This window comes from Archocentrus centrarchus, chromosome 9 (assembly GCF_007364275.1).
Source record: "Archocentrus centrarchus isolate MPI-CPG fArcCen1 chromosome 9, fArcCen1, whole genome shotgun sequence".
Taxonomy (NCBI): Eukaryota; Metazoa; Chordata; class Actinopteri; order Cichliformes; family Cichlidae; genus Archocentrus; species Archocentrus centrarchus.
This window is the reverse complement of record NC_044354.1, coordinates 18350142-18487317: the sequence shown is the minus strand read 5'-3', so window position 1 is coordinate 18487317 and position 137176 is coordinate 18350142. Positions and strand designations below refer to the sequence as shown.

Genomic DNA, 137176 nt, shown 5'->3' with positions numbered 1-137176 from the left:
TTAATTTTTTAACACATATGTAAAGGTTAAGATGAAGGTCAGCGCTCAGGGAACATTACCACAGTGATGCAAGATAGAAAGTTTATCAGGGAAGAAAGAAAAGAAGAAAGAAAGAAAGAAAGAGAAAGAAAGAAAGAAAGAAAGAAAAAGAAAAGAAAGAAAAGAAGAAAGAAAGAAGAAAGAAAGAAAGAAAGAAAGAAAAAGAAAGAAAGAAAAGAAAGAAAGAAAGAAAAGAAAGAAAAAGAAAGAAAGAAAGAAAAGAAAGAAAGAAAGAAAGAAAAGTCCAGTATAATCACTGTGCTTTGTGAGTCTAACCCAGAATCTTTTTGATCATAGAAAACCTATATATTTTTGTGTTTACGTCTTCAGAAGTGGCAATACGATGGATGAATGTCTTCATACCTGGTTGACTTGTTCACCCACAGCAGTTTAAAATACCAACATTACAAATAAAAGGGAGGGATGTTTTAGCAGGTTTTGTCCTGCTCTGTCAAACCAAATGGAAGCATGCTGAGTTGTTTCTACTGACCTGTTGTCTACACAACTTTCCAGACAGGATTAAATAAGCAAAGGTCAACTCAGTTTTTTTGCAGGGTCAGTCAGAAAACAGGATGACCTCATTGGAAGGAAATTTTATGCCCTCCCATTTGACCTTATATTCACTTTATTATTATTATTATTATTCTTTTAAAGATTCCCTATCATTATACCTTATATATGAGGGAGCATACATGTCCATAACATGTAGAACCTCATTAAGATTTGTACATTATTCTTTATTGTGTTTGCAATGTGCTGATGAGACTGTTGTGGAAGGAGGCACTGATAGGAGGTGAGCATGTGTTCGTATGTTTGTACGTGAGTCGCAAGTGTAGATGACACTAATAACTGGGAGGCATGCCAACACAACACAACCCAACAGAATCTCAGTGTACAGTATTTTTTAAATATTTTACTACACTATCTCTTAAGGTTTTTGGGAATCATGAGCATACGATAATAATCAACAGATTTGCTTCCCTCCTATGAAACCTGTGACTCGTAAGCTTTAGAGTATCACGCACATGTTTTTACTGCAATAACTGCTAATGTTGTTCGACTAAAAGGGACTTGTCCCCTCTACTGGTCACACTTTATTTAATGTCCTTTAAATGCATGCAGTTCTTCCACTCAGCGTGTACAGAGATGATGTGTAATGATGACTGAGAGAAAGCTAGGGAGAGATTATAATATGAAATCAAAGTAGTGAGTATTTGGATGCAAATACAAATCTGTATTCTTCAATGTGAATAGGATCATGTCTGGCATGCATTGTTAAATAAACAATTAAATAGATTGGTAATCTGTGTCTTGTCTGTTTTTACTTCACCTGGATGTTTAAGCAATGAATGACAGCACACTGGTGTGTTCCTTATGCCTGCATTGGACGTACAAGTAATGAAAAAGACAAACAGGGATATGTTTCTCAGTTTCAAACAAAGAAAAACAGAGAAAGAGAAAAGGGTTTGTCTTTTTTTTTTTTTTTATTGACCTTGGTGGTGTGTTGCAGCCACACAAAATATGTGATATGCAAACTATAGCAGGGTATCTTCTTCTTTCAGCTGCTCCGTTTTGGGGTCACCACGGCGGATCATCTGGATCCATCTCACCCTATCTCTAGCATCAACCATCACTACATCTATGAATCTTCTCTGATGTCTTCCTTCTTCTTAGCAGCTCCATCTTTAACATCCTTTGCCCAATACATCCACTGTCCCTCCTCTGCACATGTCCAAACATCTCAGCCTTGCCTCTCTAACTTCGTCTCCAAACTGCTCTGCCCGTGCTGTCCCTCTGATATACTCGTTTCTCATCGTGTCCCCCCTGGTTACTCCCAACAATAAGCTTAGCATCAGCTCTGCCACCTCAAGCTCCATCTGCTGTCTCCAAACCATACGTCATAGCAGGTCTCACTACCATCTTGTAAACCTTCATTTCACTTATGCTGCTATCTTTCTGTCATAAATCACCCCTGACACTTTTCTCCACCCACTTCACCCTGCCTACACTCTTTTCTTCACCACGGTTGGTTGCTTTGGATGGTTGACCCCAGGTTTTTAAAATCACCCCTCTTCACTACCTCTTCTCCTTGCATATTCACCTTTAACACATTGAATAAGAGTATAAAAGCCCTATAAAGCACCCCCAAGACAATAGCTTGTGTCTGTGTGTGTTGAGAGGTGAAAGAACAAATGATCCTATGGCCAGTGGGGGTTCCTGATATGGGCGTCAAGATAAAAAGCATTACAAATTATGTTTACAGTTTTTCAACAACAGCAGCAGCTGTTTTACTGGCGTCCAAAGCAGCAGCGATTTTTCCTGTAACCACTGTTAAAACCTTTACTTTGAAACAGCTGGAGGTCCTTCATCAACCACGTGAAGAAAAGAGAGCTTTGTAGCTGCTGCATCCACTGCTGTTTGTTTCACACAGCAAAAAACTTCAGTACGGAAGTTAAAAAAATACAGATGAATTGTTAGTACGAGAAAAGTATTTCTAATCTGATCACTCAATCAATGGAATAATCGATAGTTGCAACCCTATTTGGCTGTACTGCTTTCACTATACTGTATGAATAATCTCCATCTCATGTAACATTTAGTTGGTGAGGGCTGCCAGAGTCTGGCTGGCTCAGAGGCTGTTCTCGCACACCTTGCAGTTGGATTGTATGTATTGTATTGTATTATATATATTATATTGTATGTTAAAATATTATTAGTATTATTAATATTATTCGTTTTTAAAAAGGAATTCTTGTTGTTTTTTTCTAAACCAGTTTTAATTTTGTTATACTTTACATTTAAAAGAGTTAATGAAAACCAACCCATTTGTGGTATATTTTATTCACTAGCCCAATGAGAATTGATAAGGAATCAAATTGATAAGTGATATCGATAATGGAATAGGAATCGCTAAATTCTTATCAATTCCCATCTCTTTTTATAATACTGTAAATATGGTCATTAATTCACAGTATTTGTGTGAACCTGAATCCTGATGAAGAAATAACACAATCTAGAATCTAGACGGTTTGGACAAATGTTGGTGGATGGGTTAGTGTTGCCCAATTGGGCCAGATTCTACATTATTAATTTTTTTAGTTGGTTGTTATACTTTTAACTTACCCAGTATTACAGCTTGTTTTTTGTTATGTTTGTTTATGGTAATATTTCAATTTCTTCCATGTTTTTTAAGATAAAATTTTAAAAGAAATTCTGATTGTGCGTGTGATGGTGGTGGTGGTGGTGGTGGGGACCTTCTGTTAAAACCTGCCTGTCAGACCATGGCAGAAAGCTACATGCACCACACAGCAGGCAGAGGGCACTCATTACTTCCCAAGTGGAGTAGTGCGGTAGGCGCTGCTGCGGCAATCGCTATGGGGGGGTGCTCGCTCAGGGCGCCAAACAGGCTAGGACCGCCACTGTTCATAGCACCCTCAGTAAAATGCAGTAAAATGCTTAAAGCTTAGCACCTGCAGAAAAATATTTCTGGAGCTCCAGAAACCTCTGTCACCATTAAACAATCTGATGTTACCACATCACATCACATCACATCCACAGAGCACACCCAAATGGGTCCCTGCACCTCAGACACAAAAGCAAAGGACTTGAGGTAAATAACACACTAATATAAACGCAACTTTAGCTAAGGCATATTCAAGGTAAGACAAATTCACAAGTGTTCAGCATCCTTCACACAATCATTCAGTCCTCATGGTGTTGCAGCATCCTCTTCAGGCGGCGGAGGTTGAATCTCACTGACTTGCTTCCTGATTGTGACCCTCTCATGTGTTTCCATGGTCTTACTGTAGTACGGTAGTAGCAGATAAGTAATATCAATAATAGTGGGGGAGCTTTCAATGAGTGTCTTTTCTCAAAAACAGGGGTCACTGCTTATATAGAGTTTAATCTGTCCCTCAATTAGATGTTTTGTTTTGTTTTTGTTTTTTTTAATGCAAAGAAAACAATTATTTGGCTTCTACAGGTTTGTAATTGTAATCCAGTCGAGTCTTGTTGAGGTTGTATTTTGAAACTAGTCAATGTAAAACCTGGAAGGATGTCAAAGATCCTTTGTTTCTTTTAACTGATACGGGGTCAAGGATGTAACATGCTTGCTTACATGTGTCTCTGTGACTGCATTTGATCTTATCTAAGTGCTGCTGGTAACTCTTAAATGAGCATCTGCTTAGGTGGGCTTTCAGTATTCGCTCACAGGCTGTTATTGACACTGAGCATCTGATCTTATCCTCAGTGCCACCCAGATGCCACTTGGGTGGGTGGGGGAGATCACAGGTCTATGCTATAACATACAGTCAGTGGATTTTAAACCCAGCTGCTGTTATTTAAAGAAAAAAGTTGCCATGGTAACAGCAATTTTTAGATCTATGTTTAAGCATACCTGGTGATGTCACAGTGCTCTGGAATGTAACCACAATTCAAACATTAAACATTCTTAAGATTAAAGATACCATCATTAAAAAGGCCTTTTTCTGTTGTTGGGATCCTTTGATCTTAAATTCTTTAAGTAGGCCAGAATCTTGAAAACACATACAGGAAAATCTCTCCTGGTTTGCACAGTGCAGTCTTGTAAAGCGTAACCAAAGAATTTGATTGCAATTTAGTGTAATATCATCTGGACTTCCTTGATACACAAAGATGCCACGCGGGGTTTTTAGAAAAGCTGCACAGTTCATCAGATCACACCTGGGACGATCTCAGTCACCAGATCCTACGCAAGGTTTGGTGTCCCAGACTGAAATTCAGCAGAACACAGCTGAACAATCCAGCTCTGCAACTGGGAGAAATGCCTCTGTGTTATCGCCAATAAAATCTGATCAAACTCAGGCCAAGTCACTGAGTTTCACTCAGTTGTTTCAGTTGCTGTTTTAGAGGCTCGGAACAACTGGATGAAACTCAGGACATAGAAGACAACCCACCTTTGCGACTGAGCAAAATGTCTCTGAGTTATCAGTGGTAGATCTGATCCAACTCTAGCCGAGTTAGATGATGATCATCCTGAGCCCAGAGCCTTGGAAGAACCGGGAGAAACTCAGAACATGGCGGGACCAACCCACCTCTGCGACTGAGGGAAATGTTTCTGAGTTATCAACACTAGAATCTGATCAACTCTATCCGAGTTAGATTATCATCATCCTGAGCCCAGAGCTTGGAAGAACCGGGAGAAATTCAGAACATGGCAGACCAACCCACTTCTGCGACTGAGGGAAATGTCTCTGAGTTATCGGCGTAGAATCTGATCTCCTCAAGGTGAATTAAATGATGATCATCCTGAGCCCGAGCCTTGGAAGAACTGGGAGAAACTCAGAAAATGGCAAACCAGTCGACCTCTGCAACTGAGGAAAATTTCTCTGAGTTATCAGCACTAGAATCTGATCCACCTCAAGGTGAGTTAGATGTTCATAATACTGAGCCCAGAGCCTTGGAAGAACTGGGAGAAACTCAGAACATGGCAGACCAACCCACCTCTGCGACTGAGGTAAATGTCTCTGAGTTATCAGCACTAGAATCTGATCCACCTCAAGGTGAGCTAGATGATCATTATTCTGCGCCCAGAGCCTTGGAAGAACTTGGAGAAACTCAGAACATGGCAGACCAACCCACCTCTGTGACTGAGGAAATTCTCTGAGTTATCAGCGGTAGAATCTGATCCTCCTCAAGGTGAATTAAATGATGATCATCCTGAGCCCAGAGCCTTGGAAGAACTGGGAGAAACTCAGAAAATGGCAAACCAGTCGACCTCTGCGACTGAGGAAAATTTCTCTGATTTATCAGCACTAGAATCTGATCCACCTCAAGGTGAGCTAGATGATGATCATCCTGAGCCCAGAGCCTTGGAAGAACTGGGAGAAACTCAGAACATGGCAGACCAACCCACCTCTGCGACTGAGAGAAATGCCTGTGAGACACAGGAGCTCTCTGGGAGTACAACCTTGGCCTCTCGAACAGTTGAAATCCAGAAAAGAAAAGAAGCCCAGAAGCCCGAAACAACTGAACAAACAAAAGGAAAAAACAGAAAGAAGAAGGAAAGTAGAAAGTCAGAAAAAAATAACCATGAGGTCTTCAGATCACAACGGGGAAAATCTCAGGCATCATATTCTATGAAGATCTGGAAAGTCCCTGATTAAAATTCAGCAGAAGAGGGCAGACCAACCAACCTCTTCAACTGAGGAGAAATGCCTGTGAGACACAGGAGGTCTCTAGAAGTACATCCTCTTTGACAGATGAAATTCAGAAGAGGAAAGAAGAAAAAAGAAAGAAGAAGCAAAAAGAAGAGAGAAAGAAAATCCTGGCCTCGGGCTTGTTCCCACACATTTGAGAGGAGATATTACAGTCTTCAGTTTTCTAACTGAAACAGAAGCTCCTTAAAAAGTTTATTCTGGAGCCAGAGCCGTTGTCCCGATGTGTTGGCTGAGGATCATCTTTATCCTGAGGCCATGGATCAACTGCAGGACTGCAATTCTACAAAAATCTTCAATGGTCTGGCAAAGAAGTGCAGCTCTCATACAGAGATTGTTGGCTCCAGAAGACCTCAGAATAGCTGCTAAAATTTGTATTTAAATTATTGGTAGTAGAAGACCTATTTCAATTGGTTTGTATTCTAAATTTAAGATGTAGTAACAGCAATTGCCCCAAGTGAAACCAACCAGTCACGACAGATGGCTGCCCCTCCCTGAGCCTGGTTCTGTCGAAGGTTTCTCTTCCTGTTAAAGGGGAGTTTTTCCTTCCCACTGTTGCCAGTGCTTGCTCATAGGGGATCATTAGATTGTTGGGCTCCTCTATAATACTACTGGGACTCTGCAGTATTATAGAGTCTTGGGGAAATTGCTGTTTTAAACTGAATGTACATAAATAAACTTAAAAAAAAACATATGCAAGAGAGAACAGTTTTTTTTTTGTCTCACTCCTCCTGGAGATTGGCCACATGTATTGAAATCTAAGGAAATTTCTTTATATGTACACATTTCTGGTGCAGAAGAACAAATGAAAGTGCACAGGGAACATGTTTTTGAAGGCAAAACGAGGAAGGGGAAAAAAAACCCTAAATAGTTTTGCCATGGTAACCAGAAAAAAGAGGATGGAGCATAGAGCGCTGCTGCTTCTGCTTCTTCAGGATGGAACTTCAGACTACTAAAACATCCTCAGACTTTTAAATATTCCCCCAGCCATGTTTCACTGTGGTTTCACTCTCTCTCTCCTGTTGGTCCCCTTACCTACATTCATTGTGTTTCATCAGTAAAAGAACTGTGAAAATGCTGGTTGAAGAATTCATAGAATTTATCCACTGCTTATCTATGTTACAAAAACACAGGTGGGTCTGCAGAACTCCACTTTTGGAGCCCGCCTGTCATAAAACTTCCTAAAATACAACATGAGGTTACAAAGTCATGTGACCCAAAGATGTTCCTGCATCCAACCACCAAGGTCTCAAGCATATATGAGTATTGGCTATAACAGGCCTTACCTTTACCCCAGTAACCTTAACGTAATCAGTGTTCATGAATTCAGTGTGTGTGTATGTGTGTGACTCACAGTTCTAGCCAGAAATTGTTTTTCAGCCCAGCGCAAGGGTGTTGCTAGTGCTAATTAGCAAGCTAATGCTAACCCCTAAAAGCTGCTCCAACTTGTTAATTGAGTGCTGGGGCCTACATATGTAACCAGAAAGCACCTCTGAAGCCAAGGCAGTAATCAGTTTTTGTGGACGTGTAGTTACATTTCTCAAGGTGCATGTTAAGTTAGGTTCAGAGAGGATTTTTGGTTATGTACGTAGGGCCGACGCAGAATGCTAAACTAGGCCTTATTAGATCGAGAGTGATAATTTTGGAATATAACCCAGAAGAGTTACACTTATATATCATGCATTTAATGTGTCCAAGAGTGCTGTTTACTTTCACTAATGGGTTTGCAGAAATCATGTAAAAAGCATACCCAATAAAAACATCATCCAGAGGTTTTAAGGATCAGCTGCTAAAAGCATTTTCTATGTTCAAATATCAGTCACCATGTTGTAAGCATAAATTATTACGATTTTAATGCAACAACAGGAAGTGACATCATCTTCCTGGGAACTGTAGTTTCTTCTTGAAGGCCTTTCACAGCTCCACTGGTGCTGAAAAGTAATGTTTGACTATAGCTTTCTGAATTCAAGTAGGGCTGCACCTATCAGCTATTTTAGTAATCGATTATTCTATCGATTATTCCATCAATTAATCAAGTAATCAGATAAATAATTTTTCGTAATAAAAATTCATCTGCACATTTTAACTTCTGTACTGCAGTTTTTCTGTGTGAAACAAACAGCGGTGGATGGAGCAGCTACAAAGTTCTCTTTTCTTCATGTTGCTGATCAGGTGGTTGATTAAGGACCTCCAGCTGTTTCCCAGTAATAGTTGTAGAGTGGTTACAAGAGCAAGCGCTGCTGCTTTGGACGTCTCCTTTCTCTCCACCTGAGCGCACCCTCTCAGTAACGGCTTGCTGTGCGTGTGCAGACGGACTGCACGTAAAACAGCTGCTGCTGTGTTTTTCCAGGGTGGAATTACTGCGCAGCATCTTTCATGACTTACATTTCAGATTTTTTAGAATCCACAGGCTCAAATACATAAACACGCCTCTACTATTATTTGGTTAAATGTCCCTCAGCAAGCTGCTTTTGTTAACCATCAACAAGCTTCTGGCATAATTCTGGCTGGATATTTGATCACTTATCTTGGCAGAATTGTTAGAATCTTCTTTTCTCGTTCTTTTTTCTTTTATAAAGGAATGCAGTTTTAAGGCACTTCCCTGTGGCATTACTCTTCAGATATGGAATGTCCCTCTGTATGTTTCCTATGGGGATTGACTCATTTTTGGAGCCACCCAATAATAAGAAGTGACTGTTAGAGGAACTACTGTTTTTGAGCTTTCATGTTGGCTTATTTCTCATGTTATTTATTTATTGCCTGCTGTGCACTGGAGTGCATCATTAACGTGTGATGGGGATGAAATGATGAGATCGTTTAAAGTTTCAGATGAAATTGTCTGTGGATGGGCAACTATCCTCTAAAGCTGCTTTCAGCTGCTCCCTGGATGTCCTTTTTGATGCATCCTGGGATTCGTGCCTCCTCCTGAGTAGAGTTCATTTAAATTGGTTGGTTTAAAGCACCTTGAAAAGCCAGGTACATATGCTAGACTGTTGTTTTTTGATTTTTAGCTCAGTTTTTAACTCAGTTCAGCCACACATTCTCCTTGAAAAGTTGATGCAGATGAATGTAAACCCCTTTTTAATGAGGTGGTATCACTCTTTCCTTACCATTAGGCCGCAGCAAGTCAAATTCATCCACTCTTTCAGATACATTGGAGGGCAGCTCTGTGCCCCCCCCCCTCCCCAGGGGTGCGTCAGTTCGCCATTCTTGTTCACCTTGTATACAAATGACCGTGGGTTCTGAGCCAAATCAGCACATTGTGAAGTTTTCCAATGACACTGTCATTCTCAGTCTGCTCACCAAGGATTCCAGTGACTCCCCCCACAGAGCTGCTGCTAGAGTCGTGGCCTGGTGTGATAAGCATTAACTTCACATGAACACATGCAAGGCTGTTGAGATGCTGTTGGATCCCAGATCAGTTTTGTGCTCTTGGGGTACTGCCACCATGCCATTCTGTAGCAAGACAGCAGAATAACATTTTTCCTGCACTTCTTGTAGCTCTGGGCCCAATTACTGACCATTTGTGTTCAATATTATTCCGTTGATGCTCAGCAATTCTATGCTGAATAATTATTATTTACATATTACAAATTGCTTATTTACTAGTCTCTAATTAGGTTCATTTGCATAGTTATGCAAAAATATACATATTTTGGATGAAAACAGTCCAAAAGCAGGTCAAACACCCTAAATCACATAAAAGCCAGAAATCTTTTTCAGCCCGGCGCCAATATTGACCAAGGTGAATGTGTAATCTACTGCAGGAGCTGTTTTTTTGCTAACATATTTTATAGCAGGTGCCAAATGCTGCTCAAATCATATGAATTTAACATGAAACTCTCACACGCACATGGTGTGGCTGCAGTGGTGGTGCAGCCACACCTAGGGGGTGCTATAGCTCCCCCTGGAAAAGTCATAGCAACCCCATAGCACCCACAAGAAATAGCTTGTGTCTATGTGTGTTGAGAAGTGAAAGAACAAATGATCCTTCATAGCCAGTGGGGGTTCCTGATATGGGTGTCAAGATAAAAAGCATTACAAAATTATGTTCACAGTTTTTCAACAACAGCAGCAGCTGTTTTACGTCCAGTCTGTGCACACGCAGCAAGCGCAAAAAAGGCAGAGCCGTTACCGATACTGTGAGCTCGGATGGAGCAAAAGGAAACGTTTTTCTGGCGTCCAAAGCAGCAGCGCTTTTTCCTGTAACCACTGTTAAAACCTTTACTTTGAAACAGCTGGAGGCCCTTCATCAACCACGTGAAGAAAAGAGAGCTTTGTAGCTCTTGCATCCACTGCTGTTTGTTTCACACAGCAAAAAACTGCGGTATGGAAGTTAAAAAATACAGATGAATGGTACGAGAAAAGTATTTCTAATCCGATCCCTCAATCAATGGAATAATCGATAGTTGCAACCCTATTTGGCTGTACTGCTTTCACTATACTGTATGCATAATCTCCATCTCATGTAACATTTAGTTGGTGAGGGCTGCCAGAGTGCTGGCTCAGAGGCTGTTCTCGCACACCTTGCAGTTGTATTTTATGTTAAAATATTATTAGTATTATTAGTATTACTAGTTTTGAAAGAGGAATTCTTGTTTTTTTCTATACCAGTTTCATTTTGTTATACTTTACATTTAAGAGTTAATGCAAACCGACCCCATTTGTGGTATATTTTATTCACTAACCAAATGAGAATTGATAAGGAATCAAATTGATAAGTGATATCGATAATGGAATAGGAATCGCTAAATTCTTATCAATTCCCATCCCTATTTATAATACTGTAAATATGTTAATTAATTTACAGTATTTGTGTGAACCTGAATCCTGATGAAGAAATAACACAAATATGAATCTAGACGGTTCGAACAAATGTTGGTGGATGGCTTAGTGTTGCCCAATTGGGCCAGATTCTACATTAATTATTTTTTTTAGTTGCTTGTTATACTTTTAACTTACCCAGTATTACTGTTTGTTTTTTTTTTTTTTGTTATGTTTGTTTATAGTAATTTTTCATTTTCTTCCATGTTTTTTAAGATAAAATTTTAAAAGAAATTCTGATTGTGCCTGTGATGGTGGTGGTGGTGGTGGTGGGGACCTTCTGTTAAAACCTGCCTGTCAGACCATGGCAGAAAGCTACATGCACCACACAGCAGGCAGAGGGCACTCATTACCTCCCAAGTGGAGTAGTGCAGTAGGCGCTGCTGCGGCAATCGCTATGGGGGGGTGCTCGCTCGGGGCCCCAAACAGGCTAGGACCGCCACTGTTCATAGCACCCTCAGTAAAATGCTTAGCCCCCCCTTAGCACCTGCAGAAAAATATTTCTGGAGCCGCCACTGCAGTATGTGAACCATAAAGCACTGAGACACATAAGCTGCTCTGTAGATATGGCAACCTATGGGGCTGTCCTTTTTAAAACTTCTTACACTATTAAAAATGAACACATCCTGGAAGTGATCCCACAGTAAATTTGGTCTTCACAAACTTGTTTCAGCTATAATGGAAATACTCAAGTAAACTAGGCTGCATTTATCTTGTGAAAGTGTGCTTCAGTAAATATTGAGTACTGAATACTAATGAATGTGTTTATGTCATTTGCACCACAGCGTGCATGATATCTGTGGTTTATATCAATGTGGTTAATTTATTAGTGCGTTTCACGCATGAACTGCAAAGGTTTTACACGTTTTGCTGTGCCTTTTTCTCCGTGCAGCCTGTCTGTATGGATGGAAATGACAGAATACGCCACTCTACCGGGTCTCCTCCAGTCTGCCGGCCTGTAAGCGAAGTAGGGGAGGGGCGGGGTAGCCTATATTAACACAACGGAGCGGGCCAGCAGTGGTGCGTCAGCTCATACTCCGCACGTGGAAGAGAACATTTTGTACTGAGATTATGCGCGCGCCCTCCTCCTCTCAGTTACATCGCACGCACGCGCCCACACTCTTAAAAACAACCTTTACTGCAATCGCCGTACATGTCATCGCAACAACATGACCCAGATGCACCGTGCACTATTGAACTCTTGCACGTTTGTGCAAAAGGAAGCGGGGAGCAGTAACTGCGGCAGCCGAGGAAGCGCCTCCTCTTCCCCAGAAATGTTTACAGCTCTGCTGCAGGAGGAATGGGAGGGTGGCTGCAGAGACTATACTCGTTCGGCCAAGACCCTAGTTTCAACCAGATTTTTTTTTTCCTGGAAATCTGGGGGTTCTGCTAGAGCAGAGTTGGGCGGAGTTCCAGCATGGGGCGATCCTGGAAAAGAGCGAAAAGTCCTTGAAGAGTTTAACTCTGGGGAGCAGAAAGTAGAACTTCGTGTTATTTCTGTTGCGGTCGGCTTGAATCCTACACCCTATAACCCTTGTTTCTCATATTGATTGAACGCGGGACATAAGAATCTGATCTGTTTGGCCACCAGTGAGAAGAAAGAGAAGAAATAAGTTTAAAATGAATGACGTATTTTTGCAGATATTTACGTTGCGAAAAACTACCAACTTAGTATGTATACAATAGTATCAAGGGTCACATCAGCATAAACCGTGTTTGTCACTGGGCAAAGTACAGACCCATATTTTGAGGACTCTGGGTTCTGTCCTACAAAAAAGGAAGGACAAAATCTCCCTGTGTGGGTAAACAAACACAAGACCAAGGAAGAACATGTGTCCAACCCCTGTCTACAAAGTTCATGTCAGCGAAAACTGTCAAGAGCCTGCATTGCTCAACCCCTGCACCCCCTAACCTGAGGATTTTCTAGGAACTTTGACTATGAGTGAACCACCCACTGCACTTTTTTTTTTTTTTAACTACAGCAGTCTTATTTCATTTTTAAATGGGCTGGCTGCTGTTGCACAAAAATATATCACCTACCTTTCACCTGTTATCTACCTTTTTTTTTATGTAGATAGTCTAAGTTAACATTTACTTGGACGTACACACCTTTCGTTGTTTCGTTGAATGCACAGGAAAGAAAAACACTTGCTGTTGTCCAAATGAATTTGCAAGATCACAAGAGCTGCAAGAGTTCACTGAAGAGTGCGGCGTTTTAGGGTTGTGTTAATTTAGAACTAATCCATGGCTGTCAAAATGGGACACAAGGCAAGATCTGATATCAGCTAACAGCCCACAGTGGATTGTTTGGTCAGCATAAAATAAAATAAAATAAAATGTCTCTCCCTTCACAATGCAGATTTTTGTGTCATCTTTTAAAGCATGTTGTTTGTCATTGTGTATGATAGGAAATGACAGTTTTTAAGCAGTCAAGGAACATGTAAGGTTTGAATGTTAGAGAAGCAATCGTGAGACTGAAATACATGGTTAATTCCTTTCTCTCCACATTACACAGGTAAAACTAAGTGGAATCACTGATGAATGGATCAGCAAATGCATCACCCAGAAAAGATGGCAGGACCCTGTTTATTAGTTTCAAAACTTTAGATTCAGACAACAAAATTTTCTTAATGCCACCACCACCACTGTTAGTAAACTGGCTGAAACTGCAAAAGCCTTTTGATTAATGCTTTCATTTCATTTATTTAGTGTCCAAAATCATTGAGGGTTGGGCTTTTAAAACAGTGACACAAAGTCTCTGATATTAACATTTTTTAACCACAATTTTCCTACATCTACAATAACAACCTATTTAGACATATTATTTGTTTTACACTCTAACATCCATATTTCCCATTCATATTAAGTCCCTGAAAGTAACATCAGTGTGGCTTTGCCCACCTTTCACCAATCCTAGCCTGGGATTTGTTCTGGGTCTCATCACTCACTCTGGTCAACAGCCAGTCCCCCAAAAGCGAGTCACGTTTCTTCTCAGCCAATCACAGCCCAGTTTAATTATGACACCGTGGGATTCCGCGAAATTGTTTCTTGGAGTTGAACTAAGTGCTGCTCTCAGTAAAATAGGACAAGTTGCCGCGTGTGTGGGAGTGCACAGAAAGGCGGACACAATACCTCTGTCGGTAAACGCTGTGTTTTTGATTCGTTCGTTAGAAGGATCTAGAGGAAGAAAGAGAAAGGAGGAACCGACGGACAGTTAGGTTTTCCTGAGTGGGGCGTTTATTTATCCGCCCTGCAACCTCAACAAGAAAACGCAATCTGTGCGGAGTAGTCACATTGAAGACGACACGTGTGGATGATTAACCGCATGTTTCCTGGGAGGACTGCCGACTGACTACTGTATCCGTTTTACCGGATAGTTTTTATTCGCCTTTCTAGATACATTGTTTTCTTTTCTCCTCCCGGCTCTGCTTCGGGGCTCGTGATGTCGGAGGTCGATGTCTCTGCAGACTGCGTCCCCAACCGACCCCCGGGGCGGACAGAGGACGTACTGAAAGAGAGCCAAGAAAACAGGACTTTACTGATGGTGGCGAGAATTTTACTGGACTTGAACAAATACAATCCCAACGCCGTCAGCGCTGGAGCCAGCAGATGTCTCGGGGGCAGCGAGGCCGGCACGCAGGAGAAGGCGGAGCGGGGGAGTTGGCTGAACGGGGGGGACAGCCGCGGCTCTCCGGTCAACCAAGCCAAACGTCCCCGGAACAAGAATGCCGCGGTGAGACAGCCGTCTTCCGAGAAGAGACACTGCTGCCCCTTTCCTGACTGTGGGAAGATGTACGGGAAGTCGTCCCACCTTAAAGCCCATCTTCGGGTCCATACCGGTGAGTGTGTGTTTGGGGTGGGGGTCTGCTGGGTGCTTAGGTGACACGCCTACGAAACTTCTGGCCTTTTTTTAATTTCTGATGTAAGATTGTTCTGTTATTTGGGTACGGAAAACAAGTTATGATTTCATGGGCAATTTACATTTCAGACTAAGTCTGTGACCCGTGTTGCGTGACCTTAGGGGAGTGACCACGTGTTTGTGCAAAAACAGATTATAGGAAAGGCGGTCTCATGGTCGCCTGTTTGGAGGTGTGACTCAACGGACCATATTGGACCAGCGGCTGGATGAGAGGTGGCGAAGGAAGAGGAGGCGGGTGTCAGGAAAAAAAAAAAAAAAAAAAAGCTGTATTTTAACGTCCTCTGGACACGCGGCTAGAGTGCGAGCTTGGGTAAACACCACGTGCGGACTGCCATATTTGTGAAGCTAGATTGTTGAGTTATAATAAATGACGCTGGAGCGAGCGTGGGACATCACGTCATCCTAATAGAGCCTCTAATAATTTTGCTTCTAGCCGCGGTTCATGCCATCCCTCGTCATACATAGAGTACTGGCAGCGAGTAACAGCGTAACAACATCTGCCGACTCAAAGATTGGCTTCTGATTCACATGCAGGTCACTGCGACAGTGTTGTCCTCACATGTTCTTGTACGGAGGTAACCCACACTGCACCACCATTTCCTCATACGTCATCCACCTCCACTCCTCTCGCGTGGGGTTGTAAACAAGAGCTGACATGTGGTTCTGCTCAGCACGTGGAAGAGGGATTGGGGGTAGTGTGCCCTTTTTCACCTCGGGGTTATCTCGACTGACAGCTCAGAAATCGACATGTTGTTCGTAGTAATACTGTTTATACAGGTCCTAGATTTGCTCCAGACCTCCCTCTGTCTTATTTTCACCCTCCTCCTCCTCACACTTGATTAGTCTTGGAAATGTTTGCAATTACTTTAATTATTATTGTTTCTTCTTATTGCAGTAGCTTTTCATCCACTTCGTTTTTTTCTGTTATTCACACTCTCTTACAGGAATACTGGTACTTGTGCAAATGCAAAACAGTTGCCAGAGGAAACTGACTTTGACCTCTGTGGGGTCATTTCTTTATTTGTTTCTTTCTTTCTTTCTTTGTTTTTTTTTTGGGGGGGGGGGGTTTGAATAACTTTTTGTAAATATTTGTTCATACACAGCAAATAGACTGCAGCAAACTCAAAATATGTCTCCTATCAGATTTCACCAGGCAAGAGTTGGCTCTTAAATTGAGCAATCTTAATTGTAACATTGTTGATTTTGCAGTGAGGAAGTAAAGTTTATTAAGAAAATACAGTGGTTTGGATAGATTAATATGATTGCTGTGTAATAAACTGGGTGTGTTTCCTCAGGTGAGCGTCCCTTTGAGTGTACCTGGGCAGGCTGCGGCAAGAAGTTCTCTCGATCGGACGAGCTCACGCGTCACTATCGCACGCACACGGGCGAGAAGCGCTTCAACTGTCCGATGTGTGACAAGTGCTTCATGAGGAGCGACCACCTGAAGAAGCACGCCCGGCGACATCCAGGCTTTCATCCTAGCATGCTCCAGGACTCCAGCGTGGCCAAGAGACGGCGCTGCTCCGTGTCTGTGTCTTCCTCTGATTCTGGAGACCTAAGCCCCACCGGGGTGTGAGACACACCCACATACTGTACATGTACGCATGAAGGTACATGCAGCACATACATACACAAACACAGACACACCCGCATGTGGCATCTGTAACTTTATACAAATCATATCGAGCCAGACAACCAGCCAGACTGCGATTCAGAGTTTACTACACATGTAACAACTGCATACAACACAAACCTGACTGTAATCACACTAGAACTTCTCTTCTTATTCCTTGAGGTGATTCTTATTCATTAAGGGTTATTTCACGGAGGTCCAGTTATTTTGCAATTTGTAATTATTTTATTGTGTGTTGTCAAACTTTTTTTTTTCTAAAACAATCTGCCATCCAAGTGGAATCCACGTAGATATACAGTTTTTCAAAAACACTACATGAGTTCACTTTGCATCGCAGACTTCACTTGCAAATGAAGAGAAGTACAAGAATGCAAGTCTGCAAGTTTGTGACTGATAGCCTAGTGCGCCAATAAGTTCTAGAAATAGTCCTTTAATGAATGTCATTATTGCACACATAGACTTATGCACACTTGAACAGTTGCTTTTCAGCCCAGGATAATGCAAATGTACAACACAGCAGTATTATCATGTAAATAGAGTAAACAAAGTTCAGACTGGTGAGATACTCACTTTAGTGTAGTTACATGTTATTAGAGAGTAATAAGAAAAGCTATAATACAGAGAAATATAGAGCCTGTTTATTTAATTTCACATATTTTGTTATGGACTTCAGGTGTAATCAGGTGTGCTATGAGCTTGTAGGTATAAGCATTGGGTTTCCTGTGTTGAAATGCATATGTTGCAAATATATACATGAATATACCTTTATAGTACCTTAGCAAGCCCATAATACACAAGTGAATCTCAACATTTGTGTTGTTTCTTTGCAGTGCTTGAAAACATGACAGGGTAAAACCTTTTAGAAGATAAAGTGGTAACTTGTTCACTTGCTGTTGAAACACGGGACAAGTGTTCTAACCACAGTGATTTATGTTTAGTAAAAGTGCGTGCCTTTCGATGGTTTGGTGGCAGAGGGGAATTTCTACATTTTCAATACTACCTGAATTAATGTCGTCAGATTCTTTATGTTGCTGTTCATTAATACTTTAAAGCTCAACGACTGTCTATAAATGCCAAGAGTGCCAGTTTTGGTTGGACTGCATTTTATCAGGGAATAATATGATGTGTGGTCACACGACCTAAAATTACACCCCCTGGTGTTGACATGGAAGCACAACATTTTTCACAGCACAGAGTCCTTTTAAAAAAAAAAAAATCGTATTGTTCTACCATTTGAGGAGTGCTTTCGTGATTAATTTGAATGTGAGCCAATGAATTCCATCATGTAGCATGTTTGTATGTATTTCTTTGGTACAATGTATGTTTTATTTGTCTGGGAATCTTTTATATTACAAATGGAATGAGAGGTCTTATTAAGTCACTGCAGGAGCCAGATCCATTATTGATGTCATTAGTTTTCTTTCATACTTGTCACACGATGCATTCAAATGTTCAAATACAGTCTGTAGCTTGTAAAATACAAACTATGTACATTTGTGAAGTGAAATGCTATGTTTTCTTTCTTTTCTGGCATTATGATGACTGTGATTGGATGTTGGTGCCTTTCAGGTTGAAGCCGTTACTTCTGATGCTACTGTACTGTAATCAGGGACTGTCAATGCAAATCCCATGCTATTGCAATACACATAGCTATGTAATAATTATTGCTCAAAAGTTTTAACATTAAAATTATACTTTTTTTTTTCCTTTCTAAAGATTTGCAGACTTCTCATTTTTTCACATCTTACACTCTTAGGTCATTATACAGTCATTATTATGTAATAAATTATGAATAATATTATTATGAATAACAGGGCAGAACAGGCAGTGTTCCATTTGCATTTAGTTTATTTATTATCTTCATACACTGCACATAACAATAACATTGTTAAATACTGTAATGGAAGTGTTTACAATACAAGAAAATTGTTTAAAAGAAAACCAAAGAAAAACAGTCAAAATCACTTGTGTCTAAATGTAAAAAGAAAAAAAAAAAGCATAACTTCTTTGACAGCAAATGCTCTTCAAATAAAACTAAATCAAGATGGCATGAACACAGACATCGTTTTAATTTCTCTGTACTTAAGGCATACTCTAATTGCAAATAAACAGCTGATTTAGAGGAGAGAGGGTCGTAAATGAAGGACATTAGTGCTCCAAGTCAACGATCCTTGATGTTGCAATTACAAAATGATTTCCATCCTGTTGATCAAAAGAGAAATCGATGCCATCTCACTTATTATTTTGGCATTGTATGCATGCATATGTGTGTGTGTGTGTGTGTGGTGTGTGTGTGTGTGTGTGTGTGTGTGTGTGTGTGTGTGTCAGAAGTCTCTCTAAGGGGTGTACCATAAAGCAAATTCAACACAGCCAGGGTTTTTTTGTGTTAGCTGGCTTAACAAAACCTAAAACCCCATGACAGTGGTCGTTAGCTGCCTTTGTTAACTCGGGCTTCCTGCTTCGGGCTCTGAAGCAGGTTATGCGTTCAGCAATATTTACCACGGGTGAAAAGAGAGCCACCTTTGTAACAATGAAATCTCTGACTTTAAGCTCAGTAACCAATTCAGCTCACTTCGTAGTACACCCCTCTGGTGTGTGAACCTGTGTGTTCTCCTAAGGATCTGTGGCACTAACACAGAAATGGGAAGGAGGGAGTGTCCAGTGATCATCAGGTTCTGTGACACTGAGAAAAGGTAAATAAAAGACCAGGCTGAGAGATCCCTCCAATTCCTTTGGCCTTAATAACACAGGAATCACGTGAGTGTGGTGTTGGAGGGTTGGCGCAAGAAATGATATGTAATCTTCCCTTTTTACACAGTTAATTTTCACTGCTCTGCAGGAAACTGTACACAGGTAAGGGCCACCAAAAAATTAAGAAATAAAATATGCAAAATCAAAACAATGCAACAACGGTAGTGTCTGAGTGTGCACAAAATAATTGGGGTGCAAAAAGCTACTTGCTCATTATTTACCATTCAGGTACTCAATCAGATGCTCTTCATGCAGTTTGTTCCTCAGCTATTCATGTTCATACATTCAGCCCTAAACTCTGATGCCACATCTCTAGCCATTTAGGCAATGAGAGTAAAAGTGTTGAAGGTGGTGTAAATGAGCCTAATGACTTGGCCTGTGCTACATATTAACCCCTTACAGTACAACGGATACAGTATCCTCTGTTTGGAGAATCAAACTTCTACCCCACCTCCCAAATATCTGAACATCAACACATTCAATCATAATGATCCCTCGGGTTAAAAAAATTAAGCATAAAAATAAAAAAATAGAAAAAAAAAATAGAAAAAAATGCAACTCAGAATTCAGGTAAGCAGAACAGCTGAGTCAGTAATGATAATGTTTCTTATTCTTCAGGGAAACTCAAATCACTTTGGAGCATCAGACAAACTTTTCGTTTCTGCCAGCTTTTATCAGTGTGTTATGTTAGATCATGTTGACTAGGAGAAGAGCTCTCAAACACAAGTGCACGTCCTACCATAGGAGGAAACCACCAGTTTACTAATGTTTTAAATACATAATGATTAATTTCAAACACGTTCGTTCTCCTAGATTTTTAAACCAAGGTTTTTATAAGGTAATTTGAATATTTGCTGTTGTCAATATCATCATAGCACTTACAATATTCTACCAAGGTCTCTCTGTCACCACTCGCATGGTGAAGTAAACTCACAGCAGATAAAGACGGGAGGGCAGGGGAGCTCATGATGTGTGGAAAAGAGCAGGGGGGGGGTCAGAGAGGCAGGGTTACTGTATTTGACAGGTAGTAGAGGAGGTTGCCTGGCAGCACATGCAGGTAGGGTTGACTGATTTGGGTGGGATCAGATCCAGGTCCTCATCATCGGGGATTTCATCTAGGCGGTAACCATCTTTCAGCAGCTGAATGTTCAGATCTTGATTGATTTGCTGAAAATGAGAGGCCCAACAGAAAGATTGATGGGTTAGAGCATCATTTACCAACTTTTTCCCATTTCACAATACATCTTCCACCTCATTGGCTGGTTCATAAGTACACTGCTCATAAAGAAATGACTGTGCAAATTGTGTAATAGTTGGAAACACATGGGTTAGAGGAAAGTAAAATTCCAATTAGCACATGAGGACAGGCGGGTATAATAAAGGGAAAGCAAAAGAAAGGCATGGTTATTGTAAATCAATCGTAAATCATAATTCAGATTAGATTAAGCCAATATACAGTATAGCATAAAAACATTAGGACTGTCCGTGCTCGTGATTTAGACTGGCTTAAAGTTCGAGTGGTAACCATGGCAAAGTGAGATCGGGCACTTTCACAGATGGCTGGAAGCATCATCACTTGAGCGTGATAACTACCGTCCCTGCTGTGATTTTTTTTTTCATTAGAATAATTCCTTTGTTTGCACAAAAAGTCTTTTCATTTGATCTATAAACTGTTCCATGCTCCATCAATGCCACGCACAACACAACACAACACCCAAACTTTGTTGACCCACGGTGTTAGAACTAAGAGAGAAAATAACTGTTAAAAAAATGTAATGTGTATTAGCTATTTGTGACAGCATGTTGGCATTAAGATCTGAGCACTTGTAAAAAACATCCTACAAAACCCACAAGCTTGGACTTGTCACAGACAGGTTATAAGTATGAGAATGCATCTGCGATTTGCACTTATAATGGCAACAGCGTTACAAACAAGATTTGCAGGAGCAGACATGCAGATATCACATTTCATTTGTATCCAGCTTTGTGTCTAATAGACATTTGTGGGCAGATGTATCTGCAGTGTAATTACGCACTTGCAGGGAAAGCACATGCCTACCGCCAATACCACGGATAGCTTTAAGACCGCCTTGTAAGGCCTAACATTTAGCCTCTTGGTAAGTATGGAAAATGAAGTAAATATGTGGGAAAGAAAAAGATGCACTGATATCTGCTCAAGCACAAGATCTCACCTCGGCCGAAGAGTATCCTGATGATGAGTATCTAGACATGTCAAAATCATCATCACTGAAACAGAAAAACACAGGTTACTATATTAATATCATAAATGTTTGTTTATGTGCTTCTCAAGTTGGAAAAATAGACATATGTTTGCATGTTCACCTGTCTGTATCTAGAGCCACCAAGGGTTTCTCATCTGGGCTCTGGTCTAAAGAGGAATAGCCTTTATTGGGAACTACCAACCTGCATTGAGGGAAAAGAGAGAAAGGGGGCAGGGGGGGGATCAGGAGCAGAAAGTGGGTGTAAGAGAGGAAGAGGCAAAGGAGGGAAAACAGTTTAACAAACAGTGAAAAGTGAGTAAAAACAGGACTGGCAGAGATGTTGAAAGAAATGAAAAGTGGGCCTGGAGGCAGCGTCACAGCTGAATCACTAGAATAAGAGAAGCATGAAAGCTGTATAATTTCTAACTCCAGATATTTTCCAAACCCTACATCAATACAACAATTTTTTTGTACAGCCTTAAACCACATTTTCCCCACACACAGCACGTTTCGAAAGAACAAAATGAGCTGAATTTCTACATTTGTACTGCCACACTTAATTTGTTTCTTAATTTGTATTGTTTTGTTTGTTCACTGTATGTCACTTCACGTTGGATCATTACAGATTTTACAGTATTCCTATACTTAGAGCTGGTACAGTCACATGATTACATCATACTGATGTCTTTCATCAAGCAAATCACAGTGTATGTGGTTTGCTGATTTGCTTGTAAACATTTAGATTCAGTGTATCACTGAGCAGATCATGTTATTTACACTTCCTGGAAGATAAAGGGAGCCAAGAGAAGTCTTTCTCTTTTTTTCTCCACTAACCCAAGATCAGACTGCTCACTTCTTACCGTGTTCTGGCCATGACATTGTTCTTCTTGGGCTGCTGGTTGACCGGACTACCTACAGTGTTGCCATTCTTCAGTGAGCCCTTCCTAGCCAGTTCTCTCTGTTTCTCTGTGCAAGGGACACAGAAACAGGTAAACACATAAAGGTTTAGATTTAAATGATAGAATAATGTTTAGCTAATGGTGGTGCAAGTAATACTTCAGTGAATGTTAGGCACACTTGTGACAATCAGGTGTGATGACCTGATTTAGCTGAATTATAAACTAAGTCAATCTTTACTTTGGGAAGACTGAGATGCTTTTTCTTACTTAACAAGGCAAAGTTTTGGTAAGCTTTGCAGCGGAGTACGAGATGTGACTTCAGGGCAGATCAGTTTCTGCTGACTGAAGAGATTTGCTTCAGCGATCAGCTGACCAGAGAATGCTGATTGTTGCTGTGAGAACTTAGAGGGCTGTTAAATTTGCTTAATATATTACAATTCAGAGCACAAACAATACATTCAGAAACTTTGCAAATGGCATCATAAATTCTAACCTTCCTTTTTCTCCCTGGTTTGTGTATTAAAGTAATGCTACTATTGAAGTAAAATCTAAAACATTAGAACATAAATCCATTTTCTTAACTTTCTTATCAAACTAGTGTTGTAGGGGAGGCTAAGCCCTAGCCCAGCTGACATCACATGAGAGGAAGAGCACACCTTGGACAGTTGCAAGTTCCTCACAGGGCTAATCCAGAGAGACAGACAACGCTGCACACTAACACCTTCTCCTACTGCCAATTTAGAATAACCATTTGATCTATGCAGTCACAGGGAGAACATGCACACTCCACATGGAAAGGCCTGGCTCACCAGTATTTTTGAAACCTGACCCTTCCTGCTGTGAGGTATCTACACCAGGAAATGATGCATCTAATTGTAGCTAATGGCACAGAAAAGAGTTTTAAAGTGACATTTAGATGCATGAGAGAAAACAGATATCGATAATGTTGACATAACTGTAGCTGTGAACATGACATAAACTTCCACAGTAGATGATGGCATAAACCCCGCCCCCCCAAAAAAGAGCTCTGAATTACAGAACAGTTTACTAATTCTTAGATATTTTTGGCTCTGAGTAAATGTATAGTAGCAACAAGTGTAAAAAACAAACAAACAAACAAATAAAAAAAAACCCAAGTACTCCTGCGCACCACTGGACTCTGTCCAAGGTGCTGAAGCGAATCTTTAAGGACTGTGGCTTTTCATGAAAACAAGAGATGAAAGAGGCCAGCGTGAGTATTATTTCCTCCCTTGAGGTCATCACATGGGTTCTGGGAACATGCAATTGATATTTGGCTAAAAATGACAGACTAAATGATTGCTGGATTCTCAACATAATTAACAGAATAATGAATGATGAGAATAATCTGTATCCGCAGCCCTATTAGTAACCACAGTAGTTTTTACTTAGCAACATATCAAGAAAAAATTAATTTCATCCATTCTACTGCCATTCTTCTGCCATTAATTAAAATGCCCCAGTACAGCCATACAGTCTGTATATATGTTCCTTTACTATCTCTGTCTATGCACCAGTTTGTGTTTTACAGGCAATCAAATAATACTCTGACATCCACAGACAGACACTTGGCCTGCAGTAAAAACTGTATCTCTTACTCACCTATTTTCATCTGCAAGGGTGAAGGCTTGTAGTTTATAGTGACAGGCTCCCCCTCTCTGGTGTCTGAGTCTGCCTCTGAAGCTGTGGATGAGGCTGGGTCCTGGACACAAATAGTGAAGGATGTGCAGATATGTGCATTACTGAGGCAGAGATGAATAATGAATGTCATTTTGTAACGCACAATAACACCCACCATACCTAGGCAACAGGAATAAACATTTAATAAAGAGTGAAGGCAAAATACTTATTTGCTCTGGGATCTTGTTGTTCTGTGTGTTGTTCTGGGATCCTTTCAGGACTGCCAGCGCTCCTAAAAATATCTATCTTACAACCACAGAGCAAAGGTAAGCGGCAGAAAAGATTTAAGAAACAATGGCCACACGAGCCATGGTGGTGACTTGAGGTGTGGGGACATCTGGAGACAGCAGGTCAGATTGCTTTAGGTCTAGTCTGGTACCCTTGCGGCCCCGACGGCGGGCAGCAGAGGCCGCCCTGCAGGCTGCAGTAACCCTGGGCCCCGCTACAGGCCACGGAGCGCTCCGCTAAAACGTTGACAGTAATGTTTATCTAAAGACGAAGGTTTAATGGCATATACAAGCATATACTCGACATAAGAAGCCCCTCGTTAATCTTGTTAAAGTAACGCATGTGGCGTCGAAGCCGGAGCAACTTGCTGCATGGATGCTGAGGATGCAGCAGCAGTGTTGGGATGGGATGCTTGTTTTCGCCAGACATGACGGATGCTGCGCAGCAGACCGGACGCTGCTTGCGTTACACCGAGCAACAAAAACGCTTGTTTGTGAGCAAATCCAAGTTCCCTCGAGTATTACATGGCCATTTTAACATTTTACCCCGTGAAAGCAAACGGAAAACTTGCTGAAAATGCTCTAATGGCAATCTATATCAAGCAATATTACACATGGCAGGTGATGGATTTGTCGGGATCTCAATTTATGAATGGCAGGCCTCAAACAGTACACAAGTATCCCGCAGTTATAATTTCGCTTTAAAAAGAAAAACAGACAAATTCCTGCCGGTCATTTCCAGCAGATAACAGACTATTAATCGGACTTACCAGCGGCTGCATCTCAGCCTGCATCTCCGCCTCCTGTACAGCACTCGGCACTTGAAATCTATCTATTTCTTCCATCATTTTGGCAACGCGCCTCTTCGCTCCCTTCTCCTACAAACTAAACGATGGTAAGGCGTCGTTCCGACGAGTTCCTGCCGAGATTGTAAGCGGTCTCAGATTTCTAACAATATTTGTAGTTTTCCGGTGGAGAACTACATCCCAGCAAGCAGTATGTCGGCGATGGTGTGACCAGTGGGATGACGGTGACTCCACCACCCACTTCCGGGTATGGCATCCCAAGATAGGGTGCGGGGACCCAAGAGGGCCTTCTAAAGAGGGTTAGTATGGTCCCCAACAAATTGTGCAATCATATTGAAGGATCATGCGAGGGACTTCCTACACAATATTTGCCTATTTGTGAAGTTATTTGTTCTCATTTCTCCCTCTTCTTATTATACATTCAGTTTTTGCTAGAAATAGATATGCTTAAGCACAACTTGCTTGAGTTTAACTATTAGCACTTTTCCTTCTTTAATAAGTCTACTGGGCCACTTTTCAATAATTAAATACTTTCATTTTTAATCCAGTGAATTTATGGCTATTTTTACAGAATTAATATTTACATATATTCGAACAGCTGCCATTTAAATGGAGGTGGAGTTGGATGTCAGTATGTAGTGTAAAGAGTAAAGAGGTTACCCTGCAAGAGTAGAAGAAAAAAAATCAGAAAGGTTTTCCAAAATGACGAGGCTTGTCTTCATTTACAAACAAAAATGAACAGGAGACAGCTGGACACTGGTCTTGTGGAATTTCTGACTGCACTGCAGTTTAGAAAACCTTCCAAAATGTTTATGTTTCCTACTCAAATGGAAAAATGCACATCTGGAGCTTGAAAAATGAAACTGTGAAATGTGGGGAAAAAGTTCTTTGTCTTAAAACACAAAAACAACCTCTTTTGAACGATAGAAAGAGGAAAACATGTTCAGAGTGAACAGCTCATGCCCCCAAACATACCACAATTAAGGTGTGGTTCTGTTAATGCTTGAGCATTTGTGAGTGGAACTAAAAGAACTTACATATTATTATTATTTCCCCATTCACTGAGTATGTAAATATGTACAGGAATTCTGTGCATTAGGATTCATCCAAATACATCTCATTTCACTGTATGATGATTCATCCATTCATAAATCATAACGCTACACACAAAGCTACCAAAGAGCTTTTCATGGTAAAGAGGTAAAATATCCTTTCAATGACTGTAGCAAATGCCTGAGCTCATTCTAACTGAGTTGCATTTCATTTACTGGGGACCAGACTAAACGTGCTTTTTTTGCTTCTGTACACCACCACAGAGGATTTTAAATGAAAGAAACAAAATGTAATTAAAATCCAGATTTTCAGCTTTAACAAAAGTATTGCAATAAGTGTTTAGGAATTACAGCAATTTTTTGTTTAATATAGTAAACATGCTTGTTTGTCCATCTTGCTGCCTTCTGTTATGCCAGCACAGTCTGAATCACATAGTATCTGAAAAGCATGCTTTATTGTGTTGAGATCAGGTGACTGACTTGGCATTGAAGAATATGCCATTTCTTTGCTTTGAGAAACTCTTGGGTTGCTTTTGCAGTGTGCTTTGGGTTGTTATCCATTTGCACTGTGAAGTGCAGTCCAGACTCCTTTAGATGCTTTCATGCACAGTCTAATCTGACCTTCCTGTTCTTGAGGGTAACCAGTGGTTTGCACCTTGTGGTAAATTATCTGTATTTACATTCATGAAGACGTCTTTTGATTGTAAACTTTGATGGTGATATGTCTACCCTTTGGAGAGTGTTCTTGACCTGGTTAGATGTTGTGAAGGGTTTTTCTTAACTAAGGAAAGAATTTGATATCATCCACTTTAGTTATCTTCTGTGGTCTTCCAGGTCTTTTGGTGTTGCTGAGCAGTACTTCTTTTTAAGAATATTTTTGCAATCTCTCTGAAAAGTTTATTTAATTTAAATCTAATGACTCCTTCTTCACTTGCATTGACATCTCTTTGGACCTCATATCCAGAGTTCCAGTGAAAAGCTATGAAATCCAAGTGCAACACTTGGAATCAACTCTGGATCTTTATTTCAGGGTCTTTACCTTACAATATAAAGCACCTTGAGGTGACTGTTTGTTGTGATTTGGCACTATATAAATAAAATTGAATTGAATTGATCTTTTATCTGCCTAATTTGCCATGGAAAAATAAGAGATCAGGCCTCACCTGGCCATGAAACTGCTTGTAAGTCATTGTCCAACTACGACTGAGCCTGATGGCTTTGGTTCCTAAACAGTTAGTTTTGCTAAATCCCTTGAATTAAAGCTAAAAGTCTGCATGTCAGTTGCATATTGATTTGAAATCCACTGTGGTGGTGTATAGAGACAAAATTCAAAATACTGCATAACATATATAAGTGTAAAAATATCCAGGAAAATCTTACCTCACGTGAGTACTTCACAGTTCTTAGAACACAAATATATACAAATATATAATATATACTTTTGTAAGGTTTACTGCTACAAAAAATTAATAATATTAATAAGTGCCCTTTATACTATGGATTAGTAAATTAATTACAAACTAAGCCTTCTATTTTTAATTATAGTGTTTTTCCTCTGTGCTTTTAACTGTTACTGGATAACAACACATTTTGACAAGAAGAACAGTTACTCACATCACACAATGTTCAATAGCCTATACTAAGAGAAATATCTAATTTATGGAGCCCATAAATTAGATATTCTCAGTAAAATAACCTCAAGTTAACGATGGCTTGCCAGCAGACCTTGTCACTCGTTCTCAGTAAAAGTCACTGACACGTCTGACTGCGTATTGTCCTTACCTGGAAATACCAGCAGAGAGCAGCAATGGTACGCTCTGCTGCACAGTAATAGAGAAGGATCCTGGCAGAAATCAGCCGCTGTGCAGTCAAAAGCGGGCAGTTCCGGCTTGAGGAAGCCCACATTAAAGGCTGAGCCAGCAGGTGGCAGTCTAAATCTACAGAATACAGGGCCACAAGCTACACGGACGATGAATGACAATGAGATGTATGCAGGGTCAAGTGGGTCATAGCGTTTTATTCTGATAAATCCAAGCGGTTTGAGGTTCATCTTAGCTAATCTGCTTATCTGTCAAAGCTCTCTAGCTTTGACCAACAAAGGTGCTGTTAAATTTTGAGGCACACAATGAAAAAAAAGGCATAATAGAAAATTAATGAAATGATGAAAATTTATATATGTGTGCGATTTTTATTTTTCTTGCTCTCTTGTTCCTCTTGAGCTCATATACACTCACCCCTGTTCCATTGTGTTTGCCGTTTCTTGCATACTGATGCTATGCCTATCAACACCATTATATTAGGTTGTTTCACGCTATAATTAGACCTCTTTTGACAGAGTAAACATTCCTATTGACTAAATTGAACTAAATTGCTACCATTTCAATATCAATGCTGCACAGTTGTCAAAGTCTATTTAATGGTTGTATGTCTCTGTGCATTTAATGGTGTTGAGTGACTTTATCAGGGTCCTGGCATGAAGTTCCGATTAGGTGTGATTAGAAGTTTGTCATAAATTATTCATGCACAAGAACACCGAGACAACACACACACACACACACACACCGCTCACTTTACTGCATGAATTCATACTTTGAACCACCTGAAAGGCTTTATTTAAAGCCACTAAATTAATGATAGATTACATAAGATTCTGAGCTCAAGAAAGAACCCCCAAATAATTTTTGGCCGTGTAGCATCCAAATTATAGATTAACATTTGATCCTTCAGTGATTGCTTCGCAGCACACAGAGACACACACATTTAGACATAGCCACTAGCAATGACTCAGTGTGGCCTGATGTGGGTTACGCAATCCCTCCAGCAGTGCAGATGGAGTTGCAGATTACTGGCCCCTCATATATTTATTAGTAATCTCTCTGTCTCTGATATTTGCAGCGATCATTATATAACACCATGTTGAGTTCAGCGACCCTCTTCCATCTGAACTACCGCTGGAAGATGGAGGAAATTTGCTGCTGTGTGACGCAGCATGATGAGAGTGATGCAGAGTTCAGTGGCTGTCTTTAATCTCAACCCGATGAACTCTCAGTAAACATCAAAACTGAGATTAATGAATCAATGCAAGTAGGACGGTCAGGAGATGAATGACTGGCTGGATGCTTATTGAATGTCTTTGTTTATTGATAATAAGTGTGGTCAGTTATAGCGGTGAACTCCTTCAGTAGTCTTGAAGAGAAAAATCACATTTGAAAACCAGGGAACATTAGTGCAGTGGTTCATACGCTGTGTGAGTCAGACTGTGCTGACCTTCACATCCAAGCAGCACACTGTGGGGTAGATCGCTGGATCTTTTCTGGCCAGTTTGCCGAACTTTGGCATTCGTCTCGTCAGATGGGAAACAAATAAGGGAAAGTCTGCCAAAGAGACAGAGATAGAGAGAGAAGCTGGCAGGCAGATAAATAGGAGTGGAGCAGATAAACACTACGCATCTGATGAGCGGCTTCAAATCATCAGCCCATCTGTCTCACATGTGCTATAAACCAATGTATTTACACATGTGCACACATGTAATTACAGCTTTTGTTCCTCAAGTGCAAACTAATCGGACATGCAGCCGATATATACGTAGAGGTTTAATCTCATCTCACAAGAACTGGCAAATCCACAACTCCTTTTAATCTTGTTAGCTGTTCACCTCTAAAGAAACGAAATCAGCGAAAATCAAATGTCTTCTTTTTATGTTGCATTTAAGATATAAAAACACCGTGAATTATTATCATTCTAATAAAAACTCAGCATCCAGTGTTACATATGTAACAAAAAAAGTACATATTATTGAATTATTATTGTTACAAAGGATCTAATAATGTCTTTGTTGTGTATTGAAAATGTGGAAGGTGGATCTGCCCCTGATTATTTTATATATAGTTGGCTTAATCTACAATAATTTAGCCTATTAAATAGTCTCACGTCTCTTTATGAATTCTTCAGAGCAGAAGCTTTGGATAAAATGGCATGATTACAGTACTTAGGTAAGGATACATAGTTATTTCCATCACTGCCCTTTTGTGTACTACAGCCAAACAGAGAAAAAAATGACTGAAATAAATGAAACACTGTGTAATGATGTTAATTGTCACTCACGCAGACACACACAAACCATTATAATGATGCTGGATTGTGGTTACAAGTCAAGAATTACACATTTGTAGTTCACTAGCAACAGGATGTAGGTCACTGCTGAGGTCAGAGTGTTCCGCATTGATTGCTTCAGTGCAGGAGGCTGAAGTCAATTGTTATTTTAATTCAAGCACTAATGTTTAAATAATTTGGAGGGGAAATGATTGTAATACACACCAAAAGGGCATAGCAACACTGATTGCAAACCACATTAGTTAGAAACACGAGTAAATGATTTTATTGTTGGTACAAAGTAAACTGCGAATGTAACATGGCGTAGAGGACAATAGCAATTATATGTGACGCTGCAGCAAATTATTATTTTAAAGATCAGCTATTCTTTTGAATGTTCTTTGACTAATCATTTAGTCCATTAAAAACAGACCCAATGCCAAAGATGACTTCAGCCCATTGTCTGGCAAACATAAAAACAAATCTGCTTATTTCACAATGATACTGAATGACTCTATTGTTTTTTTTTTTTTGTCCATACAGTATATCCATTTGCTTAAGTGCTTATCCAATTCAGAGTCATGGCAGGGGTTGTTTGAGCCTATCTCAGCAGTAATAGGGCAAGATGGTACACACTGGACAGGTTACCATTCTATCACAGGGTCAACAGAGAAAGTCATTTACACTGACATTCACACTTACGGACAATTTGGAATCACTAATTAGAAATACATATCTTTGAAAGCCAGAGGAAGCTGCAGTGCCAACTTCAGGGTTCAGTGACTAGAAATGTAAAAATCTTCACACATAATAAGCTCCATTTTAATTGTAAAGTATATGATTTACAAATATTTCTTAGATTGATTTAATTATCACTGACTAATCAATTCAACAGTGTGGTCATTTCAGCACATATTACTGCCTATTATTACATTAAGTTGCACAGATAGATTCTGGGATGTTTGCATGTTCTCCCTGTGTGGGTTCTCTTCAGGACCCTATGGCAGCTGGGATAGGCTCAAAACCCCCCTCTATATATATATATATATATATATATATATATATATATATATATATATATATATATATATATATATATATATATAAGAAATTGAAATTCACCTGAGATTTTATTTCTAAAACAAAATAAAAACATTTAAACAGAGCCCTCTCAATATTTTAAATAATATCTGTTACATGTATACACATGTGCATTTATGATTTGTCATTTTGATAGTCAATCTGGGGCCTCTTGTCTCTCTTCCATCCTCAACATAATCTTGATCACACAGTTAAGAGCCGGAGAACATTCAGTGCAATAAACACAATATTCACTTCTGTTCTGGAAGTCATGTGAAGTGATGACAGCTGCTTATAAGCATCTTATTCAGTCTTTAGAGAAACCCACAGAATAAAAGAGAGGCACACCAGGACACGAGTAACACATTTTACTGTTGCATTTAATCCCGTGGGAGTTGGATCAGTGGAAACAGAGACTCGTGTGTCAAATAGGGAGACTATCAAACAGGGCCCTCAAGCCTTCTTTTCTGTCAACAACACATCAAAGGATCCCCTTTCCTATCCTTCCCCTGCACTTCATCATCCCCACCAAATATAAACCCAACTTTATCTCTGTCTGTCTTGACTGACACACTTCCTCCAGCAACACCTTTCTTCTTTCTGCCTTCTTTGGGTTTTTAGTGTCTACCTGTCGTGTTTTTGCCACTCTGTTGCTGCCATCATTAGTGCTGCTGCTAGGGAAAAAAAAAAAAAAAAAACCCAGCTGCTTTTGCTTTTTCTCTTTATTGCTACATTTTTTTGTGTGTGTGACTTTTCGACCAACCTTGTCACCTCAGTTCTTCCTTCCCAGTTAACTTTGTTGTTTGTCCTCCACATCCACTCTGTTGCCTCAGATGACGGGTTGAAAAGGAATGGAGCACAGGAGGAGATCATGGTGTGTCTGCGCTGAGCAAACCAAACTGACTGACAGATGGACAGTCCCAGCGACACACAGCGGAGATAAGAGGATTGGGCCCGCTTGTTGTTGTTGGTCTTGCCACAACTCTTAATGCAGTTAGCTTACTCTGAGCTTCACTGACTGGCACAGTCAAGAAGCAGCGATGTAAACAGTGATTTATGTAACACAAAAGGAAATAGTGAGGAAATATAATGGCATATATGTAGTTCAAGTTTTGAACTCCATTAGAGTTCATATCTGTGGGTCTTGATTATGCTGTAGTCAGCATATACTTCTGTTCATCCTTCTTCTGCTCCAGCTTTGCTGTGAAAACAGGCACTTTCTCTTGGTGTGAAGGCACCTGGCAGGCCTTGTAGAGGATGACAAAGAGGATGATGATGAGGAAGCCTACCACAGAGTTACAAACAATGGCCACAATGGTCCATATAGACAGGCCATTTCTCAGTTCGTGCTCCATGGTAGAAGAGACAGCGGTCTCTGGGATCCCTCCGGTGGTCAGACTTCAGAGGTCGGTGTGAGGTCTGCAAAAAGAGGCATGTTAGCTATCTCAACTCCACAGGTTATCCCTGAAAAGAAAGAAAATGCATAACTTGAAGACAATGAATCCATACTTCATGCATATGTGCCAGTACACACACAAGCTGCAGCATGCTACAGTTAACCTGCCTGTCACATGAGCACGCTGCTTCCATGAATGAGGTCAGCTCAGTAAAGATGATTTCATTTGACAACTTAGTCTGTAGGCCAAGATGCTTTATCCCTCCAGGTGCTATATATGGAACAACCTACATATGTACATTACTTGTAAGTGTAAGTTTTACTATCCAAGCTTTTTTTTTTTTTTTTATGTTGAAAAGTCTTATTTCAGTGTTAAATAAGGGGTATTACATAATATTTTTAATAAAGCTACACAATGGAGTATTTCTTAGTAATACTAATGTACAAGAAAAGTGTCTGACAGATGCAGAGAAAACTCATTCTAGAACCACTGTTACAGCTAATAATCAGTGTGTTACAGGAGAGCATTACGGGACAAGAAAGTGTCTTTGTGTGTCACTACATCCTTTTGTATCTGTTTCCTTTATACTGGCAGAGAGCAACGACGTTATTAAACTGATAAAGAAGTTGCGGGTAAGCATTTTTTCTTGCTGAATTATTTTGAATGAGTTTTAGCATTAATGTGTTTTCATGAGGAATGTGTGGGAATACAGTTGCCAGTTTTGCAGCTGATATTAAATGGGTCACTGAGGTGTACTGGTGTGTGCGTGAGAGAGAGAGTGAGCGAGACTGGCAGAGAAAAAGGGAGAGAGAGAAGGCAGTTCAAGCATGAGATGGAGGGTGTGAATATTTTCCCTCTCAGAGTTTAACAGATAAAAACTTGAGCTCATCTCCCCACTTCTGTACCTCTCTCCCTTCCCTCTAATGCATTTCTAATGAGACCACATATTTCCTCTTCTCCCCAACTGAGGGCAATACCACAACAGTCCAAGCCTACTGTTGAGAACTCATTTCAAAGTTATCCTTCCCTTTATAGGCATTTTATGACCAAGCCAAATAAAGACGGATAGCTACAAGATACAGTAGATGACAGTGATACATTTGATCTGCTCTCCAACACACAAAGCTGGTTTCTCTTTGCACCAGATGGGTCCCTCTCAGGATGCTGGTGGGGTTACTGTGGGGAAAATTATCCTCATAATCACTAACTGGGACAACTGTCAATAAAACTGCCTGCGCAGTTTTGCAGGATATTTCCAAAATATCCTGAGGAAGTGTTTTGTTTTTTTTCCTCGACGTTCACACTGTGACTACTGAGTGTACATTTTCAGTTGGAACAAAAGGGAGGAATTTGTAGGCTATTAGATGACAGCAGAATGTGACGGGAAAGAATCTGCATGTGTGTGCTAGAGAGAGGAAAACAAAATCAAATGAGTGTGAGCAATATATTAGACCAGAGCACTGCATGCTTATATTAATTTCAGACAATCGCTGGTGCATATAACAAGAGGAGCCATACTGTTATTCATTATCACTAATATAACACACTTTCATAATTCATACTTCCCAGAGAAGGTAATTGTGGTCGGTCTCTTACTAAATACAAGGATAATTTGTTCTCATTAGCAAGATGAATACATTATAGTAATAATGCTGAAAGAAAGCAAAGGCATTCAAAAGTAAAAGAAATATATCCCAAGGTATTGATAGGCCGTGACCTTTAGTTTCTTAAATGGTACTGCAGTACAAAGAGACAGATATCTGTAATGGATGACTTTAGAAACACTGAACACACTTTGTTGCTACATCTTCACATGCATTTTGAACGTCTGCCGCACAAATAAAAAAAAGCATAAACAAGTTTGAAACATTGCTGCCTTCTCTCCGTCTGAACTTAAGACAGACTGAGATAAAGTGGGAAACTGTTCTCTGGTCCAGCCAATCAAAATTTCAGAATTCTTGAAAAAGACGGCTCACCCAGCCTATTCTCAGAACACAAAACAAAAGTGAGAAATTGTGACGAGGCTGCATCAGTGCACATGGTGTGGGTAACTTGGCCATCTGAAAGCCCCATTAAGTTTTCAATATATACACAGGTTTTGGAGCAACATATTTTGCCATGCAAACAGGCTGTTTTCATGGGAAAGCATTGCTTATTTCAGCAAGACAATAGCAAACCACATTCAGCATTGCTCAGTTGTCCAAGAGTCTTGATGTTAAGCTAGGCTGCCCATATCGAGACCTGTAAACCACTGAAAAAGTTTGAGGTTTTATTAAGGTAAACAAAATAAGTCAAATGAGACATCTAACTTTAAGCATTTGAATTTCAATATCAAGCAAGAATGTGAAAACAGCTGGCTTTCAAAAATTGATCTGGTAGCCTCTCAAAGTACTTACACAAGAGGTGATGCAACACAGTGATAAACATGGCAAACAAAACTTTGAAATTCTTTTTTAAAATAATGGACTCTGAGCTCCAGGCTAAAGAGGAGAAGGACCCGGGCCTATTCCGCCAGAGGCATGTTTACAAGTCCAGTGGCCCAGCTTTTTAAAAACATGTTGCATCATCAAATTCAAAATGATCACATACTTTTTGAATAGTAATTACATTTGTAAATTTCAAAATTTTAATGTTTTTTTTTTTACTTTTTAAAATAAAATATAGGACTGAAAGATATTTTTTACAGATTACACAAAACAGGATTGCACACAAACACACGCAGATAACTATAGTATGCGATATTATGCAGGGGCTCTGGCACTGTAAAGGCTTTAGGTCTAAAACTAGAGTCATGCAACAGTTAAATACAGCTTGCAGCTTGTGTGTACTCTGAATGCTGTCACATGGTGACATAAAGGCCTTTTGTGGTCAAATGCAAATAATCTAATGTAAATCTATGAAAATACGACATGCGCGTTTGTTTACAGGAGGAAATACGAGGGCAGTGCATGCAGAAACACAAACACGCACAGACCACATGGAAAACAGAAGATTACTTACGCATAATGCAACACCTGGCAGCAGACTAGCAGAATGAGTGAACCCCCCACCCCCACCCATTGGGGCAGAAGTGCCACAAAACACAAACATTTCATACAACGGCCTACCTAATAATCCCCAGGAAAACCTCGCGTCCATGCATTTCTTCTCTTGGCGTGCACCCCAAGTGCAAAAAAAGGGTCATGAGAAATGACTTCCAGATAAACACCAATCTGCACCAAGTTTACCGCGCCGTTGGTAAAAGGGGGAACTTTTGCCTCGAAGTAGGTCACCAAACTGACAGACCGAGGGGCGTAGCTCAGCGGCGAGCACCGTGGGCCCGGTCAGTAGCGGACTTTCAGACTTGTAATCAAGTCGGTTAGTGACTACTGACAGGCGCGGGGCGACAGAGCGGAGATGCTGCTGTCATTGTGGCTGCTCATCATCCCCGCCTATCCCTCCCCTCCCATCCCTGAGCCTGTTACTACAGACTATTTATAAAAACGCTCCTGGAACATCCCATCACCCCCCTCCACACACACACACACACACACAGCACCACCACCTCGGTGAATCCTACGGGCAAAGCGTCTGCACAGCGCAAGAGGTTCTAGCAACACCAGCCCAAACAATCAACAAAAGGACCTTGCAGGGCAATGAAAGAGATCTGGACTGATAGAAGGAAAGAACCTGGAATGTAGCTGAACTTTGCAAACTCATTTTCGTCACACCTTTATACCCTTTTATACGCGGATATTCTCTATATGCTCATGTTTTATAGATATATATTATACTATAAGTGGAAGAAATGGATGGATGGAAATAAGCTGTGTGATACTTGCCATACATTTAAAAATAATCTTCTGACACAATCTGAGACTATTATTAAATTAAATGTATTCATTTTAAAAGCACACGCAGATTAATGGTATACCTGCATGACAATATTCTAATATTAATATTATTTATTGTACTTGGTTTAAAACCAGGAAGAACTGCAGTCAGTACCGTCTTCTCTGTTTTAGTGCCGTTAAAAATAAATCGCACAAAGCTGAATAGAAGCCACACAGACCTTAAACTCGTTGCCTCCATTTTTCCCTCATTGGTATTCAGAGCAACAGCAGGGTGTCCCTGGGGGATTCTGCTCTATTCTCTCGGTCTCCCTCTCATCCCTGGTATGTGTGTAAATACTTGTCCATCTTTCTTCATGAGGACCAGTTTTGGAGTGAAGGACATCTTTGAAGAGTTAGGACATTTTGGCCTATCAAGGTCGATTATGCTGGGGTTGGGGTGATTATTTTGGTAATAGTCACAGTTATGGATAAGGGTAAGGAGCAACAGGAATGTCACTGTGCGTCCTCACAAAGACTGAAAACCATGCATGTGTGTGTGTGTGTGTGTGTGTGAAAGATGGGAGTGGGGCTATCCTGACCCGGAGTTCAGACAGACACAAAGGAATCTTTTGTGGCCCAATGCTTACTCCCACTACTGGCTCCACAGAGACGTTTTTCAGAGGAACAAATCCAGACTGCAGTAGTTTAATCAGTGGCTCATACACTTCTGTACATTTAAGCTATATTTCAAGTACTGAACAGGGGATGGCAGTGTAATAACTGCCAGAGGATCTATTGATTTGATAAATGGCATTAAAATGGAATTAAATACAGCGGTAAATGTGTGAAAGATGTAATTAATCCTGAAACATCACATGCTACCTGTCAGTGTACCGCATGTTTAAATGTTTTTATTAATCAGTCATAATTTATCGCCTTCATCTTGTTATTAAATTATTAGTCAATTAATGTCATGGCATGTATTGCTTTCTATACCTGATGTGATGCTGTGACACTCTTCAGTTACATTAGCAGGATTATTACAATAATTCATAATAATTACTTTTGTAATAGAGCATTTGGTAGTTTACTGCATTTAAAAGAAAACCCTGAATACATTTAGAGTTACCCTACCTGGTATAGTTTTAAGGATCTCTAAATTAGTCAGGAAGCAGCCTACATGGGACCATAGAAGAAATAATTAGAATGGATCACAGGCTGATACTTCATAAGTAAGCCCCATAAGAAGTGTGATTCATTACATCAGAGATGAGATCAAATAGAGCCTGCGAATCATGGACATGCAGCGAAACAGTTTCTCCATGTCTCTACTTTCTGTTCTCTCTACACACACTCTTTCTCTCTCTCTCTCTCTCTCTCTCTCTCTCTCTCTCTCTCTCTCTCTCTCTCACACACACACACACACACACACACACACACACACACACACACACACACACACACACACACAAAATCATTATTACCCGCTCTTGCAGGACGTGTCATGTCTCATGAATGCATCACAGACGCTCACATTACCTCCATTAACCTGTCAAAGCTTATAAGTGTGTGCGTGTCCATGTGTTTCTCGCCGATGTGACAGAGAGAGAAAAAGTGTGAAAGTGAGTGAAGTAGAAAAGACAGTAGTGAGAGGCAATTAAATTTGTTTTTAATCCAGCCCCCCTCCCCCCTTCCCTCCCAATCCCACCCTTCTCTCATTACTGTTTCCATCATCTCATCACAGCATAAACAAAAGACAGAATCTTAAACTTTTTCATTCTGGCCGTCTTCATTTTCAGACCACTGCTTTAATGAGGAAATTCCCAGCAGAGTATCGTGGTCCCCTCTGTTGAGAATACGGAATCGAGTGACAAACCAGGACAGGTTCATGCAGGGCTAATAGATTCTTTTTTTTTTTTCTTCTTCACAACATACATCAGTCACTTGCACTCAGTATGAAACTTCTTATTTGAAATATCATTGGGCCTTTTTTTTCCTGAAATATTTGCCTGGTTATTGTGAGCTATTTGAGGGAGATGTCTTGTAGTTGTTGTGTTTGTGCATGGCAGAAACAATGGCTATGCTGCACAGAACTCTGCTTTTGAAAGCTGTCAGAACCAATTTAACCTATTAAGAGTGTATGAGGACACCTGCTGGACGACTGGTGACATTGTTTCCATTTCTAGCAAACCTTTGAGGACAGGGTCAAATCATTTGCTGCCCAGTTGTTGTTGTTGTTGTTGTTGTTGTTGTTGTTGTTAGTATTCTTTATTTTTTCATTTGGATGTAAGTTTTTCAGACCTGAGTTTGCACTAATGTAATGGGTATTGAAACAATAACAAGCAAAATAGATGCAGTTTGCTGTTTTTTTTTGTTTGTTTGTTTTACTTTTATTGACATGCCATCTTCCTTAGTTGTTCATCATAACCTGCAAGAAAGAATAAGTCATTACTTGACACATGAAATGAAGAAACAGCATTAGAACAGGAGACGTTCCTTCACAAGGAGCTTGGATTCTGTTTGTGTGTCTACTTTACCTGGTCAATCCAATCATTGAAAGCAGAGACTCTGGTGAAGACGGTGGGTTTCTTCACAAAGTTGCAGCCAAGGCCAGAGACAAAGCTTGCAATACCGTGAACCTCCCAGACACCCTCAGCGTTCTGACAGTTCAGAGGCCCACCAGAGTCACCCTGGACAAAGACAGAGAAGAGAAAATCTAAAGATTTATGGATTTTATTAAATGATTTTCAAAAATTAAAAAAAGTTGCAATCAGCATCATTGTTTTAGCAGTTGTGGTTGAAATAAAAAAAAGTCATAGTATTGCTAAAAAAATACTTATAAATGAATACTTGTGTAGTTCAAAATTGCTGAAAATGTGATTGAAAACAACTCTACTCGTGTATACAAACACACAGTGCAAACCTACGTTGCATCCAGCCACAACTCCATCCCCACCGGCACACACCATGGTGGTCCTTACAGCGATACCCCACCAGTCAGGTTGGGAGCAGGTGGCATAGTCTGCCACAGGCATCAAAGCTTGCTGCAGCTTATCAGCTATGGGGCCTCCGGCTAAAACACACAGGCAGAGTCTACATCATCCACATACACTAGCCTGCTGTCAAAGCTGATTTACAGCATTTCCTCAAGCGCCAAATTCACTGTCTGACCCAAATTTTCAATTTAAGAATAATCCTCCCCCAGAAAGTTCCAGCTAAAAATCTCATGCATGTCATTTTCATCTGAACTTTGGAGGTTTCCCTGGGTTACCCCAATCAGATGCACTCACTCACAGCTGGTTGCAAATCCAAGCATCCCACTCACACACCGTAAAGGACAAGAGAATTTTTTTAAACAGTGACTTACTGTACAGCCTTCCCCACCCAGTGATGTAGCAGGGGTAGAGGTTGGAGAGGACAGTGCCAGCTGGGGGGATACATGCCAACTGCACCTGGTCGCTCAAAGTCACAGACTCTGATAGTTTGATCAGGGCGATGTCATTACTGCGAGAGAGAGAGAAAGAGAGAGAGAGAGAGAGAGAGAGAGACAGAGAGACTGCATGAGTCGATTGTACTGACAAGCAATTTAAAATCATCAGATAATGGGAAGGAGTAAAATCTGTATTCTTGCATTCTTTCTCTTTGCTATTATGTCTAAAAATACTGAATAATTAATGTACTCAATTTATAATCTTACCTCTTTAAATTCTATTACAGAAGAAGTCTACTTGTTTTTGTTCTATCTTTTTTTAAAAATTAAAAAATTAACCAATATAACAGTATCTTTAAATGAAGTCACTCTATTTTGTTTAACTTTAATCAGCAGATTAAATAAATGAATATGAATGAAATGATTAAAGTTTGAGACATTCCTAATTGACATGATTTGGACTGATGCATATAAATGGAATTCAAGCTTTGTTCCCCTTCGCTGTATTGGTATTGATACACTTTTACAGAGGAGATTATGATGTACTGTATGTAGGAAACTCTCATCACTCTTAATACTATAAGGTGGTGGTTCTATTACCCGAAGGCCACAAAGATGGGGTTCCATTTCTCATGGACAATAATCTTCTCAGGCAGGACAGCCTGGGAGCCGGCCTCTTCCTCGACCAGGTTGTATTTGCCCACAAACACCCTGTAGGAGAACTGAGTGCTGTGGGAGAGAACAGGATGTCAAGGCCAGAGTCTGCTAGGCAGAGAAGCAAATAGCTGAATGGTACGATGATTGGTTGAATTGAATTCCCACAAGACTTAATGTGGGGTTCGGGGGCTGGAATTTAATTTGTAGACATGTGCACTGGTTGTTGTGTTTCTGTGTTTGTGTCTTTGTATTCCTCTGCTGCTCATACTTAATGCAGTGAGCAGCAGTCATGACCCAGTTGGCAGCAATCAGCGATCCCCCGCAAGTGTGTCTCCACGCACCGTCCTTCTCATACTGCAGGGAGATCTGGAGGTGAAGAAAGGACAGTAAAAAGGAGTAAGCAGCAGGTTGTTGATGACTAGATGGACTGCGTACTCTGCAGATTTAATTCAAAAGCCCTTTTTTTAATTAAAGGATTTCCAATAGCCACTGGGTATGACAACAAATAACCAGATGCTCCACCCGTTAGGTTTGCCAGTAAGTACAAAAAAACGAACAGGTGTGTACATATTAGCCTACCTGCCAGGGCCAGCTGTGAGGCCTGGCATCGACTCCGTTGACCACACGGGACGTCAGAGGAGGAATGGGTGGTTTGCCACACCCAAGGGCTGGAAGAAGAGACAGAAGTGAGTTTTACAGACATGAGAAAAACGTTTAAATGGCATCATTTTTCTTTTTGATAAAGGATTGCAGGGGGCAAGCTCCCTGTGTGGTAATAAGCAGGCACGTCTCCTCACTTACATTACTTGCAAACCCGCAGAAACAATTACACACAGAATTAGAAAATGCCAGATGTTCTTACCGCCAGCAATGAGCACTGAGGCCAGCACAATGGGGATCATGTTGATTGATGCTTCTGCTGAGGGACAAGAGGACACACGTTCTCTTTTAAACTTTCCACCACAGGCACCGCCTGCTCTGAATGCAATAACATGTACTGCTATTGGTTTGCAGTGGCCTCTCAGGGATGAAGAGGAACCAATGGCAAAGAGGGTCAGTGTGTCTGCTCGGGCGACGGATCACACAGGTGGGTTTTCAAGAACATTTCCCATGACCTTCCCGTAGGATAATAGAACACGTGCAATGTATAGAAGCCATGCGTAGCATGTGTGTGTTCACATCCATACAAGGGAAGTATGTTTAAGTCTATAAATACTGAAGGCACATTCACCTCCATATAATTATCATGATCCTGCATTTCAATTCACCTTTACACTTTCTGTGATTCAAGCATTTCCCCACAAACCTGGAATTCAGTGCTTGCATAACACTATGGGAAGCCAACATCTGGCACTAGCCTGTTTTCTCAGAAATGTAACATAAAAAAAAAAATAAAAAATCAAATTAGGAAGTGTGAGTAAGGTAAAGGACGACAAAGTGACAGATGTTGCCATTGCAGAAATTATTGATAGCTGCATTACAATCTTTTCTTACACCATAAACAGTTCTGCTGTGAATTCTGCAGCGTCAGAAATGTGAGACGCTTTGACCACACGAATAAGCAAATATGTCACCTCAGCATATTTCATGTTGGAACATTCTTGGCATTTCTATGCCGTATATCAGCTGTTGTGGAGTTAAATGTACTGATGAAAACACTGACCCAGCTTGTCATAATGACTCGAATGAATGAATAGAACCTGAATACGTTATGAGACTTGGAGGACACAGACGCAACTTCTGAGATATGAAAGTGTCAGAGTGTGCAGGTCTGAGGTGACTCAGCGTGCAGATGCTGTAAATCTGCTGAAGAAGGTTTGGGTAATATTATGTAGCACAATAAAAGTGTGGTGGTTACTACCAGTTTGCAGCAAACTAAATGCGGTCGAAAAAGTGTTGAGAAATAGAATCCGAGCGCAAAATGCTTAAATGCAGTGATGTTGATGTTCAGATCAAGAGAACCTGAAATAGATTCAGAAATGATTTAGGCTGCAGGAGTTTTGTCTTACATCGGTGACCTCTTTAAAGAAACACCGTGCTGTAATCAAAAGTGTCACACTACTTCAAATGGCAGACTGGACTTCTTGCTCATGAATCATTTAGTTTCCCAGCTCACCACTAGATGGGACAATTTATCTGCTTAGACACCAAACGGAGTTATATTATTCCCCCCCCCCCCCCCAAAAAAAAAAAAAAACCAAGCAGAAATTCATGCTACACTTGACTATATATGCTTTTGTAATGTGAGTCATTTAGAAAAAACAACTTCTATTAAGCGGGTTGCAAAATCTGAAAAGGAGCTCAAACAAGACTTGGAGACTGACAGTGAGAGTAAGGCATGTTTGTTCTGCACTGAAAACAACTTTAACATGAAAATGTACAACTCATAACAACACTTGAATCTACAAAACAGTTTTGTTTTAAAGTTTGGTCACAGACACTCATTTAGAGTTTACAAGGGAAGCAAATTCTTTATGGGATGAAAAACAACAACAAACCCCCCCCAAAACACTTGAAAGACAACTACTGCAACAAAACAAGCTTAGACAGCCCCAGCTTATGCTTCTCTACAGCTATCATATGTATTTATATATATAATTAATTCCAGTCTAATTAAAATCACTCTTCTAATTAAAAAAAAAAAAAAACTGTTGTACTTATTACAAGCCAGTGTCCAGAGTAGATGGCTCCTGCTCCCCCATTTTCTGATTAAACCTCTTGTATTCATTAATTTGATAGTGGCAAGATAATGAAATGAGGTGCATGTTGAGCTGATACGGCCACACAGAACAGAAATACGGGATAACAAAAATGCTTGAACAATAATGTCGTTTTTGTACGGAAACATATAGACCTGACCTGAGATCTTACCCCACCTTTTTCTTCCGTTGAAAACCTGTAATCACCCAAATATGCTCCCTACCACTTATATGTGTTTACATGAAGTCAGAGGTAGCCTGTCATGTTCTGAGACGAGGCTCACTAGTTTTATGGCTGAGCGAAGCATTTACCGAAACCCCCGACCCCGACCCCCACCCCCACCCACCCACTACTGGGGCTTTGTAACAGATACAGTTCAGACTGCTTTCACCATCACAACTGCAGCTGAACTCTGAACGACACCAAGTGCACGGTTTATGGTTGGTTTATATCACATTGGGGCGGGAAACACTGTACTGGCCATTGCCATTTTCAAGTGGTGCAAACAAGAGAAATTTTGCAGTAATTTATAAATACTATTGTGGCATGGTGGGGCTTTTGGCTGCAGCCAACTGTGCGGTTTTTAATAGTTTTTCCATTGCATACCTCTGTTATTGGAATGTTGTATGACTGTGTGTGTCTTTTGGCTTGTAGTAATAGTTTAGGCCACTCTGAACCCACTAATTTCCCCATTGTTTAGCTTTTTGCCTTTAAAAAAATATACACAGCTGTACTTTCCAGTGGCTGCCTTATTTGCCATAGGAGGCAGTGCGTTTTGAGCCAGAGGGCTAAAGTAAATCTGTCGGCTGTCTGCTGCTGATTTGCTTTTATCTTTCACACTGATGTTACCAGAAAGCCCTTCCCTGCTTTCTCTCTCTTTTTCTTCTTCTTTTTTTTTTTTTTTTTTTTTTGATTGTTGCATGTTTATTTCATTCTGGTGTTTTGTTTACTGTGGTTTTAAAATTCATTACTACATAACTGTGCTTTAATACTCCCAGGTTGGGAAACGGTAATTTAATTAATTCTCATGAGTGCATCATGACCCAACTGGTCTACTTACAGGTCTTGCACATACTTGCCTTTTTCTCATTTTCAGTGGAAAAGAATTGAGAGGAGTAGTGGGAATTGGTGCAGTCTGTGTTAAGCTCTGTTTACAGCTTTCATATGTTCTTTACTTAATTTTGTATTTGTGTCCAGTATGTTTATGTGCCAATAGTTTACACTTACTAAGTTTTTCTACTTAGGCGCAATTACCACTGGAATCACACTTGTGTATAAACATTGCCTTTGTTTATACATATATTCTCACAGTTGACATAGGTCAATTGCAAACTCTATTTTCATCCATCCACATGAAAGAGGTAACAAGCAGTTTAACCTACTGCTGCATATTATAACATTTACAATAATTACAGGCATTTTTTGTCATTTGATTTAGTACAAATACACAGGAACCTTGACTGCACTGTGAAACATGCAATGCGTGAAGCTGTGCAATGCAGATCAGGATCATATAAAAGCAGTGTGAGGTTTATGTATGAAAGAGGAACAAAGATTAGCGCAGCTGCAGGTATTATCAAAAACAGCATCATAAAATTGCAAGACTCTATCATTTAATTTAATTTATTTGCTTGTAAACAGATAAATATTGAAAATGTTTTTTTGTTTGTTTGCTAAACTTAAGCTATCATGGTGATGGCTATGTCTTGCTTTTTTTTTTTTTTAATTGGTTAATGATCTGCTAGTGCTGTAGTCTGCTAGTATTATATTGCAACAAGGGTCCAAGGGTCAAAGGTTTTTCTCCTGAACTGCATAAATCCTGTTTCTCTGCTCAAACACAGACCAACAAGCCATGTCCAAGACCACGGAGCCCCAAACACGCAGCTGTGAGTAGAAACCTCTTTCAGATTTGTAGCCAGATGATGCGCACATACTCATAAGAAGATTGAAATGGGACTGAACCTGTTCTTTTCCCGATATTTTATTGCATTATAAAATATGTAATAGCTCTGTGTTTAGTAACTGGTGAATTGAGCTCACTCCATCCTGTTTCTACATAAACACTAAAACCTAGAAGCCTCTGCAAGAGGCTGCTTTTGGTTTCAGCTGACAAAGAACAAGACTAAGTAAATCAAAATCTCAAGTACAATTAAAAAAAAATGCTTCGAGATATGTGGCACTATTATACTTTGGTGCATCCCCTTTAAAAAGAGAGGTAGTTTGATAGCATCAGTTGTTAAAAAAATAAATAAATAAAAAAAAATAAAAAAGCTCATTCTTTACAGTTACACACAAAATATAGGTGTGCATTTAGATAATGCAGTTTCTCCTGCTCGTCATAATGTTGCATTTCTAAATCGGAGTTGCAAGTTCCAAAAAGACGTGTTGGCATTTTGTATTGTTCCTGCTCCAAGGACTCCTGCTGAATCAGAGCTGGGAAAAGAATATGCACAATGTCTCATTAACAGCTTTTAGTCATTCTCAGCTGTTAACTCAAAGACCGGCTGACAGGCCCCTACACAGTTAAAAATGAAAAGAACATAAATTAAAAAGATGCGCGGGATTATAGCAGCAAATTCTAACGAGGTCATTCATTTGTATCCTGACATACTGTTGGTGCTAGAAGGAAAACAATTCATTAAAGAAATAGCTGTTGCAAATAAACTACTGTTGCTCTAGTGATTACCCAAAAATGAAATATATATATACATATATATATATATATTACAAAAAAGCAATACCTGAAGCTATTATCCACAGTAATTCTGGGCTTGTCAGTGCTGCTGTTTTGTTTTCAAGAAACTTAATTCTGAATGTAGCAGTAGGAAGCTCAGAAAATAGCATCCTAAAAATGACAGCACGCACTTAGGCGTCATTTGCAATGCTGCTGTAATCACATTCGAACCTCACCGAATCAACATAGTAAGAGATTGTTAAAGCCTACTGTGGTTATACCTCTATTACACAGTCCCATTTTTTATTGCCTGTTGTATTTGTGTCTTAGGAATGAGCAGAAGTCTCGCTCTGCTGATTTGTTGCAATAACGTGGTCAGAAAAACTGTGATATTGTACGCTAAGCTCAGCGTGGTGCCCCCTACTGAACCTCAATGATTTGCTTTTGCTAATCACGTCACTCTCATATATATTTTACAGTCCACATTATGAGGAGAGATATGAGGTAATGAACAGGAATGGGTTATTGAATAACAGATAAGACAGGCAGTGCAGGTGTCATTCGTAGTGCATGACCCCCAGAGAGCCATGTTTTCATACTAGCAGGAGCTGTTAAAGCCCAAACTGTCTCCTATTGCAGATAATGTTTGTTTCACAAAACCACTTTCCTTCACATGTAGAGTTTATATGTTTCATTTGAGGATAACCAAACACCCAAAGAGTCAACAAAGGACATACTGGATTTAGTTGTTTGCACAATTATGTCACAATAAATTTTAAGGTTTGTTATTTTGTCACATCCAAGGCACCCTGTTAATATTATCACGTGGTTTGTGTGTAGGATCTATCCTCACAGTTCTTCCTCACAGTCCATAGCAACATACTACCCCTCATCAACCGACATGTGTATAATATAGTGTTGAGTGATTCTCCTCTCCACTCTCAGTATCGAGTAGGCAGCGATGTCCGCAGGCCAGTGGACTCGAATGCTTGGCACCTCTGGTCTGCTCTGGGGAGGAAACCCCCGATCCCATCCCTACTACCATAAAGGGAACTATTCCAGCTTGGATCAATGGGAGCTTTCTGAGAAATGGTCCTGGGAAATTTGAATTTGGAACAGACAGGTATTTGAGGATTACTGTGAAAAACTTTATTTGCACTGAACTTTGCTCGCACAGTAAACTGTAAACACATCCCTGTAGAAAGAAACTGTGGTTTTCCCCGTCAGTGTTTATTCAACAAGGTACTGATTCCTCCAATGCCAAATATTTTTCACTCTCTACAGTCCCATAGTACTCACATCATTCCCTCTGCTTTGTCTTACACAAATATTCTGCAGAGAAATTAATTCTCTTTTTCTCCCTCAGATACACACATTGGTTTGATGGCATGGCCATGATGCACAGGTTCCACATCTGTGAGGGCAATGTCACTTACAGCAGCCGCTTCCTTAGAAGTGACTCATTTATCCAAAATTCAGAGAAGAATCGCATCGTGGTTTCAGAGTTTGGGACATTAGCCATGCCTGATCCCTGCAAGAACATCTTTGCTCGTTTCTTGTCACGCTTTCAGACTCCTAGTATGTGTGTCTTCTTTACACATTGCAGATTCCCATGTGTACTCAGCTTCTGTACAACACTGTGTACCACTAGCTGGCCCAGCTGTCTTGGCTAATTATAGATCAATCTCCAACCTTCCTTTTGTCTCAAAAATTCTTGAAAGAGTAGTTGCAAACCCGCTAACTGATCATCTGTAGAGAAATGCTTTATTCATCACAGTGCGGAAACTGGTGAAGGTTACAAATGATCTTCTTAAGGCCTCTGACAGTGGACTCATCTCTGTGCTTGTCCAGCTAGACCTCAGTGCAGTGCTCAATACTAATGTTTTATTCACAGGGTTTGGTGTTAGGATCAATTTTATTTACATTTTACATGCTTCCTATAGGTAGTATTATTAGAAGGCATGGCATACTTTTTTCATTGCTATGCAGATGATACCCAGCTTTATCTATCCATAAAACCAGAAGACACACACCAATTAGTAAAAGTGCAGGAATGTCTTAAAGACATAAAGACCCAGTTGACCTCCAATTTCCTGCTTTTAAATTCAGATGAAATTGAGATTATTGTGTTTGGCCCTAAAAATCTAAGAAACATGGTGTCTAACCAGATACTTTCTCTGGATGGCATTACTATGGCCTCCAGTAAGACTGAGGAATCTTGGAGTCATTTTTGACCAGGATATGTCCTTCAATGCACATATTAAACAAATATGTAGGACTGCTTTCTTGCATTTGCACAATAAGTCTAAAATGAGAAACATTCTGTCTCAGAGTGATACTGAAAAATGCATTTATTGCTTCCAGACTGGAATATTGTAATTCATTATTATCAGCTTGTCCTAAAAGCTTTCTGAAAAGCCTTCAGCTTTCAGGCCCCTCTTCTGTGGAACCAGCTTGCAGTTTGGATTTGGGAGACAGACACCCTCTCTACTTTTAAAATTAGTCTTAAAACTTTCCTTTATGATAAAGCTTATAGTTAGGGCTGGATCAGGTGACCGTGAACCCTCCTTTAGTCACGCTGCAATAGGCCTAGGCTGCTGTGTTTATTCTTCACTCACTTCTTTTAAGTCTCTTTGTATTTATACCCAACTCTACATTTAATCATAAATTATTATTAATCCCTGGCTTTCTTCCACAGTGTGTCTTTTATCCTGTCTCCTTCCCCTCACCCCCAACCAGTAGCAGCAGATGGCTGCAGCAGATGGCCTGATTCTGCCGGAGGTTTCTTCCTGTTAAAAGGGAGTTTTTCCTTCCCACTGTCGCCAAGTGCTTGCTCATAGGGGCTTTGTATTGATTGTTGGGGTTTTCTCTTTATTATTGTAGGCTCTTTACCTAATAGTATAAAGTGGCTTGAGGCAACTGATGTTGTGATTTGGTGCTATATAAATAAAACTGACTTGAGTTGAATTGGAAATACAGTGTTAAACCATTTATTAGATCAGGTTACCAGTCTAGAGTAAAAATCAAACAAAAATCTGAGAAGAAAAGTGTATATGGACATTTTCTTTAGTGCTCAGCTTCTTGCAAAATGCTTTTTCAGACAAATGAGAGCTGGTGCATTACATTATATTTTCAACTGAGGTAAAGAGAGCACACGTCAATATTTGTGAGTTTGGACCTCTTGTGTATACTGTAAGGGAATGTGGATCAAAAGAATGCCATAAAGTGTTCTGCTAAAGAGCTACATTTGATATGTTCCATCTTCTATATATGTGTGAACAGAGGCAACAGATAATGCCAATGTGAACTTTGTCAAGTACAAGGGGGACTATTACGTGAGTACAGAAACCAACTACATGAGGAGAGTAGATCCACAAAGCCTGGAGACAAAGGAAAAAGTGAGTCAGTGGTATTATTAGAAATATTTGTGTCTTGATGAGTGACTAAGATGTTCTAGCTTTTATAATGATCAAAATGGTTATTTTATTTCTATGTAAGGTGGACTGGAGTCAGTATATTGCTGTCAACTCAGCTACAGCTCATCCACACTATGACCGCGAAGGTGCCGTGTACAACATGGGCAATTCACACAGCAGAAGAGGTAACCCGTCTTTGCTCTTTTCTTCTCAGCTGTTCACCATGTTCAGCCATGATTAGAATTTATATGATGTTCAGGAGCAGGACCACACCCCAAAAAGTCACATTCCTGTGATGTGTCTACAGCTGCCTACTTGCCCAACACACGTTTGTTCTCTTCCAACAGCAGCCCCCAAACCCACTCCTGTCTGTAGGCTCCCTGTGGCTTCTATATACCAGGCATTAATTGGATATTCTCTGGTGACAACTTTACAAACCCTTTTAAAGCCCTACTGACAACCACAAAATGCCACATCACGTCCATTTTCTCAACAAATTTTTTCCTCTGAGTTCCTCAGTGCAACACTTGGCACCATCAGGTTTCAGGGTTCTTGCCATCAAGATACTCAAGGTCTCCTCCTCCAAAACTTTCTTCTTACCCCTTCCTGCAGCAAACATCAACTGCTCCCCTTTAGGGGGTCACTTTGATTCCACCCCATGCATCATTCCTCTGGGCCACTCATTCATTTTTCACTTGCTCTCACTTGCATCATCCACACCCTTGCTTCTTTTTACAATCACTCTTGACAGCTTGTGTGGCTCCCACAATATTCTCATGTCAACTTAAATAGCATCTTCTTTTGGGATCTAATGTCCCACAAATGCAAGAGCTCCACATAGATTTTTCTTTTTTGCTGGTTTTGCTCGGTAATATGGAAAAAGGTGATTCTATGCTAAATGGCCTTATAGGTTCAGTCCACATCGCTCTAATTTTACCTTGACTTCAGTTTTTGAAATCTACTACTCAGTAGCACTGGAGTTCTTCTCTGGGGCCGCGAATGGAAAGAGATCTATTCTCACGCCAACTGTAGTTGACATATTAATCAAAGGTCAAAGCAGCTTTCACCTTTATGCTTTGTCTAACCTTGCTACATTCAGAACCTCGTCTCATTTCCAGTTTCAACCTACTTTTTCCAATTTTCGACATTGCTTCTTCTTTTTCCGTGCCAGTCTGTCCCTGTCAGTTGAAATGTGTACAGTAAAGGTTTATCTCAGCTGCATCTTCATTATCTGCATCATTACCTCAGCGTCAAATGTGTCTTTAAAGCACTCGCTGTCTCTAATTAACTTTTGATGTCCGCTTCATCTTCATCACACTTAGTTCACAACAACCACCAGGCACGTACACTTAAATCCATTCGATCCAGGCCAGCATCTATGTGTAACAGACCATTGCTTGCTTTTTCAGTTAAGGAGAGTTAAACTGTCACAATAATAAATACAGGCAGTGGTTTGTTAAAGTTGCATCTGAGCAATTAGTGCAGTTCAATTTTGTAATTCTCAGCACACTTCCCCTTCTAGTCTTCTTACTGTCCCCACAGTTCAGACACAATGCCAACTTGTCATCACTTTCCCCAGAATTTGCCATTTTTTTCTTATTCTGTAATTCTTTCCTTATTGGAATAACCACATCTGCTTCCCCTCTCCTCCCAGACCACCTAATCATGGGTCTCTGGTCTTCCCAAATCTACCAGTTGCTCATGCTCATGCTCTTTATGGATCTGGCAGGTCCAGGACCTACCACTGATCCTCATAGAGGCCTTCAGCCTTGTTGATTCCTTTTCATCTGTCATCTTCATTATGTATAACTGCCAATATTTTCATACTGAAGATGACAGATGAATGAAGCATTGGCATTTGGAGTGGTACTCGCTTGTGAATTGTCTGTATGCCCACTAAACATGTTTAAGGATATTTATAGTTCTGTTCTCAGGTTTGTCTCTATGTATCTTTGCATGTTAGTGCTTTAAAATAAAGTCAGCCTAACAACACAAGGCGCTTTTGGACACTCTCTAGGATTCTTCTACAACATCATCCGTGTGCCTCCTCCCGAGGAGAAGGCAGCAATGCAGGACTCAGCTGACCTGACTGGAGCCAAAGTGATCTGCTCCATCCCTGCAGCTGATCCTAGGAAACCTTCCTATTTTCACAGCTTTGGTGAGAAACACATTACAGCATAACAAAGAGCCCCCCCCCCCCCTTTTTTTTTTAAGTTGTCTGCATGCTGGATGTGAACTGAAGCAAAATTAATGAATTCTGGGAGAGGTTTTGCTTTTTCCCTGCACTGGCAGGGTGAATCTACTTCACTGAAACTTTTTAATGCTCTTATTAATCACTGATTTTAATTCCAGCCTCGCACTTCTTTTTGTCATTCACAGCTCCTTTGTCTTTCCTTTTAGCTCTCTATATCTCTCTCCTCTTTTTAATTATGCCTCTAACTTACACAAAAATTTTCACGCTTTTCTCAGCTAAGTATTTACTGTAGTTTCTTCCCTGGCTTAATCTGACAGGACTCTTAACAAGATAGACATAATTTGTATTTTAATGCTTTGATGTTTTGTTGTCTGAATGTAATTCAGTTTTTGCTTGTCTATACACTCACTGGCCCCTTAGATTCAACAAGGTGCTGGAAACATTCCTCAGAGATTTCAGTCCATATTGACATGATAGCATCACACAGTTTTGTCCAGATTTGTCTCCCATTCCATGACATCCTGATGAAGGTGCTCTGTTGAGATCTGGTGACTGTGGAGGCCATTTGAGTATAGTGAACTTACTTTCATGTTCAAAAAAATAGTTTGAGATGATCTGAGTTTTGTGAAAGCAACCATCAGATGGATGCACTGCGGCCATAATGGGATGGATATGGTCAACAACAATATGTCAGGTAGGCTGTGGTGTTTAAATAATGCTCAGTTGGTACTAAGGGAGCCAAAGTGTGGCTCAAAATATCCCAACACCATTATCCCACCAGCAGCCTGAATCATGCTTTCATTGCTGTTTACACCAAATTCTGACCCTCCTGTTCAAATGTTGCAGCAGAGATCGAGATTCATCAGAACAGGCAATGTTTTTCCAAACTTCTATTGTCCGATTTTGGTGACCCTGTGCAAATTGTAGCCTCATCCTCCTGTTCTTAGTTGACAGGAGCTTAGCTAATGAGTGGCTGTCTTGCCTTCCTATCAACTGGAAGCAGTCTGGAGGCATTTTTGCCCAGAGAAAGGCTGCTCTCTGGATATTTTCTCTTTTTCGAGCAATTGTCTGTAAAGCCATGCGATGGTTGTGTGGGAATGTCCCAGCAGATGAGAGGTTTCTGAAACACTCAAACCAGCCTGTCTGAGGATTGTACCAGCCTGTCAATTCTGATGCTTGCTTCGAACTTCAGCAGGTTGTCTTGACCATGTCTAAATAAGTTGCTGCATGTTATTGGCTGATGAGCTAACATGCAGTTGAACAGGTGTACCTAACAAATTTGGATTGAGTGTAGATATCTATAAAAGATCTATAAGACTATTGATAACCATTTATGGAATGTTTAATTAGCATCTGCTGGGAGAGCTAATTCTCCTAACCCTGGATTTGAGTAAAGTCAATATCATAAAAAGCTTAGCATGTAATACGAAGGTTGTAGCTGTGAAGGAAGCTTTAGCAGACTTTATTAACAAGTTAAACTGACCATGAGACGGCTGAGGTAGAACAGGTCATCTACTAATCAGAAGGTCGGTAATTCAATCCCTGGCTTGTCCAGTCTGTGTACCAAAGGCAAGATACTGAACCCTGAGTTGCTCCTGATGTGTTCATGTGTGAATGTCAGATAGAAAGCATGTAGATGCAGAAAAAGAACCAGTCCATTTACCATGACTGGACTTTACCAGTCAGCTGAAGCAAGCAGTTGACAAACAAGCCACTGCTAATTGAGCTTATGCGAATGAAGGCTTCATTCTTTGGTTTGTCTAACCCAGTCTTGCCCCACTTGGCAAGACTTGCAGCAGTATACAATACTGCAGCAGTAGTTCCCTGATTATATCAGTCTATATTATCAGCAGACCACCCTTGTCCTGCCAGACTTACAGGCACCAAGAAATCCCACAAGTGAGGGGAACAGTGTGCAGCCATCCAGACTACATACTACATCTCTCAGCAGAGTAGATGGGTGTTTATATTTAGCGTTGGCTTTATGTGTTTATGTGCAAAAACAAATGTCTTGCGGTTTATGGCTGGAAACTAATATTCTGTTTACATACAGATATGTACTGATAGGTGATAAATGAAAGGATGGTGAACAAATTTTGCATCATAATTTTTTGACAAAAATGAGGGGGTGCCCTTTAAAAGTATGGTGTTCCGTCACACCAATGGTGCACCAGAGAGGAGCATTCAAATTACTCGAGGTCGGTTTTGAAAGTTTTTCCTTTAATTCGTCACCCATCCATAAATCACTACTGAAATGATGTGAGCGTTACACTCTTGTCTCAACATAGTTCCCTCCACACTGCGCTAATTAGTTACACTACGTCTTTAACCGCAGTGGAATTCATAATTGGAACATGGCACGGCAGGTCTATCGTACACAAGTGTAAAAATAATATTTATGATGTGTAACAAGTCCCTCACATCTTTTTAATGCATCCATTGCTTACTTTGTGTGCCTCTCTCTCTCTCTCTCTCTCTCTAGTCATGTCGGAGAACTATATTGTGTTTGTTGAGCAGCCAATCAAGATAGACCTGCTGAAGTTCATGCTGTACAAAATACAGGGGAAGAGCTTTCACAAAGTCATGACCTGGGAGCCTCAGCATGGAATAATCTTCCATCTGGTCAACAGGCACACCGGAATGGTGACATATATAACATATATTTACTGTATGCAATCTAGTGTAAAACAGGAAGCTTGCAAACACAACCAGCTGCTGAGGAGTTGGAACAAACAAACAAAAAAGAAAAAGAAAAAAAAGGAAAGCTGCAAGCTGATCTCTTCATGCACTATTACATTTTTTTCATATTTATTTTGATGAAACCACACTCTGATGGTGTAGCTTTCCTCATACGTTGTTGCTCTCAATTTTTTCATCTCATTACACAGCATACCCATTAAACATATAATAACAAACTTTCAAAATGATAAGGTGCAACTCAATAATATTCATGCCAAGCAGGGAGCTTGTCTTCAAAATGTAAAAAACAGCACATCACCTCCTTTATGTTTGCACAAAACCCTTTTTAACTTTGTCTTATTTTCTTAACATTATATGATTCTGAGTGTTCACTGGTTGATGTTATCGGTCTGACAGGCGAGTGAAGTGAAGTACTGTACAGCACCAATGTTTACGCTGCATCAGATCAACGCTTTTGAGGACAGCGGGTTCTTGATTATGGACATGTGCTGTGGGGACGATGGTGAGCTCATTGGGGAGTTCACGCTGGAGAACCTCCGAAGAAATGCAGGAGAGGAAATGGATGAGGTAAATGCTTTCGGTTTCTTAGTTTGTTGTTAGTGAACAGCTCAGGTTGAAATGCTGGCTTTTACGAAATGATAACACAAGTGACATAATGGTGTTTCTGTATCCATCATTGTTCAGCTAGCATATTGTTTTGCATTCATAACATTACCCTCCACCAACCCTGAAACCTAAAATATGAATCAGCAAGGATTTGTGGAGGATTTGTCTGTTTCTTAGGCATAGACTGTTCAATTGCCTCTGATGTTCTCTTATTTTTTTCTTCTTCTTGCCTGTCAGTTTGCAAAGAAATACGTTTTGAGAATATATGTGATTTCAAATGTGGTGGAGTGTATTACTTTCATCAAAACACAGGAACATGATTTTGTGACAGTATTTTGTATCTGTTTGGGTGCGATTGTTCCCGAGGTTGCATCGCACCCTTTATTCAAAGGAGCTACACAGACAGTTTTTCACGATGATTTCTTTTGGCAGTTTTACAACTCACTGTGCAGAAATCTCCCAAGAAGATATGTCCTACCTCTGACCGTGGATGAACGAACTCCTTTAGATCAAAATCTTATCACTTTACATAACTGTAAAGCCACAGCGAGGAAGACAAAACATGGAGAGGTAGGATCCAATGGTGTGCACAGTGCAATGCATTTTCTGCATTTAGTAGTAATATGTTTAACTGTACATCACTGGTTGTACTGGAATCTGGTGCAGAATGAGGCCTATAATGATGATAATACAAACAATTTACTCCCACAATTTCTATGCAATTATCCACCATGATGAAAGTTACTTTCTGCAAGAGAGTTACAGCAAATAAAAATGATGTATCCACTATTCAAGTGAATAATTAGAGTTTAAAGGCTTACGTATAGCTCACACACACTCACTCTCCACTTTCTTACAGCTGAGTAAAGCTGAAAGAAAAATGTGATCTTTTAGTTGTCATGACTACCCGTGTGACATCGTCCTCTGTTGTTGTTCTGAGAATGCATGCGGCAACTGAAAAACACCTGTGAAAGTGCTCCTGCGACCGGAGTCACAGAAAAAACTGAGAAAAACATTTCTTGGTCATTGCACGTGAAGCTACATTTATTTCAAAAGTAAAATTAAACAAAATTCATTTATTCCTAACTAACAAATGCTCTGGCCCTCATGCGGGAATCCATTCATTTACCTGTCATAGAGAACAATGCTCTACTGATTTTCAGTACTTATGGAAATCATATTTGTTAATGTGTCTCAAATTTTGGCTGAAACGCTGCACCGATCTGAGCAACATCCTGATCCTGCAGGTTTACGTGACCCACGAGGAGCTTCACAATGATGAGCTGCTGCAGTTCGGTGGCCTTGAGTTCCCTCAGATCAATTATCACCAGTACAATGGCAGACCTTACCGCTACTTCTACTCCTGTGGCTTTGGACACGTCTTCGGTGACTCCCTGCTCAAGATGGATGTCCACACCAAGGAGCTTAAGGTTCTCTATCAGTCAAAGAGTACACTTAAAGAAACCTCATTGTTAACTGGGCCGGGTATTACCACATCAAAGCTATTTCTACTTCTATTTCTTTATCATTGTGAGGGCAGCACTAGGCTGTGAGCTGGTTTTCTAACATGAAACAGTTCAGAGTATGTTTATGTGATCTTCCCCGTCTAGGCGTGGCGTTATCCCGGCTTGTACCCGTCTGAGCCTGTCTTCGTTGCTTCGCCTAAAGCTACTGAGGAAGATGATGGAGTTGTCTTGTCTGTCATCATCACACCCAGAGAAGTAATTGAAACAATTTTCTCTGGGATATATTCACATTTTATGTTATCTGTGTGCCACTGTTACAGATCACCGTATAAGGGCCAGATGTCACGTGCTTTATGACATTTTGGGTCGCGTGTGGCCCACACAACATTTAACTGTGCCATAAAGTTAGCCATAAGTGCCCAAAGTAGTCTAGATTACACCAAAATGTGTCTGCTACCTGAGTCCACACTGGGATGCCTTTATAACTGTGAGTCATTTACTTTCACAAAGTGTTTTGTTTGTATTGTAATGCTTACTCTGAATTTCCTTAATCTCGCCCCTGGCAATACTACACTTAACACTTTTAAACAATAAACGCTAAACTGAAAAAGCCATCCTGGAAACTAACTGGAACTAAACTGAATTGGAAAAAAACAAATAAAAACTAATGAAAAATATAAACAAAAATCTGTTGTATATGATGATTTATAGAGAAAAAAATACACATTATAACAAACAGACTTTATTATGCTTTCATTGCAACCTGAGCAGACATATTTTTACTATGCACGGAGAAGACAAATGCTGTGGTACTCTCAATATCATTATAGTGAGGAGAGTTCTGTGACCTTTTTTTTTTTTTTTCAATAACATAATCTATCTCCTCTGTATCTGTTTCCAGGAGAAAAGTACTTTCCTGCTTGTTCTGGATGCCAAGACCTTCTCTGAGCTGGGCAGAGCAGAGGTCCCTGTCAATATCCCATATGGGACCCATGGTGTGTTTAACGAGATGGGCTAGATTTGCCACTCTTTGCAACTCTGTGGCAAATTGCTGAAATTGAACCCACAACCAGCCACTTTATCCACAAAATAGAAAATCTCTGTTGATGTCATTCCCTGTAAAACTCCTGAACTGTAAAAAAGACAGAAAGAAATAAGAGCTTGGAAAAACTGCAGACTCATGCTATTTGTTTGTGCCTCCTTGATGGGAATGGGTGCATGTCCTCACCGTGTGCTGCCATTACAGTTAGAAAGATGGCAATCTTTTGGAGACTAACAAGACAGAAAGCCCAGCATGGTATCGGAACACTGATATAGTTTGTCCTCTACGTGTCCTCATGATCTCTTGTAAGAATCTGAAATACTGCTTTCCTTTCAGTGCATACATTAAAATAAAATATGTTTCCCCTTCTGTTTTTTTTTTTTTTTTTAGTTAAAGTGTTTTTGCTTCATCATACCACTGGAAATGCTATACTCCCAGGGAGAACAGAACAGCACTTAGGATACATAAAAATGCATCAGAGGAAATTCAATTTCTGTCAAAGTAATGTGATAGAAATGGACAACGTCTGAAATGCCTGGAAAACAAATGGAACTAACTGGTCGATGGCCTCCAGAGACTCTACCAGAGGTCACATCAGAAATTTGGTGTTGTCCATTCAAAACAAACCCAAAACAATGTTGTGATACACACAAACACCAACATTTAGGACTTTGTGTGAGATCAAGAGTGGCTTGTTGTTTCACTGTATTAAACTGCAAGCTGAACAGTACAATACAATACAGACTCCACCCGTTGTGTGGAGTGGCCTATAGCGGCACTTGTCTCCGCACAATTACTTTAATGGCACTTGTTTCATTGGCAATTTTCCCTCTTACGTTGATTTGAATGGGTTAATTTGAACTGAATGTAGGCTCTGCACTGGAAGCTGTGGCGTTTCAAATATATTATGAACTATACAATTTTTCCCTTTGACTAAAATTGATTTTCAATCAAGAGTTTTGAGGGTAATTTGCAACAGAAAGTCCCAACCTTAAATAATTTACGACCGTATGGTACACACAAGTAGGGGTTTCATCTTCAGTGTCTCTTACTACGCCAACCTGAATAAAACAGGATGTGATAAAGTTATATTTTACTGTTTGAAATCATTTCATACAGGGAATTGAAAACACGTATTTTTTAGCATGTTCTCCACTCAGCTGCAGCACCGTCTTTTAATAAGCATGCTGTACATGTCTCCCAAGATACACATTAATTAGCCTATAATTCCTGATCTAATCAGTCATGCTTAACCTTTGTGAGTGCTTGCCTGTGCATGCGTGCGTGTGTGTGTGTGCAAGCACAAGAGATGCTCAACTTTATTAGCACTCTCTCCATCTGCAGTGACCAGCAGAGAGCGATCCAGCGACCCGTGCATTCAAATGAATCATAGTGTTACGGGCCCCAGGGATGGTGCCACCATAACAAAAATGAAATCCCTGCAAATACAGGTAACATTCAGGAGCAATGAAGACGCAGTGCACTCGGTTTGCCTTCCAGATTGCATCTCTTTCAGATTTCCATAAACATTAACAACATTCATGTATGCATTACTTTCTTTCAGTTCCAGTGTCTTTACAACTCACATATGTCCATATTTCCAACAGTTATAAACATAGAAGTAGATGTGTTCACACATCAACACTCCACTATCTCCAATGTACAACCTCTCTGTGCAGGTGGAATAACAGTACACAGTTGCCCTTGCATAAGCAATGGAAAGCTACTACATGTCTATAGTGCACCTTACAGTCATTCTCAACTGTATTTAAAACAATGCTTTTAGCTGTTCCAATTTACGGTAGACACTGTATCTGTTCTGGATACTGAAACTAAGCAATTAATCACACATTCTTAACAGCATTGTGAAAATAAAACAGTCCCGTATAACATGTGAGGCATTCATACTCATTCAAACTTAAAGTGCCAAAACATCTTAAACATTTCTATTCTAAACAGTAAGGTGTGTAGGAGTACAAATATTCATCATGTAAAGCAAATAAACCTGCAGTGACACTCCTGCAAGACCACACTCGGGGCATACGACCCACAATACCGCAACGTTACCGTGACGTATTTGCCAGCGGCCTGCAGAGCCTGTCCCCTAGCTGAGGCTGCTGCAGGTCTCCAAACTGCTGCTCACCAGTGTAAAACAATGCAACTTTACAAACGTAGCATGCAGAATAACATTTTCTCCAAATGACAGACAGTGGTATCATTTTTAACCAAGTACTAACCTGCAAATACAGGTAACATTCAGGAGCAATGAAGACGCAGTACACTCGGTTTGCCTTCCAGATTGCATCTGTTTAGCGGGCGGAAATTCACCCCCCTAAAGCAACCGGGGTGCATCTTCCCTGGAATCAACAGTTCCACCTGAGGTGTTGCTCCAATTTTACTGTCCTTCTGTATAGTCCATGTTGCCCAATAAATCAGCACAAATATTGGTCATGTTTCCCAAAAATATTTTGAGTCTTTGTCGCTGGAAATCACAGGTAAGCAAATTAAATAAATGAAATTAACAGATTAACACAAAAGTGGCCATACATTTTGGGTGTGCCACACGCTCCCCAACAAACAAAAGTGGCTCCTGACACTTGCTGTTAATAGTCCAAATTCCTTTTACCTCTTGAACCAGGTTTCAACTCCTATATGATACATATAAACACACATTACAAATTTATAACAGTATCGCATGAACAAAACCTGTCAGATGTCTTTCTCGACCTTAACAACAGTGGATACAATGATTAATTGGTGAGTAGGTGACAGGTATGGTGTGAGTGGGTTGGACTGAATACCAGTAAGATTGTGGGTACTGGCACATGTGAAATATCGGCTGTACTCCTATGGAGCCAACAACCAAACGTGGCTGATAAGTTGGCTGACCAAGGGAAGAGTAGGTCAGCATCTGGCCAGGTCGCCTCTCCCTTGTAGATCTCCTTGGCTGAGGCTGGAAGTCTGGTCGACACTCTTGAGTATTTCCCCTTGAGTTGTTTGTCTGAAGCACCTGCTGTGCTTCGTCAAGTTGGGGCTCCTCAGCAGAGAGCAAAATCTCATTTTCCTTCTCTTGCTCTATCTCTCCTACGTTCACGCTTTCAGACTCAGATTCCACAGGGGTGTGCTCCTCCAATAGATCTCCAGGTGTCTCAATGGTACTCTGTAGCCTGCTTGTGGTATCCTGCCCATACATGTCCAAATTGGCCTGCACTTGTTCTCTTGGTACCCGTAGCCAGTAACGGGGTGCCTCCCCATCCATCTCGGAATCACTTGTGTCACTGTTCTGTCTTTGTTCGACAGTTTCCAGGGGTGGATTTGACCTTCCTTTCCTCTTTTGAGGCTTATCAAGCATGGCAGACTCAGTTAGGTCTATTGGCAGATCATTAACTTGTAGTAACAAGTTTCTATGGAGGGTACGAGTGGGGTGACCCTTCTTCTCAGGACTGACTTTATAGACTGGGTTATCCCCAACCTGCTCCCTGACAATGTAAATGGCTTTCTCCCAGTATGGTTTCAGTTTGCATGGACCTCCCCTTTCTGAAAGGTTGCGAACAAGAACCCTGTCCCCGGGCTGCAGAGTCACACCTCTGTTCCGTTTGTCATAATAGCGCTTTCCTTTTGCACTTGAATGTTGGCTGTTAGTGCTGGCTATCTTGTATGCCTCAATCATTTTCTCTTTCCATCTTTTTGCATATTCACTTTGAGTGCATGTCTCATCCTCAGTTACCAATCCAAAGAGAACGTCAATAGGCAGACGTGGATGGCGGCCATACAGAAGGTAATATGGAGAGAACCCTGTTGACTCATGTTTGGTGCAGTTATATGCATGAACGACGTAAGCCAGGTGATCTTTCCAGTTTTCTCTCTCTTTCTCACCCAGTGTCCTGAGCATCTGTAGCAGAGTTCGATTGAATCTTTCTGCGGGGTTGCCCTGAGGATGGTATGGGGAAGTTCTGGAATGATTTACACCAGACAGCTGTCTGAGTGTCTTGAACAACTCATTCTCGAACTCCCGGCCCTGATCATGATGGAGCTTAGCTGGGTACCCAAATCGCAGGATGAAATCACTGAAGATTCGGTCTGCAGCTGTCTTTCCAGCCTTGTTTCTGGTGGGATACGCCTGTGCAAATCTGGTGAAGTGGTCGACTACAACCAATATGTATTCGTACCCACCTCGGCTGGTCTCAAGGTGCAGGAAGTCAATGCACACAAGCTCTAGGGGTGAGCTTGATGTAAGGCTTCCCATGGGTGCTTTGTCAGGCAATGCTGGCTTTTTTTGCTTTATGCAGCGACATCTTCTGGTGATGTATTCCTCAACCTCTCTTTTCATAAAAGGCCAATAAAAGCGGTCTCTTACTAGGCCAAGGACTCTTTCCACCCCAACATGTCCCATACTGTCATGCAGGTGTGAGAGGATAGTTGGCTTGTAGATGGCAGGCAGGACAAACTGTCGTCGCCCGGGAGTCTTCCTATAAAGAAGGCCGTCCTCCACCTGCAACCTGCTCCATTCCCGTGTCAGTTTTCTTGTGGGCTTGTCAAGTGTCCTACGTACCTCATCAGTTAGTTCTCTGTTTTTCTCCTTTAACTCTAAGATTTTACCTATTACAGGATCTTTATGCTGTTCCTTTGCAAGTTCTTTGTGACTGATTACTGAAAGTGGCTCTATGTTTGAGTGTATTTGTTTTTGTGACGTGATATTGAGGGCTGCTACCCAAGCTACATCCCCTTGTTTGGCTGTCCTAGTTCCCTCCCAAGTGGCACACACTACTTCTTCTGATAGTCTTTCTGAGCACTGATCCATAAGGACATTGATATCAAGTGGACAGCGAGAAAGGGTGTCTGCATCAATGTTCTGTTTGCCGGGCCGATACCTAATTTCAAAGTGGAAATCAGCAAGCTGCCCCACCCAGCGATGTCCCACGGCATTGAGCTTGGCCGTACTCATAACGTAAGTGAGGGGGTTGTTATCTGTGAATACAATGAAGTGGGGTGCATAGTACAAGTAATCTACAAACTTGTCACATATGGCCCACTTCAAGGCCAAGAACTCCAGTTTCCCACTGTGGAGGTGGTAATTCTGTTCAGCTGGAGTCAGGGTACGGGACCCATAACCTATCACCCTCATCTTACCATCCTGGTTTTGGTATAGTACTGCCCCGAGGCCCTGTTGAGAGGCATCTGTGTGCAGTATGAACGGGTGGTCAAAGTCTGGGTGGCCAGCACCGGTGGGTTTGTTAGAATATCTATGAGGTGCTCCAGAACCTCTTGGTGCTGGTCATCCCATTCTACTAAAGTCCGTGAAGGAAGCTGAGGCCCCTTCATTTTCCCTCTTTTTGGCTTGGTCAGCGGTGGACTAGGTTTTGTCTGGAGTAGTCCATAGAGTGGCCTGGCTATACTGGAAAAGTCCTGTACATAAGCGCGGTAATAACTCAGAAAACCCAGCAGTCGCCTGACATCACCTACTGTTTGTGGGGTTTTCTGCTTCAGTGCCTGTACAGCTTCAAGATCTTTTGGGTCTACCCTCACCCCATCTGCAGACACCAGGCGGCCAACATACCTGACCTCCTTGCGGAGTAGCTCACATTTCTCAGGCCTGAGTTTAACCCCATGTTGTTTCAGAGCTTGGAGTACACGCCGCAGGTCCTCAACATGCTCCTCAAAAGACCTGGAGAAACAGAGTACATCATCCAAATACGGGATGCAACACTCATCTCTGAGTGTATCCAGCATTTCCTCCATACTTCTTTGGAAGGCTGCTGGCGCGTTAGACAGGCCAAAAGGGATCCTAACCCATTCATACAAACCCCATGGGGTTGTGAATGCAGTCAGATGTCTGGACCCCTCAGCGATGAAGCCCTGGTGGTAAGCTTTGCCCTGGTCTAAGATGGAAAACCATCTATAGCCCCCCAGTGAGTCAATCAGGTCCTGGATGCGGGGAAGAGGGTGCCGATCTGGCACAGTCTTTTTGTTGAGGAGCCTGTAATCAATGCAGAGGCGCAATGATCCATCTTTCTTCCTCACACAAACAATAGGTGCAGCATATGGTGTGTGTGATTTAATAATCCAGCCTTTCACCAGCAGCTCCTGGATATACTCTTTGACTTCCCTATACAATGGCTTTGGGATTGACGCATAAGCCTTTTGGACAGGGGTTTCGTCTCTGAGTCTAACTGACATCTGGAGAGAGGGAATACAGCCAATGTCACTGCTGTCCCGAGCAAATACAGTTGACTCCTCATAAAGTACTTTCTCAACTATTTCTCGTTGGTCTGAACTGAGGTGACTGAGGTCAACCGGTGGTTGCCACAGGTCATTAGGGGGAGTGCTAGGGGAAGCAACATTAACTTCAGCCGTTACTACACCAGCTGGTGATGGCCTCCCACATTGCACATTCTGCTTGCCTAGTTCGAGAATCTTGACTACATGCTGGATGGAGCCAAGTTGAGACCTTTTTGGCAGGATGATTTCCTGCTTAGTGTGGTTAGAGATTGGCACTTTAACAAATGGTTGCCGGCTATCACTGATTTCTAGTAGACCCTCTCCAACACTAAGCTGTTCGAGGATGGAACTCTCTTCCGGTGGTTCATACAGGACCACAGGATTGGAAATGTCAAAGGTAGGTGGTACTTTACATCGCACACGCACCGTTTTACCAGGTGGGAGATTGATATTTTCCCTACCTACTCGAATGGCAGCCATACTGTAATTTGGCTCTTTCTGAACACTGATGAAGTTGACCATGGCCCTAGCCTGCTCTTCCTCTACTCCTAGGGCTTTGCTGAGGAGGCTAAGGATCATAGTTTGTGCGTCTGCATCAGTTTGCTGGTTATTTACCATCCCCTGGAGAACATTGGCTCCCAGTAGTGGCTGGGGAAGCGGGATCTGGCTAACAAGGAAGGGGACTTCCATTGTGAGGTTGGGGTCAACATTCCCTGGGAGATTGACTGCTAGCTCCACCCACCCATCATATGGGATGGACTGGCCATTTGCTGCACACAAGTCAAAGCGTTCCCCAGGCTCCAGGAGCTCTTGTAGAGGCCTTACTGCATTTTGAGGGATGAATGCCTCCTTCCAGGCTCTATCAATGATGCTTACTTGTGAACCAGTATCAAATAGTACTGAGACAGCAAAGCCATTGAGAAAACAGTTAATCAGACTCTTTCTACCAATTAGTGGCACTGTGCGCACTGTACTGTTACTAGCAGCTTGTGTCTTAAGAGGGCATGAATGTCTTGTTTTTTTGCTATGTTTCTTTCCATTCCGATGTCTCTGTTTGTGGGTGGCCATTACTGAGCGGGACTGAGACTGTGGAATGGCCTCTGTCTGTCCCTCAACAGAGACCGACTCCCGTTTCCCGACTGTTTGGGTCTTTTCAGACAGCCAACTGCTCTATGCCCGGGGTCCCCACACAAAAAACAGTGGTTACAGTTCTCTGAGCCTTGCTGCATGCAGTTGGTGCAGCTGAATATTTTACCTCTCCTCACAACAGAGGGCTGACTTGGTGGAGGAGTGGGTGCTTGGTGAGCAAGAGGCTGGGTGGTATGCAACTTGTCTTGGTCTGCTGTTTGGGTAGGTACAGCTTTTGAGTGGGTTGCTGTCTGTTGGTCCATTAGAGTTGCGACCATGTTAGCTAAAGCCTCTACTTGTACACTGAGCTGCTGTATCATCTCACTACCACCCTGGTCTACGGTCCCCTCTCTTTCTTCCACTTGGATACTGTGTGCATGTGTTGTTTTTTGACGGGGAGCATGGCCTAGCCTACGCTGATGTTCATTTTCATCACTCATCATTTTTGTAACCTGGCTGAGAATCTCCTCATCGGTGACTTCGCTGTTTGAGAGAAGCGGTCTCAGCTGTTGTCTGATGTCAGTGTGCTTTGCGCACAAACCCTGATAGATGCTGTGAAGAAATACTCCCTGAATAGTCCTGCGGTCATAGCGAATGTCTGTACTGGCCTGTTTTGACTGGAAAAGGATCTTCTGTTTGAGCCCAATCATACGGTACAGAAACTGTTGGGGGGTTTCTTGGTCATTCTGTTTTGCACACATTAGTTCTTGGAACAATTCAGTACTGGCCTTTTCGCCCAAGTGTGATCGGAGGAAGCTGTTGATTTCACTGATGGTGATTTCCTCTTTGTTGATGAGCATGTCCTTGAAGACACCTGGCTTCACTATCCTCAGTACACCTCGGATTACCTCAGCATCTGTAAAACCCTCTCTGATTCCTTCATCAATCTGTTTGCACATGCTGCTGTAAGTTATGTCAGAGTTGTGGTCCCCAATCTGTCCACCGTGTACCTTAAATTCCCTCCGCTGGAGGTAAGAGAGGTCCTTTATGGAAACCATCCTCTCACTGGCTACATGTGATGGAGTATGACATAATGTAGCACGTGATGCTGTGTCATGTGTACTGTGCACCTCACTGGGTTGTGGGTTACTCCAAGTTCCAAACTGCTGTGGCTGCTTACCCAGCTCACCTCGTGTGATTCTAGCCTGGGTTAAGCTTTGATTGGTGTTGGGTGTCTGTGCACCAAAGTCAGTGTGCTGTAGAGCATCAGTAACTGGTGGTGACTGATGGGAGGCAGCATGTGTGAGTGTGGTGCACTCTACTGTCTTAGCGGGTACATTAACATTGTCCTGTGACTGTGCAACCTTATGCACTATGTTAAGCAAATCACGATTTTCAATTATGCTGCACAACATATCATTTAACGCTAGCAGCTGACTCATTCCTTCATCTTCAGATTGTAACAAGGCATCAGACTGCATATATTTAATAATGCATTCCACACAACCTTCTTCATCAGTGGGTTCTAACTCATCACCTGGATAGTCAGTTGCAATGTCTCTTGCTAGCTGGTAGGCTTCCCCACCTGAAAGCTTATACAGGTTCTTTTTGATGCTCCAAACCAGCTCCTTGCGTGCTGTTGACATGATGTGCTTCCACTGGTGAGACACAGCAGTGCAGTTCCCTTGGCAGAACGAAGATCCTCGCCTGAATCTTGGCTTCCCCTCACGGACACTCACCAGCTGTCGTCTTGGCTACAGCAACGTCACCTCGCGTTGGCCTGATGGTTCTGATATCTCTGGACCCTCTTCCGTCGACGAGTCTATTGGAAGTGGATCCCGGACGAGCCCCCACAATTTGTTACGGGCCCCAGGGATGGTGCCACCATAACAAAAATGAAATCCCTGCAAATACAGGTAACATTCAGGAGCAATGAAGACGCAGTGCACTCGGTTTGCCTTCCAGATTGCATCTCTTTCAGATTTCCATAAACATTAACAACATTCATGTATGCATTACTTTCTTTCAGTTCCAGTGTCTTTACAACTCACATATGTCCATATTTCCAACAGTTATAAACATAGAAGTAGATGTGTTCACACATCAACACTCCACTATCTCCAATGTACAACCTCTCTGTGCAGGTGGAATAACAGTACACAGTTGCCCTTGCATAAGCAATGGAAAGCTACTACATGTCTATAGTGCACCTTACAGTCATTCTCAACTGTATTTAAAACAATGCTTTTAGCTGTTCCAATTTACGGTAGACACTGTATCTGTTCTGGATACTGAAACTAAGCAATTAATCACACATTCTTAACAGCATTGTGAAAATAAAACAGTCCCGTATAACATGTGAGGCATTCATACTCATTCAAACTTAAAGTGCCAAAACATCTTAAACATTTCTATTCTAAACAGTAAGGTGTGTAGGAGTACAAATATTCATCATGTAAAGCAAATAAACCTGCAGTGACACTCCTGCAAGACCACACTCGGGGCATACGACCCACAATACCGCAACGTTACCGTGACGTATTTGCCAGCGGCCTGCAGAGCCTGTCCCCTAGCTGAGGCTGCTGCAGGTCTCCAAACTGCTGCTCACCAGTGTAAAACAATGCAACTTTACAAACGTAGCATGCAGAATAACATTTTCTCCAAATGACAGACAGTGGTATCATTTTTAACCAAGTACTAACCTGCAAATACAGGTAACATTCAGGAGCAATGAAGACGCAGTACACTCGGTTTGCCTTCCAGATTGCATCTGTTTAGCGGGCGGAAATTCACCCCCCTAAAGCAACCGGGGTGCATCTTCCCTGGAATCAACAGTTCCACCTGAGGTGTTGCTCCAATTTTACTGTCCTTCTGTATAGTCCATGTTGCCCAATAAATCAGCACAAATATTGGTCATGTTTCCCAAAAATATTTTGAGTCTTTGTCGCTGGAAATCACAGGTAAGCAAATTAAATAAATGAAATTAACAGATTAACACAAAAGTGGCCATACATTTTGGGTGTGCCACAATAGGTTAAATGTTTTGTTAACCAAAAGTGCGGCCGAAGCAAATTTATATTCACGCATCTTCAGTTTACACAGTGACAAAGACAAAATGATGATCATCAGTTCATTTAAGGTGCGAGATAGATAACACTTTGATGGTCAAATGTGCCAGATTCACATGGGTTGAGCTCGAATGATGGTCAAGCACTACAGTAATCAGGAAAGCACACATACTGTAACACTAAACATGATAAAACACGCATGTTATTGTGCAAGTTTGTCTTTCCTGTTTTCAAGGTGACAGCTTTCAACTCTCTAAGCTCTTATCTGACCCACAAGAGTGAGCCGTAACTCACTCTGAACCCCCATGCTGTCCCACTAAATGTAAGTTATTGCCTGAACTTTGAGTGTTATCTGTATCATTATTTCATATCCCATGAATTCATAATGATATCATCTATATTCACCATATCAGCGACACTTCTCAGAGACAGGGAGGGATTTCCCTCAGTAGCGAGAACAATGTCTTCCATATCCAGATTTGTCATTCTGCATCTTCATGGTCTTGAGCCATCTTGTGGGAGCCCAGTTATCTGACATATAGATTATGCACATCTCTGCATGCATCTGTCTACATGCTCGCTCTCCACTGCACATAAGTATGTGCCTATTTTTAAAAGGGAGCACAATTATAGATGCATTCAAGTGTGAACAACAAGAAAAAAAAATGTGATAAAAATTGCAAATGCCTCATGAAATCAGAATGAAGCAATTAAATACCCCTAGAGGAACTGAATCATGCAATGTCAACAAGAAAAAAAAAAGTGTGAGGAGGATTTATCCATATTGGACTACTGTGGATAGACATAATGCGATGCCTCAATAAGGAGTCACGGTGCAAATTTAGCTTTTTTTTTAATTCAGTGTCTTTGCGGCTAATGTTTCTTTCTTGATTTCATGCCTTTTTGTTTTATTATAAATGTCTTCTTCCTTGCAAGCCTAATACTCAAGCAACTGTAGCCCTCATACAGTTTGTGAAACTAATCTTTGGTGAGAAATTATTGTTTGCTTCTCTGCTAAAATTAAGAGAAATTGCTCTGGTATTTGAAATAGATGCACGAAAAGCAAAAAAAGCATGCCATTTTGCAATGAAATATACACTTCCACTTAAAAAAACATTTGAGGAATTGTCTCCGGCAGCCACTGCAGCTCTAATTCAGGACAGTTTCTGGAAACTCGTGATGGTGGATGATGCTTTACAGTGTCCTCATAATGACAGTGACTTCATACTCGAGAGATGAGAATAAGCCTGGGCCGATATAGGCAGAATGAGGCTGATGTTGCCATTACAACAGCAAGCTGTTTTCCCTCTTGGATGAGAGCCTGGGCTGACAGTCAGACATCATTATGAGCCAGTGGCCTTGCAGTTTGTCACTGTCACAACCTCTAAATAGAGACTTTGTTTTCAAGATTTGTAAAGATTTATGACATTATGGGCACTATTTAGGCGATGATGCACAACAAAGTCATTTTGTGAAGCCACTTTGCAAAATGGCAGATTCTGCTGGTTGTGGGCTTAGCTATTTCCTCAGAGCATAAATATAATTTGAGACATTGCGCTTATTTTCTCCTTCAAATCTTTCTGTGAAGGGAACACAGATATCATATGAAGTGTTGAAATGAATGGTGACATTTTCATCACCATTGTTGAGTCCACCTTTGATCCCTATCCCTAAAAATCAGCATCAAATTTCTATGGGTTGTAGGAATAAAACCCCAGTGTCAGCCAAAAAACCGAATTGGCCTAGTGACCTTGCAAAATTCTTGAATAAAAGATTCCCTATGTGTTGGCTGCCTCGCTGCGATTGAAAACAGCAAAGGCATTTATTGTGCCTTCATAATTCTTTCCTTGATCAGTTGCAGTTGTAGCGTCCACTCCCCTCCAGCTGCATATTGAACAGAACTGTAAAGAATCCCTTATATAAAAAAAGAAAGATAGTCCTCATATAAGAGGGATATTATAAAACACAGATTGTTTCACTAAAGGGATGGGCTTTTACAGAAGGTCCTGTAGCACCACGTGGAATCAAAGACATACCACACAGCTCACGTGAGGTCCGTATAATTCCATATCCCGTGGACCAGGGGTTAAAGGAATATTGATGACTGTCCTGTAGGATGACATTAATTATGGTCCTCTATGACCGCACGCGTTCCAGGGAAAGTACTCACCAGCAGCGCCCTCTGCCGGCCCACGGGAGCTCCGCTTTATAAAGTGCTGCGATGCCTCGACACGCATGCAGTCAGTGGAAAAGAAGCGTTCCCTCCCTCCTTGAGCGCGCAGCTTTTTTGGGGGAAAACAGCGGTGGAAAAAAAAAAATCCAGTCAGCGTTTTGTAGCACTTTCAGATGACTTCTTCTACCTCGTTAGAGATATTGGCATAGCTATCACACATCATTTTGCGCCAGTTTAAGGACTGTTTTAGGGACAAATTGTCTACAAGGGGCAACTGGAGCGGGCAGCTCTTATAATGCGGAGAGATCAAGTCTCAGTAGTTTGTCGGCATGAACGCAGCGCAGACGGACCCTGAGTAACTGCTCTTATGGATTGACTGGTTCTTTGATTGGCATTTGATTTTTTTTTCCAGTGTCAGAGGATTCTTTTTTCTTTGTCGTGATTAGTCCATTATTCCGAAAAAAAAAATAAATAAATAAAAATTGTGGATTACTTTTTGGGAATCGAGGATATTTTCCGAGGTGCATGTTTATTTAAAATTTTGAATGAGGGTGTTTTACAGTTATCCTGCGCCTGGGTCAAGGATCCGGAGAGGGGAATTAATCTTTCAAAAGGTGGAAATATTAGTGTAATTCGACCCCAGCTCATCCTTCTTGTCCAAAATGAAGTCTATCACTGTGTGGATGTGCGTCTGCACCCTTGTTCTGCTCCCAGGTAAGAAGTTACATATAAGAATAACTCACAAGCTCTGCACATTTAGATAATAATATGTACACAACCGTGGCAGTAATTTTTTTGACATTTTACCATTTAAAAGAAAATGCTGGAGTTGTTTGGGGGTACCAGGCAAAACACCTTTTTGTTTAATCATGTACAGCAGGTGTCTGATGGGGTTTATGTTACATTTGGTTTGATTAGGCTGTGTTCGATTTTCACCCAAAGCTACAAACCGAACTTGGTCTATGCGAGTCAATCGCTTGTAGCCCACATAACGCACTCACAGCTTCCACAGTGAAAGAAGAGCTCGTTATTGTAAGGCGAAAACACAGCTTTCAGTCAATCAAAAAAAATATTTCTCATCTCAGTCAAGAATAAGAATTTTTTTAATTAAATTAAATTAATTTATTTTTGGGTTGGTTAGTTGGTTGAATATGACAGATTCCAGCACCACGACAAATCGTCATCATCATCATTATGGTCGCGTTTATCATCATCAGCATTTTCAGTATGTTTCCCAGACGTCTGCACTCGCGCTTAAATCACCTACCGAACAATCTGACTGACAGTCCCACAATAATTTTATCTTTAACTTTATGTGAGTCTTTTCTGACCCGTTGCTCTCTGGCTGATGTTGCACTCCCTCTCCTCCCCTGAGCTCAATGCACAAGCTCGCCACAAGGGGTCTCTCTTGTCATTTCACCAGAACTCCCTGTGCTAAGATTTGTGTGTGAAGGTGCGTTTCAATCTCCACTCTTGTCAAATGGCAACACTTGAGTTTTGCTCTATCACTGTTTACTCAGTGTAAGCTCATTTTCTGCTTACCTAGATGCAAATTAAGAGTAGTCATTGACATGATGTAATTAGATATCAGTGATTGAATATTCCTTTGGTTAGATTTAATAAGAATCTGAAATAAGAAGTCTGGTTTTCTTTTGCTGCATTAAGTGCACCAAACCTGTCTCAGTAAGCACCTAAATAACTGGCTATAAAGTAAATGAGACATAACAAAACACTGCATATTGGGGTATATGACCAATGTGGACAAGAGGAAAAAATAACTGTCTTGCTAAAAAAAAAAAAAAAAAAATGCCTGGGCAGGTATGGGCCTGTAATAGGCTGTGAATCCTGTTTGGTTCCCACATACAACTTGTTGCTCAATGGAACAAAATGGAATAGAAGATAAAGCATGCAGATGGATAGATAGACAGATACCTGCACACATAAAAACACTAAATCCCTCAGTTTCTGGGTCACCATTCCGTTTTTTACCACCACATCTATTTCTTTCTCTCCACATAGATGAGGCAAGTTCCTTGGATGTTCCCTCAGCTTTGTCTGTATCCTTGGCTAACGATGCTCCAGGATCTTCAAGCATCAAGTCTGGCCCTGGAGCTCAGCAAGAATGGGTGGACTGCATTCAGGCAAGTGAAATGTGTAACCAGGACCCTCAGTGCAGCTCTCGGTACAGAGTGATGCGCCAGTGCCTTGTGGGCAAGGAGAAGGATGCCATGCTAGATAGCAACAGGGAGTGCCAGGCTGCACTGGAAGTGCTGTTGGTTAGCCCTCTCTTTGACTGCCGTTGCAAGAGGGTCATGAAGAAGGAGCCACAGTGTCTGCAGATCTTCTGGTCTATCCACATGGGACGAGCTGAAGGTAGGCACATGGTTTCATGGTCTCATGAAATTCATATTCATATTCATCTAAAAATACTACTTCAAGTCATGAAGGTTCTTTGCAAAACTACATAGGTATTCATGGTGTTCATGTTAAAATAGCAGTTGGTTTCTCAGGTTTTTGTGTGCTAGGTTATAATCAACAATCCAGGTTCAATCCAGTGTCCCTCTTTCAATCCTTCTGTGTGAGCCTCATGCACAGCAAGATGCATGTAGATTGTAGCTGTTTATTGTTCTGTGGCAGATATGCAACATACTTTTATTGATAATAATGTATATGACTCACATTCTTGAGCATTCTGACATTTATTTTTTATGAGTCTTCTGACGTCAAGTGCCAGTATGTTTTCCAAGCAAAGACAAGAAGAATGTAACCACACCCACTGTTGATGCCCTATTCCCCAATGCCCTCTTATAGGGATACCCAGAAGCCCCTGATGAAAAATACTATATGCTTTCCTACTTTCCTCACGCTCTCAGATGTAATGGAGCTATAATGGGATTACATTAGGTGGACCTGTTATGGTAGACTTATTGGTTTTCACCTAAAGTGTTCCATTTTACCTTGTAATTACATTACAATCATATAGCACAGTGGTCCTTATGTGTCCACTTTTACAGGACATAAAATCACACTCAGCTGTTGTAGTGTTGCAACCATTTTCACATTTAAAGACTAGCCTCCTGGACTTATGACGTGAGGTAGCCTTAAGCTACATCTTTAAATTTGTGGCACACAAAAATAGAAAATAGGAACAAAACAAACCCCACACCAGAATTAGAAAATAGAGCGCCCTACCTACGACTTTCCCCTTTCAGTTCTAAGCCCTTCTGATCAGACAAGCACAAGCATATATAAAAAATAAGCCTTTGCTGACATCACTTGGGATTCAACCTCGCATCAGGAAAAAGTCCTCTGGTTTACCCATTTCACTACCACATCTTTTCTCCTGTGTGGTTATTTTAACTCTATATAGTCCTTTATATTACCTCAGTGGAACTGATTTGAACAGACCTGTGAAGTTTCCACCGCAGAATTAATTTCTTAAAGCATTAGAAGAGATGCTATAAGTGTGCAGTACCCTCATACCCTCTCAGACTATTTTACTTGCAATATGCTGAATGGTTATTATGTGTTTACTTTTCTTTTTTGGTCCAGTGACACCAAAAACACTTTTCTCATTCCTAATCAAGGCTAGAAAGCAAGCAGAGGTTTATATTAGGACAAATCTGACTGTTGTAGATGCAGCACCCTAGAGATCAGCCTAAAGGGGAACCCTAACCCAAGTGTGACATTTGTTAATACTTGTACATGTGATCAAAGTCTCTTTGACAGATCTCAAGTGACCATGTAAACATGGAGGACATAACGTACTCAGCTGTTTTGACAAGTGGGGTAATAGTGGAGAGTCTCTGAGCTTTGAGCATTTTGGGCTTTTGTGTGGTGATCTGTGAAGTGATTCGCCAGGCTGACTGCTCATAGCGCCAGCTACACTTCATCAGACTTGTGGCAGCAGAGGGTCTCTGACACGAGTTCAAGGGAAATGTGATGACACGGATGCTCCGCAGGCCCTGTGTCTCCCTTCCAGTCTTTCTCTCTTTTTCTAAATGTAATGATCTTTCTATCTCCCACTGTGCCTCATTTGCACCCACCTTCTCCTTTTCCCCAACAAATAGCTACATCAATCAAAGGGTTTGAATGCATCGTGTAAGTTGTCTGACTGTCAGGAATGCAGACCTCTTGCGCCTGCTGTATGTCCTTCATAGAGCATGCGTTTCTGAAGACTACTTTCAGCTTTGTCCCGTTTTGGTCCTGTCGCCCTTGGAGATAAAACCTGTTTTAACACAAACGAAAAGCTCTTACAGTGGAGCTTTAATCTAATCACGATCCATTGTGCAGTCAAGCAGGCTTTTGTTAACTGGAAACAATCTGTGTACAACATCCATCTCTGGAAACAAACACGAAAAGCTGAATCCCAGCAGACCCTCATGAAGTGGTGCTAAACCACTTAAAACTGCATGGATAAAACAAGATGGTTTTGATGTCATGTAGCCTATAGTGTTATGTTAGCTTTGGAAGATTTCTTTGCTGCGTTACTGTAGAAAAACAATTGAACATTTTAATAGATGAGTAGTAGGATTCAAAGAGGTGGCACTAGAAAAGGTCAAAGGATATGAATGGCCAACAGGAAGACACATGAGATTTTTTAAAATGCTATATAATTTTTACCAGTCCCGTCGCCAGATCTCAGTCTTAAGTGGGGCTTATGAAATCCAACAGGGGGGCACCACTATTATTAGCTTGATTAGTGATCTGGCTTGGGTGCTCGGGCCAGGGCGGGCCCAAGCGTATCAGTGGGCTGGCACGGCCCCCTAGGGCCCACCCATAGCGACAGGTCTGATTTTTACTGATATGATAGGCATGGATATGTCATGGAAAATGTATTTTATACTTTGCTATGACACTGAGGCGAATATATGTAATGTAGAAAGTTTAGGTAGCCATAAAGAAATGTCACTCTAGTTAGAATTTGCTGTGTTTTGCATGAACTATGTTGGCCAGGGGCAAGAACTTGGCCTGTAGTCTTGAGAGCTAAATCATTTTGTCGGTGAAGAGAAAGCTGATGAGGACCAAGGATGGACTGGGATTGATACAATCCCCTTTCACAAACAGTGCACAGATACTCCACTGCCTCAGGCAAGGTTAACCCACTGTTCCAGCTTTCTGGGAGTAAAGACTTGTCCTTCTCAATAGAGGTGTGTGTATATATATATATATATATATATATATATATATATAAATTTTAACTTAAATTTGTGGTTTTAAGCCACCCCATCCCAATACCTGTCAGTTGTTTGGTCCACTGCCTAGCATCTGTGAACCCTTACACACTTTAGACCTCCATATGAGTGTCTGTAAAGTAATCTCTGGAATGTGTTTAGCAGTCACTGATCTCCAGTAATCAGCTGCTTTGCAAAGGTTAACTTGAGACAAGGAACTTTTTTCTTCTCCTGCTCAAAAGAATAAAACACATTTACAATTGTAACCCGAAAGCATTTTGTTCACTCTGCTGAATCAGCTGCATCTCCTAATGCTTGTAAATGTCTTGAACAGTAATGTTTTATCTTTTGTAGATGGTAACAGTGTTATTGCCTAAATTGACTATCAGTGAATTGATACCACCAGCAGGTTCTCTGATATGAAAGCTTTTTTTCCATCTTTACACTGCTATGCAAAAGTCTTGAGTTACCCCTCATTTCTTTTGCTGGGAAAATGAAAAATAGGTGTAGTGATTTATTGAAAAATGCAAACATACATGGGAATACAGTATATAAAGCAAAAACAGAGTTTGTGCTATTCTAATGAGCTTGAAAGCCAATATTTGGTATTTCTAACCTTTATTCTTCATCATAGCCCGAACTCTCTTAGGCAGCTTTCTTGTCATTTCTTTAAGTAGTCTTCAGAGATAGTTTTCCAGGTTTCTTGAAGGACATCCAACCCTCTTATTTGGATGTTGGCTGCCTTTTGTTCTGTTCTCTGTCAAGATGATCCCACACTGCTTCAGAAATGTTGAGGTCCAGGCTCTGGGGAGGCCAACGCATGACTTATAGTGTTCTTGTGTGTGTTTTTCTGTCTAGGTTTTCCACTGGTAGTATGTTTGGGATCATTGTCATGCCAAATCAGAAGTTTTCCAGGTGGTATTGCATAGTGGATCAATGTCTGATGGTATTTTTCAGTTCATAATTCTAACAAGTTTGACAACATCCTTAACACCACTGGCTGGAATGCAGCCCCAAACCATAACAGAGCCTCCACCAGGTTTACAGATGGCTGTAGACAATCACTGTTGTACCTCTCTTCTGCTCTCCTTCATACATATTGACAACAATTTGAACCAAAAATTTCAAATTTGGATTAATCACTCCATAAGACCCATTGCCACTGATCTTCAGTGCAGTTCTTGTGTAATTTGGCATACTTCAGACCTTTTCTACCTGTTTCCCTTACTTTAGAATGGCTTCTTGACCAGCACTGAAACCATTTCTGATGAGGCATTAATGAACAGTAGATGGATCAACTGAAGGTTCTGATGCATCTCTCAAGTCCTGTCATTTTATGCCTGTCAAACTGTGTTATCTTTGGCATTGTCATAGATTCGGCTAAAGAAATGGGAATACATTATATGTTTTTGTGAGAGGCTGCTGGTAACAAAGCATCTAAGAATACAATTTAAAATTTGTTCTTTGCTAACTTGTCTGTTATGTGTAGACACAACACTGGTTCATCCCTTGAGTGAGGTGAATTTTTTATGCTTGAATGATTCATGGGTCAGTGTTAAATGGCTTAGAAAAAAAAACATTGCTATGAAAAAGATCAATGATGCTCAAGACCACTTTAAAAAATTACAAGAAAGCAAGAATGTCTGGCTCCTTTGAAGCAAAATATCAAGAAATAAGTCAAGACTTTCCGCTCTGTGGGTGGTCTTTGTTTGTCCTCCAAACTCAGGTCCTCTACCAGAGGCCTTGGTTATCACATTCCATGTATGCCTTCCCTGCTAGCATCTTGCACCCTGCTGTTATGTGCTGGATTGTCTCAGGGGCATCCCTGCAGAGCCGGCACCCGGGGTCTTGCCTGGTGTGGTAGACCCCAGCCTCTACAGATCTTGGGCTTAGAGCCATGATTAGTGCCTCTGTGGTGTCCGACAGTCCAGCTTTGTCCAGCCATTTATAGGAATTTTCAATATCAACCACTTTTCTATCTGCCAGTGGTAACTGCAATGCAGGAGCCTGTCCTTCCATGATGGTTCCTGTCCTTGCTTCTCTATTCACTAAGCATACGATCAGTTGTGGCCATCTTCCTGATGTTCTCATGGATGTTTGTTGTTCATCCAGTATAGTGGTTCTAACACTCACTAGTCCTCGGCCTCCTTCCTTCCACTTAACAGACAGTTTTAGGATGCTGGATTTGAGGTGACACCCTCCATGCATGGTAAGGAGCATTCTTGTCTTGATGTCAGTGGCTGCTATCTCCTCCTTTGGCCTGCTTATTATCCCAGTAGGGTATCCAGGGTTCTAGCCAGCGGTTGATCCCCTGGCACTTTGCTTTACTGAGGTGGCATCACGCCAGGCTGAGAATTTCAGCAGTTAGCTACCAGAACTGATCGCTATCGTAACAGTTCGCTAGAGCCGCGACCTTTAGCATTACCAAGTGGTTGTTCGGTACATTCGTCAGTACTGAGAGGAGACCCCCACCCTCCCACCCCCAGTTGTATGTTCAGTACCGCTGGTAGTGTAATCCCCTCAGTTCTGACTGCCTTCCCTCTCTTTGTTAACATCCGACTACACTTCTCCAGTCCAACTGACATTTTGATATCATTGCTATAGATCCTAGTGGTGTGGATCAGTGAATTAATGTCTTGTTCACTCCTGGCATACAGCTTGATATTGTCCATGTCGAGGAGATGGACACATAGTTGGTATCCGTAGCTAGTTTTGTTAATGATCTGGCCATGGGGATTCAGCAGAACGGCATGGGGACAGAGCATCTCCTTGGTAAATCCCCAACTTGATGGTGAATTGTGCAATTGGTTTGAAGTTGGCCTCTAGTGTTGTTCTCCACATCCCCACTGAGTTCCCGATAAAGGCTCTTAGGGCCCTGTTGATCTTGTATAGTTCTAGACATTCCAGAATACACATCTGAGGCATCGAGTCATAGGCTTTCTTGAACTCAATCCAGGTCGTTGGTGAGTCTGGTCTTACAGTCTCAAGTGACTGCTCTCTCTTCCAGTAGGTGGTGCTTTGCTCCTTTGGTGTTTCTGCTAATTCATTTCTGGGCCCTGATTATGTTTTGAGCCATGTGTCTGTTCATCTTAGCCACTATTGCACCTGACAGGAACTTCTATATTGGGCTGAGGCAGGTTATTGGCTGGTAGTTGGATGGGACTGGTGCCTTCTGGGATCCTTGGGGATCAGGACTGTCTGGCTTTCAGTTAGCCATTCCAGGTGCATCTCATCCATTAGCAGCTGGTTCATTTGTGCTACCAGATACTCATGGAGTGCAGTTAGCTTCTTTAGCTAGGAGGTGTAGATCATGCCAGGGCCTGGTGCTGTCCAGCTTTTCATATTTGAGACTCTTGCTTGGATTATTTTCACTGCCCTGATAAATTAGTATTGGCATCAGTGTAAAGAATGTAGATCTTTCACACTGTTTGTTTTAAATAAGTCTCTTGGAGTACTGATAGTGTTTTGGGCTTTGATTACTTGCTACATTTGGTTCCACAACTGTCTATAACTTGATTGAAGATGATTTAGTTTGTTTATTTGTGTTTTTTATTAAAATAAATAATCTTGTATAGTACAACTGCTGCAGATTCAGATATTAGATTACTGATAAATATTTAATGACTTCCTAAATGTATCAGAAAAATATAATTACAAGGCAGATTTATACTGAAACCATGTTTATGATGGGTCCTAAAACAGACTGTGATATCAGTAATCACATCATATTTAGGGAACAACATAACTGGCCCCAAAACAAGAAACAGTTATGTTGTTTCTTGTTTTAGGTAAGTTATTCAGTTGTCTGCATAAAGTGTGAAATGTACTCATGCAAAGCAATCAAAAAGACCCTGATTTGTGTTGGAGAAAACAAGTTTTCCCACCAGGTGTCATTTTTTTTCATCACTGACAATCAAAGCCATCAAACATTTTTGTTGATCTGGGTTGAGGAAGGAATCCTGGAAATCCAGACGGTAGCCAGTGTTAGTGCTTTTTGTCTAATAAGTGATTGATATTTGATGTTTGTTGTTCAAACACTGAAATGTATGTGCGTGGTGATATTTTTTTATAATAATGATGTAGACTCACTGACAAAGAAAAAAGAACGAAAGAAAAAAAGAAAGAAAAGAAAAGAAAGAAAACACCAGCTGCTATGTTTTTACATTGGTTTCATTGAGGACAAAAAGGGAATATTGGTTCTTTTATTGTATTAAGAGGTTGTTTATATATATATATATATATATACGACCTCAGACACCTGTCCCCCCTGTTTGTTTTTGTTGTGTGTATTTCTCTTGGATGGGTCTTCTTGAATCTTGAATCTTGAATCTTAATAAAAGAAATAAATTCATTTAACTTGATCTGCTGAAAAAGTTGGAGCCACTCATTCTCATGAATTAAATAGAATTAAAAATGAATTATTGAAGTTCTAACTCAGTTGTTTTGAGTACACTTAAATTTGTTGAGTATTTTAAGTTGTGGTAATATAGTTCCAGTAAGTTCCACTGACTCATTTTCTTGGAGTTTACCTTATATCATTACAAAAAATGCAAACACCACTTCATCTTTCATCTTTCAATTGTTGTTTCTATTTTCAGTATTTAATCACATACCAAATATGTATGCAATTAATTGTTAATGATTCCCCAAAGTGTAGAGATTTGATATTGGTCATATCAAAAAGATAGAATAATTAATTAAATCAGTAACTGTTAAATAAGTTGATTCACAGAAAATTCACTATTTTTACAAATTTTTGTATAAGTACATTTGTAGATTTAAAAAAAAGAGGCTCATGAGCACCTGGGTGGCTCAAGGGAAGAGCAGGTGACCATGCGTGCCACACGGCGGTGCCGACGGGGCAGATTTGCAATGTATCCTGTGTGACTTTTTTATATATATATATATATATATATATATATATATATATATATAATCAGTAACTGTAATGGCTGGCTTCTGCTGCTGTTTATTGCAGGCTGATGATGTAATGTTCACGTTTTAAACCTCAGTGTTAAACTGTGTGACATGTACCCTTCGCACTTCTCTTCCTGGTTAGCTCTTTCATGGCCCTGTCAGCCTTCAAACTGAAAATGTCAATGTATTTGAAAGTATATCCAGAGACTGAAAGTTGACCGAGTCAACCCAGACTCACCATAAAATATCCTGATGGAAATGCCATCAAGCTGAAGTATGTTCTGTGTCCATGAGATGTGACTGTAAATTACAAACCAAGTGAGTGTGACCAGCGTTTCAAAGTTGACAATGCGTGTTAAAAAGTGCACCGATGCCGAGAAAACATACAAAGCACCTCAACAAAGTGACAGCAACATGATTCATAACCGTCATCTGGTGCTGCTTGATGTGTCTTCTTGAAATAAAAGCACACTGACACATCTCAGCAGGTGTTTAACTACACTTCTGAAACATTTTACATTTCATGCCATGTCCTTACCCTTGTGAATGTGGTTGACTAACAGGGCCATGAAATTATAATGTAAGGCCAGATTTTCTTCTTGATTACTATTATGCTGGTGTTCTGCCCTGTTTGTCTTAAAGCCCTGAACTAAAGGGTGTTATAATGCCAATCTTTTAATCATCAGTAATAGCGTAAATGGTGTCATTGCAACTGAATTCAGTGCATCAATGCAACCATCCTTAATGAATATTGGATGGATTCTGCTCTGGGCCTGTGTCAGTGTAAGGCAACTGAGTCTGTGCAGGACTTTTGAATATATAAAAGAAGTAATTAAGAAAGAAATTAGCTGCCACACACAGAAATATTGTATAGGTGGCTCTCGAGTATGCTCTGGGGTTCGTGTGAATATTGCACAATTGAATATTTAAACAATAAGTTCCATACCTCTAACATGCACATTTTTTTTTCAGCTTCAGCTATAAAATCACACCCCGGCTCTCAAAGCAGGAACTTTTGTGAATACCATTCAGAGCAATTTAATTAGCTAACTTTAACTTCAGTGAGAGTAAGGAGGACTCCATTAGTTTTTTCCAGCTCATTGTGAGAGGAGTCTTTACATGAAATGACGAGAATGCCACAGTTTTGTGGAATGATTTATTTTCTCCACTTTTATGAACGTCAGCATTGCAAAGGTCACTTGCTTAATATGTCTCTACATCATTCTAATGCCACAGGGCGGCCCCTAATGCTGTGGGATGTTACTTGAAATGGACAATGTAAGGATGCTGTGGACATCATGATAGACTCAGGCAGGGAAGAGGAGTAATGGAGAGAGAAAGCAAGAAGACAGGAGGTGAGGGCAAGAAGTGAAGACAGGATGGTAGATAAATAATGAGGGAGCAAGGAAACTTAAGAGAGAGATGGAGAAGGAGTGAGAAGAAGAAAGAGAGAGTCATGGGGGGGTGCTACTGAGGAAAGGGGGGTTGCAAAAGTACACAGTATTCCTGGGTGAAACCATCATTACTATGAGCAATGGTAGCAGTCACTGGCCATTACCTTAGCCATCCACTGTCATAAGCAGAACATTTTTCCAGCCTGCCCTGCATGTCAGGGGATAGGGGGAGCAGGCTCTTGCATGCTGAATGTGTCCTCTCTGCTTTCTCCCTCCCTGTGCTGGAGACCCGTACAGTACTCACTTGGTAGCTGCTTCATCATCAGAGGAAGGGACCTGTCGATAGACCTTGTGTGTGATCAATATGGTCTTTCAGAGCTTTCCCTCCTTGTCCTTTTCATCCTTCCTTCTCCCCTGCCATCCTTCATCCCAAAATGTGAAAGGGGTCAGTGAAATAGGATGACAAAACAGGCACTGTTTGTCCTGGTAAATCTGTCTAATGATTTTCTATACTGTAAGGTGAACTGCCCGAAATTGCTCCCATTCACTATGAGGCTGGTGTAGAGTGTGACAGTGCAGCTGAAATGAAGGCCAGGTAGTGGGGTTTAGATTAGCCTTTTATAGCGAAGTGAGTTCTCAGGTTCTCTATCAGAAGCGGGAGTGAGTGGCGGGCCTTTCTGCTCTTTGAATACTGTCATGATGTGGGCATTAAGACTCACTCCTGCAAAAAGGTTCACAGAGGTGCTGAATGGATGCGCATCATAGAAGTCAACTGTGAGGTGCGGTGGCCTCTTTTTTCTCTCTATCAATCTCCTTTAACGCTGCATCATAAAATAGCTACTTGCTTTTTCTGTCTTCCATATGAGCAATTCAAAGCAGGAAAAACAAGTCACATTTTATATAGTCATACCTTACTTAGTAACCAAATTATCTATACAGAAGCTTTACAGTAAGTATTTAAGTTGCTTCATATTGACTGTTTAAGTCTTATTGTCACTTAAAATGTGTATAAGCTAGTAGTGGCATATGTATAAACTAAAGATCGCTGCTTTTGCCTCTCAATATTCAATATTTAACACCTGTGTATAACACCTTTTTATTAAAATTGTATTCATGTAGCCAAAGGGAAGGGTGAAAATTTCAGCTCTTCTTTATTTATTTATTTTTTTAGCTGGTGTTACCCAACATGCCACGCTGGATTGAAACTGTGACTTGAAGTATTATTCTGAGCTAATCCAATATTCCATTTGTATGGTTTGAAATTGAGTTTAAAATGTCAATATCACTTCAAAAGCTGAGCTGTTAACAGAATATATACTTCAGCTTGTGTTTTGTTAAGTGCAATTAAAAAAAAATGGTTTGTGGTACGACTTGTCTTTGTGGAGATGAGCACATAAGGAGAGGAATTTGAAAGGACACATTAATGCACTTTATCCTAACGTGATAATAAAATTGTTTTCTTTTATTCTTTTATACAAGTCTTCTTTAAGATATGATTTAAAAGGCTGGCAAGGCTAAACTCCACAGACAGCTCATTTACAAACTTTTCAAGCTCTGACAGCAAAAGCTTGGTTACATGCAAGCTGAGTTTGTGCAGCAGCCTGCAGAGCTCTGCAGAAGACATCCAGCTGTGCTCCAGGCCGTTCTTTTTTGTAATTAGTCCAAGACATCGTTTTGTGATATATTCTTATTATATGAGTGTGAGACAATATGTATCAGGCGTATATGGGCATTTCCTGCATCACATACAGGGAACAAGCTGAAAATGAATGAATATTAAATTGATGAACAATCAGTATAGGGCACCTTTAAAAACAGATGGTGAATGATAGTTATGTAAAGCTGACTTTGCTTCCAGCCATAAACCATTTGCCAGGAATGTTACAAAAAAATCCATAGGATAGTTTCCACCTCAGGAGTTCAGCTTTATTGATAATGCATATGAAAAGAATGCACAATGGTGCCTAATGTCTTTATAAGACCCCTTATGGCAAATAACAGCCCTGTGACTCCACCAAAAGACGTTATTTTTCTCATGCTGTAACTAGGGAAGGGCCTGATTGTCTGTCTGAGCTGTTCGGTCATGCTCCATACTGTCAGAGCAAATGAAGTCAAACGGAGGCTTAATTACAGCGATAACTTGTTGCCCTGCGGCTAAAAAACATCTGATCACTAAACAGCTGGGAAGAATTTTCTATTACTTGATGAATGCATAATTGGGTCCAGGGTGACTGTCAAAGAGCAGTTTTTTTTAAGTACAACAAGGCCTCCTGCTGTGGGATTTCTCACATCCTAAGGGTTTGTGTGAGATTATGGTGTGTTTTGCACTTTTATGATTTAGTGTGGGTTGTACTATCCATTAGCTACAGCTGCTGTTGTGGTTTCATATTATTCTTCCACCAAGGCAAAAGCTGAGTTGGATGTATGTGATCAGGTGCCATCTGTCTGTCTCTTTGTTCCTAGCAAGATTACACAAACCTGCCAACGTGAATTTAAGGAACCTTGGTGAAGATCCTACTAAATTCTGCTATGCATTCAGATCAAATGCACAATGGGGTATTGACCTTGGTGGATGATCTCAGTGTCTAGTTGTTCATAGGATCACCACAGTACACACTGTACAGGCAGACTTCCTGTAAAATGTAACATGCCTAACATGGTTTGATTCTCAACTGAGTGTGAAGCTTTCCTACAGTGTACGAAGCCGCCTGAGCAAAATGGTAGGCAGCCTAGTAAGTTGTTATGCTGTGGCAAAAGATAGGACATGCCTCTTTCCAGTTGGCGCTGTACAGAACAAACTGTTCTTGGTCCACTCGAAGAAGCATTGCATTTTTCCATCCAGTATTTCCATCTTTTTTAAAAATACACAATAGCGATGGGTGCTGCTGAAAAAAGACATGGAAGGATGGTAAAGGTGGTTGTTTGCTGCGTAGGTGGCAGTCTTGAACTCTTGAAAGGCTTCAAAGCATTATAGCTTTTGAAGGTAATTGTTGTAATTAGACATACTGAGAGATCTCGGGTCCTGCAACCTCTTGAGTCCCTCTGTCTTGATAGAAATTTAAGGACAAGAATGAACAGAGTTGTGAGTAATGCAACTATGAATAAAAAATCTATCTATCTATCTATCTATCTATCTATCTATCTATCTATCTATCTATCTATCTATCTATCTATCTATCTATCTATCTATCTATCTATCTATCTATCGAGTGTGTGTGTGCACACCAACTTTGAGGATTTAGGTAGTTTAGTCGATGAAAGGTTTTTCTGCCTCTGATTGTGTTACTTCTTTCTCCCTCTGCAATTTTGTTCCTTTGTGTATCTTTTCTTTTCTGTTCTTTGTGTCTCTCTCCCCAGGACTTTTTTCCTTTCTCTCAAACAAATGTGAAATCCTGAACTGAGCTACATGTCAATAACTGTGTGTGCTCAAAAAGTGGCTAGCTGAGCTGCTCCTTCTTGTTATGATAAAGAGGGGTCATGTAGAAGTACGCATAAAGCAACGACTCTGCAGATATGCGCTGGTCTGAGGTGGGGTGGTCTTTATTCCATGGACAAATGGGGAAAATTCCCTTTAGTAATTCAGTTTTTCACTGTTATTAAAATCTAGCTACTCTGTGTGCAGGTGCACATATTTGCTTATGTGAGCTTTAATAAATCCATCTTTCTTACCCTTGTATATTGCCACATAGGCAGTGTTATTATGCCTCTATTGCTGTCTGCTGATGATTATTATCCATCAATCTATCTATTTTCTTCCACTTATCCACTTGTCTGTGGTGGAGGTTGGGGGGTGGGGGTGTACACCCTGGACAGGTTGCCAGTCCATCACAGGGCTAACACAGAGAGACAGACAACCATTAACGCTCACATTCACACCTAAGGCCAATTTAAAATTTCTAGTTGAACTAACATGCATGTCTTTGGATTGTGGGAGGAAGCCAGAGGACAGGGAAAACATGGCTCCAGTCTGCAAACACAGACAGTTCCCAGGCAGCTGGCAGATTTGAACCCAGGACCTTGTTGCTGTGATGCAACAGTGCTAACCACTGCATCAGTTTACCATCCTGGTTACCATGATCATAATTATTATTTGCTTATTGCTTATTATTAGTTGCTCCTGTATAAAGGAAAGATGAATACCTCAGTACTAGCAAAAACACACATGCACACACAGACTTTCTACAATAGCCTTACCTATTATCACAGCAGTTAGCGGAAAACATTTTATCAGCTTGCATCACATTTTTCTGAAATGCTCGAGGAGCATGTTAATAAACAAAATGCACCGTATCTGTTGATTGGATCTACTGATTGGTTGTCCTGGAAGCGTAGTCTTTCACCAACAGGTTACGGATTTTCTCATTTGTAGCAGCAGGCCCCCAAGCCTTCCTCATAACACCCTCACTGTGTTTCTGTTAGGATCCGAATGCAAAGCTATTACACACTGGAGGGTTTGTCTCAATCACACTGAATGGCTATGAATTTTAAATGTGGGATTAGGGCCTACAGAGAAGCAGGCACATGGGAGAGACTCAGTCAGTTGAGTGCTAATTTTATTTTTTGTTTTTTTCATTTTGAATTGTTCTTTGTTTGTTTGTTTAGTTTTTTCATACAAAGAGTTCACACAACGCATTGTTAACAGGGGACGATGCATTGCTTCTGTTTTAGTCCTTCAACTGCTCCCCCAAATCAAACCACAGCAGGCGCAAATGCTCCAAAAGCAAATAATCTGATGATGGCATACATCCTGTTTTCCTGTTGTGGAGAATCAGATAATTTATTAAGTGAAAATTAAAACAGCAGCTGATGCATTCTTCCAAGAAAAATGCCCTTTATTGCAGAGGAGCTGAAGCATTGCGCCACACCCACTGGGGGGAATGACCGAAGATACAGATCTTTTTTATACTAATATTCACATCAAGTAAACATTCATGAAGCTTGGAAGCAATTTCTCATTATCTTATGATATTTACTACACAGCAGTTTCCCTTATCTTAGAGGATCTCAAAATTATGGGAACATGTTCTTGGCAGTTGGGCACAGTAACATTTGTTTTTATTAACTCTATATATCATATTCATTGATGAGGATAGAAAACATGTTCACAGTGGGAATGAACTGTGAATGTATTATTGCGTAACTAAACTTGTCTGCTGTTGTTTATTGGATTGGATGATTGAAGTCTGAAGAAACAAGACATGTTGGCTATTTAACTATTTATTTATTTAACAAACAGGGGCCTCAGCAGCATGTGGAAGAACCATACACAGCCACAACAGCCTGGCACCTCCTCCTCATGCTGGTCACCAGCTTGGTCACACAGCACTGTGGGATGGCATCCCATTCTTTAACCAGCATTTGTCGCAAGTCAGCCTATGTAGTTGTGTTGGTCACTCTGGCACAAACAGCACGCCCAAACTGATCCCACAAGTGTTCAGTGGGGTTGAGGTCAGGACTGCAAGCAGGCCACTCCATCCTATCCGCTCCCAGATTATGGAGGTAGTCTCATATAGACCTGCTCTGTGGGGGCGAGTGTTGCCATCTTGGAGGATAGTTTGGTCCCAGACTGTTGAGGTATGGGATTGTCGCTGGTTGCAAAATCCTATCTTGGTATCTCTCTGCATTGAGATTGCTTTCAGTGATGATGAGCCTGATGTCAGCATCTGGGGTACCAGAAGCTCAAAACAAGAGTCAGTAGCAGAATAAGCTGTTTGGCATTGGCAGAGAAGATTTGTCATGAGGTTTTTTTATGGACGCGACGCACATACTCCAGTCTGGTGCTCAACCCACAAATGTATTTTCCTTACAAATGTGGCATCATTTAAGAGGAAGTAAACAGGTCTTCCAACAGTATAAGGTTTATTGTCAGGAAGCATTGTAACATACATCCATTTTTTTCCACTTTTCTGCATAACCCCAATGATTGCATGTCTTTGCATGCAGACATGGGGAGAACATGCGTCTAGTTGGTGGATTTGAACCCAGGACCTGTTGCTGTGAGGCAACAGTGCTAATCACCATGCCACTGTGCTGCCCCAACCTTGTTACAAAAAAGAAATAATCAACCAAACATAAATTTCCTTATCTTGTGTGCTAAGTTTATGTGTGAACCATTAAAGGTGTTTTTATGGATTCAATTTTGCTTTGTTTTGTATTTTGTGTTACTAGGGCAACAATATATTCCTATATACTGAATATTTCTCTGATGATTCAGTTAAGTGTAGATCAGTGATACAATTGAGTGATAATCTTTTTTTTTATCTTTACTGTTGTTTTAGATGAAGACATGGATGACTTATCGCCGTATGAACCTGTCGCACCCAACTGGCACCCTGACACAAGTCGCTTGGCTTCTATCTCTTCAGGTATCACAGGTTTGATCCTCACAAAACCATCAATTTACGATATATAGAGATTTCAGTTTTTCTGGCTGATTCTGTTTTTTTTTTTTCCTTAAGCATGACCTGCCGATACCAGTTTTGCTGATTATGATTTTCTTTTGAAGAACTGCAAGTGGCAGTATAGGCAAACAAAAATCAACTTTTATTCAATCTTCTTCAAAATATTTTCATGATAAAAGAAATGATTAAACTTTACAATTGCAACTCCCAAACTGTAGTAAGTTACAGGATCTTCTCTCACTTAAACAACTGAAAGCAAAGTGCTTCACTACTGGAAAGGGGTACAAATAATTAAATGAATGAGTTACTGTACACCCACCATTACCTGACATATTTTATCTTGCCAAATAAAAACAGATGCCACAGATGTATATAACAAAACTACTATCAGTTAGATCATTTTCCAGTATGTTTATAACTTCACCAGATACACCTTTTCTCTTTTTTACATAATTTTCCTTGTAATGTTGATCCTTTGCTCAGACTTGTGGCTGGCTCTGAACAGTGGATAGCTTTAGCCACATCTTTAAAATGTCCATATTCAGCTAAGTTAAGTTAACGTTTTAGTGGTGGTCCCTCCATGGTTTACTTTAGTGAACTTTGTATCTTCACTCACAGTGAAGACCTTCCAGTGCCCACCAGTATTTATCTGCATTGCTGTGTGTGCTGTGCACGCATGAAAGGGACTGGCTTGTAATTGGACATTGGAGGCTGGCCGGCCATTCACCACTCCTGGCTGAGAACGCTGAACATCGGCCGATTGCGGTTCCCGACTGATCAATCAATGCATCTCTAATAACAGTATTAGAAATGTTGGGTTAATAAGAGTTGGTGAGAGTGCAATAGAAGTTTAATAAGGGCCAAAAAAATGTGCCGTCGGGTAAAGAGCCTATGATGATTTTCCCTTACTGGCCATCCACCAGTTCTTGCCTTTGGATAAATTAGGTGCTTATTGTTGTCTGTCCAGCGGTCCAGTGGTTGTTGTGGAATTGTGTGCTAAAGTATACACTTGCAGTGTACCACTCCACAACTATTGATTGCACATTCAGTTTGATTTTCTCTTTGGTTTACTAATTAACCAACCTGGCCCTCCGCAGGAGAGCAATAGCCTCTCCAATGCACAAGTTACTATTGCCAGTCTTTCACTAATCAGTGGAGATTTTAAAAGACACAGATATAACAATAAATGCATTGCAGAGAAGGATGCTGTACCATAGCCTTTATTGGACATGGGACAATGCCCATTTAATGCTGGAGCTATATGATACAGTCACTTGAAAATTCAGTCATTTTCTTTAATCCAGTTCTGACAGAAATTTCCAGAAAATGTTCCCTTCTATTTTTTTCTTTTTAGCCAAAAGCTATCTACAAACACTGAAGACTGCACATTTTCCTTTTCTCTTTGCTGATGTATCTTCCTTTGTTTTATAACTGGGAGGTACAAGAAAGACACGCTTTTTGCATAATCCCCTTAGCTTTAAATCAGTAGTGCCTTACTTGTTTTTGAAAATAGGCTTGTTTGATATATTGAAAAAGGGAGACCAGAATATATAAAAGTGCTGGCTTTGATTAGCTTGGAGTTTTTAGAGATGATGGAAAACTGCCTTCACTGGTTTAAGTACATCTAGAAAATTCAGAAAATGCACACTTGTGCCAAGACTGCACAAACCTCAAAATTTGTTACTTTAACAATAACATGCACACATATTTGTAGTCATATGCAGTCATCCTGATTTATTATTGGTTGACCTATTGTCATTTCAGTTTATATTACTCTTACACCTCCTATTGGCAAAATACTATCAAATATTAAGTTCATCTATATAGCACAGATTCACAACAACAGTTATTTACATTGAAAGGTTGAGATGTTATGACATCGCAACATGCAGAGCTAGGCAACAATTCCATGTGACTCCATTGGCTGGAGATAGTAAAAAGCAAAGCGATCAAGGAGAGCATTGAAAGGCAAAGTAACAGGCTGGTGGGGTCAGTAACAGCAGATCAGAATCAGTTAATTATCAAAAAACATGTAATGAATGCTGCCAGTCTTGGCTCTGGACTCTGAAAGATTCTTGATCTCAACACTTTCTGGTTATGATGTTATAATGATAATAAAGGCAACATTGAAATACCTTAGTCAAACATCTGAAAACTGTGTAGGATTAAAAGTGATATAAATAGGGAAATTTGTCTGGGTCGCACACCAAAAGCCAAATTTTATGAATTTTGTAGTTCAGTCCATTTGGAAACTACATCAATATGAGAGTCACACACTGCAAAACTTTGGTATCTTATTTTATACTTAATGTTATTAACTGTCTTCCATACACATAGTAATACAATTTCAGTTAAAATTTTGAGTGTGACATTTATTTTTTTTTAATGTGTGAACATTAAAGGTGAACGTGAATAAAGGGTTTGTGGTTGTGATTAGGTCATGACAACCTTAAATTTTACAAATCACACACATTAATCCAGACTATCCATTTACATTTGATTATTGCAGATGGGAAATACAGAATAACTTAAAATAATACCTCAGAAAATTGTAACTGAAGAAAAATATCACTGAAAATTAAGCTATAAAGCTTTATGGTGTGTGTGTGTGTGTGTGTGTGTGTGTGTGTGTGTGTGTGTGTGTGTGTGTGTGTGTGTGTAAAAATATTGTTCAGGTGATCTTTTGTCACTCTCCGCACTCTTCATCATTTTCCTCTTCTTCACCGTTACAAGTTACCTAATCTTGTTCACTTTAACCTTATTCATTTAATAAAATGCTAACATGAGGAGTCATGAAATTGAGTCCGGTTGCAGTAGGGAATGTGTGAATGTTTTCATAAAAACAGAAATAAAAGATCAATATTCAGCATCAACAGTTAGGGTATTGAAAGTCATGATGTAAACAGTCATCTGGAAGCACACTGTGGATGGGCTGCGCAGCCAGCTGGCAGCTGCTACACATAGCTGTTACATCTACATCTTTGACTGCCCTCAGAAAAAGTAGTTTAATTTACTGAATAGATAAAATAAACCAAATAATTATCGAATGTAGGCCATGGGGATAGCCAATGACATTCTCTCCTCACTTTGCTTGGCGGCACCACACAGGGTGCAAGATTTTAATAAAACCTGTTGGTGAAGAAACAATAGAGCCCATAAAGGTAAAGTCAAACAAAACAAAATGCAATAAAAAAAAAAGGTAAATTTAAAAAATATGCAAAATCACACATAGAGTAACGCAATCACATAGGAAGGTAAGCGGAAAAGGCAAGAGGTAAAATGCACAACTTATATGCAAAGAAAGCAGGGCAGGAAACACTAAAGGAGGAAGAAAAAAAACACAAGTACCTGAAAAGAGACACACAGGGTGCATGCATACAAAATTGGGCGATACAAACAAGAAAGCATAAGAGACATGAGAAAATGAGAAACACAAAGAAAACTGAAAAAAAAAAAAAAAATACGACAGTGACCATGGCACCGCATGGCCATCACATTTAGCCCATCTTTCTAGTCGTTTTAAACGCATGGCTCTGTTTTAATTAGCATTAATATTGTAATTTAAAACCGTAGCCACCCTTGTTTGTGTCTGTAATAATTTCCAGGTCTAACTGGCACACGGAGATCCTCCTCTCTGTGTTTTTTGATTGAAGCTCAGAGAGCTGCACAACAGTATTGACATGCAAGTCATGTAGACTCATTACTAATTGTGATGTTAACCACAGTTGGAGGTATAAATAACCAATCTCAGCTCACACCATGAAAATAGTGTGACTTTATTACATGGATAAATTACTATTAGCTTGAGAATTTCCCAGTTTAAAGAACTTCAGTGTCACTCATGGCTAATTTAGAATGAGAACTTGTTGTGAGCTAAATCTCTTTATTTTTGTCAAAAAAAAAATTAAAATTACATGCATAGCTACTTACACTGAACAGTTACTTGTTCAAAATTCTTATTAAATGCAACTGTGAACAATAAATATTTGCCAAGACTTGCAGAACCCTTTATGCTTTGTGTCTTAATATTGAGATGAAACTGACTCTTCTGTGAATGTTTTCTACTTTGAAAGAGGCTCTCAAGTCAGAATTTTAATTTTTGATCAAAAAGCAATGCATTTATAATACCGCCTCCTCAAATACAATAAAAATAAAAAAATAAAAAATACAGTTTACAAGTCCAAGTGCCCTGCTGAAAGAAAATACAGTATAGTGTACCTAGACACATTAAGATACAACAGGGGACTCATTACTCTATCCATTTTGCCTCCGCTGTTTCCTCTATTTGCTCCAAGGTGAAATATTGGATTTGCTCTCCAAAATCTGTTTAGCTGCAAGCTTTGCTCATTATTTATCATTTCTGAGGGCAGGGTAATTGATTGTGGCACTGAGAGAAAACCACAGGCAAACATATAAGTAATTACACGCTTATTTTATGGAAGTACTTTTCACTTTGATTGCGAAACCAAACAAAAGTATTCATAATCATGTCCATAAATGTTGAACTGTATAGAGGCTCAGGGAATATATGATATCTGGTTAGGTTTGTTCTCAGATCAGAACAGGGGAATGTACACCCTCCAAGAGGAAAGGTAGTAAATTGAAAAATAATCTCTGCTACTTTAAAAGTTTTTGTGTGGAAGGATGATAAGGGACATAAGTGGTGCTAGAATAGATGAAGAATTCTGTACTACTACTTGCACTCACGCTGAATTAAAATGAAACAGAACATATGGAGACTGTTTCTGCATTGCCCCAAGTGGTACCTGGAAAACTATTTCACACAAGCTGCTCCTTTTAATGGGACTGTGTAGTCGTAGCCATCATTTTGCATATCTCTGAATGCACATGCAGTTTGCTTGCATTGTACACACAGAGACAAAAAGACAAAGAGCAAATAGCAAATTTAATCCTGTGGGATCTGTCCTTTGAAATAATGTCAGTGGCTATACTTCTGCCTGTCCGTGTTTTTTTTTTTTTTTTTTTCAGCAACAGTGATGACAGTGTGCTCAAGTATGGTTTCATCAGAAACACAGAGATGAATTGTGTTCTTCTTTGCCCTGGCTTGGCTGACACTGTGCACCTGCATCAGCAATGTTTCATCATCTTAGTGCTCAACACAGTTGCATCTTGGGCTGAATTACGTGTCCTCCTCAACAGCAGTCTCTTTGCTGTGGTGGCAGTATAGTGGCATTTACTAAATCCCCCTTTCCTCTGCTGCTGTGTGCACCTTTCATCACAAAAGAGTGATGGTGATTATAGGTTAGTTCTAATAAGTAACGTGACAGGCTATAAGCATGTGTATTTTGACTGTCACATTTTGGGCTGTTCCACAGACTGTAAGATGGACATAATTACCGTGATGTCACAGATTGTGTACTGAAGTCCCCTCAAACAAAATTGAGTTGTCAATCACAAGGTAGGCCAAACCAAGGTAGGCCCATGGATACAACCCTACACACTGTATCCAGAAAGACAACTGAGACCATAAACTCATGAAATTGTTTACTGAGGTTATAGATCAAGTGAACAGTAGGGTAATTTTAGACAATTTTAGACATGTAGACAACTATACAACCTGACTGCTTTTGGAACCAAAGCAGTCACCACCTGCTGGACATTACCAAGAATGCAGGCTCTTCCATGTTGGCTTCACTTCTTAAACATAGAAGCTGTAATTGTACGTGCTGACTGCTATTTTGAACAGTTTTTTTCAAAGACATAGGTGACGAAGACAGTATAGTGACCAGATTAATTAAAACATTTTGCTTTTTGAGTGGTTCAGTGAGGGAATTAAATTAACTATAAGTTTCGTCCTTGACCTTGTTCCTGTTTTAAAAGTATAACTAGTTGAATTCAAAATGACAAAGCACAGCCTGGCATAGTTCGACTTTCCTGGAACAGCTGAAACAAACACGCTCCCTCTCGCATCCATCAAGTTCAGTGTCAGATAGATTTTGCCACATTTTGGCCCAGAGACTAGGTCTGGCCAGACTCCTGCAATCTGGTTTCTGTCACAAGGTATGATACCTCACCACTGCACACCTGTCCACATTACACTTAAGGAGTCAAGTTATTGGCAGATATTGTTCACTCCTGTAACTAGTGACATAGGCGATGCTGTCAGTGTCAGGTCAGAGTGATGGTTATTTCATGATGGAAATGAAACATTGAAAGGGAGCCAAGTTTGTATGGGGGAGCAGCACTGACAGCAGTGGAAGTGTTCCTTTGTTGAGGGCAAGCAATGCTGTGGCATTGCAGTTCCCAAATGTTTACAGACCGTTGTTAAATGAAGAGGGGATGGTGTGGCATTGCTTGCAAGTAGGAACGCTATAGAAAGTGTTCTCCTTTGGGAGTACTTGTGACAATTTCAGTGACTGCAGTACGGTCAACATTCAATTCTGGTGGAACTGAACTTGAATTCTTAACCTGCTTCGTTTGTAGCAACTCACTGTTGTGAAAATTCATGAAAATGTTTAATTTGGGCAAAATCCTTGAAAGGAAGTTAAAGAAGGAATAGAAGTCCCCTTCAGACATGCACTCTTCCAATGATAAAATAAAAATAAATAAATAAAAACAGAATGCAGTGATAAATCTGATAAACCCACATTTTACAAGCAATAGAAGAAAGAAAATATATCAAATGAGAAAATGTGCAGTTTTAGGAAAAATATTAATTCATTTTGAATTTGATGGTAGCAACATGTCTTAAAAACTTGGGACTGTGGCGCTTGCATAAGATCACATACAAACACTATTTACACAGCTTACAAAGTACCCACGGTACACGCACATATATGTTCGGTTAACCTATTCTTTAAGCTGATCTCTGCAAAACATAAGGTACAAGGTACAAACAAACAATAATTCTACATATGCTGAGTAAGTGGAAGTTCTTTTAGGTATTTTTCCATTACAGGGACAAGGTCATATAGCAACCCCTCTTCTTTTAAAAACAGTCCATAAACATTTTAGCACTGAGATCAGTTGCTGGTCTTCTGGGAGAGGAACATTGTCCCATATAGGATTCAAGCTCCTCAAAAGCGGCGGTTCGTCTGGACTGCAGGCAAACCAGTTCAGCACCCGGATTCTTCTACAAAAAAACCAAACAAATTGTAATTTAACAGAATTTATGCTATAAATTTTACAGAATTTTACAGTTATTTTGAAATATGTGAAATATCAATAAAATCACAAAAATAGACAGTGAATTAATATGTATAATTCAAATAACATTGAGTGCATAATGACACAGAAAATGTCTCATATGGAGTTGTTCACTAAATAACAGATATGTTGTGTTATCACAGAAGTTTTCACCAGAAAAATCATGAGTTTTTTTTTTTTTTGGCGACCCAGCTGCCGGAATATTTTTGTAATTTGAAGAGATTTTTTTTTTTTTTTAACTGTATTACAAAGCCATGTTGTTGTAATGCTGTATGCGGTTTAGCATTGTCTTGCTCAAATATGCAAAGGCTTCAGTGAAAAAGACGTCATCTGGATGGGAGCATATGTTGCTCTAAAACCTGTATATACCTTTCAGCATTGATGGTGCCTTTCTAGATGTGCAAATTCCATAGGCACTGATGCACTCCCATACTATCAAAGATAGGCTTTTGAACCGAGTGCTGATAACAACCCGAATCCTTCTACTCTTTAGTAGGATGAAACATCTATGTTTTGCAAAAAAGAATTTCAAATTTTGATTAGTCTGACCACAGATGAGTTTTCCACTTCCTCGGTTCCTTTTTAAATGACCTTTGGCCCAGAGAAGATGGCAGCATTTCTGGATCATGCTCAAATAGCTTCTTTGCATGATAGGGGTTTAACCTGCATTTGTGGATAGCACAATGATCTGTATTCAGAGACAGTGATTTCTAGAAGTGCTCCTGAGCCCATGCAGACATTTCCATGATAGAATCACACTTGTTCTTAATGCAGTGCTTCCTGAAGGCCAGAAAGCTGCAAGCATCCAGTACTGATTTTTGGCCTTGTCTGTTGCACACAGAGATTTCTCCAGATTCTCTGAGTCTTTTGTAGATGATGAGATGTCTGAGCTGATCTTTACTTCTGAGAAACTCTGCCTCTCTAAGATGCTCTTTTTATACCAGATCATGTTACTGACTTGCTGCCAATTAACCTAATTAGTTGTAAAATGTTCCTCCAGCTATTTCTCATTGTGGTTCATCAGTGTCATTCACTTATCAGTATTCAATTGTACATAAAATTGTTTAAATTTCCATATACATTGTACATACACTATATACATTGTACATTGTACATACACTTATACATTGTACAAAAAAGGACTGTGCATATATATATAATGACACCTATTTAAAAATTTTTGCACTCACAATTTTCATATGTGTATAGATTTAGATGTGTATATAGTCAAAATATCTCTTTAGTCTTTATACTTTTATGCCTTTAGTGTATGTTATTGTGTTTTAGGTTTACTCGTTTAAATGAAACGGTTGCAGCTGTAACAATAGTAATTTCCCTTTGGGATCAATAAAGTATTCTGATTCTGATTTAGTACCACTTACTCTTCCAGCCTTTTGCTGGAAAATGCTTTCCCAGCTATTTTGAGTCATATTTTTACCATCAAATTAAAAATTAAGTAATATTTTTCATGAAAAAGTAAAATATCTCAGTTTAACCATTTGATATGCTTTCTATTGTGAATCAAGTCTGTGTTTATGAAATTTACAAATCATTGCATCCTGTTTTTTATTGACATTTACAGTGTCCCATTTTTTCTGAATGGGGTTTGTATTAAGATTTATGTGTCACCTTTAGTATTGGAAAAGAGGGAATGCATGATGTTTTATTAACAGACAGGCATCAACAAAACTGTAATTGGGCATGCCTTTCCTACACCTTGAGTTCCTCAGTTCACTGTATGACATTGTTTTTGAGACTGTCCTAATGGTGGCCCTTTTCATTTATTTTATAACAATGATTGGAATTGTTATATATAACAATTCACTTGTGTTCATTTCATGCATCCACAGTTTATGATAAACTGTGACAGAACAAAATGAAACTAGACAGTTTTGTCTTCACTTTTAACTCTTTTGTCATTTGACAAAGTAACACTGACAAATATAGCTTGTTTTGAAGAAATGTTTTTTAAATGACATTACCAACAGAGACCAATATCTTCTGAAAAAGCACAATTCAAAATCTTACTGGAAGTGTTGATATACAGTACCAGTGAAAGGTTTAGACACACTTACTCATTCATATGAATAGGTAAGTGTGTCCAAACTTTTGACTGGTACTGTATGCATTTTTGACTTCATCAACTAGCACTCAGCCATTAATACTTTGCCTTTTGCAGCAGTAGTTGTGTGAGAGGGAAAAACTTTGCGACATTTTCAGTCTCCATCTCAAAGAAGCTGTGATGTGGCTCCTTTATTGAAAAAAAGAATATATATATATATATATATATATATATATATATATATATATATATATATATATATATATATATATATATATATATATATATATATATTCCTAACAGGAGTTGCAGTTAGTTTTTAGCTTCCAGCTATTTGCAGAAGTCTTTGTTCTCAGTTGTATTAGATATCTGCAGATCACAACAGAATTCATCCACAAACCTTTCCAGAATGAGACAGTTGGGTGCATTCACACATGTGGCATAAGAGCTGTGACTCCACTAATTATTTCAAGATTAATAATTATAAATGACCTCAGAAACAGCACGGATTTGAATCTAACAGTAACTGACAATGTGTACATCACTTCAGACAGTTTTGTGGCTTGTTCCTTCACTGTGGTTGGTATGTCTCAATTAAGCTTTGAGGGACACTGAAGTAAACATGACCTATCTGAACAACAGAATGCCATCACTTTGGCAGACTGATGAAGCCAGCAATAATAGGGCTCTTAAAAGCCCTTTTGAGATATATCATTGTACCATAAGTTATACAATAAAATATATAATTCAGCTAATATATAGAGTGACTGAACAAGTCATTAAGCACGAGAGAAAGTGATTAATCAGTTTCAGCTCTGTTTTTTATAACAGCATCTGAGCTGAAATCAATTTCCATGACAGAAAAAAAAAGCTCGTACTCGAAAATTAAAGGATGTATATAAGGTGCACTTCTCAGATGTCATCAGGTCAACAACACCAAACAACTGCATAAATAACCAGGATGTGTGATAACAGTATGTTTTTAACAAGATCAGCATAATACAGTATTCATTATTTATTTATTTTACATCTGCTCTGATTTTTTGTTATGATTATTTGATTAATTTATGTAAATAGCATTTTTTTTCTTGATATTTAGGGCCTGAGCACGAAATGTGTGAAGGCCCTATTGCTAAACTTGCGACAGATTTAGTTTAGCACCTTATGAGTAAATCAGTCAATCCTTTATAGAAACTTTGAAAACTTTTAATTTGAACCCAAAACATCTCTTGCACCAGTAAGACCACCTTACTTGTAAAGCATATTAAAATGCATTAACTTCAGTGGAAAGCTGGGATACATGGTTGGTTACACTGATCCTTACATGCACATAAACAGCGGTATGTGCATTTAACTTTTTGTTCCTGAAAGATCTTCATCATCAAATGAGAGGGAGAGCTAAGTGAGTCTTACCCAGAGGAAATCTGTTGATAATCAGTTTTCTATTGAAATCTAATCCTCTTTAGGTCTCTAAGAGGTGGGTCCTAAGTAATAAGAAATGCATATTTTCCCTGTTCTAATCAAATTCTGCCGAGCACCATGGGGACGCTAAGAAATCAAACAGAGAAGGGGGCCAGAGGAAGGCACATTTTTTTATTTATCATCCCACACCTGCCAGTGACAGACAAGTTCTGTTAGTTCAGAAAGTGAATCTCCTTTTCCTGATTTGATTATTTTAACAACTCTTACTTTATGTCAATGTCAATGCCAATGTCAATTTTATTTCCATAGCACATTTAAAAACAAGTGCTTTACAAGTTAATTACAAAATAAGCAAAATAGATCCATAGATCAGTAAAAATAAATAGAGTAAAACATAAAAAACAAACAAATACAATACAATAAATATGACTAACGACAAACTAAAGCAAAAGACGCCACAACTTAAAACCTGATGGGACTCAAACTGAACTAGAATTAAAAGCCAAGGTAAAAAGGTGCATTTTAAGATGGGATTTAAATGACTGTATACACTCTGCAGTACGAATATCAAGTTGCAGATTATTCCAGAGTCTGCCACTTTACCTCTCAATCTGCGAATTACTTGGCTGATTAAAGTTGCAACAGACAATTTTCTCTTTGCTATACCAGTACCGGCTGTGTACATTGAACCAGAGTTGTGATCCATAACCTCTGTTTTCCCAGTTACAATGCCAGTTACAAGTATTCAGATCAATAAGACACCAGGTGCAAAGGTGGGAGAGAATCCCTTCTCCAAAGCCCAGATGCAAAGATATCATTGACTGCAACTGTTAATATGCTCCTTGTGAAATATATTCTGCTCTCAGTGACTCAGTGGTGAGTTAATTAACTTATTAGGAACAGAGGGTAGCAGAGAATCCTGCATTCAGAGGTCCCTCCAGGAATTAAGTTTAACATCCCTTAGTTAGACCTTGTAACTCTCTGCACTAAGCCTCTCACCTCTCAGCTCCGTGTGCCTACCATCCAATTAAATCCAGAAAGCTGTTTCTACAGCTGAGGAAAAAGGAACAGTGGAACAGTCCTGCTCAGCATGCTGTTGAAATGTTTGACATTTTCACTTTGTCCTAATACACCACATAACAATTACTGTTACTTAGACAAACACTAAGATCCTTTTTTTTTTTTTTTTTGCATGTGTGTTGCTTTTTTTTTTTTTCAGATGAATCTTTGCACGTTTGTTAGTGAAAGATTAGTTTTGTGTGTGCTTGCAGTTGTGTGTCTACGCATATATATTACTTTGTTTATATGCTTCATTATTCTGTGTGGATTTTCTAATCAGTTTACCCTCAGTCCAGCCAGAGCTTGTCTCTCCGTGGGTCAGTAATGAGAGTTGTTCCAACCTCACTTATCAGATGCCCTTTTTAATAGTCAGCATTTTATTAACAAGTTAGAAATAAATAACAGTAAATAGAGCAATGTTTTAGTTTGTTAGAAAATTTTGTTATTGCCTCCTTGCATGCTGGTAGTGAAAAGACAAGATTATTGATAAAATATTGGGTAGGCTGACCTAAATACACATTTTGTTAGACTTCAATAAATTCTGCATCAGTGCCAGTGAAGGCTAAAGGAGGTAGACTCAGGTGTCACAGAGGGCTCTCAAACTTTGATTTTCACATAAGGAAACATCACTTGAATGCAACAGAAAGTATTTAGACATGTGTTTGCCATGATTTAGAAAGCTTTTGAATGCCATTTTCCCACCTCCACTCACATACATTTATTCTTTAATACAAATATGTAGCATTACTAGAATGTGACTATATCCAGGTTTCCTTTTTTTCAGGTATACTTTCATGTTATCAGGTCAAATTCAGCTGATCCCTGAGAACAGAAGATTTCATAAGTTCAGCCGGTTTTCCTCGGGCAAGGTAAATGTGACATCTACACATTTACCTTGCCTGATAGGGCTTAGGGAGATGATGTTATAGATTCAGTGCGCCCTCTTTCTCCATAGTGAAACCCCCACTGCAACATGGAGAATAGAACTAATGACTGATGAGTCCTTTGACACAGAAATGCTTGACATGCTCCTCAGGGTCCAGGCTAAAGACTTCCCTAACAAGCTCTCACGCGCTTACCCAGGGCTGTATTAAATCCAAACTTTGGCACCTTTCCTAATTACTGAGAACATACCCAGAGCCAAGAGCCTCTTGCTAACCTGGGCTGAACTCCCTTCTGTAGCGTAGTGTCCCTTGAGTATAGGATGATATATGAAATGCAGAATTCAAATTAGGCTGACGGAGAGCAATTACTGGGGAAAGAAGATCGCTTCCTCTTTGGGGGAGAAGAATCAAAATCGTGATACTGATTACACCTATGTTTTATCCACTTCCTTGTATTTATACAAGCTCTGTCCACTTCTTGTTCTCTCTCTTTTTATTATGCTCCTTTTTCTTTATTCCTCACAGGACCAAAGGTCTTAAGTAATTTTGTTTCTATCCATCTGTCTTCCTGTAGGTGTCCCCTATCTCACATTTTATCCCCCTGCTTCCTACTCTTTATTCTTTTCCCTATCTTTCTTTCTTGCTCTATGTGCAGAAAGAATTGATGGTTGTTTCCACTACATTGCCATCAGTGGAGTCTTATTTATGATGCCCACAGTTTAGAGATCCTTATTAAAAGCCCATTAACAGTCGAACAGCGAGATGGGCATGTGATGACCGAACTTTAACAGTTTTTGACAACAAATGAGAGCACGGCTTCGGAGGCACATGTTGTTTACAGTGCAAAACAATCATTTTAAGAATGAAATGTTTGTATCCTTCAATTAAATTTAATACATGGCATTCGTCCTACACGTGTGCATGTAAAGCATCTCCATAGAACATTACATATTACTTCATTCTGCAGCACTTTCTGCAGCCAGAATGCGCCATAATATTTATAACTTGTTTTGCCCTTAATGACATTGAATTGCATTTATAGTATCTACAGTAATAATCAGTCAGTGCGACCCATCCACTTCTCTGTCATTCAGTCGGTGTCCTCACTCACTCACTAATGTATAGTACAACAACTAACAAGGTAAGTTAATAGATACGTGTTGATTATTGTGACTGTGAGAGCTGCTGATTGCACCGCTGATGGGCTGGGTTAATTATTCTGAGCAAATGTCGCACATCTCCACTGAATTAGAATGACTTAATTGAAAGCTCTCCAGCCTGTCTCTGTAAGTGGCTGTCCAATCTGTGTGTCTCCGTCCTCCCATTTCATCTTTCTAGCTGTCATGATCAGCTGCTGTAATCAACTGCTCAAGTCTTCTCTCCCCTCTTAAAGCACTTTCCATTTTTGCTCATGTCGTATCATTAGCTTATCAACATCTTTCACCTCACATTATAGCAGAATGTGTTTGCTGAAAACTTTCATTGTAATGCACTTGGAAAATCAATTAGAACTCAGAAGAACAATACCGAAACATTTCCCCTCCCATCTCCACTTCGACGCTTCCTTCCTCTTCTCCTCCCTCTCTCCCTCCCTTGCTATCATGCTATTTGTGTGTAAGCGCGTCAGAGCCATCAAGTAGGCTTTGTATCTTATGTTCGCCCCAGGACATCTTTTTGGGTTGAGCACTAAATTCAATCTCAGTTCCCCAATCAAAGGTAGTAAAAAAAAAAAGAAGAAGAAACCCTTCCATCGCTGCAGTTTCCAAAGCGGCTTTACCCCTGCTTGGTCAGATAAGTCTTAGTAGCTCATCCTTCTTCTATTTTCTTTTCATCCTGGACCCCCCCACCCCCACCCCCACGTGGCCTACATTAGAGCCTGGAGATGGCCAGGAGAGATTTAACTGTTGTAAACTCCCAGTGTAATGTAGCCCAAACCATTAGAAAGCCACCCCGCTAACCTCTCCTCCAGCTTTAACATACCGCCAAGCTTGGCTCAGCTCTTGTTTCAGTTCTCAGTATATTCACAGACCAACCAAGTCACATAAGTAAATGATCTGTCTGCCTTTCAGACTCTTAGACTAACAAGACTGAGGCTGCCTGACATCTGCTGAGGAGTGTTTATCCTCTCCCCTTAGAGAGTGCAAAGATAAACAAGATGATTCAACTATATTTAAATATCAGTTTGTCAGGTTAATGCTTTCAATATTTGAACAGAGAAATAAAGGTCTGTGACAAACGCTGAAAAAGACAGCACTGTTCCAAACACCTACATCTCTTGAACTTAGGGCATTTCTCTCAACACTCGACCCGTTTATTGAGTGCCTGCTACATTAACCTGGATTCATCTAAATGAAAGCCCTGGTCAGCTGAAAGCTAGATTAAGTGCGCTTTCTTCTTTCTCTGATGAACTCCTGATATTCTACTTCTGTTATTCTTCAGGGGCTGTGAGTTTTGTTTTATCTGATGTGATCTGAAATGACAAAATCATTAATTTGGTGGGTTTGCTTATTTATCCCCGGTGTTGCAGTGGGATTCTATGTATCCCCATTTCTAGGATTGATAATGTGCGATGCTCCACTTGGAAACAACACAAGTTCTGTAGCACACACCTCTAAAATAAATGGCCTTCTTCCTGCTCCAGGCTGTCTGATAGACACAGAGTGAGATTGGTTCTGCTGAATAAGAGATGAATCTCTCTGAGTGTCACCAAGCCGCCACGACCTCTGAAATATCATTATCTACAGGGTAGGCAGGTTAACTTCTCTAATATAGCCTGAATACAAGAGAGGGGTGCCGCAAGAGAACATGAACTTGCTTTATTACTGTTATAGCTTAGAAAAAACATGTTTTTGGGGTTTTTTTTTGTTTTTTCCTGCAACTGTGGTATATGCAGTATCTCAGGACACCCTAACATAGCTAATACCATAATCCTTTTTTTTCCATGTCTGTGATGACCAGTAATTGCAGTGTTTTAGTTTGTGATGACACTAGGAATAAATGAGGGAACTTGATCTTGGATTAGTGGATTAAGCATGAAGGGTTTACAGCAGTCATTTCAAGTGCTTGAGCCTAGCATGTCTTGAGCAGATGTTACAGTATTTATTGCTCTATTCCACTGACCAGCATTCACATAAATAAGTGCTCTTGTCAATATTTTCCCAGCGACTCCAGCTTGCTTTACAGTATTTCCATTAAACTAATTTAGATGATAGAAAATGTCTTATTTATTTCATCTGTTAAATAACATAAAATTCTGACTATTATTAGTAAAAAAATTGAGCTAAATATTATGATGCCCTAATATTGTGGTAATCACATCATACTGTTATCTGGAAACAGATAATTTGTCCATCCATTTGGAATCATATATTAATTTATTCATATTACACTCAAGGTCTGAAACTGACTGAATCAATAATTCAGCTAGAGTGAATGGGGCTGGCTGCTGGTATCCCTCTGGCAGCTGACTGTTGGTAGGAGAAACAGAAAAACATAGAGATTCAAGGATTATTGTTTTATTTGTTCAAAACACTTTGCCGCCAAGCCAAATCCAAACGATATCAGATTAATGATGCTGAGTCAGAGGCTTAGAAAGGTTTCTATTCCTCGCTGTTCTTGTACAGATGCTTGGTCAAGACAGGTAGCATACTGGGTAATGCTTTAGTGCAATTGTCAGAATAGTAGTGTGAAGTTAAAATCTGAAAATGGGGTCATTTAATAAAGCATTCCTTTCAAAAACCAAACAAAACAAACAAAAAGACGATGGAAAGCTGAGATGCCACAAGAAAAATAAGTACATTTTCACCAGTGTGTTTCAACTTTTCCACATTCAGTCATTCTGCTGTTATTACAAAGTAATGCTACAGCTGTAAAGCAGAGAAACACGGCGTGGCTTCTTGGCTTAATCATCCTCAGTGTGATGTTACAGGCAATCGGTAATGTTTTTGTCAGTAAGAGAGCTGTAAAACCGCCGATGATTCAGACTTCTGGCTCAGATGAAATTAACAGTTCAGACAGCCGCACTCGCTCAGTGGGATCCATTCATGAAGACTTTCAGCTCAAACCTTTCTTGACCCTGTTACAGTGAAAACTCCAACAATTACGCCCTCCCTTTCTGAAAATTTTAACAAATCCCACTGGCTACAAAGCCGTGTTGTGGGATTGAACACTTTGGCTGCCCGGCTGTGCTTGACACCCTCACTTAACATCAAGTATTCAACTGGCAGGGTAGAAATCTCTCAATTCTCTTCTGGTGTCTTTACTGTTTGCCATTTAAAGTATCGTTGCATGATTTGTAATGCATTTCGCGAATACATCTTTATTGATGTTGCGAAGACATGCTTGTGTGAATGATTTTGCAAATAAGGTGACGATTCTTTCAGTACGACCATCAAAGATAATGCACTCTATGTTTTTCTTTTTCTACCAAATATCAGATTTGTTGAACAATACAATATAGTAGTGACTTCAGCATTATTATATTAAAGTTTTTTATGTTTATGTTTGGTAAGTTTAGGGGGAAATGGTGGTCTGGTTTAATAATTAAAAGATTTTAAGAAATTTGCTGTGACATGACATAAAATGCTTACTTGCTTTCCAGTGTTTTCCTAACCTAACCGAAGGCCACAGATGTGACACATAAAGTGTTTAAACCATAGAAGTGTGAACTGTTTTTTCTCTTTGGGTTCATTAATCTCACAGAGTTCTGTCTCTTGCCCTCCTTTTCTTGTGTTTTTATGAACAGGAATGGTCACAGTGGCGCAGAAGGGTTTCCACTGTCCTGACACAGAGAAAGACTGCAACCCCTGCCTTGATGCAGCCAAAGCATGCAACTTAAATGGGAGCTGCAAGAGGCAACGGTCTTCTTACATCAATGTATGCAGCAAGGGGGACTTCAACCCTCGAGAATCTTGCAGCAGGAAGCGCTGCCACAAGGCACTGAGGTCGTTCCTAGACCGTGTGCCCAGTGAGTTCAGCCACCGGCTACTCTTCTGCCCCTGCCAGACTGAAGGCTGTGCTGAGCGACGCAGGCAAACAATTGTGCCCAACTGCTCCTATAAAGATAAGGAGAAATCCAACTGTATACAGCTACGGAAGGTCTGTCAGCAGGACTCTCTCTGCAGGTGATGGAACGAGACAGGGTTGGGGTGGTGGGTTTGGGGATAACCCAGGTTAATACAAAATGCAGTTTTTAAATGTTAATTTCATTGATTAAGGGAAAAAAGCTATCCCCCATCCCCCACACTGTATCATTAATTAACTGTGATTAACCACATTTTTTAGAAAGATGATTTCAATTTCACACCCACAGCCACACCCAGGCCTGATTACTGCCAGACCTGGGTTAATCAAGAAATCCCTTAAACAGAACCTGTCTGACAAAGTGAAGTAGGCTAAAAGATCTCAAAAAGCAACACATCATGCCACGATATAAACGTTGCCTGATTGACATCAATCTGTCTGGAAAGGGTTCCAAAGCTTTGGGACTCCAGTGAACCACGATGAGAGCCATTATCCAGAAAGAAAAAACATCTTATTGATCCCCAAGATTTTTGGGAAAACATATGGCATAAACCTAACACAGCATTTCATAAAAAGAAAATCATGCCAACAGTCAAACATGGTGATGGAAGTGTGATGGTCTGGGGCTGCTTTGCTGCTTCAGGACTTGGAGATCTGGACTCAAGCGAGAATGTCCAGCCATCAGTTCATGCCCTGAAGCTCAGGGTCACTTGGGTTATGCAGCAGGACAAGGATTGAAAACACACCAGCAAGTCCACCTCTGAATGGCTCAAAAAAGTATAAAATGAAGGTTTTGGAGTGGCCTGATCAAAGCGTGGACTTAAATCTGATTGAGATGATTTGGCATGATCTTAAACAGGCCGTTCATTCTTGAAAACCCTCCAGTGTGGCTGAATTAAAACAATTCTGCAAAGAAGAGTGGGTCAAAATTCCTTCACAGCCATGTAAAAGACTCTTTGGCAGTTAGCACAAACACTTGATTGCAGTTGCTGCTGCCAAAGTGTGACACAACCAGTTATTAGGTTTTGGGGGTCATTACTTTTTAACACAGGGCCAAATAGGTTTGGATAGCTTTTTTTTTTCTCTTAATACATGAAATCATCATTTAAAAACTGCATTTTATTTTTACTCAGGTTATCTTTGTATAATGTTCAAATTCGATGATGTGAAGCACATCAGTGTGACAAATATGCAAAAAACCTATAAAAAAACGGGGGGGGGGGGGGGGGGGGGGTTACTTTTCCACAACCCTATATATGCATGCAGATAAATGTATATGTGTTACCAAATTGTGTTTTGGTGAGTTGATCAAAACATTTTAGAGATACAAGGCAAGCTAACGCATCTTCATTATCATCTTAATAATGATGATAAACGAGCGCTAAATTAGTGTGTTAGCATTTTTGCTTTTGACAACTTTTTCTGTCTGCCTGCGCCACCTGAAAGTTTTTTTAATTCTTCTTTTGTCGCAACTTTGCCAGCAACGTAATTAGACTTTCAGGTAAGCTGCGGCTGTTAGATGCAGGATGAAGATGTGAGGCAAACTTGAAGGAACAGTGCTCAATTAAGCTGAACAAAACATTAGTGGATCGCTCTGGCTGCATGGGGCATCTATTGGATTCAGAGGCCACATTCAATTCACTCCCACCCAGCCGTGACATGTTTCTTTGTGTTAGTGCAGCTGAAAGCAGGTGAAGCACAGCTCTTTTTACCTCTGGAACCATGTGCTACATCTGGTCATCAACAAGGTTCACACCCAGCAGTTGTAGAAGTCCTCTGAATTCATTTCTCTAATAGAATAAAAAATGTGGGACATTTCAGTAATTTGAAGCATTTAAAAGCTCATTTATCAGCCTAATGGGGTTCAACCAATCATTAGACCCTTGAATGCGCACAGCTAAAAATAACACTTGTGATGTGAGAATCATCAGAAGGGAAACTTTTGGCTACTTTTTCATTTCCCAGTGTGACAAATGATTAGGCAGCTGATAGAAGTCAATGGTAGTCAGGTCCTGAAAGTGCACCAAGTCACTGTCCGACTATATTACAAGTGGAAGTGGAAAATAACTGGTTTGTTATCTACTCAATATCTATAAAACTCTCACACCGCCTGTTCTTCAAGCTAGTAGTTTTAATTATTTATACTTTAATCTTTCAGTTTTGTGTCAGTAAAAAAAAAAAAGAATAGCCAGTGCACCAAAAAAAATTACTTAAAGCAAGTTTAAACACCTTATCCACTAATCTCCTTATTAAAAAATTAATGTTGTAAGTGTGAAAAGCAAAGTGACACTTTTGTACTGGTTGTTGTTTTTCTTACTTTTGGGAAATCTTGACACACGCGCTTAGAGTCTTAAAAATAAGAATGATACTGTTGCAAAAAAAAAAAAGAAATTAGTCAAGCTAATGATGCACAGCAATTTTGGAGACCAGCATTTCTCTGAAAGTTCGCCTCCAACCTTTTTCCACAGAGGTGAGCACGCTTCAAGTCGAGTGTTAATGGCAAAAACATAATTTCTCTCCACCAACACTAAATCCAACCTCACTGTTAAAGTAGTGAAAGTCTATCACCTCTCCTCCAATTTATGATTGTCTCGATAATTACCTTCTTGCCTGCTTTGTGTAATCTGTTTTCAGGCTTAGTTGCTTTCTTTGACCTTTAGGCCCTGAGGTGTCTGCTGTGTGCCTCCTTATTGAGAAAGATGAAATAGAACGTTAGAGCTCATTATCTGTGGCTGCGTAATGCCCCACTGAGGTCAACAGCTCGATGAGTGTGTGCACACTCGCGCAGCATGGACACACCTGTGTATTGGCAGAGCAATTCAGGAGACGCACGTGCACAGCAGATCCACATGCTCGCATACAACCAATTTGAGCTTGGATGTAATTCTGATAATCCACTGTTTGTGCATTCTCCTGCAGCGAGTAAGTGCTGCCATGCAAGAGAATGTCACTACAATTCGATTACAGCACGGTGCCATTGGTCAGTGCCGTGCAGACACTGTTCTCAAATTGGTGCTTTTTTTTTTTTTTTTCCTGCTATGGGGTGTCAACTATCACCGCCATCCTGTGACATATTTGTCTGTCATGGTGAACGCATGTTACGGGATTGTTATGTCTTTAAAGACAGTGGAAACATTTAGCCTTTTTTATTTGATCTGATAATTCACTGGGATATTAAGACATCATCCTCTTAATGAGCACTTCTTCACTCACTCTCTAATTTACTATTATAATGTATGCTGTATAAGCAGAATGATAAAACTTCTTTGTCATCCTAATGAAGACAAAGTCCCCCAGTTTGTAGTGTTCTGTGAAATCCTGGCAATAATCACAATTGAACAATCTTAGAAGGAGCCAACTTTTTAAACACAGAATACAGCAGTGCAACAGCAGAATAAAACTTTCACTGGCTCCCTTCATCCTTCTCAGAGATTTGTTGATTAAAGCAGAGGAACATCGCTCAAAGGCAGGCCTGCGTTCCCCGGGGAAGCCTGTTTGACGCCAAACAGGGGATGCGCAGCTCACCCACACCTATTTCATTTTAACGCAAGGGACAGATAGCGAGTGGAGGGAGGGATGGAGCGATAATGAGACGGAGAGAGGAGGAGGAGTTGGGAAAGGAGGGTCACAGAATCGATTTTGGCCGCACAGCTATACTGCAGCAGGTTGGAGGTCAGTGGTTTGGTCACACAGCTATGGATCTCAGCAGCAGACTCCACAGGCCATCGCAAATTCAGGTATAGCTCCCTGAAATATACTCTGCTAAAGATAGGGTCACAGCTCAGAATACACCCATGTCAAAACAGATTCACAAATGTATTTTATTACTTATTCTAAACCGGTAAAGACCTGCAATTTCATACTTTAAACTTTACACTAATAAAACACCCTGAGCTACTTTATTTTTGGAGTTTTACCTTGAGCATGTTGGATGCCAAATTGGCGATGATTTTACCTTTGGAGACTATTCAGATTGCTCCAGGTGGAGCCTAGAGCTCAATCAAACAAAGACTAAATATTTGAAAAGATTTCAAATACCTAATTCTGGCTTGGGCTTAGATGGCATATTGCTCTGGAAGATTTCCGTCTCTTCCTCATCTCTCAGGAGGCAATTGTTGACATACCCTGGGGCTGTAGATGGACAGAGAACAAGCATTAAATGGAGCAGCTCTTATTTCTTACAGCTTGTTGTACTTCTGCCACAGTTATTACATTATTACCTTCCATAATTCTGCACACAGAGACAAAAACAGATTTTTCCATATTTCCCTTGCTTCCTCTCCTCTCTACTTCTCCACCTTGTGGTATCACAATCCTTCCAGTGGATCCAACAGCTATTCATTTGGGACTACTGAGTCCACAGAGTGACAATAGGCTATATTTGGATGCATTGTTTTGGGCTACTGTAGCGCGTGTGCACGTGTGTGTGTGTGTGTGTGTGTGTGTGTGTGTGTGTGTGTGTGTGTGTGTGTGTGTGTGTGTGTGTGTGTGTGTGTGTGTGTGTGTGTGTGTGTGTGTGTGTGTGTGTGCATTCAAGCAGAGAAATTCCCTGTCCATTTCCATGTCACCTTACGCAACACAGGCTCAATGAAGCCTAAACCAAAGAGAACTGAGTTGTGTACTGTATTGATTGTCTAAGGGATCAATGCAACACTTTTATCTTTGATTTATTTCCCCTGGTCTTCAGGCTCACTGGGTGCTCTTTGATTGAGTTCTTTGGTCACTGGTTTTCAAAGTGGGCAGCAGAGAGACAATCGATCCCTGTACAGGTAACCTGACCCAGTTTGGGAGAAACAGTGTTATTGGTCTACTTCTGCTTACAGAAAATACACAGGGTATTGCATTCTCTCTCTCTCTCTCTCTCTCTCACACACACACACACACACACACGCACGCACACATGCACACAGTGCCCTGAATCAACAGTCTTCTCTTGCATCCAACAATTCAAGTCTCCACTGTGGGGAGAACAGTGTAGGGAGAATGACTGCCCCACATGGCATTAACCTGAAGCTTCTGAGATGAAGCTGAAAAAAGTCAGGATGCTGTTGCCCTTTTATCTGCGGTTTTGCTCTCACACATTCACTCATACACATTTTTCTTCTCCTGCACTTGCAAGGAACCTCAGCATGATCCCTGGCCACTAATTCTCAGCATACTTTCCATTCGCATGTAGGTCAGTTCTCTATGAAGTACTGAGATTTTAATGAGCATTCGAGACATATGTGTGGAAGCCTATTTCTCAGAAAACAAACTACTACAGCATCTACAGGAATAGTTGCCTCAGAGATATAATAACTATTTCACAGGAAGATGACTACTACAACGTGTACGGGAATTAGGGTAGCAGATATAATAACTGGAACTGATTATGTAGTATGTTTACAGTCAGCACTAATTAATGCAGTGCAAAAAAAAAAAACCTTTGTAATAACAAACTCTTTATTTATTCATTTTTCTGTTTTGTCTTATGCAACACAACACTGATACATTATCCTAACAATGTCAAATTGTGACATATTAGCAAACAGCTACCCAAACCCATCTAACAGACACAGAGCAATTTTGGCAATTTTTTTCCCCTCCTAATTCTGTTTTTCTCTCGACTAAATCCTCCAAGAAATGTGCATATGTTTAACTATTAAATGGTCCATTATCTACTTGCTAACTTAGCTTTTGCTTCCAGATGCTTTGGTCACGATTAGCAATTACCTAAAAAACATAAAATCTCTCACAGAGTTAAGTGGTGATAATTCTCTGTGGGTTTGTCATTACTGCCTACTCATTTTATCCCGGCAATCCTATGTATTTAAAGCAGTAACTTACTCAAGGACCAACCCTGACATGACGTAAATTTTCTTGTTAAGCTATTTTCTATTCCACTTGGAGTTTGCGAGTTGGACCTGTGTGTAGTTGACACTATAGATAAAGCGCTGTGAAAAAGTATTTGTGCCATTCCTGATTTATTATTTTTTAGATATTTGTCACACTGACATGTTTCAGATTTTCAGAATAACATCTAAAGAATTGCAGACCTCACTTCCCTCAGTTGAGGTCAGAGGTCATGATACAGCACTAAGAAAAATACTTCACAAAAATGGCATCTGTGGGAGAAAACCATGGCTGACCAAAAAGAACACAAAGGCTCGTCTCACATTTGCTAAAAAACGTCTTGATGTTCCCCAAGACTTTTGGGAAAGTATTCTGTGGACTGAGGAGACAAAAGCTGAACTTTTTTGGAAGGTTTGAGTCTCGTTACATCTGGTTATAAAACTAACATCATTTCAGAGAAAGGACAACATACAAACAATCAAACATGGTGGTGGTAGTGTGATGGTCTGGGGTTGCTTTGCTGCCTCAGGTCCTGGACAACTTGCTGTAATTGATGGAAACATGAATTCTTCTCTCTACCTGCCCTGGAGCTCTAGCGTGCTTGGGTTATGCAACAGAGCAATGATCCGAAACACAGGCCGAAACAGGCCGTTCATGAAGGAAAATTCTCCAGTGTGGCTGAAATGAAACAATTCTGCAGAGAAGAGTGGGCTAAAATTCATCCACAGTGATGTTAAAAAGTCACTGCCAGTTACCACAAACGCTTGATTGCAGGGCAGCAAGAATCAGGTTTAGGTAATTAGGTTTAGGTTTTTCACATGGCCAGTTCTTTGTCTATTATTAAATTTTTTTTTGATGATCTGAAACATGTAAATGTTTGACCCTGGTGGACCATGGCCTACTCATCAGTGCAGAAAGTTTAATACTCGTATGCGTACACGGGATGCATGTAGATGCAGTATTATGCATCAATCAGCCGTGCAGCAACACTCAAACTAAAATCGAAGAAAAGAAATAATTAGTTAATGAATAAAGGAAGGCAACTGAAACACCCTCTCTTTAGACACATTTTTATTTGTTATCATGTTATTGTATCCTTTGTTAATACCTCATTTTGACTGGTATCACAGATTTAAATCTAAATCTAGTCTTAGAGGCAAAACAAAGGTTAATCTCTTTAACACTCTATTGAAGAAGAAAGAACTGGCTAAACTGTCCTCGCTTTCCACAATTTTTTCAAGGTCTGAAAACAAAGTATAAAAGCAGGCACACAGAAGATTTTCCTTACTTACCTTTAAAAGTCTGGGCTCAAGGCAATACCTGGACTCTTTCTTTTTTCTGGTAACATTATGAGCTGTCGAAGTGAAGTGTCTTTTCTGATAGTGTTAAGCTGGCTTTGCAAGCAAAGCATGTGTCAATTGGTGACCTTTTCCTTGTGCATAGTACAGTTTGTGGCTTTAATCAGGCATCGGCTTCAGTGGGTACGTGCTTAGCTTGCTGGATACACATGAGAGCAGCAAAAGGAGTCAAAGGGAAGTAAAAGAAAGAGTATAAGAGAGGTAGTGAGGGAGATGGGGCAGTCGGTGTGCAGTTCATTCCAATGTATGCATTAGTAAATGCATTTACTTTCCTAATTCTAATCTCTAAGGGAGCATGGCATAACGGAAAACTGTAGTGATTGCTAGGTGTTCTCGGACCAGAGAAACTTTCCATAGCTCTAAGTACAGCTGGAGGAAGTAACCCTGTCTTGTGTATGAGCTGGAGATAATTGTATTGCTTACAACTCTGCTTTAAGTCTCTTTTTTTAGTTCCTCTTTCAGGGTAGGTACTCTCTGAGTGGGCCTCATACTTTCCTTTACAATCTTTTCCTCCAGTGGTACCATATCTATTATTAATGCAAACATTATCAATAGGGCTTCCGATTTATCTACAGATGATTGCTGTGTTGTTTTGAATGTGTCAATTAGGGCCTACTCTTTCACTTCTTAATCACTGTTACTTTGAGCTTCTCTTCCTACTTACAGAGTTTTACTAAAAGCTGCTGCGTGTAATGTAGCTTTCTATAATCCTTTCCACAGAATTGTTTTATATGTCTCTTATGGTATTTAATTATTGGTAATAACTGTTCTTAAGTTAAATATAGGCCTCTACAATATTAGATAAGGAACTCAGTGATTCAACTATGCCCACCGATGAAGCCCATGGCAATAGAAGAGAGAAAGATCTTGTTTTAAACAGGAAGAGATCTTTAGCAGAACCAGGCTCAGAGGGGAAAAGCAATCTGCCACAACCAGTTTGGGAGTGAGGGGAAAGAGAACACAGAGAAGAGGAGCACAGAGAGATTGAAACAACAGGAGAAAACAGTGAAGAGGGGGGAGAGGAGAAGCATTGCTCAGTGCATCATGGGAAATCCCCCAGCAGCCTGAGCCTTTGGCAGTATAACTAAGGGATGGTTCTGTGTCACCTGATACAGCCCTAACTATAAGCTTCACAAAAAAGGAAAGTTTTAAGCTGATTATTAAAAGTAGAGAGGATATCTGTCTCTTCAACCCAAGCTAGGAGCTGGTTCCATAGGAGGCTGGTCTGATAGTTGAAGGCTCTACATCCCATTGTACTTTTAGTGAGAGCAAAGTGGGCTATTGAGATGATATGGTACTATGAGGTCTTTAATATGTAATGCGGCCTTATCATTGAGGAGAAAGATTTTTAATTGAATTCTGGATTTAACAGGAAAGCAATGAAGAGGACATAGCTTTCCTGTTCCTGCCAATACTCTGCAGCATTCTGGATTAACAGAAGTCTTTTTAGTAAGATTTTAGGACAGTATGGTAATATTAAAGAATTACAATATTCCAGTCTAGAAATGGCAAATGCTTAGACTAGTTTTTTAGTGTACCTTTGAGACAGGATGTTTGTAATTGTGGCAGTATTGTTCAGAAAAAGACCCTACAATATTAGAAGAAACCCCAACAATTAAACGGCCGCTATGAGCAAGCACTTGGCGACAGTGGGAAAGAAAAACTTCCTTCTAACAGGAAGAAATCTCCAACAGAACCAGGCTCAGGGAGGGGCAGCCATCTGCCAGCTGGGTGTGGGGAGGAGGGGGTCAGGACAAAAGGCAAACTATAGGGGAGAGAGCCAGAGTTTAATGCTAACGATTAAATGCAAAGTGGTGTATAAACAGAGTGAAAAGAGATGAGTGAAGAAAAAAACACACTGCATCATGGGAAGCCCTCCAGCAGTCTAAGCCTATTGCAGCATAATTAAGGGATGGTTCAGTCGAGCACTCCAAGGTTCCTTACAGTGGTGCCAAAGGCCAAGGTAAGAGGCCATCCAGAGTAAGTATGTTGTTTGACACAGTTTTTCTCAGGATTTTAGGGCCAAACACAATAATTTCAGTTTCATCACTCACTTCACTAACAGAGGCAACGAAAAAGACAGCATGATGAGACTTCCCAGGATGTATCGTTAGAGTTGTAACTCTCCATAGTGATTTTTTGCTGTTGTTGTAGTTTTAAGGAAACAGGGTTGGTGGGGGCTTGCTCTGTGTCTTTAAATTAAGTCATTAAATTAATTTGTTTCTTTTCATAATAACCAAATCAAATCTAGCAGTGACAAAGGTATTACTGAATTCAATGTACTCCCACTGACTTGTGCAGTAATTAAGTTCTCTGTCACTTGGAGCAGATTGCTCAAAGCTGACTTTTTAATGTAGCTAGTATAAAATGGGTTTACCAGCTGTGTTTGTACATCCCTCGTGTTAATTAAAAAAAACAAATGTTTAAGCTGAGCAAATGTAAAAGAAAAGCAAATCCATCTTCAAAAATTGTGACATTGATTCATCTTAATTTCTTACATTCCAATAACTTGACGCATGTAGTCTACAGTTTTTACGATCTGTAAAATGACTGAGCACTAACTTGTGTCTGCAAGCAAGATACTGAAGCCAGTTTTGTGGTCAATAAGTAAGGAACATTACTATCGTGGTCAAGCAGTTCTTTCAAAGTAAAACCAAAAGTGGTTTGTGAAAGTGCAATTTCATATGGTTTTGATCTTCTGGTTAATAATGCAGGACAAACTGTGTCACCAGCCAGTTTTTGTTGGTTTCAGTTATCTGCTGAGTAAGGGGTTGAAAGGTTGTTTCATGTGACAGCTAAGCTAAAGTGCCTCGTGCTTTGACTGAATGCCATCTGTCCACAATTGCCCTTTTAAAGCATTGACTAGGAATCCCAATGAGTACAGTAGATCCAAAAGAGGCAGACGGCTGTCCAGACACATTTAAGAGAAAATAGCAGTGGGTGAAATGTACCATCACCTCTGACTGGCGTCGTCTCAGGGTCACCAGCAGAGGTTTAGGAAGTAAAACAGGAAAAGAAGACACTGCAAAATTAGTTGCAAGAAAGAGTAACTCTGACTGACAGATGTTATTCCATTTTAATCAAAATATGTTCATAGCACTCCACTCACAAGGTAAGTGCTTCATTGTTAGGGGTTTCATAATAGTTTTCATGATGTATTGAGCTGTGCTGCACAATGCAGAATAAGAGTGTCAAAACGGTTTAATTGTGAAAAAAAAAAAAAAAAAAAAACAATTTTGCTGGGCCGCATTGTTTGTTTTGGCATTTAACAACTAGTGACAAAAGAACACATGAGGCTGTTGAGTGCTGTCGACTGAACCATGGTCAGATTCACATGCCATGAATTTGCACATGAGCACCTCTAGCTCATCACAATTGGTTTATGCAAAAGTGACAACAGGACATTAATGAAGAAGGAGAAGAGAGGAGAGGAGAGGAGAGGGGAGGAGAGAAGAGAAGAGGAGAGGAGAAGATAAGGTCATGAAAACAACATAGCTGAGACAAAAAGGGGAAGGGGAGGATGTAGAGGGAAACATCTTTTGTTTTTTCTCATTTGCTTCATGTAAGAGCTATTATGTTGGCAGCTATTGTGTCATGGTTATTGTTATGCTTTCTGTAGATGACTGAGAGATATGGTTTCTAAAGACTCTCTAGGCTAAAGACTGTGGGAAGTGATAAGAGTGAAAAGCCATAATTTCACATTTAACAGAAAGTATCATCCGTAGAAGAAACTCATAATTGTCAATAGAGCACAGAGGAGAAAGTCTCTAAACCAGATAGGACTCTCAATGAACTGTTGTTTTTTATTTTAAATGAAGCTATTAGAAGACTTTGGAGTCTGATAACTGTTTTCCCTTTTTCCGCTTCTCCTTCGTAAGGAAATGGTTTCCAAGACTGACACTCATCTGATTTAAGTCACATTGTTTGTCATGGGCATCGAGTGATAGGAATAAGAATCCATATAAAAAGCCATTAGTTTTCTATTACTGCCAAGCTGGATGGACAGGCACTCAGCGCTCAGCCGAATCACTGTGTTTAAAGTGTCAGGTTGGTTGAAAGAAGTCTACCTCTGTGGGGGCTCCCCCTGCCACTTCCCTGGGGGCTGAGTGGCTGAAATGACCATAAAACTCTGTTGAGCTAGACAGCCTGTAATTTCAGCAGTGAGAGTCGCTTTGCCGAGGTATAATGGAAAGCCCGTGGAAGCCATGAAATGCGCTGCATCCTGGTGTTGGAACACCATTGTCTGAACACTCAGGACACCTCTCTAAACTTTAAATTACTGTTTTTAAGCCATCATTGTCTGAAAGAGCTCTGCTTCTAAAAAGAAACACAGTGCTTGTTCAGTTTCTTTAATCTTCTGTGGTCTTTGCCATTCTTACAGAAATCTGACGCTCACATTCTGTATTAGTACAAAAGTAAAGGACCTTTTGCCCATAAGATAGAAAAAACTGTGCTTGGAAAGGTTGCTTTGTGTAGGCACAATAGAGTTGTTCTCTCTCCCCTCTGTCGTATCTTTTTTATCATCTGTAGCATGATTGTGGGTACTAGTGGCTTTTTCACTCTGAATGGAACTGGTTGAGAGAGGGCTTTGAGTGGGGAGGACAAGTGTTGAGAGGGGTTGCTTTGCATTTGTCTGTGTATGGTTTTTTTTTTTTTTTTTTTGAAGTCTACGCATTGTGTATTGCTATTTGAGTTTGTGTGTTTCTGTGCCTGTGCTCATCTCTGCAGCAAGGGTGGCGCAAACATAGTATGTTCAGTTTACTGAAGCGAGGTTTCACATGTGATGTTAGCAGCATGTCACGTCGAGAGGCTCTCTGGGGTGATTTGTAAGGAGGGTGGATGGAGATGGAGTAATGAAGTGTGTCTGAGTGGGGTTTGCTGCTGGATGTCCAAGTCCATTACGCCACACTGGCTGCATTTCTCCTATGATGGCACAGACAGACAAACAAACAGATATGGGAAATTGTTATATCATTATCCAACATTTAATCTCAGCCAAATATGCTTCTCTCCATTTTTGCAGACTAGGATGACAGCATATTGGTTTTTAAATCACTTCATTAAAAGAAGGCCTTTCTCTCTGATAGACTATGCTATATGTGCATGTTCTGTTCTGTAAAAGTTTCACAACATCATTGCATCTCATCTATTCCAGTTACTTTTTGTGAAAAAGATACAAAAATCATCAATATGTGATCAAGTAGTGCCACTGTAGAAGCAGTATGTCTTACATTAACATTGCACCTTTTTAAGCTATTGCGGTGTGCAGTAGATTGCACCATCAGCACATTGTTGCTGTTGGTTTTTTTTTTTTAATATGCATCTCTGGCTCATTGCATGAATATAATGCTGTAGCTGGATGAGTCAAAGTTTCTTACCAAGTACAGTATGTGTAAGTCAGTGAGTGAACTGGTAATTATTAACAAGTCATTTACTGTTTTGCTAACTAGCCAAATAACATCTTAAGAATGAAAAAGCATAATTCAGATATCTTTTCTTGTTTATCGTTGAAGAAAACATGTCTAAATTTATATATTTTGAGGATTTTTATCTTACTCAGACATTTTGAGGCTATTTATTACCTGAAGGAGACCATCAACAGGAAAAGACTTTCCCTGAAATTTTCAATGGAAAGTAGCTTTATGGAGTCAAGGAGCAGTGAGAGGTCACTGCTACTGGCACATATAGAAGTACATTTTCTGCACCTTGTCAGCAGTGGTTGGACAGCAAAACCATGGGGTGGGGGGCACAGTAGCAAAAAGTAAATTGTCTGTTATTGAGAGCTTCATTGGTTGTAAATAGAGTGGCAAATCTGTTCTCAGACAAATGAAAGACACACTGAAACTTGTCTGACTCCAGTCCATATGTAAGGTTTTGTTGAATTTAAAAAAAAAAAAGGTTTGAAGAAATATAAACATTTTATTACACTTATTTGGTGTCTTGAATCTGAATCTGCCACTGTCACTTGTCCGTTGACCTCTACTGAAGTCTTTGGGGCACCAGTGAAGATGCGGTCCCCACTCTTCTCCCCGGCTCTCTGACTTTCACTGTCCTCTACGACTCTGCCTGTCCATTCTCAGATGTTCTCCACCCATTTCTTCTTGTAACACCTCATCTCTCTTGCCAAAATTCTTCTTTGGACTTTTGTCCACAATTGTAGAAAATTTGACAAGACAAGGGAATGCAGCTGGTTGATTCTTGACTGCAAATAGATGTTCTTTTGTCTCCCGATGGTCTTGAGTCTTGCTGTTCCAGTGTGCCATCCTTGCCAAAATCTCAGGATTTGAGCATTTATTTGGTATGATAAAACCAAGGTCCTTGAAAGTCTTCACTGTTTCCAGTCTTCTCCTCCTGATTTTGTTGATGCGTTGAGCGTTGTTGATCATGAGCTTGGTGTTTTTGGTACTTTATTACAAGGTTCCACCAAGCTAGGGAGTTTTTTTTTTTTTTTTCTTTCCCTTCAAGGCCATCAATATCACAATGCAGGCTGGTGATTGTTCTTCCCCCAGTGGTAACTATGCCTTCATGCTCTTTCAGCGTATCTTCCATAATTCTCTCCAGATGCATGATGATTGAGATTAGACCTCCCTGACAATATCCCAACTGTAGTACAGAACCAGCTGCTTGTGGTGCCTTTGTGGAAAATAGGGCTTGTGGCCTTGTCATACAGGTGTTCAATGATTTTGACAAGGTTAGTGTTGATATTATGCTCACATAGTGGGCCACAAGGTTGCCTGCCACACCACATCAAAGGCCTTATTGAAGTCAATGAATATATGATAAAGGTCAAGTAAGATATACTTAGGTTGAAAATCTGTTCAGTGGTACTCAGTCCTGCTATGAAGCCGGTTTTGGATATAGCTAGATGAAAACAACTCTTCTGTCTCTCTCTTCATTATGACACTACAACTAAGAAATAATTACTATAGTTTAGCATAAGAATGGAAATAAAGTTTGTCCCATTCTTATTTGACCAAAATGATGATTAAAAAACGGTTTGCTGATCTAGAAAAGATACACAAGATGTGTATTTGTTTTACATTTAATTATTATAAGTATGTTGTGTAAGAAAAAGGAGCCATATTCACCTATAAATCATCAGACATATAAATCTTAAATGTACATATAAAGCATGCTCACTTTTTTCGTGTTTATACTTTTGTTTCTTTTCTATATGGGTGAAACACTCTGGCAAGATAAAACCTGGAGACATTCTCTTTGGAATCTGAGTCAAAATTCATTTCATTATGTAATTTAAAATATATCACAATTATGACATTAAAGATTTCCCTCATATCAGCTTTTAAAAGCCATCATGACAAATGAAAAAACATTCTGTGTCCCATCTAAGCCCCTAACAACCATTAACTAACTGTGTCAAAAACCCATCAACCACCCAACAAGTCAGACAACACATTTCATCAATATTAAACCTATTCCTCTGTTTATATGTGTGTTTGTGCTTGCCGGGACAAGACAGCCTGAGGTAAATTACGGTACCTTTGAACTTAAGGCCGAAAAAAGTGGTCAGACCAGGTCAGAGTGAATGAGTCATGCGACAAATGGCAAGAAGCAAAGAAAAAAGAGAAATGCGGTATGGATTGTGATTCACGTTGTGGGCAGCTGTGATGTGAACAGTACAGACAGCGCAACTTTACTCACGCTACTCCCAATAAACCTACTTAAGTGGATTAGCAATGCCACCCTGGGGGCCTCCACAGACTTAAAGCTCTTATCACAAACACACCAAAACAAAACATACTATTTTTATCAGTTCCCTTGGTTTGTGGGGAAAGTGAGCTCAGGAGATGGTTGAGATGTCCAGGATAAGCAAAAAAGCTATGGCCAAAGGAGCCATACGATATCTTTTTTTTTTTTTTATCCTTACACAAATGCACTAACACTGGATTTATGGTGAATATCATAAATACCTTGTTGGTCATGAGGCATACGTGTTTGCTATTCAAGACACCTGTTGTAGAGGCCTGGGAACAGATGTTGTGTATACTTTCCCAGTTTGATGCTGGTCATAATTGGCAGCTGCTCTGTAGAAAAAAACGGTGCCAAAAAATTATGCTCTGCACAATTTGTGTGGTTTCATCTGTTGCTTGGAGTTTATTGCTGAGCTCTTGCCTCTCATTCTCTGTCTGTGTTATGCTTTGTGTTTGTTGTGCAGGTCTAGGCTGGCTGATTACATGGTGAACTGCAAGATGACTCCAGACACAGCGAGCACCTGTCCCAACCAAGACAATCACCAAGCCTGCTTGGCCTCCTATGCAAGGCTCATTGGTTAGTACATGGCTGTGGGTGACACTGATGGATTGAGAGCGTGTTTGTTGTGAGAAAAAAATGATGGCAGTGAAATGTGTGGATACAGAAAAGGCAGATTCAGAACTGTACTATATTTTTTTCTTAAATTTCACAAACATAATGAAATAAAGAGTGATGCTTAAAAGACTCCAAAAAGATGAGACGGTGTGACAGGCAGTCCAGGCCGCTTTTATCATGTGGACCAGACAGAGGAGCTCAGACTGATATTTCCACCAGTACACTGGGCATCAGTTCACTACAAGAAGTAATTAGGGAGTAGGCGCACTGAGAGAGTGTTTACTTAATTAAAACACTTGATGAACATCTGTTTGCATCTGTTCGCAATAAACGTTGAGTAAACAATATGTACTGAACAGTAGATGCATATTTTTCAGTCTCAGGCAGCAGCAGCTAGGTGATGCTGTGGCAGTACCACAGAGCTTGCAAAAAAAAAGTATCTAAAGGTAAATTTACACAAAAGAGCTTTTTTTGATGCTTAGTGGTTGCTGAAGTGTCCATATTTCAGTATCAGTTAGTGCTTCCCCACCATGTGTCATAAATCATGCAGTATGAAGTGATGATATGCCACGGTGGTTCCTGGATTTCTCTGGAAAATTCAACACAAAATGCACCAAACACTCGTGACTCCAGCTAAAAGCATTGACACAGGGAGACATTCGGAAAGTAAAATGCTTTGATACCGTAGTGTTTTATTCAAACAGGGCGCACACTTCCTAAAGCAACTACTTTGCAAAAATATTTATAACATAATGGCCATTTTCCATTTAAAATAAAGCATTACACCTCCCTGTAAATTCAAACAATGCAATGCAAGCGCATTCCTGTGACTAACACCGTGTTGTCCATTTTCTATACCATTTGCATTAAATGTAATCCATCATTGTCCATTAGTGACACATAACTGTATTTGTGTATGGGTGCCCTCACAGGGACAGACTTGACACCAAACTATGTAGACAGCAGCTTCTCAGACTGGACCGTCTCCCCATGGTGCACCTGCAAGGGCAGTGGAAACCAAGAGGAGGAATGTCAGATATTCCTGCGGCACTTCACCAACAACACATGCCTAAGTAAGCCATCACAACTCATGCATTCTCTGAAATGTGTTTTGTAACTGATAGGGGCCAAATAGCCATGTATTATTGATAAAAGCAGAAGCCTGTGATGCGGAACTTTCTCTTTCAGCCATGTAAGAGCAGAGAGAGCTGTGAACTTCAGTCTTATGCAGCTTTAATGGTTTCATGGCAGATTCTGGTTTTCAGTGTCATTGAGCTCTTCAGCGAGATAACGGGCTGTGATGTTTTTAAAGTGTGGATGTTGGCGGCATGATTGAATGTGGAAATAACATGAGATGTGGTTAGAGGCTGTGGGAAATAGATTGTTTTTAGACATTCAAAATTAAAAATATCTACAGGAAACGAGGTGCTTTAAATTTTTGTGAATTGCTTTTATTCAAACAAAGGAGGAAAAAAAATGTGTGTATTTAATTATGAAATAAGGCTAGGAGGATTGCATGTAAATACACACATTTTTATTCAAACAAAGGAGGAAAAAAAATGTGTGTATTTAATTATGAAATAAGGCTAGGAGGATTGCATGTAAATATTTGTCAATGAAGGATGAATGCACGTTTGGATGGACTTGAAATCCTTATATAAAATTGTCTGTTAGAGAATTGAATACAACCTATCTGTGGATACCCCCTTTATCCACAGATTAAGTTGGAATTAAACGTTCTTAGTTTCTCAGAAGCAAGTAATTTCTTATCATTTCTCATCCCTCCTTTGGGCAAGATCTGCCCAGACTTTAATACAAAAGAAACCATTTGCATGTCATTTTCACATTCAATCTAAGAGAGTTACAGGGCTTGGGGGGGGAGGGAAATGTCACGAAAAGGAACAGACTAGCACAAATGGAATAATAGGGAGAGCTAAAATACATATCATCTGTATATCTAATGCATAACACACAGGGTGCAGCTTGACAGAAGGGTTTCTTCAAATATCTTTATGCTTTTTCACTGAAAAGTAAAATATAGCAAGCTGATTCCTTGCCATGGTGTAACAAGCAATGTCATCAGTACTACAAGACACCATTGCCTTTACCATGTTCTATTGTGTGGATAATGCTTTCAGACCATTTCAATAGATTGCTGGGTTACCGTTTTAGCTGAGTGTGCAGGATGAGGGATGAGGCTGGGAGCTGAGGAGGCGTCTCGAAAAATAACACAAAATGCAGCATCTCCTCTCTGCAGCTGAGGGAAGCAGGCGATAAACTTCCACACACCGGGTGGTAGATATACACAAACTCATAGTGCAGGAAGGTACATATTCAGCCCCTATAATCTGTAAGACATTAAAATAAAGTTCATAAAAAAACATGGCAGCTATAGCCTTAGTAAACAGAAAGAAAAGTTAAATAAAACAAATACAAAAAACCATTAGCAACACATGTAAGGTGAAAAAAAGGTCAGTATTTAATAATAATATGAAATGGCCTTTTTGTTTTCTCTATTGTAATTTTAACCAGTTCTTCTTCTACTTATAATACTGTAGCTCTAATCCAGCCACTTTCTTGCAGCATTTGGCATTTGCTTAGCAGTGGCAAAGCAGCTGCTGTGGTCACAAGTGGTAATTACAGGATTCTGGTACATTAAATTCTGCTGGGCCCTACAGACTATCAATCAGCGATTTTACTGTGCATAAAACCAAGCAATTTAGTGTTATTGGTACTTTGTGCTGAATAAATACAGTTGTTTGCACAGTAAGTGTGGCACTGAAGAATGACAACTCTTCCAGGATGAACCTCACCCATGGCCCTGAATTGAATAAGTGGAAGAAAATGGATGGAATGAATGGATATATTTCCATTAAAATATCTAGCTAGTAGCTAAACTTTATTAAAACTGATGAGTTGACAACTTCAAGAACAGCCAAAAATGAAGCAAGTGCAACAAATCAAGAGATAGTGGCTGTAATTTCTGCTGAACAATGCTTTTTAATTAGAGTGAAATTCTCAAAGAGTTGTTTAGAGCCCAGCTCCTCTGTTTTTCCCACGCTGGGAGTCTCGGTCTGCTTGGAACATCTGCGCGGAAATGCTGTGTCCGGCAAGTTGTTGCTGAGCCAAGTCTCGGTCAGAAGAAGGCAGAAAGCCCAACAGTTTCTCTTCTCTTTTTGTACACTCAGTCTTATCCAGATATCTAATTTAAAGTTGGCCAGAAAAGTGAGGAATAGCTAACTTGAATGTGGTAGCCTTTTGTATAATTAGCAGCATGCCCTCCTAGTCCTCTTTAACTTCAGTTCACACCACTTCTGTTGACATAACTTGTTCCTCCAGGCCCTGCTGCCGGCCTCAACCTTGTACTCTGATGTTTTGGCAACATGTTTTCCAGGAAACCACTCACTCCACTCTCATGTTGCCAGAACAGGTGTTCGAGTAAAATTAGTGTACCATTAAATCAAATCTGAAGCTGTTCAAACTGTTGTTCAAGGTTAAAAACAATAATTAAAACAATAATATTTCACTAGATAGACAGCTTTTTTTTTATCTTCTACCATCTATGCTGCTTAGCACCTGCATAGGCTGGATTTATATGCATTTATATCTTAAGCAAATTGTCTTTATATGCTTAGCGTAAACTTTTACATCCTCGGCAGAGTTCAATTTGATGGCATGATTTTCATCTTCCTGTGACCCAACAATCACACCCCAACCTTCAAGAAGTACTTCAAGTGAAAACCAAAAAACTGTGTTTTAGACAATTCATTTACTATCCCCATTTTTCTTTACAAGTTCAAGCAAAAACAATGGTCCAACAGATGACTACATTTGAATGCATATTTGTATGAAATATATGGGAGGCCAGCAAAGAACATTCCAGCTTAAAAGTATTATGACAGGCAAACCTTGATGCCCCCTTCCCCCTGTCTCCACTTCTCTTGTTCTCTCCTTCCTTCTCATTTCACCTCTCCCTGCAGGCTATGCCCAGGGGTTAAAGGAAAACTTAATATGAGCCGTTAAAAAAAAAATGGAATTGCTGTTGGCAATGAGCTTAATCACTCAGTAGAACATTTAGGTGCAGTAAAACATCCTGGGTGGAGGCCCCCCCAGCCAACTAGATTGATCTATGACTTTATTCACCCGTCTCACATCTGTGAGGGGAATAGCTAGCCATATCTGACCCTGACAAACAGATGTTTAACATTACATGGCTTGGCAGCGATACGGTAGCTCTTTACTGCTAGCATTGACATTATTATGCTTCGCCAGTGAACTTGTTTTTTTTTGTTTGAACTACTCTCCTGCTTTCTAGCAGAAGCCCAAATTGCTGGTGTCGACCACCATAAAAAAAAAAATATGAAGTGTGCTTTTGTGTGCATTTTGTGTGCAAGCGAATGTGCATATCTCTACTTCTGTGAGCATTTTAGCTATGCAAATACTTGTGTGTGTAGGCGGCCCGACAAATGTGACAGACAAATTTATGTGGCCAAGCATCGGTAGTACGAGGGACTGTGTAGCCATCTGATTATGCATGTGCATTCCACAACTATCCTATTTGTCCTTTGTGTGGTGGTGTGGAAATGCCATTTCTCCTTTGTTTGGGAATGTTTTGAATTTGATCAGTCACATAAATCTATTCAAAGTCATCTCTGCATGCTGACCTTATAATGGAGGTGGTTGCCAAGCAATTACATGGCTTGCCTTCTCTCTGGCTGAACAAAGAGAAACAAGCCTTGTGTTTTAAACGGATGAGCAGTGAAAAGGTACTCAGTGCCTATTTTTACCATATCTAGCTGAAAAGCTGACTGAACAGGGATTTATCACATTTCTACCGAGACTCACACATGCACTTAGACACAAAATTAAACACATGTATACAGTACATCTGCAGGCGCAGATATACTCGCGCTCATGTTTATTCACATGCTATCCTCTTGTTTGAACTGGTTGATTTGCTTCCTTTAAAAGATTGCATTGTCATTTCATGCTAGCAAACAAATTAGGACTCATCATCGCAGGAAAGGACATTTTGGACACTATTTGGTCAGCTTGTAGCAATTTGAGAATGGCCGATGGACCGTAAAAGAGGTTTTTTTTTTTTTTTTGTAATATGCATGAATCAGGCATAAATCAAAGCTGGCTGTACAGTACTTGATAAATATATCTGTTGTGTCACCACAGGATTTGCTTTTAAAAGATAATGGAAATCATAGATTAATTCATGATACAGTTCGGTTGTGATTGGCTGCTAATCTAAATGCTATCACACTGCAAGACAGTCATCTGTGATAGATCACAACATTTGTGTAACTGAAAAAAAACCTCAAAAACAGCAAAAAAAAAGAGGAAAATATTTATTGACTCCATTTATAATGCATGAAATATAATTAATTAGCTCTCAAATGCTTGGCACAACTGTATCAATAATGTATTGCTAGAGGAAGTGATACAATTTATTGCCTTATCAATATTTTGTCCCACCCCTAATAAATGGCAAAAATATGCAAGGCAGTCAAAAAGGAAGGCATAACTTACAATATAAAACATAAGCCAATGCTTACTAATGACAGACTTCACAAGCAAAATTCAGATAGCAATTTGTGATTAGTTTGGCATGTAATTCTCAAGCTTACTGACAAAGCAAAAAGACTGGCTCTCTGTACTCTTTCTGCTCCTTCCTTCCTCAATCTCACTCTGCCTTGCCTCATTCCTTTAGTTGCCAAAGATTGGGCAGGGTACCAAAAAGTTGACTTAGAGCTGTCTGTCTGCTAGCAGGCTTCTTGCTGGGATGGCAGTCAAAACCAAATGACTTTATATCTGTGTTCCTGCAGGAAATGCCATTCAGGCCTTTGGTTATGGGATCGACAACACACAGAACAAAAGTGTGTCTGTCCCAGGCCCCTCAGCGACACCGAAGCCAGATCCTGGATGGCCAGGGTACTTCTCAGAACAACCTCCTGTGACTATCCCAAAGGTAATACTTTTTCATAGATTGCTTCATTAAATGGGATATTATAGATGTGATGGGATGTGATGTGATGTAGAGTTATTATGTACTGCCTGCGTGGCAATCAGGTAAGCTCTACAGCTTGAAGGTTACTAATATGAAGCTCATGCGTAAGTTCAATAAGGAAGATCTGTAATCACTCATCTGCCTGCTTTCCCGGGTGTTCGGCTGCTAGTCTAGCCTTTACATCACCTCCACTTTCCCACGCTGTCAAACTCAATACTGACGTCATTACTCTAGTCCAGTCATCTTCTTGCCCGTCCTCTTCAAGCCAGTTAGCCTCCTCTCTGGATGCTTAAAACCCCAGTGCTCTTCCATCCTTCTCCCTTTCAGACTCTCATTCATGCGATGGTCTCATGGTGAGTTGATGCCAAAAAACTCAATTTTGGTTCATCTGACCACATCACTTTCTCCCGAGCCTTCTCTGAATCATTTAGATGTTCACTGGCAAACTTAAGACAGGCCTGCACATGTGCCTTGAGCAGGGGGATCTTGCGGACACTGCAAGATTTCAATCCATTACAGCATTAGAGTGTTACTAGTAGCTTTTTCAGGATGTTCCATGCACAGTTTACCCAGAGCAACAGCAAAAAGACAGTTGCACTCCTAGCCTATGATGGCCTTTCAGCCCGAACACAGGCTCTCTCTCCTCTCTTCTGGCCTACGACAGCCTTCCAGCCTGATTGCAGGCTCTCTCTCTCTATCCTCTTTCTCCTGGCATTTGACAGCCACTAAGCCTTATTGCAAGGTTTCTCTTCTTTTTCCAGGCCTCTGATGGCCCTTGAGCATTATTGCAGTCTCATTCTCTGTTCAGCTTGTGTTTTCCTGTTGCTATCTGGACCCTTCCCCACCGTTTACCATCATTAATTTCAGTATGCCCATTTATATGCATGTCTATTTTCAGTGCCTTGGTCATGCTACAGCTAACGATCATGTGTTTTTATTCGATACCTAAGATTGCGCTTTCTCTTTTGGGGCTCCTGTCCTAAGTCTTATCCCTGCTGTGATTCGGTTCTGCCATGATCGTTCATCGGAGTCTAATCGGCAAAAAGATTCATTAATTTCTCTATCTCAATAAATCATGTTCAGTTCTTCCGAATGATCTCTCCTTATTGAAATGAAGTTTATATGTAAGTTCAATAAGGAAGATCTGTAATCACTCATCTGCCTGCTTTCCCGGGTGTTGGGCAGCTAGTCTAGACTTTACATCACTTCCACTTTCCCACACTAGTCCAATCATCTTCTTGCCCACCTTCTTTGAATCAGTCAGCCTCCACTTTCAGTGCTTTTCTGTCATTCTACCTTTGAGACTTTCATTCGTGCAACCCACCTCCTCCCCATCGCTGCCTCACCCAAGTCACTCAGAGCTCCATCCAAGCCTCCAGCTTCATCTTTACCACTACCAGCATCTAGACTTTGGGGGTCCCTATCCAAAGTCTTATCACTGCTGGAATTTCCTTCTGCCATGATGGGTCATCGGAGTCTAATCCCCAAATAGATTGATTAATTTCTCTATCTCAATAAATGATGTTCAGTTCTTCCGAATGATCTCTCCTTATTGAACTTGAGATTGATCGTGACATATTTAGGTCAACCCACTATGCAAATTTTAAGGAAATGTGGTGTTTTTTGGGTGTTTGGCAAAGCACTTTCCAGCAACTTCTTTGCATACATTTGTTAAAATGGACATATTGCAAGAAGAACCACAAAAATACTCCTCCACTGTATCAGTGAAAGGCGGATTTTGTACAGTGGCATAATAATAAAACTCAACATGCTGCACCATTCACATTCACATCACATACAATCTCTATGCTTGTTAAAGCAATTGGCACATCAAAACAGACGCTTTATGATAACACAGTTTATGCTACACCCAAGATGATGACATGTGGTTGAAATATTATATTTTTCTCTCAGACAAAGAAATGGTGAAAGGAATGGGAGGTGGGGGTTTAATCTGGATTAGAGGTTCTAAAATACTGGCCCAGGGCCTGTTCTCTGCTAAATGCTGTCTACTCTGAAGACTGCAGTCAACTCAACTATAACTAGGTTTACTGTCTGGAGCAGAAAAACATCACTTTTTTTTCTTATTTTTTTTTCTGTGCTGCACAAATGCATGGGTCTTTGTCCTTTAATACAACTGTTCTCCATTTTATCTTCAAATAAATGTAAAAGTGACAGAACCATATTATCCACCAAAGAATCCTTCTTTCTGTCTTTCTTGGACTAAACAGAAATATTTCACTTTACACTTTAGGTCGAAGAGAGGCTTTTCTTTTTATCTAGCTCCTGAGTTTGATTAGTTTTTACAGTGAATTATGGTCGTGTTTTACAGATGTATTTTAGATGTGCTGTGCAGCCTTCTAAAGTAAGACTAATGATGCTTTTCACCTTTGCAGGAGACCCAGTTACCCATGTTTGGCTGCAGTATAAAGCTGTGCTTTATAAAACATTCTGCTGCTGGTGTTGTTGTTCATGTAATTTTTCAGTGACTGTTACATATCCAAATTCAAGTAATGTGCACGGTTTAGGAATGCAAATTTGTGTTCTGAATGAATGACTAACATTAAGACATCTCACGTCACAGCCATTAAATGTTCACTCTGAAACTGAGTCTTGCAGTTTTATGCTTTGCACACATACCCTCATTGATTAGAAGACAGGAAATTAAAACCTTATGCCACAATTGCTGGTTTTGAGCCTTGTCTTTTGTCTTGAATTCTTAGTTAGCATATTAAAGTTTGAGTTTCTACTTTCGTTCTCTTGTTATTTTTGTTTATGAAGTTTAGCTTTTTGTTTATTTTATGTTCCAAATCCCACTTGCTCCCTATGATTATTCTAGTTCTGTGATTTCTGTTGGCTCATTTTGGACTCTGCATTTTTGTGTCAACCTAATAAAACAGCTCACTTTTTGTTCATTCAGTCTGCCTTCTGCACCTTGCATTTGGGTCCCAGTTCTGCAAACCCTGACAGTATGCTGTGACCAGACATGGACCAAGCAGACAAAGCAGTAGAGTTTGAACAGCAGCAGGTGGCTCTCTCTTTTTTTAAAGGGTGTTGGAATTGAAGCTATGAATCACCCCTGAGAGTGAGCCCATCTCCAAAGGGAGTCACCAGGGCCAAGGAGGGTGGGGTGGGGTGGGGGTGTGGTCCTGGGGGAAGCCATGCCTCAAATGGTGTCAAATCCTCAGGTCCAACCTCCACCAGAAGTCAGAGTGGTTTTAGTGTGCAGCTAGATAGCCACCTACCTGCTGTTGCTCCTGTCAGCCTGCTTCTAAATCTCTACAATCTTCAAAGAGGGACTGTGGCCCATGGTGAAACAGCACATTGCAGCGTCTGCAGCCAATTCCTCCGCCTAAGTGTTTTGACGCCAGGCTGCAGCCTTTTTCATTCCCTGTGTTGGTCGACACCAAGCCCCAGCCAGCTCTGCGGACAATGGTCACCAGGTCAACACCAGTCCCTGTGCTGAGGATGATGGACACCTCACTAAAAATAGCTCCACCCAGCATCTCAAGAGAGCTGGTTACCCCAGAGACTGAGCCTGCTAGCCTGGAGTCTGAGTATCCTGTTCCTTAGCTGGTCTCCTGTGAAAATGTTTGTCCTGAGTCTGTTTCCCCACTGCTGGCTACCCCTATAACTATGCATTCTGCACCTGAACCAGCTATCCCCTTTGAGAGTGGGGTCCCTAAACCAGAGCCTATGTATCCTTGGCTGCCTGAGCCTGAGTGTTCTGTGGTGCCCAAGTTGGTGCAGCCCAATCCTGAGCCCAAGGAGTCCTGTGCCTAAGCCAGTAGAACTTGATACAGTGTTACCTGAGCCAGCCTGCCAAGCTCCACTCCCTAGGCCAAAGCCTCAGTGGCCATCCGCTCAACCACCTGAGGGACTTCCTCTCTGCTGCTGGCCACCTGTCTCGTTACCCTTCTGTTTACACTTCCCTGATCACCCCTTTGTATAAAAATAGCTCTGCATCTGTTGTGCTTTCCAGTGTTTTCCCCTCGTGTATTCCTGTGATTCCTCTGGATTTCTGTTGGCTAGCTTTTGGACTTTGTGTCTCCGCATCACCCTTTTAAAACGGCTCACTTTTTGTTAATTTAGTCTGCCTTCTGTGTCTTGCAATTGGGCTCCCATTCTATAAACCCTGACACCCTAAAAATGTTGCAAAGAGGAGAATTAATGAATAAGCACTGCTGATAACATTAACAGTGTGTATGTTTGGGAAAGGTAGAGAAAGAGAGAGGATGGCAGAGGGGGAATGGGTGGTGAAACTGGTTTCTCCAAAGGTTTTGTGTGTATATGTCAGTATTGATGCACTGCTCAGTGCCTGTCTCACTGCAGCATGGTGTTTAATTTATTGTAAAAATGGTAATTAGGAAACAATAAGACGTGTGATTACTCAAGCAGGAAGTTTATAATTAGAGAGGGAGCTGGTAGCGACATTTTGGGCAGCCCTGAGTTCTCAGACAACTATGCCTGGCAATTAAAACTTGTCAAACTTCCATGACAGATAAATTGAGGGAGTGTTGTTATGGTATGAGTCCTCTTGGCAGAAGACTCACTGTCCAGACCTGTAAATCTCACTGTGGCTCATTGAGTAAACATGTGGGCTGAAGCTTGGCCCTTTGAGCACTGTAAGGATGCATCCATATTGGGTATAATCGATCAGTGCTATGCTCCCTCTCGCAACTCCAGTGGTGAGTATTCACACGTGTGTGTTAAAATGTGCATCACAATCGACTGATACATTTCTTAGAGCAAACTATTTTTTTTTTTTTAATGTCAATTATCACTCATTAAAAGTGTCTTGACACCAGGGGGCAGGTTCCTTCACCAACCAGTTGGCTCAGTTGGCCCTCACAACCTCATGGATTTGGACATATGTTTTGTTGGCATGCTGACTATGTTTATTTTTACACACCGTTTGGTTAAGAAACCAAAATTACTTCTCTGGCGAGGCACTAAAGTCGCTTGGTTACTCTTTGGAAAAGATTATAGTTTAGATTAAAACACCATTTCACATCAGTAACCGCATCTTATAAAGCTCATTTTTTTTCAGCGATGCATCGACCCAATTTTGTATCAATCACCGCTCCTATACCGACTCGAAAAGGTAGTTTTTTTTTTATCACTGACATTGAGCTGATCTATGCAGCCAGTCTGGTAATTTCAGTTCTATGTTGTTCAGTATTTTCTATGCCATGCCTTCAGCAGCAGTGTGCTGGTGGTGAGGTGTTCTAATATAGTATGGATGAAGATAACTGCAAACAGTTACCGGTTTTGAGGTATTTCATGTCTGCTACATCAAAATTTTCTTTGCAGTAGTTTGTGAATTGATGAAGGCTGAAAAACTCAGACAAGTTTTCCTTGTCAGCTTCTCTCCCTCTTACTCTCACGCTTGCTATGTTCATTATTTATTGGACCTGCGTTAACATAACAAGTTGTCCTCAACTCCACTCTGTCTGTGTGTGAGGAGGTACACACATATAAAATTGAGGGCAGAGAAAGACAGCCAAGTGCAGCATACTAAGCTGAAATGAAACAAGTGCAAAAAAAATCAAAATAATTTTTTTTTTCAGTTTTCATTTTGGTTATTCTGGTACTTATTAATAAACACAAATGTGATTAATATACTTAAAAATACTTATTAGTTACATTTTGCTTTAACGAGTTTGAAAAGTAATGTTTAAGTTGAACCTGATGTTGCCTTACACAAGAGTATCTGCATCAGTATTGGAAATGAAAAAGTTGCATCAACTGGAGATTTTACGTGTACTTATTCTCACAACCGCAAATAATGACTTGATCCTGATTACTTTCTATTTATCAGTGATCAATACTGATGATAACGTATCATTCTGGTTACAAGTAGGTATCAGGAGCCTACCTACTAGTCATATCTATGGGAGAGATTACAAATGATGACTGGCTATTCAATAGGCTGATAACAGTCGATGTGGATACTGTCAGGCTGTTGTGTAGTAGCTCTAATATGAACACAGTCTTTGTCTAAATATAGACCACTTTGCATAAAGCAGTTTAATTCTTTGATAAGTCATTTATACATCACACAAACGACGAGAATATATGAATATATGTTAATTCACATAAGTATATGTGAATCTGCTGTTTACCGAATTTCCAAAACATTTGTTTATCTCAGTAGGATAAACCCTCACTTGATGATGCCAAGGACTCGGCTCCAGTCTCAGCAGGAGGTATTGTGTTATTGCTCTCTGCAACAAGCAGATATGCATTTTTATTTAAATCATATACTGTGTAAAAGGATATGACTTTAAAAGAGATAAGACACTTATATATGCAGTCAGTTATTTGAACATATAGTGGTTAAAATTCAGTTGAAACAGCAGCGAGGTTTGATTTAGACATCAGCTAAACTTTTACCTTTGAAACAAGTTTACTGTGTTTTCAGAATTTGGCATGAACAAGGTGAAAGCACGGAGCTATCCTGCCTTGTTTCAACAGTTCATGCTGCTGGTGGTGTAATGGTGTGGGGTTATTTTCTTCTCACACCTTTAGTACCACTTGAGCATTGTTTAAACCCCACAGCCTACCTGAGGTTTGTTGCTGTCCATGTCCATCCCTCAAACCAGTAGAACACCTTTGGAACATGGTGGAACAGGACATTCACATCATGCATGTGCAGCTGACAAATCTGCAACAACTGTGTGATTCTCTCATGTCAATATGGACCAAAATCTCTGATGAATGTTTCCAGCAGCTTGTTGAATCTGTGCCACAAAGAAATAAAACAGTTCTGCAGGCAAAAGGGGGACCGACGTGGTACTAACAAGGTGTACATAATAAAGTATCCAATGAGTGTATGTTGACAACATATCCTTCTGATTTGTGTATAGCCAGCTGTCACACTTAACTTTTTTTTTCCCCTACCCCTTAAGTCTCCCTCCACATGCAGTTACTGAATGTCAGTACAGAATGTCATTTCACACCAATTACTTACTGAAATTGGGCTCAAATATACTTAAGTATCGTATAAAGCAGCAAGGGTGAAAAGTGCCTACTTTGTTTGTTTGTTTGTTTGTTTATTTTATTTTATTTTTCCTGTTTTTATTATGTGTTTATTTGAAATTTGATGACAAAAATGTAATGACTCCCAATGGTGCTTTTGTTATCTTTCCTGCAACTTGTAAATAAAACTTTAAACAACTTGTGTATGTGATCAGTCTCCACACCCCCATCACTCACAGACACAGACACACACACACACCTAACAAGCAGTGGAAGGCTGGTATTGTCTGTGTTCTTGTGTAACCCTGTCACTGTTGATTTTCAGCTCAATTGAATGGAACTGCCTGTGGAAAAAGGCTACATAACTCAGGGTTACTCAATAACTAGTCTTTCAAAAGATCCTGTTTTGCTGTAAATTTGGCAGTTTGTTTAATGAATAAAAACAAGTGGTGTCTACATGTGCAGTTTCTACTTAAGTGACAAGTCACGTGCCTTTTTTAATAGTTTAAATAAATACTTTTGTCTCTCTGCTTGTGAAAAATTAGTACATTTTGACATTGTCTGTATTCTGTCATGGTTTATGCATATAAATGCATGTGTTTGTGCTTTAGCCCTTTTGTTCATGTCCGTGTAGCTTATCAGAAGCCTGAGTGTATGTGTGGATATTGGCTTTAGCTACAGATCTGGACTCATGTCAACAGGCTGCTGCCACACATCACTGCCCTTGCTAATTAATTGGCTTTTAGTCGCGGATGTGTTTGGTGCATTGTCAGGCTACCCACTGCTGCTCCTCCACGCACCCCTCTTTTTTTTTTTTTTTTTTTTGGCAACTGTCATTTCAATCATTTCTTTGTAAAGTGTGAATTCACAAACACAGGTACTGTGATAACTGCAGCTATTCAATACACCTCCTTTGTCTGCCTCATGCTCCCTGCATGCTTCCTCCCCTCTACAGAAGCAAAAAATGTGGCTGTCTTGTTAAAATAATTCAACAGTTTTCTTGTTTCATTATTTATTTTCTCATTTATGTGTTGCCTTGTTCTGGTGGAAGATGAAGTGCATCAGAGTAAATTCTTTTTATTTATTTATTTATGGGGGGGGGGGGGGGGGGGGGGGGTCTGTGCACAGGGTAATGGGCAAAGATGTGGTGAAGATGAGGTGAGGAGAAAGGGGAGGAGGGGGGGAGAAGGAGGAGAAAATGCTTCATGTTGTTTATGATGTGACTCTGTGTTGCTGTGCTGGACTGCAAATTGTACCTTTGCAAATGGAGCAGGGCTGCTTTAACTTGAAGGCAAATGGTTATGCTTTGTGTTACAGAAATCCAAGAAAATTAAAAAAGTATTCAAAGTGCTAACAATTTTGTGCAAAAGCACATAATTAAACTCACTGTAGTGCAGGTACAACGGTGGGACTCTGGAGGCCACAGAATTTAATGTCTGCCATAATGTGAACAGTGTGGGAAAATAAACTTCATAAGTTTATTTTTTCTGTTGCGCATAAGAATAAACATTGTAGCGTTTTTGATTGTGCACAGTCAAACAAAGGGTCTTGCTTTCTTGGGCCTCCACTTGCTGTAAGACTCATGAAATATTGAACAGAAACCCATAGCCGCCGCCGCTGGCTTCTGTAGTGTGTGTTTGGCTTCGTGGCATGTTTTTCTTGTAAATAAAGTCTGTAATGATAGCTTTAAAAACTGTTTAGAGACTTGCTGGCACAACCTAAAAGAGTTTGTGGGGGGAAAAAAAGAAAATGCGCACAAGAAGCTTTCCTTTGTTGCCAGCTTGTTTAAGAAGCAAGTAGCATACTGAGCAGCACAGGTTTGAAATATACTTCACATCTCAAAACATTTGGTAGATCAAACACTCAATGTTCATGCCAAAGTGCGTATACTATGGATGCCATTTCTTGCTTTGACTTTTTGAATTATGTTTTCTCTTCATCTATTTAACACTGACCCTTCCCCGACTCATCTCCCTTCTGTCTCCCTGTGTCTTATCAAATGCCAGAACAGGAAAGCAGCATGAGTTGTGAGTCATGTCTAACCTTTGCACATCTCTCTCCCTCTTTGTGTCCCTCTATCTGCCCAGTATCCTCAACCAAGAGGTGGTGTCACGGGCCTGGGAGAGGATCACTCTTCTTGTCTCTATGCCAGTGTCTGGGTTCTGCTTCCCAGCCTGGCTTTGGCTCTGGTCCTGGCCCAGCATGCCTTATAGAAGCGCCAGGAGGAGAAAAAAGAGGTCATCCACCCACAAGCTGATCCCAAATGCAGAAGGTGTTATTTCTGAGACTGATATAAAGAAGGCTGAATCTCTGGACAGTTGACATGGGTGGCATTTATGAAAGAGGAAAACGAAAGGCCGAGAGAGGTGGAAACGACTGAAATTTTACAACTGTGAATTTGTTGTTCATTTATCGTATCATTCGGGCAGACCACAACTGTGATGGACCACATGGCTTTACAAAGGACCCTTGGTATAAGAGGCCATGAAGGCCATTCTCTGACTGAGACGCAAAAACTTAGAGGACTGAAGCTGCTCATGTCAGAGACTTCTGCATTTTTGTCACCAAAGGAGGGGGGGGGGGGGGATGAACAACAATTAAAACTAGGCAAGGCAAGATTGTCAGAAAAGAATATTTTCCAGAGAGAAAAGGAATGAGCTTGAGGTAAATGTCGTATAGTGAGATTAAAAAAAAAAGAGGCTTTTTTTTTTCTTTTTTTTTCTTGTCTTGAACTAGTTCTTGACTTAATCTTCTCCTGGATGAACAGACCACACATTTAGGGGCATGGATGGGGGATGATTACATTCTGTTTCTTCAAATCTAGTGTAAACTCTAAATTGTAAACCCTACTCAATGTTCTAAGTGTTGGTATAGTATCTGTGACCATAATCAATCTACAGTCCTGAGCTTTCATTTGGGTGCTACAGTATACTTTTTGAGCAGGCAGTGAAAAGAACTAAAGGCAGCAGTGTTAAACAGTTAGTGGTCTTATGGTCATTTAAGATGTTGTTGATAATTGTGGGTGTTCGCCACATGTCCACCTGCACATGTGTATATTTCTGTCTCTATGTATATAAACAACACTTTTCTTTCATTCAACC

General features: G+C 40.3%; 5 protein-coding genes and 1 long non-coding RNA gene across 7 annotated transcripts; 3 read left to right on the top strand and 3 right to left on the bottom strand.

Moving 5' to 3' along the window:
* Positions 1-14161: 14161 nt before the first annotated feature.
* LOC115785507 (Krueppel-like factor 9) lies at positions 14162-18310 on the top strand. Its single transcript, XM_030737207.1, has 2 exons — positions 14162-14896; positions 16272-18310. Exons 1-2 carry the CDS (start codon positions 14500-14502, stop codon positions 16550-16552), a joined length of 678 nt encoding a protein of 225 aa, XP_030593067.1. The 5' UTR covers positions 14162-14499; the 3' UTR covers positions 16553-18310.
* Positions 18311-18519: 209 nt separating this feature from the next.
* Positions 18520-25301, bottom strand: LOC115785509 (protein FAM219A). The gene is made up of 6 exons (XM_030737209.1): positions 25177-25301; positions 24102-24201; positions 22443-22548; positions 21704-21784; positions 21553-21607; positions 18520-20527 (listed from the first exon to the last, which is right to left on the bottom strand). The coding sequence occupies exons 1-6, from the start codon at positions 25252-25254 to the stop codon at positions 20369-20371; spliced, it is 579 nt and encodes a 192-aa protein (XP_030593069.1). The 5' UTR covers positions 25255-25301; the 3' UTR covers positions 18520-20368.
* A 4124-nt stretch (positions 25302-29425) lies between these two features.
* LOC115785379 (uncharacterized) lies at positions 29426-36243 on the bottom strand. The gene is made up of 3 exons (XR_004020360.1): positions 35941-36243; positions 32200-32855; positions 29426-29638 (listed from the first exon to the last, which is right to left on the bottom strand). It is a non-coding gene; the product is annotated as an uncharacterized LOC115785379 (long non-coding RNA).
* A 2309-nt stretch (positions 36244-38552) lies between these two features.
* Positions 38553-41724, bottom strand: LOC115785592 (chymotrypsin-like elastase family member 2A). The gene is made up of 8 exons (XM_030737340.1): positions 41595-41724; positions 41312-41400; positions 41001-41098; positions 40676-40804; positions 40013-40149; positions 39573-39718; positions 39183-39335; positions 38553-39073 (listed from the first exon to the last, which is right to left on the bottom strand). Exons 1-8 carry the CDS (start codon positions 41632-41634, stop codon positions 39056-39058), a joined length of 810 nt encoding a protein of 269 aa, XP_030593200.1. The 5' UTR covers positions 41635-41724; the 3' UTR covers positions 38553-39055.
* A 3549-nt stretch (positions 41725-45273) lies between these two features.
* LOC115785807 (beta,beta-carotene 9',10'-oxygenase-like) lies at positions 45274-57889 on the top strand. The gene is made up of 12 exons (XM_030737679.1): positions 45274-45318; positions 47052-47229; positions 47473-47684; positions 49389-49504; positions 49605-49707; positions 51540-51680; positions 54199-54359; positions 54813-54983; positions 55455-55592; positions 56270-56452; positions 56633-56743; positions 57390-57889. The coding sequence occupies exons 1-12, from the start codon at positions 45285-45287 to the stop codon at positions 57504-57506; spliced, it is 1665 nt and encodes a 554-aa protein (XP_030593539.1). The 5' UTR covers positions 45274-45284; the 3' UTR covers positions 57507-57889.
* A 12248-nt stretch (positions 57890-70137) lies between these two features.
* On the top strand, positions 70138-136760 carry LOC115785593 (GDNF family receptor alpha-2-like). Of its 2 annotated transcripts, none has more exons than XM_030737342.1 (8): positions 70138-70772; positions 72078-72431; positions 87822-87908; positions 105283-105661; positions 120927-121039; positions 122011-122151; positions 126913-127055; positions 136163-136760. In XM_030737342.1, exons 1-8 carry the CDS (start codon positions 70721-70723, stop codon positions 136286-136288), a joined length of 1395 nt encoding a protein of 464 aa, XP_030593202.1. In that variant the 5' UTR covers positions 70138-70720; the 3' UTR covers positions 136289-136760. The 2 variants fall into 2 exon arrangements, with proteins under 2 accessions (XP_030593202.1, XP_030593201.1); XM_030737341.1 differs by having other exon boundaries at positions 87822-87917.
* Positions 136761-137176: the final 416 nt, after the last annotated feature.

What these genes read in the sequence shown, in the direction of transcription:
- LOC115785592 (XM_030737340.1), bottom strand. Translation starts at nt 41,634, where the DNA reads ATGATCCCCATTGTGCTGGCCTCAGTGCTCATTGCTGGCG. An exon ending in CTCACAGCTGGCCCTGGCAG is followed by an intron (nt 41,099 to 41,311) that starts GTAGGCTAATAT and finishes CTTCACCTCCAG; the next exon opens with ATCTCCCTGCAGTATGAGAA. An exon ending in TGGGTGGGGAAGGCTGTACA is followed by an intron (nt 39,719 to 40,012) that starts GTAAGTCACTGT and finishes TGTGTGTTTTAG; the next exon opens with CCGGAGGCCCCATAGCTGAT.
- LOC115785507 (XM_030737207.1), top strand. Translation starts at nt 14,500, where the DNA reads ATGTCGGAGGTCGATGTCTCTGCAGACTGCGTCCCCAACCGACCCCCG. An exon ending in CCATCTTCGGGTCCATACCG is followed by an intron (nt 14,897 to 16,271) that starts GTGAGTGTGTGT and finishes GTGTTTCCTCAG; the next exon opens with GTGAGCGTCCCTTTGAGTGT.
- LOC115785593 (XM_030737341.1), top strand. Translation starts at nt 70,721, where the DNA reads ATGAAGTCTATCACTGTGTGGATGTGCGTCTGCACCCTTGTTCTGCTC. An exon ending in CCACATGGGACGAGCTGAAG is followed by an intron (nt 72,432 to 87,821) that starts GTAGGCACATGG and finishes CTGTTGTTTTAG; the next exon opens with ATGAAGACATGGATGACTTA. An exon ending in CTCCTATGCAAGGCTCATTG is followed by an intron (nt 121,040 to 122,010) that starts GTTAGTACATGG and finishes GTGCCCTCACAG; the next exon opens with GGACAGACTTGACACCAAAC.
- LOC115785509 (XM_030737209.1), bottom strand. Translation starts at nt 25,254, where the DNA reads ATGATGGAAGAAATAGATAGATTTCAAGTGCCGAGTGCTGTACAGGAG. An exon ending in ACCCTTGCAGATGAAAATAG is followed by an intron (nt 22,549 to 24,101) that starts GTGAGTAAGAGA and finishes TCCCTTGCACAG; the next exon opens with AGAAACAGAGAGAACTGGCT. An exon ending in GTGGCTCTAGATACAGACAG is followed by an intron (nt 21,608 to 21,703) that starts GTGAACATGCAA and finishes TTTCTGTTTCAG; the next exon opens with TGATGATGATTTTGACATGT.
- LOC115785807 (XM_030737679.1), top strand. Translation starts at nt 45,285, where the DNA reads ATGTCCAAGACCACGGAGCCCCAAACACGCAGCT. An exon ending in GGAGCCCCAAACACGCAGCT is followed by an intron (nt 45,319 to 47,051) that starts GTGAGTAGAAAC and finishes CTCCACTCTCAG; the next exon opens with TATCGAGTAGGCAGCGATGT. An exon ending in CAGGAGAGGAAATGGATGAG is followed by an intron (nt 54,984 to 55,454) that starts GTAAATGCTTTC and finishes TTCTTTTGGCAG; the next exon opens with TTTTACAACTCACTGTGCAG.